Below are 139999 nucleotides of genomic sequence, written 5' to 3'. Positions count from 1 at the left end.
CCGTTGTTTCCTATGGCAACGGAGAAATGATTACTTTCTTAAAATAACTTGATGGAAACCATGCCTGTATGAAACCCCTGCTCTTACCACTGTTTCACTGGTGATCACAATGTACAGTGTTTTGTAGAAAATAAAAATCTATTACTAAGAAAACTGTATTAGTAGATAAGTCAAATTGGGAGAATTCCTGTAGTGTTATGCATTGTGACTGTAATATATTCTGAAGAAAAAAATTCAAGTTTATTTTTATGCTTTTTTATTTGAGAGACTACATGGAGATTTTTTAAATTGTATTTATTTGTCACACTGCAAAAAAAAAAAAACATTAAACTAAAATCTGTAAACTTTAAGTAATGGTCCTTATCTCATATTATTCACTTGTGCATTTCACATGCATATTTACCTATATATATATATATTATATTTACTATTATATATATATATATATATATATATATATATATATATATTTTTTTTTTTTTTCCCTCTTGTTATTTGTCTGTTATCCGAGCTCTTCCAGTAAACTAATTTCATGGGAGTCTAAATTCGGATGTTATTCATTTGGTTGTGTAGTTGCTCATCCATGTCTCTTGGGCCTGAACTAATACGTCACTGGGTTGCTTTGTTGCTCTTTAACATTTCCATTTTAATCCAGCTGCTTACATTTCAGACCACAGGGACATTTGATTAATATACACTGGGGTCAAAATGTCAAGCAATGAGTGCACTAGTGAAAATGCTTATATAATGTAATCTGTGCAATTAAGTTCAACTCACACTTTTATGTGAACATTTTTTTTTCTTCACAATTTGTTGTTCTTGTTGCTTTCAAGGTTTAAATATAACACATATCTTATTTTTCAGTGGGTGTTCAGATTTTTATTTATTTATTATTAAATCAGCTTTTTTTCCTCATGTCTCATACTTTTTGATTTATATATATATATATATATATATATATATATATATATATATATATATATATATATATATATAATATTTATTTATTTACACTTTGTACCCTTCTCTTAACGTAAAATTTATAATTGACTGGGATCAATCTGTATCTGCCTAATCAATGACAGGAGGCGACCTCAGCTTCCAGCCCATTGGCCAATGAACCATCCATCGACGTAGATGACCTGGAGGAGTTCACTCTCAGACCCGCACCTCAAGGAGTGGCTGTGAAATGCAGGATCACACGGGATAAAAGGCATGGACAGGGGGATGTACCCCACCTACTACTCCATCTGGAGAGAGAGGATGGCAAGAAGGTCAGACACACACCGAAACAATGATTATTTCCATGTTTTCCAAGAAGTCATCATTGTTTAGCACCAGCAATCAAGCCCAATCAGTGACACTCCATTCATCCAATTTGCCAAAGGGCTTGAAATGATTGATTCTGATGAAAGGAAACCATATTTAGCCTGCAGGGAGAGCTAAATGACAACTCAGCATAATATTGCTTCGCTGGTAAATGCTTATCCTAAAATCAAAAATCATATGTTAAAAGCCATGTTTTATAGCCATTTTTTACCTTGTAGAATAATACATATAGCCAACTTCCCTATATGTATATGTATATCTATATGTGTTATATAGTTGGTTGTCATTTCTCAAAACAATATATGGAAACGCTGTCTCTGATTGTTTGTTTGTTTATGTCTCAATCTCTATCGGATGTTTTTGATGTCCGTTTTGTGCTGCTGTTTCGGTGTCCAATTAAATTCTGTTATACATTAGGTTTTCCTTTTAGCCGGGAGGAAGAGAAAGAAGAGCAAAACATCCAATTACCTCATCTCCATCGACCCTACTGACCTATCACGGGGCGGCGAGAGCTTTATTGGCAAACTGAGGTAGATTTAAAGGTTTCATTGTGTCGCGTGATTCATAAGATACAGTAGCGTAACTTAAAACTATGCTGTTTTTTTAGAGACAAGAGACATCTGTCTCTGTCTAAACATTCAAGAGGGACCTTTAATGAGTCTGTGTGAACCTATTTAAAACTGTAATTGGGTTCATTGCTGTTGTGCAGGAGTGTCCTCGTTCATATGAGGAGAAAGCCACTGTGTGCGTTCTAATGTCTGAGTCTCATTACAGCTGCTTAAAAACATACATCTTTGATTTTGTATATGTTACTATTCCATAATTTTTATTAGTACTAAAAAGAAAAAGCTTTAATTTGTATATTTTTTTCTTCTTTTTGATTTTGGTGTGAAATGTGGCCTGAACATATTCTTGACAGTCTTTGGGAGCTTCATTCCTTTGCTGTGACACGCTGAAAACTTCATTGTAAGACTTCATCAGTAAGTACGATGTCATCCCCACAGATCAAACCTTATGGGTACCAAGTTTACGGTATATGACAGCGGTGTGAACCCAGTCAAGACCACCTCCAGCCTAGAAGCAGGGAATCTACGACAGGAGCTTGCCGCAATCTGCTACGTGAGTTTGTGAGCATGATCTCGGTCAATGGCCAGCACAGAGCCAGCACCCAGCCCTGAGGGCCCTGCATTTCAGAGCCACAAGCAACCATGAGCCAAGCCTGACCTCTGCTGGCTGTTTTTTTGCATAGCAATACCACTGATGAAGAAAAAACAGGAAATAAAATGCTAGTGTAGATGAATGAGTTCTAAGAATTTCTCTTCAGTGAGTAGATTTGGGTCACATGTATATAAACATGGTGACTAATTCGGATGTTTGTGTTCTGTTCTGCAGGAAACAAATGATTTTAGGGTTCAAGGGGCCTCGGAAGATGAGCGTCATTGTTCCCGGAATGAACATGGACCATGAAAGAGTCTCCATCAGGCCTCGAAATGTGAGTGTAGGGCTGTTTCAGATAGCATAATGCATAATCCAGCATGTAGGCCTATAGTTGGTGTTTAAATAGGCTGTTATTAGCTACAATCTCAAAAGGTTCATTGTAGTTTTCAAAATTCAAAAATACTTACTAAAAATACTTCCACGATCAAAGGCTGTTAAAGGCTGTCAAGGTGGAAATCTTTTTCAATTTGTTAATTTAGATGTTATCATTTGTGTTACATGACCAGTAAAATACTAGGTAATGTATTACTTATGTAAAACATTAGTCTGAGGCAACCAGTGACCCTTGGCCTATTTTTGTATACAGTATACAAATGTTAGCATTAGTGGCAAAGTTACATGCGCTAATGGAAAGCTAATCCCCCACATCTGTCTGTTGTTTTGCAGGACCACGAGTCTCTACTGGCTCGATGGCAGAACAAAAGCACTGAGAGTGTGATAGAGCTTCACAACAAGACGCCGGTCTGGAACGATGATACACAATCATATGTGCTTAACTTCCATGGCAGGGTCACCCAAGCATCTGTCAAAAATTTTCAGATCATTCATGACAATGACCGTGAGTTAAAAATGATAATCTTAAGCTTTGTGTACTGCTTGCATGGTTTACAAGGCAACAGCAATATTAGTTTTAGAACAATATTAGCCTTAAAATGTAATTCATGTAGAATTATTACACACACACACACACACACACACACACACAAACACATATATATGTAGAAGTACATATAGTAAATATTATATTAAATCTGGAGGTATAAACTGGCCTCAAAATGTATTTGGACACTTGTAAGCCACAATTAGAAATGTATAGCATATTTGCATTATATAGAAAATATCAATGTATCATTTATTTTAAAGGAATATATCACAATTACACTTCTCAGTCAAAACATTTCAGAAAATGAAGTTTGTTAGGTTTCAGTATATAACAGTAAATATACAACTATTTGAAATTCCTTAATCTGAGAATGCAAAAAAATCAAGTCGCCTTTAAAGTTCTTATGCATATTACTAATTAAAAAAAATAGTTTTAATATATTTACAGTAGGAAATTTACAAAATATATATATTTTTAAACTGATTTCATGTTACATCCATCTAAAAATACCTGTCTAAAATAACTGAAAATAGTGTTTCAGAAAAGCGCTAGCATGACTTGTTTGCCAAAGCCACTCTGTTTGATATTTTGTGTCTGCAATGCAATGAAAATCAGATATTTGAAATAGTATTTTTGAAATAGTGTCCAAAAGTGTCCAACCACTACATACTCCAGAGATGGATTGTGTTTTAGAAACCACACAGAGAAGTACCTGTTTGTTTTGTCTGTATTCTCATCCCTGTATTCTGTCTTTCTTGAATGCAGCGGATTACATTGTGATGCAGTTTGGTCGTGTAGCAGAGGACGTCTTTACAATGGACTACAACTACCCCATGTGTGCCCTGCAGGCATTTGCTATTGCTCTGTCCAGTTTTGACAGCAAGCTAGCCTGTGAGTAGCCATCTCTCACTGCCAGCCACAAGAACGAAAGGACCTAGCCAGACTGCTTTACAGTCCCAATCACTGAGTAAAGGGCTGTGGTGAACTCCAAAGCAGCTGGGTCCACTCTCAAGATCCTCCATTGGAGGCATGACTGCGTATCGAGTTTGTTTCTTTGTGCGAATATGACTGAGCAAGGTGGCATTTCTACTTTTTAAAAAAGGGCATCACAGTTGGGGGAAAGCACAAAGACTTCAAAGCTCAACTGTGGGAGTTTATCAGAAGAGGATGCATTCGTTTAATTGACAGTCAAAAATCTCTTACTCACTTTCTTTACTTAACCGTCAAGCTAAAACTAACCTTTTGCTAATGTTCAAATAAGGATCTTTTACAGTAGTACTTCTGTCCCTAAGGTTAAAAACTAAAATCATTTTGCCATGGTCATAATTCTAAAATAATTAATGTTTACTAACCTATCAGTTATGATTTTTCACAAGAAAAATAACATGTAGCTGTGATGTAACAATTTGGATATTTGATTTAATGAACTTTTTGCAATATGACTTCCATATGTGACATTTCTTCAGCTACAAGTCACTTGTCTCATACAACGTCTTTTACATATTTAATGTATCAGTTCATTCTTCACAAGGACTCCGAAGCCAGTATGAAGTATGACAGTCTAACATATTTATCCACTATTTATGTATTTATAGATTTCCATACCATCTGCTGCTTGTGTCTTACCCCATGCCAATAATTCCCCGTGCTTCAAGCACAAAGCCTGACCAAGGTGCCTCCACATTCGAGCTTTTGGTTTGGATTTCTTAAAAATCATCTGATGAATGTATGACAATTCCACAAAATAGATGTCATCATTATCACTTTGTGTCCATCTGCACAGTTCTGCAAACGGTTTATCTACAGTTTTCAAGGGAACATGAGACCCACAAATGACATTTATATAATTTAAACAAACCAAAATGAATGGTTCCATATCCAGATCCACACCAGAAGCTCTGGTGTGAAAGCCCCTGAAGTCCTACATGGTGGAAGAAGTGTGTTTATGTGAGGGTCAATACCAGGGTAAGTACATACTGTAATCACCTCATACTGACCCACTACATTTGTAGGGGAATGTACTGAGCACTTTATTCAGAGATGAATGGTGGAAAGCTGTAAATATTGTGCCTTTGGATGAAACACTTGTGATGCTTGAAGTTGGTGAGATGCTACATTGTTTTCTTAAGCCAGTGTTGTTTACATGCACTTTTAAAAGTTGGATTTCTGTCTGCCTACATTAGTAATTTGCCATAGAAACATTTTAGTCCAACTGAAATTTAACTGGTCTGATTTTTTGGGGGTCGGACTATCAGATCTTGATAAAGTGATTGTAGTTTGATTATAACTGTGCATGCAAACAAAGTCATCTATTTAATTTCTGCTGCATGAGGATAATTGTGAATCTGTGGATCGAACAAAGCATCAGCGTGGAATTTAGACAAAACTCACATCATCATTTATAATTGTATTGAACACTTCTGTGTCTTTGCTGAACAATGCTGATGAATGAAGAAATGAAATAAGTGAAGCGGAGTTATCAGTGTGGCAACTGAACTACAAACATAACAAAACATAAAACCTGCTGCACACACTGCCCTTAAAGCCAAACTATTCTTGAATAGTCTTCATATGGCCACACTGATTTACTAGATCTGCTCTATTATGCATTAGCACGACTCAAGGTTTCTTTTTATCATACTGTTTTTCATTTCAGTCAAACGTCACAAAAACGTTTTGGAAACCGGAAAAAAAAAAAAATCTTTTCATTGTCTGAAATCATATAACGTTAGTGTTAAATGAATGTGTTTTAGAGAAATCAATCCATCATCATTTTTGTTCCCTGCCGAAAGCCCCTTGGTTTAATTTTGAAAAATTTCAAGTTTGTTGTCCATCACGCAAACATTCTTAATTGCACAAACTGTGCATTTTAAGTTAAAACAACAACAACTAATATTTAGATTGTTAATCCAGTATAAAGAGATGAAATTTGCTGTAAATGGCATACCTTTTTTGTTACTATTCTTTTTGTCATAGAAATGTTGTGGCTTCAGACATCCTGTCTTTCCCCTGGAAAAGTATTTTTAATATTACTTTTTTAAAGGAAAAATATAAAGTATATGTAAAGTTCTTTGGCCAATTTGCAAAGAAATCTGTGTAAGTTATTAAAGTTTGTTTTTTAACTGCCTCGTGAAACCATTCCAGCACTCTCTATACTTCATGTAATGCTATAAACAGTTTTTGGGTTCTCTCTAAATGGTTAAAAAACTGAAAATTAGTGCTAATTTTCATTGTTTGGGAAAAAAAATCTCACCACTCTTGTGTTAAATTGATAATGTATAACTATTATGTCACTCTGTTTTGTAAAATGTGTACAGTGGTCAGTATACAGTGTTTGTATACAGTACTCAAAATAAAACTGAATGTGAATTTTTGCATCTCAAATATTTAAGATGAAAATTGCATTTGTGGTACAGTGCTTTACAGCTCATGAAATAATGTTCACACAAAGCCATTTCTGTTTGGAAATGTTTTATTGGCAAAGACTTTTTTTGGAAAAAGGGTCTTGAAAGTGCCTATTTTTGACACAACATACTCTAAAATCTTCTCTAGCTGTTCTTGGAAACAGATGAAAGAGATCTCAAGAAAAGCCTAGATAGTTACAGTTTCCTTAAGCAAAGCAAGAAAGATTCACAGTAAGGTATGTTTAAACTAGAGGATAAACGAACACACGACTATTGTTTTTTTTCCCCAGGCTGGTCACTTCTTCACCTTTTGTTTCTTGTGACGCATTCGAAGAGTCCCAGAGGCTTGAGCTTTGGTAGATTCTGACTTGTTGGAGATGATAGTTACCTCAGGTTGGTATGTTTGTAGGAAGTCAAGGAGGTCTACTTCCTGTTCCTCCGATTCACATTCCACTTCATCATTAAATCCCAGGCTCTCGGCCTCCATCAGAGGATCCTCCTCCTCCTTCTCTGTCTCACTCTGCCCATCTTCATTATGTTGATCTTCCCTCTTTTCTTCACAGTCTTCTTCATCACCATTTTCTTCCTCTTCATTCCTTGCCCCATCATGCTCCACTTCCTCTTCTTCTTCTCCATCATGTTCTTCTTCCTCTCTTTCTCATACTTGCAACCAACAGCTCCACCCTTTGGATAATGGAAGACATGTCTGTGATCGCTAAAAGTGATTTGTCGTCTTCTCCTGCTTGGTTTCTGTTCCTCCTCGTTTTCACGAGGGTACTCGAGTTTCTCATCATCCTCATCAATACTTTTAAGAAGACAGGGCTGGTCTTCTCGAATCTCATCCTCCTCTCCTCCTCTTCCTCTCCTCCTCTTCATCTTCATCCTCATCCTCTTCATATTCCTCTTCTTCTTTGTCGTCCTCTTCTTTTTCTCCATCATTCTCCACTTTCACCTCCTCATCAGGATCATCCTCCTCCTCCTCTTCTTCTTCCTTCTCCATTCTCTCAGCAAGCTCCTCTGCTGTGAGTATGACTTGGTCTGGTTCTTCAAGTATAACACTGGAAATCTGCGTCTGCGGGAGGTCGTGTCATACTCTGGGTAGGTCTCCTCTGGATAGCCTTGGGAAGTAGTGAATAAAATGTAATTCAAGGACCAAGAAACAACAGCGGACCCAACACAAAGCCTTGAAGTATACCTTCCCAGTCTGCAGTGTAGGGGGCCTCCTCGGCCTCCTCCTCTGGCGAAGCTTCCTCTCGTAACTGTCTCTCCCGCATCATTTGGGTGATCTCCTTCAGCTGTTTGAGCTTTTTCTCCTCACGCCTCCGTGTGCCCCTGCGTGACCTGAAGTCAGAACCAGTGGTGAGACAGAAATACGTTATTAAAAGCAATTTATTACAATCATTGCAAAAACAATATACACATTCTTTCTAATTATGAAGCTGCAAAACAAATGTACCACTGTTGTTCATTATTTTAAAAATAATTTAAACTTGTCAACAAATTGCACAGGCTGCTAAAAATAGAAAAGGAAACAAATATGTTTCCTCAGAAGAATATGGATCTATGTTCTGTGAATTAAAAATAATAATAATTTGTATTTGGCAGATCCTTTTATCCAAAGTGACTTACACTGCACTCTAGATATGCATTATAACAGTTAATGCATTTCTTGGGAATCATAATGCTGTGAAATAGCACTTTCCCTTTTAAAAAATGGATTCCAATTTCCATTTGAAGTTGCATGCAGATCATGTCAGTGCTCTGTCAGCTCTTTGATCAGTAAGATACTGGATGGTGCAAGGAGAGAAATACGATTTGATTACCTGGTAGATGGGTGGACAACTTTAGATATTCTCTTTTCTCTGGCTTTTTCACTCATTCTGGCCTGCCATTTGGTGCCCAGCTGACAAGTAGCTGCCAGGGAGACAATTGAATTGAGGTTTAGAATCACATAAGATACAGATATTCACTCAAACATGTGGCCGCCACACTTTGTAGTTTCATTTAATCATACATTTATTTAAATAGCAAAATTGTAAGGATAGTTTGATCTCTTCATACACGTGCTGTATCAGGGAGTGAGTGCAGTAACTGATGCTCTATGTCAGTTGCCTCCTCCACCCTTTGGTATCCATTTGTTGAATAGAGCTAAACCCTCTTACTAATGATTCCAAAAGACATGCAGTTAATTGGTATTAGGAGGGGCTAGCCTTCTAAAACATTACTTCTGATTGTTAATTCCGGGTTGAACAAAGCTTGCCATGTCTTGGACAGGATCTTAATCTACTTTATCTGGAGTTGCATGTGGTTTAGCTACAGAAATGCTGAGAATGAATGCAATAAGAGTAAAAAAGAATGTGATTTTTAAAAAAAAGGTCACAATTTTACATATGGTGCTACTAAGGTGAGCATCCATTATTAGGTACATAATGTTGTCTAACTAGGTTTGATGTATATGTAACTCACGCATCTCTTCAAATGTGTATTCTGACTGCAGCCATAGGGAATCTGCAACCTTGTCGATGAGGTTTGTCCTTAGAGGTCAGCTGTTGAAAGATCAAAGTAAGCATAACTGAAGCATATATGTGTGTGTGTGTGCGCGCGTACCTATGGCTATATATACACACACATATACATATAAAAATTTATTTTCTTCAGCTTAGGATATTTTTAATTTAATTAGAAGTGACAGTAAAGACATTTCTGGACTGATTTCTGAAAGATCATGTGACCCTGAAGATTGTAGTACTGTAATTGCTACTGAAATCAGCATTGGCATCACAGGAATTCATTACATTTTCAAATATATTGAAATACAAAACAGTTCTTTTAAATTGTAATAACATTTCCACATATTACTGTTTTTTTTTTTTTGTGTTTTTTTTTTGTAGTTTTGATAAAATAAATGCAACATTGTAGGAATAAGAGACTTCTTTCATAAACATTAAAAATCTAACTGACCCAACTTTGAAACATTTCTGTACTATATTAAAGAGCCTGCTAGATCTTTCTCTTGGGGAATCAGTCTTACAGGAGAGCTGCTGAATGGAGCCATTTTACCAAATAGCTTCTGGTAAGACTCACTTTAAAGAACAAGTAGATGATATAAAGGAAAATCCCAAAGCCATAGACGGGGATGACCTGGCCCAGGAGATTCGGCTTGCCAACACTTTGGCTCTGGCAATGGCCTCTGGGTTGTAATGCTTGATGTAATGAGAGTCTGTGTCCCAGTGATCATGATCTTCAGAGAATGAATGTCTGTGGTCGTGGGGGAGGAAAATGTCCTGGTCCGACTTAAAAAATAAATAAAAAAATATAATTATTTTATAGACACTGCCACTAAAAAAAGAGCAATTTCTATTCATTTTTTTTCTGTATAAAACCAGTGGTTATCAAAAATATGAATTACAAAAATTAACTAAATTAAACTAAACTAAATGACATATATGAAATCTCCTTATAATGTTATAATTATCCATATTATTATTCTTTTTTTTTTTTTCAATGGTTACGGTGTTAGGTTTTGTTAGGAATAAATGAGGATAGATTTGTTTAGGAATGAAAGTGATCCTCACATTATGAAGCCACACACGAGGAGCTGGTAGAGGTTAACAGGGGACCTGAGCACAGAGATCACAGGGATGGTAAATCAGCACTGACATTACTGAAACATTAAACGAGGGATGATGAAGGATTACATTTTTGTCTCATCTTACCCTCCGACTGCGCTGTTTCTTTCTTCACTCTGGGTAAAAATAATTTGGGTAGAAATAAAGACATACAAAGAACGATGCAAGAGATCAAGGTGATCTTCTGACTTGTTGAAACGGCCATATCGATACGACGGAGAAAACCGATGCTGTAGAACAAACGGTGAGGAGCGTCAACATCACGACATCACTTTTACGAAATTTCCTGTTGATTCGCTGAAGCGGGATTGACTGGAAACATTAATCCGCCTTCTGAGTGAGATTAGACTGACGACACATTAAATCAACTCACTCAAAATCATCAATCATATTTGTGACCTGTTATTAACCTGTTTTATGAGATCATTTAGTCTTTTACTCTTTATTGTAATTTTATCGCTGCCCTTTTATTAACACACAGAGGATATCTCATGTGTCCATAAGATATATCCCAAATTTACATTCCATTTTTTTTTCCAGATTTGTGTAACCCAGCTGCATTTTTTAATTATAGGCTTTTATTATTATTATTATTATTATTATTATTATTATTATTACTGTTGTTGTTGCTGTTGTTTATGATGACAGTGATGTGATGATGATGTCGTGTTCGCGTTCTTGTTGTTGTTATTCACCTATTCGTCCAGTAGATGGCAGCGCTGTCCTGATTATAGCGCTCATCAGACCTCATTAAAACCTTGTATTGAGATCTCAAGTACACTACAGATAAATACATTGTATAGGTTGTGGGCAATTTGTCTTAATATATATAACATTTAAATGATTGAAAACCATTTTTTTTTCTTCCATATAAAATATATGTCCCAAAGTATAACATACATAAGTCATTAAATAATGTGTTAAATTCATTAAATATCACCACATGGCATCTATATGACTGTTTTTGTGATAACAATGATCTACTTAACTAAGAAATTGTTGTTCATTTTTATTATATTATTATATAATATAATGTTTTTCATTTTAATGTAATGTACAGTATATCAACAATTTTACTGACCCATGTTCTATATATTTAATTAAATGGTTTTTAAGATAGCTTATTTAAGATATTATTTGTATTTTCTTACTATTTATGATGAACCAGTCATGAAAAGTCTACACAGTCATTTCCATTTTTATGTTAATTATCTCTTTTTTTTTTATAATCCTCTCTAAGGCCTTTGAGTGAGTCGTAGTCTACTTTAGTGTGACAATGCTTTGTTGCTAAGATAAATAAATATTCATATTAATTTCCAATCCTTCCTAATTAAAGGCTTGAGTTTTACCACATGCAGATTTAATGAGCATGTGACAATAAGCTTTATTTATTATTATCATTAGATTTTTTTCAGTTTTCAAAGAAATGGAGGCAAGTGGAAATGTGAATTGTTCCTTAAGTTCGTCATGTTGATATAATGTGAATTTACATGAGTGCTGCTATTTCCTGCAGAGCTCAGACTCTTTCTCCAGGCCGGCTCATCTTTTATCCATTTACTGAGCTGCTCTGTTATCAACGTTTCAACTAGCTAATTATTCTTCATTAGGCTCAATTTAAGTACAATGGATGCATTGCCACAAAAGTCACCTCATAAAAAACCCACAAGGCCTGTGCAGAAGGCTGTTTAAAAAAAAAGGTTTTGTCTGCTTTTTCATGAAACTCATTGTGCTTCTACTGTTTCTGCTAAAAGCAAAATATGCCATTGACTCTTATGAAACGCTTGTGCCCTTCCTGTCGTGTGAGCGGTATATTCACATACATGGCAATCTACACACCTTCACCAAACAAAATTGCTTTCAGAAATAGCAATCGTTTTCTTTCTCTATATTCATGCAAGTGATTTGTTGTGCAATGTGACCCTACTCAGTACTAGCATACCAGGTTCGCATCTGACCCCTTTTCGCTCTCTCTCTTTCTGGCTCTAAATCAGTCAATTTATTTCCAAATTGCAAGTTGAGTGTGGGTGCAAGGGCTTCTTTCACTGCTGGGGTGAAATATTAAATCAATGCACACTCTCATATATCGAGTGGGCTTTAATTTTTATTTAATATTGATGGGAATGAAGCTGACTTTGAGTGTCGTGAAGGACATACTGTTACAAATTCCAGGGGGTTTTATATTCATGGAGGAGAGACAGAGATGTGCTGGATTAATGCGGACCTGAGGAAGCCTGGCTGTGTGAGCCTGAGCAAGGCCTTGAGACACCAGTCTGTTGTCATCCTCTATTTGTTACTACGAGGAGAGCAGGACAGCACATATGAGACTTTGAACAATCTTGAATTGAGATATTACCAGGCGAATGCTCAAAAATATATTAATAATCTGAGTTCAAATGCTTGCCAGACCTTCAACCTGTCTTCATACTGTGGAATGGGGAAGTGATGTCGGACATGTGTGTGAGCGGATAAAGCGTAACTGGACAGTATTGTGAATGTATGAATGTTGATGGTGTATTATGCGGTGAAGAGAGGCGGCAGATGGGGATCCTGATTAAGGCTGAAAAGCAGTGTAAACAGTAATCTGATCTGTAGCTGCGCCGTGCGTGTGGGAAAGCAGCTTGGGCCTCGGCCAGAGAGCAATGATGTCCTACCAGCACAAGACGTCACATTACTCGCTGCTGCGCTTCTGACTCTGACTTGAGTTTAAGGGGTCAAAGTTCATACACAGCATTATATATATTATTGCATTTCTAAAAAGGTTGAAATATAGATAGAAAGATGCTGAATACAATTAGTAATTTATTTTAAAAATAAAAAAATAAATCGATATTTGCATAGTGCATGCATGCACTATAAAAATGATTCAAGAGGGAAAACAAATACTAATTACCACAGCTAGTGTTGCATTTGCATTGAAATAGTTGTTTATAAAGCCCATGTCAGTTTCATTAAACTGCTTAGTTACAAACTACATATATGGCACAAATGTCAGTGTATTAAAACTGGTGCAAATTCCTTCCGGCAAGGTAATTACATGTGCCCGACCTATCGTTTTAAAGGTAAACCATAACCGATTGTGTTTTCACACAGGAAACAAGCGACTGATTGGCTTTGTTTGACACCTAGAGTTGTTTGCCAGTGCATTGCATCTTTGTTGTGTATGTGGTGGAGAGAGTGTGGGCAGACTGAGAGGGCCGCTGTGAGGGTGGAGAAGGTGCAGAGGTTCAGCTGATGGAAGCTTTGATCTCAGACAGCAGGGGGGAAATGACATTATTTAAGGTGCCTCACCAGCACGACACTGCAGCACAGCGAGAGATGCGCTGTGAAATTGTAGGTTCAGTTGCACATGGCTGAAATGCCAAACACACACACACTTGTGCATAAACACACAGACAAGCATATTAGCAGAAACCTACCCACAGACGAGTCAGCATCACAAGCGCACACATGCCTCAGTAATGTAAATGCTTCAAGTACATGTGGACTCTTCAAGTGTGACAGAAAGCTGTTTGTTTTTACATGGGTTGTCTCAGAGTAGATCCCTGGCCATGAATTTAGTTTGGGACAGACAAAACTGAATTCAGACTTGAATTAAACTTTAGATTAGATATTTATGTAGTTTTACACTGTATAATAATGACAAGCATAACATCAGCATAATATAATCATCCAGTACCTATATACATAACATTGAGACTCCATAAACTTGAAACAAACCAACTGATCATAGAAGGGAATTTTTCATATCCCATAATAAATATATCTTAATATAATGCATAAAACTCTTTCTTAAACTTTCACAGTTTTGATAGATTTATGTTTAATGGAAAATCATATTGTGTCAATATAATGCTCCATTTCCTTCCTAAAAGAAAAAAGCATTTAAGGAATTGCCTAACAAGTCAGCTCCTTAATGACATCATCATGTAGGAAGTGATAAAGTTTTTTGGTGAGAATACAACAGGGCAAAATTAGTAAGTATTAGCAAAGTTTTTTTGGTAACACTTTAGAATACTGTTTCTTACTTACTACATAACTAATAAGGAATTACTGCAGAACAAACAGGTGATTATTCATTAACACTTAACTCACTACTGTTAACTACTAAGGAAGATGTGTTAACTAATCAGTATGTAATATAATTTTATGATTATGTTGAGTAACAGTTAGCTAATCAATAACTAATGTATTCTGTCATACCTCCTGAAGAACTGCTATTAATTATCTACTAGTTAGGGTTCAAGAAAAATAACTATGAAGTAACTACTAATGAACAGTTTTACACAATTACATTGAATTGTGACCCTTTCATATAAGTGTCATTAGCAATAGTAGTAGTAGTATGAACATGCAATATTAAAATACAAATACATTTTATAGAGGTTTTGCCTATTATATGTAGTAAATTGTTTTGTAAGAAATCAGCTTCCAATAGGAATGCCACCATGACGCCAGTGCCTTGTGATAACTTACCTTAGTTTTTATATTTTATATACAGTACTGTATGTGTGCCTCCTCAGCATATACCACATTATCATTAATTACATTTCTGTATGTAAGGCAAAGCCTGAGGAAAAGTGAAAATACAGGTATCCAGTTTGTAATTAATAAAGAATGATCAAATAATTCTACAGGACTTATTTTGAACCTGAAACATTAGGCCTATTCTAAAGTGAAAATATTGGGAACCCATAAGTAATTAATAAAGAATTATTAGATAATTCCTCAAGAATTACTTAGAATCTGAAACAGTATTCTAAAGTGAAAACATAGCCAACCTATTAGTAATTAATAATTAATTATCAAATAATTCTGCAGGACTTATTTTGAACCTGAAACATTAGGTCTATTCTAAAGTGAAAATATTGGTAACCTATTAGTAGTTAATAAAGAACTATCAGATAATTCCTGAAGAATTACTTAGAATCTGAAACAGTATTCTAAAGTGAAAACATAGGGAACGCATTAGTAATTAATAATTAATGATCAAATAATTCTCAAGGACTTATTTTGAACCTGAAACATTAGGCCTATTCTAAAGTGAAAATGTTGAGAACCCATTAGTAATTAATAAAGAATTATTCAGCTGCAAGAATTACTTAGAATCTGAAACAGTATTCTAAAGTGAAAACACAGGGAACCCATTAGTAATTAATAAATAATTATCAGACAATTTTGCAGGACTTACAGAATTCTAAAGTGAACCTATTAGTAAATAATAATAAACGACATCATTTTGACTAAAAACAACCTATAAAAGTAATCATAAACTTTGTAAAATACTCTCATCTGTTTATTTCAGATGAGAACATTTCTTAATACAAAACATTCAGAAGCAAACAAAATCCATATTTCATTTCCATTATAGGCTAATAAGTGGGCTGTAACAAAGTTGCTACTGTATCTGTACTTTTACTCAAGTACTTGATTTGTGGGACACAGCCTGATTATTATAGTGTTTCTTTGTTTTAGTTTTTTTGCTTATAACTGTTCAGTAGTAGTTATTTCATAGTTAATTTTAACTAGTAGATAATTAATAGTAGTTCTTCAGGAGGTACTGATTAGTTAACACATCTTTCTTAGTAGTTAACAGTAGTGAGTTAAGTGTTAATGAATAATCACCTGGTAGTTCTTCAGTAATTCCTTATTAGTTATGTAGTAAGTAAGAAACAGTATTCTAAAGTGTTACCGTTTTTTAAAATATATTTTTGCTTGTTTTCTGTGAATAAAATCACAGAAATTGGCATGATAACATCAAATGATCAAAAAATGGGTACAATATAAAAGTTATAAAACCTGCACGTAAGCATTGTAATATTTCGACATTGATTGTAAAACGGGAATAAACTGACCACATTATTTTTTTCTAAGTTCAAAGGCACTCTTTCTCGTTCCTGAATTTAAAGTAGCACAAATCGAGTGCTACTTTAGTCAGCAGCAAAGCTTAGTTGCAAGAAGTAACCAGTAAATTCTAGCGATATTCACATTCGCATGTTTGGATGAAGTCTTCGCTGCTCGTTCTCTCAAAGGAGATAAGGAGACTGCAGATGTGTTGCTGTGTTTTTATAATTAATGCTTATGATGATGTTTGTGTTTCTGTTATGTTGTTGGCTTTCTTGTTCTTACCATTACTTGTTGTTGTCAATGTATTGCTTATGATGATCATAATGCTGTCTGTTTCTCTCTCTACCCAACTCAAGTGCAGGATGTGCAGTCTGACACTCATTCTGGACCCAATAAGATGACATAATTGTTTGCATATAATGTATCCATCTTAAAGGAATGGATCAATCACAAATTAATTGTATTTACAGCCTATAACAATGGAAACAACAATGTGTACATTCAAACAAGCATATTTATTTGAACCATACTAGAGGAACATTTTATATAGAGAGAGTTTATCCAGCCCCTGATGGATCCTAGGCATCTGAACTCTTATTTTAAATAAGTAATAGGACAGAATATCATTAGTGTGTGCTTTGTGTGTGTAAATTTGGCACCTTGAATGTCCTTAACCAGCTTTAATAGGTGATAATGATTAGTGCTCCATTAAAAAAGAAGAAACGAAGAACAGATAAAAAAGAGAGAGAGAAAGAAGGAGAGAATGCTTCTTCACACAATTATTAACAAGTTAACTTTGTAGTGGAGACACTTTATCCCCGAGGACAAACAACCCAAATGTTTGCGAAATTAAGCTGAGGCATCTTTAAATGTCATTGCAGCCTGTGCCAAATTGTTTCAAATTGTTCTGCATCAAGAGAATTTAACGAGATGGCGAAGGAATCCATTCCCTGCAAGCATGTGATAAGCCACACATACAGTGGAGCACTTTCATTGATTGCCAAAATAAAGCATTTTGTATGCAAATGGGGGAATGGAGTGCATAAGCTGATTCAGCCTCATGGACACCAAATAATGGCCTTTACAATTAATACTCATGCATGCCATCCACTGAAACTTTCATCCACCGTTTAATGGCTCTGAAACATTTACACATGCCCCATCCATCCCCCACAACATCACATCAACCACCCCCCCCACCCCAAAAAAGGGAATAATAGAAAAAAATGGTATGTTGTTCCAGTGGATTAATATGAAAGCCATCAAATAAATAAAGTCCAAACACCCTGTGTCTCCACATGAGCCCCCCTCTGATTCTAGGCCCGCTCCTTTTTTTGTTTTTGTTTTTGCTGCTGCTGTGTTTCAGGCACATTTTGGATTAACTGATAATCTTTGAACATGAAGGAAGGTCTGGGATTCCCCAGGGGTATGTGCTGGGGAGAGTGAGCCTGTCGCGGATTGGGGCTGATGTGGCATTGTTTGAATGTAATGTGCTTGTTTTTGTAATTGTAAACACACTTCTCTTTGTTTTAGTAATGCCACCCCCTTCCTGTGTAGATTTTTCTGCTGGAGAAGCACAGGTTTGTACACACGGAGGCGTGATGGGCTAACAGTGATACGTTATAGCAAGACCTGATCAGATTGCCTAAAGGGAAAGCTTAAGGCTAGCAGACAATAGAAGACAAAGTAGAGTGTCATTCCCATTAAATCAGGGGAAATGAACATGTTACTGATATCATTGCTAACAAAAAGTGCCATTGTACTAACATGTTTTCTTTTTCTTTATATGATACCTTTTTTTTAAAGAAAATATTGTGAATATTGTGATTATTCCATTTAAATTGTGGGACCTTTTTTTAAGATCCAGCAGTCCTCTCAGTGGATCTTCATTGGTTATCAATATATTAAAGTGCTGTATAATATTAGAAAACAGTTTTAGAAGTGTTAACATTATGAGAAGAGATAAGTGATTTTGATAGCCCAGTTTATATGCATTACAGAAAACATCAAGGACTCGTGGGCATTTGGCTGTAAAATGCTCAACGTTTGTTGCGTTTGTGTCTTGTGTGTTGATATATGTAGTTTTGTTTGCCCACAGATGTAAATACGTGAATCTTTTAAATCCAGTCACTGTCTTACTCTGGAGATCTGACAATTTAAAGCACAACCAAGTATCTCAACATTTAAAAAAAAAGCATTAAAGGTGTTGTTGGTTAATTAAGATTTGATGAATGAATTTGTGCTTTGATAAATGCCAAATTATGCTGAGATCTGCCACTGTGGAAGTTGCTATCTTTGATATTTACTTATTTGTTTTTATTGCTGCAGTTATGATTAACAAGTATTGCTTGGAAGGAAAATATAAATAGGGCTTGACTATGGTCAATTGTTCATAAAGACATACAGCCCCAAAAAGCATAAACTATTCAAAGTTCTTTAAGTTTTTCATTCAGCTGTCACACCAGTTAGTAAACATAGATTTCACTCTCTGACCTCTAAAAACGACTAAGATTAAGATTAAAAACATCAAGTATTACAATTTAAACTGTTTTCTCTTTGAATAAATTTACATGTGAACACCTTAAAAAGTGGTAACTTGCGATTGTTTGCTTAAGGAGCTTTTCCTTTTTTTTTCTTCATTTTGTTGGGTTTAATCAAATATGTTTATGTTGATTCTGTGGTTTCAAATTATATTTCAATACAATAGGTAAATTTAGATGTTACCACAGTAATCATATTTTTCGGGGTAACATGTCTCTACAGTCTACAGTTAATCTGAAAAACATGGCAGCATCTGCCTGACCTTTACAGATTTTTAAATCCACTTTTTGAACTTATTTCCCAAACTGTGATTCTCTAGTCCACAGTTCTCTCTATACCTTGTTTTCTATCTCAGTTTGATTTTAAAATTAAATTATTTTGACAAGAACAGTTAATTTAAGGTAACCTTCATGTGCCGTGCAGTAGGAATCACTTATCCTCCATTCCCAAAGGAATTTCACTGGATCCTCAATGTATCCCTTCTCTGCCATTCATATGTTCCTTTTCATTTTGACATCTCTGTCCTTCCTTCAGCTCCTTCAGCATCTGCGAGTCCTGTGAAAGTTAAGCGTGGCTGTAAAAGTGTTGACAGCAGTGTTTGAGGGCTCAGGACCACCACACCAGCAGGGAAGCAAGGAGGAGTCAGTGTAGTGTGTGTTTGAGAGTAGTGCTGCTGATGGAGATGACCTCTGCTTGGCCAAAGTGTGCTGTGAGGAGAATGGGATCTCTACACTGCTGCCCAGGCTGGAATTTGTGCTTGGGAAGTGTTTAACTTTCTCAAATCCCAATTGCACTTAGCAGGAGGGGGGTCTCCTTTTTTGCCTACAGCTCTGCTGTCGAGGTTGCCCTTGTGTCTGGATCTCAAACGTGTGTGTATGCTGGGGGTTGGAGCACTAGAGGATTGATTGGATAATGGCTCTGCTGTCAGAGAGGTGAAAGTGAGCCAGGTGAAGAAGAGAGACTGAAAACACAGCTTCTTATCTAATGATGAGATCCACTCCATAAGCTCAACCAGAGGTTCCTGGGTAATGACGGAACGTTTGTCTGGCTCTGTTTTATTCAAGAGATATGTCTATCTATCTTGAATATCTTGAATGAATTGCAATTGCTATTTGCTGGTGGTGGATGAGGAGGTATCCCCTGACAATGTAAAGCGCTTGAGTGTTTAGAAAAAGCGCTATATAAATGTAAGGAATTATATTGGGAGATATACTCAGCCTTAAAAATTAGATTTATGAGTTCCAAGCGCAGGGTAGTCATAATTACAAAATAAATGTTGATTATTCACAAGTTGTGAAGTTAGTGGCAAAGTTACTTTTATTTCCTGTGCCATATTTCAATTATATTAGGGTGCTATATACAAATTAGCTTATAGACAACAAATTGAAATAAATCATTGACCTTTTACAGTTTACTTAATGCTAAATAAAAGGTTGTGTTAGATACCATGCATAAATAAGTGACACAAAATGAATGGTTTTCCTAATTTTCAATTCAAATGTAGTGACTTGGTTTAATGTTACAGGATGTAATTATTTTGATTAGGCAACTCTTTTTTTTTTTTTACTTGCATGTAGCAAATAATGTAATAACGAATGCCCAGAAGTAGGAACTCCCCATGTGCACTTCAATGCAGCACTAAAATCACATTGTAATTGTTGCTATTTAAAGAGATATAAAGTTGTTTGAATGTGAGAAATCAAAATTACAATTTATATTTTGAATTACTGAAATGTATATGTTACCCAATTTTAATACATAATCCATACTATTAATATTGTAGTTATTTTAATTTGTTTAATAAAAAAAAACAAAACAAAAAAAAAACAGAGCAATATACTGGCTTGTGAAAGGCCATTTAAAATTACATTGGCCTTTTTCAAATTTTAAATCCACTGGACTGAGTAAATATTTCTTTCTTTTTTTTCAGTGCTAATACTAAATTGAACACATTTTGTTTGTGTGCAATATCTCTCCATCATATCGAAGTTATAAAGAAATGGCAGGCCACTTCAATCTTCCTAGAAGCCTCAGCATCGCTGGTCACTGACTCCCTGTTGCTGTTTTTGTATTTCATTTCACTAAGCTGCCTGAGCAAAAAGGCTGAGAGAAAATCTCTGCTAAGTCCTTCACCCTCCACGCAACCCTCATAGATATTCTCCACAGAGATAAAGCAAAGTAGAATTGAAATTTTACAAGCGACTAAAAAGATAATACAGTTTGAAATAATCTTACTGTGCATACTGAACGGTGTCAATAAACAAGCATGCTTAGAACAAAATGCTCCTGCTTTTATCTCAGTGAAAAATCCATAAAGTCTTTACTTCAAGCTGAGACAGAGGTAAAGGGGTTGTTGCTTTTATGTTTCACCTTGTTTTTCTCAAAAGTGAGACCCCATTTGGGATTTGAGAGGTATGGCTTCTTATGGTTGACATTTATCTTGCACATGTGAGGGATGGAAGAAAGAGAAAGTTAATAGAGAGCGAGCGTCATGCAGATCTTACAGAGCAAACAGTTTATTAACTCGACAGGACAACTATAATCTCATGGCAGGAATGGATGTGCAATCATGTATCTTAAAACTTTCATTAAGAGCACTGAATGCTTTTTTTAGCGCAACATAGAGACATAGCCCAAAAAAAGAATGTGTTGTGGTGCTATTCTAAATCATTGTTATTCTATTCTGATCACCACTCCCAACCCTCATTTCATTTAATTTTATGTAAAAAAAAGTTTTTGTAAGTGTTTATAGCCATGAAAGGCTTTTTAAATGTATTAAGAGTGTCATGGGAATACTCATTTCTGTTATAAAGTATGACCTCTCCATAAAGCACCTTAAACTTATAGGGCCATTCTGTTTCAAATCAACCAAATTTAGCAAATTCCCCCAGCTCAAATTTTTGATTTCGTTAATATTTTATTTCTGCAAAAAGGACAAACATAAATAGTGATGCAAGCCAAAACATTTAATGTCACAGATGTTTATTTACTGAGAAATCAGTAATCATTTGTTCTTCATATATTCCTCTTTGAAAGAAAAAAGTGACAGCTTTTTTTGCCCACTGAAAATTTGTGCAGTTTTCCAGTTTACTGATGGAGCCGCATTAAGATCTCCATATCTATGGGATTTAACCATTAAAGGGAACGTTTATTAAGAGCCAGAATGTAAGAGTACATTAAGATATCTCTCATACTTCTTGAGTTACAGGCGTATAAACTTGAGGCAAGAAACACAAGAAGTCTCCATTAGCATATAATGAAAAAAGATTGCTAAATTCAACAGATTTTACTAACAGACCAATCTCTGTGTGAAAATAAAATGATAAAATAATAATGGTGCCAGCTTTATAAAGTCATTTAAATTTGGCCCCAAATCTCATATGAAACTCATCATTTTGGCTCCCCTCTGCAAAATTGCGAGTTACTCAGTAAATATACATCAGTGGTATTTAATAATTTGATAATCACTATATATGTGTCTTTCTACAAAAATTTTTTACAAAACCAAAAATTTGAACCATGGACAGACACGGAATGACCCTATAACTACAGTATATCCAGCATCGTAGCACTCTCTACCTATTGATGTTTTTGATATCCTGAAGTACTGAAAAGCATGTGTGAATGTTACATGTCAAATTAGTCAGGAGAACTCACCCCATGTTTCAACAATTCCTTTGTATTTAGTGCATTCAGGTACTGGTTAGTGTTAGTTATGGCGTTAGTGGTGGTTACATGTCTAATCAAACATGACAGAATACCAAATATTAGATGCTTACACTCCCAGCTCAATGTGTAATGGGATCAGAAAGGTGTCTGCAAACACACTTCAAGTCATGTGAGTCTGTCAGCTCTTAATAAGTGAAAGTGAAGTGAAGGTCCTCGTGAGTTCGGAGCACCTGACACAGGAAGTGACCTCATCAAAGACTAGTTATCTGCCTCTACTATCTGGTGGCAAGACTGAAGATTTAATGGTTGTGCCTTCTCTCTTTAGTGTCAAGTTGAAGAGCTGATGATAAAACAGCTCTCTGTCCTGACTGAGAATCTGAGCCAATTCGCAAGTCTCACAACCCGAGAGCTGCAGTGTTTATACCAAAATTCACAGTCTTCTCATATTCTCGCATCAGAAATAAAGAACAAGACTTACTGTTACTATGTTAGCGGTTTATTGAACCATGCGAAAGTCAAATTTTTTAGAACTTACGCCAAATAAGCAGTTGCTATTATTATGTGTCACTTAACCAGGTTGTGCTCTCGGCCTTTATTGATTCATTTAGCTTGCGTTTTCTCAAAGATTTGTCTCCATGCTAGAGACATCAGGAGAGCTTTCATAAGCAGAGAATATGAAAAATCTCACTTTTCGAAGCATTCAAACGCTTCACGTCACTTCGGCACTGTTATTACGTGACCTTTTGATGTTGGTGCGCAATATGATTGACTAAGAGGAAGGCAGACAATAAGCTCATAATAGCCTTTAAAACAGTTCAACAATGCTGAGGAGCTCAATCTGCGCACAGACAACTTTCCTCATCACACTTGTTGAATAAAACATCAGGCTGAGCGCATGCTAATAGCTGACAGCGCCTTCTCTGTTTTGCACAAACAAAACCTTACTCTGTCTCTCTTGCGTTTCCACTCTTTTCTGCGCCCAGGAGTTTTAGCTTTGATGCATTTTACACCAGCCTCGGTGTTGACAAGTTATCTGTGACCTGTAAAGAGAAACCCCCAGAAACCGCGGCGCCGAGAATTCATCTTCGCCTTCCCTTTTCGCCTTGAATTGTGGTGGAGCAAACAAACAGGGCCTAAACAATACGATATATACCACATATCAATTACACTAAATGCCTCAGTATCTATACTTCACTGTCTCAACCACACACCGGTTACAAGGCACACACGCTGCGGCGGGACGATAATGGGTCGGCATTGTTCTCCACCATCTGGAGCGCTGATAAGACTTGCCTGTGTATAGTTGATAATAGGAGCCAGCGGAGTGTTAAACATTTCCTTGGCCCATGAAAAAGGTTCCATTAAGTCCAGTGACCCCAATTGAATATTAATAAGCTAATTAACAGATTTATTGTTCTACGCAATTTCTGGAGGGGCCTGATTTTTTTTAAGTGCTATTATTTTTGTCTAATTATTTTTTGCACTTTGTATAATTGAATCTTTGTAGCTGCCAGCATCCCAAGCGTACCTTGAAAGGAATTTGGACCTGCGTTTTTTTTTCTCTCTCTCTCTCTCCCTCTTTTACTCCACTCAGTTTTTCCCCAACAACAACAACAAAACAATGTTTTCTTTGATGGCAATGTGTTTGTAATTAGGCTTTACCCCCCACGTCCCCCAACCTCAACGGCAGAGCTTAGGCCTATGCATTTGTATTTAAAGGAGCTAGAATGTTTGTTCCAGGAAGGAACAGGGTGAGGTGTTGGATTACAAAACAGCAATCAGCGGGGTTACACTCGACTGCATCATTCGGAGGGTCTGGCAAGGCTCTTAAATGAGCATTGACAGCTGTGGCTGATAGATAGCATAATCAGCTGATGAAGAGGATACACTGCAGCGCTGCTCTCGACGGGCTCTTTGTATAGTGCTGCTGCAGCCACACACCGGGTTGCTGTAAAGGTTACCTTGAAAGAAATAAATGCAATTAGGAATGCGAATGATCAACACGGGTGATAAAGGGGGACCGCGAGCCTTCTGTGGAATCCACCAAATCTTGCTTGTGTCGGCATGTCGGTGATGGATGGCATACTCGCGCAAATGTTTTGTGTTTCAAAAGAGATGTTTGAAATGGTGTTCCATGCAAGGACACAGTCTAACAATTGCCTTTTTTGTGGTAAAATTGACATGCAACAGAATTTCAATAACTGTACAGGAACAGCGACTGGAATAATCGCAGACGTTCTGACAAGCGAACCTGCATTTGAAATATGTGGTGAGAGATTGGAAGGACGTGCGAGGGAGGGGGGCCGCCGGTGATGACCTTTTGATAACTACAATATAATTATTATTGCATTTTTTGCTATCTGCAACTTTGCTTAATTCTATTTATGCCCAGAATCCAATTCCGCCCAAATAAAAGCATCAATTTCTTTCGGTTACTCCACCAATATAACTTAGAATAATGAACTCATTTCGCTGTTATATGGAAATAGGGTCTCATTACAATAATTCTGCCTGATACACAAGCCAGCTGATATTAGGAGCCGGGCCCTACAGTCAGAGAGGTTATTATGCTATACATCACAAACTGCATTAGGCTCATAAAACCTGTCACCAAAAAGGTTGAGAAGTTGCAGCAGCCAGCCCTGTGGCTTCACATGTCTCCTCTAAAAAAGGAGACTCTGATGAATCAACCATATAGAAGAAGCTGATTAAAAAAAAAATTTCTGATTGTTGACGATTTCCATATACATTAAGGTATCTAGCACTGCCTCGGTTCAAACTGAAATGCAGTGGTAGCCCTTTTCTTTCCCGTCATCTTCTAAATCTACTACTGTGTTTATCTTAACATTAAAAAAACCTTGTTAATTTAATATATGGGTATATACACTACTGTTCAAAAAGGGATTGTAAAAAAAAAAAAGAAAAAAAAAAGATTGAAACTTTTTTATGCTTATTTTATTTTTGTATGATTATTTGATCAAAGACACAATAAAACAGTAATGTTATTACAAGTTAAAAGACTGCTTTCTCTTTGAATATATTTTAAAATATGATTTATTCTTGCGATGGCAAAGCTGAATTTTCTGCATCATTACTCCAGACTTCAGTGTCACATATGCTGATTTGCTGCTCAAGAAACATTTATTCTTAAAATTACTGTTGAAAACAGTTGTACTGCTTAAAATTTCTGTGGAAACCCGGATACTTTTTTTTTTTTTTTTTTTATTCTTTAATGAATTTAACTTTTAAAAATAACAGCATTTGTTTTGGCTATCACTTTTAATCAATAATTTATGCCCTTGTTAAATTAAAGTATTAATTTATATAATTTTTTTTGGAATAGCAGACTGCTTGTATATGTTATAATTTATTAAAAATACATTTATTTCATACTAAGTATACATAAAATTCATTAACATATTTGTTGACTTATGGCTTAAGACTTACATATATTAAATTATAATAATAATAAAAAATGTGAGTATTTCTTTATTGCACAATGCACATTTCTTAATATCATGTCTGATATTAAGGATTGTATTATCTCTGTATTATATCATTCTTTAAATACAAAATATTTAATGTGTACCTGACGTTTACTTGTGTTAGTTCCACTTTAGCACAATAAAATATACTTAAGTATATCTTAAGTTGGACCACAGCACTACTACTTACAATTAAAGTGCGTTAAGTACAAAACTAGTTGTTCCAATTTAGCTAAATTTAAGTTAACCAGTTTATTATACCAAAAATACAATTGCAGGGTATTTTTAGTAAACACATTATTAAGCATAATATTTAGATGTATTTGTAGTATACTTAGCACAAAATAAATGCATTTTTTTTCCCACTAGGGTATGTATGAATGAATCAGAATTGTTGAATGAATCGGTTGAATGACTGATTCATTGACCCAGAGTCACTAACTTACTGTCAGAACCTGCAGAAAAAAATTCCCACCACTAATAGGCTACATATATTTCTTTTTCCCATCTAAACTAGTATGAAAACAAACAAACAGACAAAAAAAAAAAAATTTGTTCATTTAGCTCATGGAAGCTAATGTATATGAGAATCAAAGCTTTAAGCACCAGATGCTGGTCGAAAAACGTAATGTGGCATTATTTTAATTGTTTTCCATGTAGCAGGCTGCTTGGTTCTTGACAGTTTGTCATAGTTCTTTGTGTTGGGCGGTGAGGAGCGGATGGTGAGAGTGATGACATGCATCTGCTGTTGATGCGAATTCAGTTGAAGGAGGTGTCGAAAAATTTGGCTGTAATTGCCAGAGCAAATAGAGAGTTTTAGCATGTATCTAGAAAGAAAAGAATCCAAAACTGTACCCTGGATAGTTAAAAGTTGCAGACAAAACAACAAAGTACAATAATTGTTTTTCGAGCTGAGTGCCAGTGGGAATGTGTGATGCTAAAAGCGATGCTTTCTTCCACACAGAACTCCCAGCAGTCAGATGTGGTTCTGCAGTCATTACGTGTGTCTCACAGAAAGTAATCTTTGGTAACAATCAATTACAATACATTTGCCTCTTTTGTCAGTACTTCATATTCTGTGCTGTGTAACTGGTCTGCTAAACATACCCTCTTTCAAATATCATACAATATATTCATAGGAAACATTGAGCAGTTAGGCTTCAAAGTTGTGATTATGATTTAGACTTCCTCTCAGTAGGGGAAATGAGGATAAAGCAGGGCTTTTTTTGTCCCATTATGCAGAATGAATTACTATGTTGTTCTGTTTTTAAGATGTCTGTCGTGGCTCTGGTGCTCTCTCAAAGAAATGTCTGTAATCTGACTGAGCTCATGATTGTAGTCTGAAGGCAAATATAAGGCTATATAAGGCAGCTTCATGCTCTCTGTGATGGTCCGCTAACATTAGAACAAACATCAATAATTTGCAATAAGAACTCAGGAATGTCTCGCCAAATGTTTTGTTGGGACCAGTAAATTCCTGACCCCACCATGCCACAGCATTCTGGCATCACCTTTGGGTTAATATTGGAAATGATGCCTTAAGGATGAACCAAGTATGAATTATGAATCCACATTCTATGTTAAATGAAATTTTAAGAATAGCTGGTTTGTGTCTAATGTAATCAGCAGACAGGGTGCAGAGATAAAGTTCTAAGGCCTTGTGTTAAAATTTGATGTTTAACTGCTTACCCCCAGGCCATCTAAGATCTATGTGACTTTATTTCTTCAGTAGAACACAAATTATGATTTTTAGCTTCAGTCGTTGCAGTCTCTCATTCGTACAATGCATGGCAAATGGTAACAGAATCTATTAGAGTAAAAAAAAAAACTTGCACAGACAAATCCAAATTAAACCCTGCGGCTCATGACGATACACTGATGTGTAAAGACACAAAATGATCAGTCTGTGCAAGAAACTAAACAGTATTAATATATATTTTTTTCTTTACCTTTGATTCACACAATGCCCAAACTGTTAGAACTCTTGTGAACATGCTTCTTCTTCTTCTGCTTTATGGCAGATCGCAGACTTATAAGTGCATTACCGCCACCTATCTCTCAAATGGACTACTGACACTCTATATACAATCTCAATTAGGAGTTTAGGGTTTAATATGGATTTGTCTATGCATGTTTTTTTTACTCTCATAAATTCTGTTTCCATTTGCCATGCATTGTACGGTTGAGAGATTGCAACGACAAGCTAAAAATGATCATTTGTGTTCTACTGAAGAAACAAGTCACCTACATCTCGGATGCCCTGGGGGTAAGCAGATAAACATCTGATTTTCATTTGTGGGTAACCTATCCCTTTAATCTTAAAGTCTAGATGAAACACTAGAAGTGACAGATCTTTTCTTTCATTTTGTGACACAAGTTAGTGTTGCTGTTGTTTAAAAAATGACCGGTTTAAAAAATAATAAACATCAATCATATTCACTTTTGAAAATTGATGAGATGAAAAATATGCCAGTTTTTATGTTTATGGATTATCCATTGTAAGTGCCTCACTTATTATACAAATAATTTATTGCAGTAATCGGCATTATGCCACAAGATCCGTTGATTGATCTTAACTTTAACATATTGAACCTGTAATATTAATTTACAGAATGTGTGAATAATTTGACTGAACTAAATGGGATCCAAGTATAATTTGGAATTGCGACACAATCGTCCCTCTGTCATTGCCTTGTAAGTATCAGGGAGGGAGAAGAAAGCAATACACTTGGATTTAGGGCTAACATTTCAATTATGGACTTCATCGAGAATGGTAGCTTATCCCTCATAATTAACATAAAATTGAATATATCATCACACAGCGATTCTATTTTAGAGCAATCAGGGCGCAATTTCCATTCGATTATGAATGTGGTTTACGACTATTCTGGGCGCCTATTGAAAGCTAATTAATTTGCAGTGAGGACAATTATCGGGGAGTTCATCATTTAGCTCTGTACTGGAAGCCCCCCCCCCTCCTTTATTCTAATTCCGTTCACTCAATCGAGGTGCTGGGACTGAACAAAGCTCATGTAAAGCCACTGAACATCAGTGAACCATAGCTATGCAGAGGGAACAGAGGTGTTGGGCCAGAGCTCTGCTTGCTCTTGGGGTTACTACTTCCCAAGCATAAGCCAACTTGGATGCCTGGCTGCCTTACAGCTTGAGCACTACTATACTGAATTGTCCACAGATTGCTCCATTATTTCAGGACAGCAGCAATGTAAGATGGACTAAAGAGCCATTATCTGAGTGACTGAGTGATCGGAATTTATTACATGTTTGACCTTTAAAAGCCTTTCCCCATTACAGATCTCAGGTGAGATTTTACTGGAATACATTTTTTATACTCGGCCAGATGGAGGCCCCCATACAATAAAGGAAACGAAGGAACAAATGAGCAAGTGAGCAAGTGAATGAATGCATGAGCAAGTGAAAGAATAGCCGGGTTCTTTGTGAAAAAAAGCTCTCGTAAAAGAAATCCACCAGAACTGATGGAGATGGGCAGGATTTTAAAGCACCTCTAATGCCTCTGTGCCCTTTCTTCGCAAATTAAAGAGACTTTGAACTGGCTGAGGAAGATGCTGAAGTTTTGTGCTTAATCAAGGTAGAAACACAAAGCCGGCACAGGCTCCCCGAAGGATCACATCAAAAGGTGCATCCCACTTTGTGCACTATTTAATCAGTTAAAACACAGATGGCAGCCTGCCTCGATTAATTAATCATATATGAAGCATCCAGCACCTGTGAGCGGAAAGTATGTCAATGCTACCGAGATCTAATTTGGATCTCAACATACCTCAGTATTTGTCTACAGAAGAAAAGACCCGCAATTAAAAAAAGAAAGCTTCTTTCATTTGTGCAAAAGATGCCAAGCGTAGTTAGTGCTTGGTAAACTGTATTGTAAAAGTTGCAGCAGCGTGCAGCCTTCGAACCTCCTTATCCCCCTCTGACTGACCGCTTTTCATTTGACTTGGCTCTCACTAAAGAGCATTGCTGGTACTCACCCGAGATGTATGGCTTGAATTTAATTTTAGGCCCATTAGTCATGTAGCTGAAGGATATATAAAAAGAAGATATGCACATTATGTGTGCATCTCTGTCACAGAGAGAAAAAGAAAAAAAACACCAAAGACATATCTGCTTCAAAGCAAAAATTAGTTTATAATTAGCCTGTAAAATTCACCGACGGCGAGAATATCAATGCAAAAGTGCCTGTCAACAGATTTTTTTAATCTCTGGTTTGTTGAGCTTTTTGATGAAACACATTTTTGAGGGAAAATAGGAAAATGTCAACTCCTTTTAAATCTGGACACTTTTGGGAAATGAGATGGAGAAGTGAATCTATACTTTTCTCAGAAAGCACTTTAAAGGGATACTCCGTCCAAAAATAACAATTCTCTCATAATTGACTCACACTTATGACGTTCCAGATGTATGAATTTTTTTCTTTAGAGGAACGTAATTTTCAGGAACATTTGTAGAAAAATAACCAATTTCTGTGATCAAGTAGATTTACCCTAAAAACTGACAAAATCTATGCAAAACCAATGATTGCAATGATTGTCTTCTGAAGCAAAATGATAGGTGTGAGAAAAATATTAATATTAACTTTTTAAACTATAAACCATTGCTTTCAACCAACTTTTAAATCTGCATCTATATGAGCATAACATAGATGTACAAAATTTTATTATTTTTCAAAAAAAACTGTTTCTATTCCATGAAGAAAGTAATATACATCTGGGACAAGGTGAGTAAATGAGATCATTTGTATTTTTGTGTGGAATATCCCCTTAAAGAGTGCATGAGTTTTATTGCTTTGTAGGCTTGGTTCATGGGTGACTGACCTGGTTTGTTGCTGATGTAGAGGTATCATGCAGGCCGTCATATGGCGACAATGTTTCTACCATATTTTTGCCGTCTCACAACTCCTGTATATTGCTGTCCAGGTAATCAAACTACTTTGAAAATCTTGTCACCTTGTAAAGTAATTAAATTTCCATGAAAGCACCATGAAGTATTTTTAAAGGATTATAAAAGTGAGGGTAATGAATGTGGACATGAGGCCTGGAGCGGGAAGAGAGATGCATATGTTGTAAAACAGCAGCTGTGTGGGCTTTTGAGTCTGGACCTGTTGCCCTACACGAACGTCAGGGTGGCCCTGTAATTCTGAGTGGAGACTCCCCTGTTAAAGAAAACATTTTAAACCAGCCTAAGCTAGACTTCTGCTCTTAGTTGGTTGCCCACCCTGGTCAAGTTGTTTTGTTGGCTGGTTTTAGAGAGGTTTTGAGCACTTTTCAGCGTGGAGACCTGCTAGCCACCTAGCTAACTGGAAGACCAGTTTAAACCGGTTTCCAACCAACTTGAGGCCCATTCACACCATGATAATAACTCAAATGATAACAATAAAGTTATCATTATAAAAATCATTATAAATGTAAGCAAATAATGTCCATGCCACAGCTATAATCATGACAGCACAGAGGAACGATATAATTGGAATCACTTTCATAACAATTCTTTTTTTCCCAAAAAAAAAAAAAAACATTACCAGCTAACCTGAATCATGCTGTAGACTGATTAGATGCTAATTCAGTTATTGTAATAGAGGTTGTTTTTTTTTTTAGCAGGGCGATACAAGCGTCACTTTTCAAAAAGTGTCCATGTTGATATGCGTGACATACTGATGTTCACACAGATGCTTGCAGTCTACAATTTCTCTTGTGACTTTTGTCTGTTTTCTCTTTTCTTCTCACTCACACACAGATGTAGTCTAACACCATTTCTCTTTATTCAGAGCAGCGATTAACTAAGTTTCTTTATGTCTCATACTCACAGTTCCAGCTCAGTAAAGTAGATTTATAGTTCAGGGCTACCTGAGCTCAACTATATGGAAATGACACGTATACACCAGTAATGTATCTCTATGGAGCCCTGTACCTCGGTCTCCCCTCCTTGAGGCAGTGTGTACCCTGCAGATGGTGCTGTTTTAAAAAGGATGGCACTGTGAAATGCAGCTCAGTTCTGCACTCTGTCTTACTGTTAGCACTTCTTAATAATCTCTGTCTATGTCTGGCTGATAAAGTTAGTCAAACAGCTACTCCAACACGAGTTGTTTACAGCTTTGCAGTCGTTTTCTACTTTATAGCTTGAATGCGTCCTCTTAAAGGCGCAGCTGTTGCACGTGTACACAAAGTCTGAACATTGAAGGGAGCTTTCAGAATGCGTTGTGGCTATTCGTTTTCATAGAAACAGATATTGACGAAAACATTAACAAACGAAAGACCCCAGAAGGCAGGAGAGAGCAGAAGTGCTTGTGGAGCTGCAGGACTGCAGTGATTGAGTACACTGTTTGTGCATTAGCAAAGTACAGCTGTGGTTAAATGAATGTTGCATCAAAGCTCACTCAATTAGAAGCAACACATGCAATTATAGCCGGCTCAGGAGCGAGGCAAGCCATGACCCCAGTGCTGAGGAATCATTTACAAGTAACTTACAGTAAAAAAAAAAAAAAAAAAAAAACACACTTGAAAATACGACACCTGGGATCAGGTTTCTTGATAAACTGTTGAACTGGCCACACAACTGGAGGTCAGTTTAGAATGACAGGCATATATCTGTCTGTTCTGTATGTTAAATTCTGTATGCTTCATTCTATCATTCTGTTATTCAGTCTATCATTCTATCTTCAGTTTCATTCTATTCTTTCTATCTATCATTCTGTTTCACTCGTTTAAACTACAGTTTATCTACATTTTATATCTATCGCTCAGTCTAGATGAATCATGCTATATATCGTTCTATCTACTGTACATGTATCATTCTATCGGTTTCTATATTTCAATCATTCTATCTATATACAGTATATTGTTTAATCTATGTCAGTCATTCTATCGTTCTGTCATTCTATCTGTAAATCTCTGTCTGTAGGGCCCATAAAAAACCTATAAGGCCAAGTTAAACATTAAACATTATATTATTATAATGTTTTTAAACATTACTTCAGACATAGCTTTGTCAAGTCAAAATGTACATTTTTTTTACATTGCCTTCACTGATTTTTTTTTAGAAACATTTAACAGTGAAAAAAAAAAGAATATGAAAAAATAAAATTTGTATATATATGTGCACATACATACAATACACATACATGTCAAAACGATGGTACATTAATATCCTGAGGTGATGCATGTCAAGCCAAGCCAAACTTTTAGGTTTTCCCTTAACAATATATGTGAGCTTTTCCCGAGCCAAGCAATGAGGCAATTCTTGTAACCATCCTCTAAAATGATGGCTTTCCATGTCTTTTCAATGACTAGATACTATATGTTTTTCTTGTACTAAACAGAATATCAGCATTTTCATATCAGAGCTAGTTAAAATGCAATTTACAGGGAAAATATTTTGTATATAGCGTTTTAGGACATTTGGGAACATTTTGTTTCATACAAAAAAAAGTCTAAAACTTTTTTTAGAACTTGGGGCAGTTCCATAAACAATAATATAAAGTTCCTATCTCTAGATTATCTCTAGACATTATATGCATTGATCGGGAATGTTGGGTTTAAACTTGTAAAGTAATTCTTCCAACATTCAAGTTTATCTTGAAAAACCATATAAAAAAAGTCACAATTTCAATTTGCCATGTTGTTTGTTACACCAGTTAAAACTGAAATATAAATGCCAGTTCAGGTAGGTTCTGATGCTGAATCATGGCACTGACATTAGACGAAGAGTCTTTCGCTGGATTAACGGATGAAATATCTGAATGTAACTGCCCAGACTCACATTGCGCTCTGGCTCGAATCAGTATTTAGAGCAACAGTGGACCACGTCAGCCCGGAGAGAAACTTAATCAACAGTAATATATACAGTGCGCCCCGAATCCATTCTCTATATCCAACAAGGTGATTTTCTCTCTCTCTCTCTTCCTTTCTTTATGAGAAAGAGAAAATTGCACATCTAATGAAATCCAATTTTATATTTCATTCTGAGGAGCACAATAAACAGAGAACAAGCAGTAAATAAGCTTTTCAAAAAGCTGATTACCAAAGCAATTTATTGCCAAGTCCAAAACCATAGCAGAGCAGAGATGTGTTGGGGGAGAATAGGGGGGCTTTATTTTATCTCTTTTACCTCTTTGCTTGCTGCATTGTTATTGGCCAGGTGTGTGTGTGTGTGTGTGTGTATGTGTAGGTCTCCGTGTGTGAGTATATTCATTTATCTGTACGCACTCAACTTTTCTGCGATTCCGTTGTCTTCTGATGAAAATACAACAGGGTTTGTGATTGGGGTCAGCCCTGCATCCATTTGAGCAGCAAATGAAGTGGAATTCAAGGCTCCTCCATTACCGAGGCCTTTTCTCATTGTTCCCGACTGCTTTCCATACAGCAGAGTCCCTCTCTAACCCAAGGCTGATTGCAATAATGACATTTTCCCACCACAACGATCCCGACATTTCCCTGATTGGAATACATACTGTAGCCAGCGTGCTCCAATAAATAGGCCTCACCTGTCCCCTGCTCCCTCTGAACAAAGGGTCCTGGCCTGTGCTTTGAGACAAATTGTCTCCCAGTTACAGCTGTATCATATTATTGTGTTGAGCTCATTTACTGGAATAGAAAAATTATAATTTCATTGTATTGGTTGTATAGTGGGTCCACTGATATGGCCCTGCTATTCATGAGCTTTTCATTATTGGATTTGGCTTTGAGACGTCTGGTTGAGCAGATCTTACAGGATAGAAAACGTATTGTCTCTGTATAGCCTCATCAAAGTGACTTTGTGCCGTCTACGACTTGACTTTAGAAGCGTGTTCAGTTTTCGCCATGCATTTTGCCCAAATGTGTCATCAGCATTCAAAATAGTGCCAATCTTGCTCAAATAGGAGATGGACTGAGGATGGCTAAAAGGGGGAGGTTGGCTAATGTTAGAAGAAATAAATCGAGCCGGCATAAGGTGCAGGAAAAGTGCACCGCGCAGATTATTCACAGTTATATAATGTACTGGGAGAGAAACAGGCGTTTCTCATTTTGGTCACTTATCCCTCATTGTAGAGGGGCTGTATATTTCATTGCTGCTACTGCAGCTTAGAGGATACATTTCAAACCAGCAAATAAAAATTGGCTAAACTTCCAAAATTAGCACTTCAAAGTCAAACATGATTTAGAGCGAGGCAGGGGGGGTGGGGGAGGGGAATGTGACTGAAATTTCTTATGTGTGCGTGTGTGCATGGGCTAGAGTACAAAACACCCTGTGTAGACCCTAAAACCAATTTCTAGGCAAATTGGTTTAATTTAAGAATGAGATCATAGAATAAGCAAAATGCTGTGGGGGCAAGTTTATGTATTTCTGCATTTATTTCGCCTCTCCTGCAGTCTGTCCTTTTGGAAGGGTGTAACAGGAATAATTTCACCCAGGGGTGCTCAAGCAGGACAGCTTAAAATACAGCATATGTTATCAAGCTAACATGCATATTCTACAATGAAGTACAGTCTCAGTCCAACCGCTTATGTCTTTGATGTCGAATGTCTTCCTCTGTTTTGATCAATTTGCTTAAAACTTGACATAACTGGGCATATCAGGGACTAATGTGTAGTTGAGGGGGGGGAAAGAACATCTTTATTTTAAAAAATATTATGCTGATGAAGAGACAACAGTGTGTGATAGCAGATCCTCTGCTAGCATGGCAGTCCAAACAAGGCCATATTCATAACAGAATTTGTTCTCATTCTGGGTATATTCATTTATTTGTTTATATATTTATTTTCATGCTAAATTCATGTTAAAGTAAAAAAATAAATAAATAATAATAATAAAATGGTTAATTGGTTACACTTCCGAAAAAGTAATTGATTTTATAGACAGATTAAATTACTTTATTGTAAAATATTTGGATTTCCGTCATAGAAAGTATGAGTTACCATATAATTTACAGTGAACATCTATATTTTATGCAGCACGACAATACACACACTTTTACAGTAAAACTTGTTTTTTTCTTGTCTCCTTGCAATTTCTGGTGAAAAGCTTTGAAAGGACATTCCTAACATTTGTTTTATTGATTTTTGTTATTGGTCCAGTATATTAGGTTTTGGTTGTTTATTTACAAAGCAGGTTGTAGTTGTTATATACTGTCTTGACTTTTTTTTTTTTTTACTGAATATAGTTAAAAAGTTTTGACAATAAATGGTAATGTGCACCAATAAGTACTTTCTACCAGCATTCATAAAATACAGCGTAAAGTATATGATTTCCTATGCTGGTTTGTACTAGTTAACGTTGGTTTGGGCCACTATTGAAAATACAACATATTATGGGAAATGCACTATAGCACAGACAAGGCACCTGTAGTTTTAATTAAACACATTTCACCTTTAAATCACCAGTAAGTACATGTGCAGTCGTGTGTGTGCCTGTGCGTGTGAGGTAATGCTGCAGCTGGGGACGATACGTGTGTGTGTGGTTGTGTATGTGGTCTTTTCTCTCATTATTTTTCTAGAAAATGAGCAATCAGGCATCTTGCACAGAGCCTGATTGTCTCCCTCTGTAAATCAATCCAGGAGCTGCAATTAAAAGGTACTCTTATGTGGTGTAATTGCTGTCTCGCTAATCCTTTATTTGCACACCTGCCGGTGAGTCTGAATTTTTAATGAATTTCTAATTAATGCACATTGTGCACTTGATTTATTTGTTAGCAAATGATGTCCCTGCTGGAGCAGTGCTTCCAGAAAGCCTTCTGTCATCCACAGTATAGCTGCATGTGCCACAGTTTGGGTGCAAATGTGCACATGTACGTCTGGCTTAAAGGTCAAAAGCCATATGCTGTCCATGTGTGGTTGTAAACGTCTCGCAGGTGGGGAGAAACATTAAAAGTTTATGGGGATATATTTGGCAATTGTTTTGGTGCCTTTATTCCTTGACTTGATGGCCTGTTATTTTCACTTTCGCCCAGTTTTTAGTTTGCACCTGTGAAAATTAGCAGATTTATCACTGCTGCACCGATTACAGAAATTAGGCTCTTTTCGTTTAGTTTTGTGTTCGTGTGCGTTTAGATAGTTTTATTGTTATGCTAGTGTTGTATGAAATATTTTTTTTATTGGCAGTTTGGACTTTGCCACACAGATACACATATTTTTAAACATAAGTACTTGTGTGTGTGAAGCAGTGTAGCAGCATTAATTATAACAAATAATGTGAAATTAAATAATACAGTCTTGAGAGGTATAAGACACACTTTATTTAAAGAAAACATGTTTTAAGTTCATGTTTGTCCTTTAATTACTGTGTGCTCTTTTTTGTCTAAAGTTTTGTAAGTTTTCTGTATGAACAGCATGAAAGGCTTCATTTAGCACAACTATACTAGAGAGTCTGCTTTAAGTATTGGACATCTGTAAATTAAAGTTCAATATGCTGTAAGACCCCAACTGATACCCTTCCCATTTCTTTCTCACAATGAATGAAACTAATTGCTTTAAATGGCAGATCCTCCGTGAAGCAGCTCTCCTGCGGTTCAGAGCTCATAGAAACAAGAATTACCACCAACAGATGAAAATCAAATGTAATGGGGCCGAAGATTGTGTCACCTCGGTCGCAATCCTTTAATTGCACTTCTTTTGTTCATGAAAGCCATTTGTAAATGCACCACTTTTGAGAGAGCAGTTTAACTCTCACAATGCCTCTGTGCCACAAAAAGACTGGAAAACCCAAGGTGGCACGACAAATTGCTCTCTATATTTTTCGTACAAATCCCATGCTGTTATTTTTCTCCAGACAACAGTTCATTATGAGGCCTTGTGATATTTTGACAGAGTTATAGCGTCAGACATGAACTCAAGACTTGAACCACCATGAGACTTAGGATGTGAATTCATTAATACGTGAGTGTTTGAATAAACAAGAAAACTGTTGAAAAATCGGACACTCTGCATGAGCAGACCTCACAGATCATTTGTGGTACTCAGTGTTATTATGACAACAGCAACAACAACGTGGAGTTTTTGAATTCATTTGCTTTATTCGAAATAAGACTATTTAATTCATCTGAAAACAATATGTCTTAGTCCATCAGCAATGAAAATATGCTGTTTCATTATGTCATTCTGTATATAAAATTGTCATCATTTATTATTTCTTTGTAGTTGTCTGACAAATGCTTTTGAAGCTTTAGCCATTTTTAGAGAGTTCAGCAATTACATTTGTTACATGGGCCTGCTTCTTCAAACTTTGGCTTTGGGATCAGAAAACAAACTCAACTATGAACATTTAAGAATCTTTTTAATTCACACTGGTAATAAAATTGCATTACAGTTTCATAAAATAAATGTTCCAGTTTATATATACAGAAAACAGACTGTACATACCCTCAGAAGATTTAGAAGAACAAGAGAAAAAGAAATGGAGCGAGTGTGTGTGTGTGTGTGTGTGAGAGAGAGAGAGAGAGAGAGAGAGAGAAAGAATTAGAGACCAAAACAGAAAAACATCACAAAAACCATACAGGCAATACAGTGCTCAGCTAAGCAGGCACAACTGTACATCAAAACGTGTAACTGCTCAGTGTTGGGGACAGGAAGGGCCAAAAGGTATTACATTTACAATAGAGTCCTCAGGGACCAATAGGGCTTTTACTGTAAAAAGTATTGCAGGCAAGCAGACAGATGCTCTTCTCTCTGAGAGCAGCAGAACATCCATCACACATAAGCGTGTGTTTGTGTGTGTGGACCGAGAGCTGATGTTTTCTGATTGGCTATTGAACTTGTGTCTCAAAGCTCCCGTTGAGCTGCCCCTCCTCATAGTCCATCTGACACAGAATCATGTTGTTTTTTAGGAAAAACTTGTCGCCCACACAAAACCTGCAGGAGAAACCAACAAACACATACAGTAGGTTAACATACATTCCAAATTTCTTTGGTTTCTCACATCAAGTTCCACAACACAGATTTGAAAACCATCTCCTTCACACAAAGTCTGAAATATTGTACCTTTTTTTATTGTTCTGTGGCTAGGTTTTTGTTTAATTTATAATCTGGATAGCAGATTATCATTCAGGTATCTCAAGAAATTTTTCAGATCAAAAGTTTTGGTAAATATGTGTACTTTGTCAGGCCTGAACAGACCTTTATACACTGAAACACTATGGATAGTTGGATACAATTCATAATTGAAGGATGTTTTGAACTGCATCGACTACACCTCACAAAAAGCTGAATTGCAAATGGCAGGATTAGAAATTTACTGACTTGTAATTCAAAGAATATCTTTTAAAAATTAAGGAGTATGATTTAATTGTACTTTATCTTTAGTCTGCATTAGAATTTCAAAAGGCATTTTCAATTCAGTGTGGAATCGTCTACAGCTCCGACATAAACCTTACTTAAAGGGTTACTCCACCCCAAAATGAAAATGGTCATTATTTCTTAATTAATCACTTACCCCCACGTCGTTCCAAATCTGTAAAAACTTTGTTTGTCTTCGGAACACAATATATTGTATTTTGGATGAAAACCAGGAGGCTTGTGACTGTTCCATTGACTGCCTATTAACTTAAAACTTACACGTTCAAGGTCCAGAAAAGTATGAAATACATCGTCAGAATAGTCCATCTGCCATCAGTGGTTCAATCTGAATTTTATGGAGCAACGAGAATACATTTTGTACGTGAAGAAAACAAAAATATTGACTTTATTCAACAGATCGTCCTGTAGTGCTTTATTGGAGAACATCCACAGAACGCAAACTACGTACACTATTTTGTGTTAACCGTGACACAAGGATATTTTTGTCTTTCCACGCATCCAAAAAGTATTCTCGTCACTTCATAAAATTCAGATTGAACCACTGAAGACAGACGGAATATTCTGACGAAGTCTTTCATACTTTTCTGGACTTTGACAGTGTATTTTACTTGGCAGTCAATGGAACAGTTACAAGCCTCCTGGTTTTCATCCAAAATATCTTAAATATCTTGTGTTCTGAAGATGAATACATTTTTTACAGGTTTGTAACAACATGGGGGTAAGTGATTAATGACAAAATTTTCATTTTGGGGTGGAGTGTCCCTTTAAAGGTCCATTTTAAAAGATATACAGTATACATAAAAATTAAATAAATAATAAACAATATTTAATGGAATATCTTGGAATACCTTGTGTCACTAATGTAAAAAAACAAAAATAATAATTATAGGTTTTATGATGTAAATATGCACAAATCAATTATTGAATTATTATTCAATAATATTTTGGTTTAGGTAATCGTGCATCAGTGAAAATGAACTTGTGGTACAGTCTTCATCACAGGCATCAGGAATGCTACTGTTTCTATGATGGTCTCAAAGCCTCTTGTGATGCGACAATAAGGTGCAGATCTAACCAAATGTTTTCAAAACCAACAGCATTTTTCAAAGCAGGACAGGATTGGCACCCAATGAAAGCATGCCACCACTTCTTTTCATTGGCAAAAACAAACAAAAAAAAAAAAAACTGCACCAGTTTCCAAGGAAACCCCACCGCTGAGCTTTTATTCCCCCTATGTTGGGGCTCCTCGCCAAAGTATAAATTGTTAGCCTCTAAAAACTTCCCGTGAAATTTCATGCCAATTTAAAAGAAAAACATTCCATGTGTGCACTGCATTTTTATATTGACAAGTTTGCATATGAAAGCCATAAATGTTGTATGGGCAATACAGCAACCATGATGAAAGCGTTTCCAATGATGTTTTCTCTTATCAATCACTGCCACGCCAATGTGCTGTGTTGGCAAAGGAATAGAGTGGAGAACGAGAGAACCAGGGTTGTGCGCCATCCGTCAGCAGCAAAGCTTCAATCACCAAACTTTATTACACACCTGGGGCCTCATTTATAACCGTTGTGTATGCACAAAACCTGCCCTTAAAGAGGTGTACACCATTTCCTACGCAAAAGGTGGAATTTATAAAAAAACAAACTTGACGGAAAATGTGCACACCTGCACGCAAACTCTGACCCATGCGTACAGACTTTTTTTTCCCCTGGATAATTAATTTTATCATATACATTTAAATTAAATATTTCACCCTGTTGGTGGTAATTATAGGTGCACAATAATTTAATCTTTAAAGTAAACTTCACATCTCATGTTATGAGAAAATATTTTTTGTGAGTACAACGATAAATGATGTGCACTTCAAAATTGTGGCGGACACTGTGGGATTCGGTGGAATGGTCCGGTTTTAATAGGACAAATAATAATAGCTAACTGTACAACCACAGCTGCACAAAAGTGTTGATGTCGTATGAAGGCATCTCTACAACATTATGAAAAATGCCACTGTATTTGAAGAATACAAACGGTAAGATTTGCACGTATCCTTTTAAAAATTAATTTGTCAATGGTGCGCATGTGGATGGGAATATGCATAGAAATGATATGCAGATGAAGTTATGCATATTTAAACTAGGCGTTGTAAGCTCCGTATATGGTGATTTCGGGGAGGAGTCTGGGTGGAGATGCACCCAATTTTAATTTTATAAATTAGACCCCTGGTGCTCACCAAATAAACCATTTATTCAATTAACTATTTATTCCAATTTAGATTCTTTAGAAGAGGCCTTAGTCAGTTAAGGCATGACACTGCTGATAAAGTTTTTTTTTTTCTTTTTAGGCATCAGTTGTAAATTGGAATTTGAGCTTGTTTGTATTTACTGTATTCAATAAGTTTAGCGTGTATATATGGCGGCTTTCGAGAATGACACAAAAGTCTTTTTTTAAAAGTGGGTCACACACTAAAGCATTTAAGACACTGTCACAGTCCTTTGCTCCCCAGGAATGTTTGGAAGGATGATCCTTGAAAAGTTCCTTCATCCAGCCGTTTAATTCCCTTAGCGAGACACATAGCGGTGATGTGCTTGGCTTGGCTGTGTATTGAGTAGGAGCTTTCTGGCTGACTGTGTTCAATAGGGCATTAACAGTTTGATCAGGCTTGGTATTGGTCTGCCAACGGTATTGCCACTGAAGCGCTGGTTAATTTCACTCAGCTCAAGCTCACAAATACAAACCAGGACAAAACTTGTAGGTTTGAGATGAAAACAGTATGGACCAACCGGAGTGTGTAAAGTCACAATGCTAGAAGTCATTAAGTGGTTTTTGTGGGGATCTAAAAGGTTCTTCTGCCTTTCTATATAGAAAGAACTAATTTTGCAGGCTTGTTGGTGATCTCATTCTCTCCTTACCTCTGATTACAAAGCTGACAGGCAAAACAGTCCAAATGGTAAACATTATCTCTGGCCCTCATCACCATTTCAAAGGCTGGGATCAGTTTACTGCAGGCTGCACAGTTCCCTGTTGTACCAAAGAGCCTAAGAGAAAACACAAAAAGCAGATTTACTCACTTATTACCTGTTCCAGCCTTTATGAAATCACGCAACAAACCCGAAAAAGGAAAGAACACAACCAAAGAAGTGGAAGAAAAAAAAACGAAACAAAAAACAAACATCAGACATCTTAATGCGGTGAATCCAGCTTGCCACACATTAGGTATTTTTTGTTAATGAGGGTACAAACCTAGAAGTTAATTCTTAGCTAATGATCTAATTAAAATGATCACATGGTTCTAATCCCCTTCTTCAAAGAGTTTTTGCCAAGCACACAGTGAAGGCAATGAAAACAGGTCTGAGGCGAGCAATTGAACTGCTCAAAGTTTTTTCTCCTTCTTTCTTTTAAACCAGAGTAACTAATGAGACTTTGCTCAGACCAAAGCCAGCTGGATTTTACACAAGAGGCTAAATACTATAATGTAGTCAAAAGTTCAAAAGATTCTCCTCACAAGGATACTGCCTCTATCCTCCGCTCCTCTCCTCTTATTCTTCTCCTTTCTCTGTTACCTTCTAAAAGCAGAGTGAGATGTAGAGGCAGTGTTGTGAGGTATGTTACCTTGGAGAGGTAAGTAGATGCTTGCTGGAGCATGGAAAGGGACACAACTCACATTTTGTTTAAGCTTATTAGATGGGACACAAACCACCAAGGTCACAAATAGAACAAGGCATCGAGGCAGATCACTTTCCTCCACTACATCCGCCGTTGGATTTGCATTTTCATTTTCAAAGCCCTTACTCCAGTTTAATTTGGAGATTCAGACTCTGAGATATAGATATATACGTTTGGCAGAACAGGGATGCAATGCAACCCGGAAAAGCAAATGGAGAAAAACAGGGAGAGGAAAAGGGGGAAATAAGGCAGGATCAGGATGAGGCAGTATGCTTAACACTCCTCTAAAGATGGGGACTCCGTTGGAGAGAGAGGGAAACAAAAAGTTGCAGCGAGTTCATATTAGTCTCCCTCGACTTCATCTCCACCAGCATCTATCCAGCAGACACTGCTGTTAATTAAAGCAACAGAGCCGAGCGGAGAGGAGTCTTATGGTGGAAGAGGGCATGTTGTTATATCAGATAGGCGAGGTGTTAAAAAGAGCCATTGTTAGATCAGGTTACTGCTCCAGTAAAATGTGTTTATGTGGAACTCTGACACTCGGAGGAGGCCGTGCAACCCCAGCGAGGTGTTGCCTCACAAAAGAGTTCAGCTTATTAAAATAATGGGTCGAGTGCAGCTTTGTTCCAAGGTCAGCATAGAATCTGTGAGAACTCATAATTGCACATATAATTTATACTTTACATTTTGCACTTAAACTTTAAATTAGTGTCTGTTACACATCACACATAGAGTTGAAATAGTAATCATAGTAAGTGTATTTACAAACGGCTCAAAGTATTGCTCAGTTGTCCAATATGTTGTCAGTATTTATATTGTATCATTGCATAAAGAATTATTGTATTACTTTTTGGGGGCTGTGTCGGTGCAGATTTCTTTAATTTTCATTCAGAAGCTTTTGATTTAAAACTTTTAAACTTGTTTCTGATTCATTTGGGTATTTCGGTAACACTGACTATGTATACAGTATAAAGATATTCTGATCTCAGAAATTCTCACTTGGCTTCTCATGTAGTTAATAATTCAGAGCATTATTCTCACAAACACACACACACACACACAGTGCACTTAACAGTAAAGTTGACGTTTATTCAACTTTTTAAATTCAGTTCCATTAAACTTTATTCCGTTTAAGTTTATTTCACTTCTTAAAGATTCATTCACGGATTCACTCTACTGTCTCCACACACACAGACGAAACTAACTAGAGAATTGTGAAGTGTGACATAATATACCTGTGAAAATAAATAGAATATAAATACATGTCTTGTGCACTTTAATGCTCTTTGAATGTAACATGAATATTCCCTCTACAACTGGAATCATGGCAGAATATCATGTGAAGTCCACTTCGCAGGGCACTTACAGTCGAATGAGACAACGCTTGAATGCTGCTGCCTGAACAAGAGACCTCGTTACTTAAGTGAAAGTGTTGGATAGTGTTACTCGCTCGAACACAGCAGTGGATCTCCACCAAATTCCGGGGATCCCTTTAGCTTGAGGAGCAGTTTTGAACGTCACCCTTGCACGTTGATAGCTCCCTGGGATTGCCAGATCAGTCATTGCTCTACCATGGATTTAACCTCCCATAACTCCTGGACACCGGGAACTACCAACGTGTATGGTTGGTTTCATTCAAAATGGGGCCTTGAGACATATGCTTGAGTCAGCATTCAAGAGGGTTCCTCGACCTCAAGGGATCCCCCGAATTTAATGCGATCTGCTGCCACATATATATATATATATATATATATCTGTGGCATATCGGCGGCATATTCACCAATACCGATATATCTGCGACAGGCTCATATCTGCTGATAAAATCAGCAAAACAATATATTGGTCGGGCTGTAGTATTTACTGTGTCTCATTCATTATTTATTTTGCTGTGGTGTGGAAGATTAATCATTAAAAATTGTAATAATGAGAAAATCTAGATTTTTACATAGCCCTATATATTAGTATTTCATGCTTAGTAAAAATAACCATTTTAAAAAGGATAGATCATTCAAAAAAATAAAAATTTATTTGGCTGCATATTAAAGAGACTATGCCAAATCATTTGCCACAACATTTGACAGGACAACCCTTAACAGTGAGAATGGCAGTTTACAGTAGTTGGCTGAGATGTATCTACCAGTCATTCTTCAATCTTGGAAAGTTCTCAGATGGCGGGACACATAATCCTAACATCCGCAGACACACATTCATGGTCAGAGGCAGAAGGAAGGATTAAGGCGTCTGTCTGAAGGAGCGTGTTCTCTAAAAGGGAATAGCGCACAGATTGTGGTCGAACACATTTCAAATGTCATGCCTTAATGCTGGAGCAAGCAAATGGAGTTGGGAGTTCAATGTTGTGTTATCCTGGCTCGCTACTGAAAAGATGGTTGGAGTCCCTGGGGATCTGGAACAATTTTTTATGGCTCACGTCCATCATGTTGCACAGTAGAGGGTGTTACAGATCACATCACATCACAAGACCCATTTTCCCTTCTTTTCTAAATCAGGTCACAGAAAGCACAGGGATGGAAGTTACTGCTTGTTACGGACTTGTGAAAATTTAGGGACTTCTTGATGGTTTAAGAGTAGAGTCTTCTTAAAAGACAAGAGGGGATAAGGGACTCCTCACACGTACACGCACGCACACACAGTGACAGATAACCGGGCTTCTGCAAAGAAATCTGCGGTGGTTTAATTGTAGGTTTTTGCGGCACTATGATGGTCCGGCTCAAAATGGAGACTTTACTGGTGGTTAATTTAAGTGGATTAGGAGGTTATAGAAACTCATTTGGAAGGTCACCAGCAAACTTTGAAATACAATGGCTTGGATTTTCAGGCAATATAATTCATGATAATGTGAAACCAACCATTTTATCAGCAAGGCCATTTAATGTGTTATTCCAAGCAAAATGTGCTTTCAGGCCTAAAATGTCCATTGTGCATCAGTTTTGCTATATGAGTTGTCATTACAAGCTTTACTTTTTAATTGTTTTCTTGAAAACAAAGCAGTCTATTCAATAACAGATACTGTGATAACATTCATGAGCTCTAAACTCATGTTCCTTTAATATTATCATAGCCTCAGCAAACTAAAAGTCTCAAAGTCCCCTGCACACCTATTCCACTGAACAGGAGTGGAAAAATTTACAAAACAATAAAGAAAAGGAGAACAGAGCTTTTCGCTTCATAATCTTGTTTGTGTTTAACCAAACTTTAGTATTAAAGCTGAAAGCCTTTGCTCATTGTTCTCTATGATTCCCTGTGGCTCTGTGTAGACAGGTATTTCTCTTCTGGTGTTTTTTCTTAACTCCTCTAAAGCCGGCGTCAGCTTCCTTCCCTTTAATGTCTCTCTGTGATTAGACTTCAGCTGTTCTAGTCCTTTACTTGCATTCAAAGAGAATGTGGTTCAGTATTGTAAGTGTGAACTTGCAAAGTTTTAAATACAATGGGGTTCAATAGTGAGACCACAATGAAGACCTGGAATGTTCCCCCTAGAACACACACACACACACACACACACACACACACACACACACACACACACACACACACACACACACACACACACACACACACACACACATATATATATATATATATATTTTTTTTTTTTTTTTTAACTCTACACTTATTTGTTCCATTTATCTGCTTTATACATCTAATCATATTAATTATATCTATATATTTAATAATATATTTACTATATTATTAAACATCTAATATGTATAGCATACAAATTATAGAACGCATAAAAATACATCAGACTTTTGTATCCAACTGTCGTGTTTTACAGACAGGGGTCAACTGTATTGTGTTCAGGCATAGTAGTTAATCTTCAAAGTGAGATACGGTTGATATTGGGATTGTTTCCTCTTAAATTATATGACTAATGTCTTTTTTGCCTCATAGGGATAGCTGTGCTCGCTCAGTAGACTTCAAAATGCACTAAATGATTACTGAGACTTATCTCTGCCCTTTAATCATAATCACATGCTGGCTAGTAATGGATGTGCCATCATTAGGAGGAGGTGTAATCTACTTTATATTTCAATTAAAAGCACCCTTCTTTGATTCGTAAATTTTCTATATATATATATATATATATATATATATATATATATATATATATATATATATATAATTCAGGTCAGGGGTGAACACAGTCAAAAGAGAGGCACTCTCTGGTCATAAGGTCAAAGGATTGTGACCCCTGCAAAACAGATTAATCTATTTTTGTGTGCAGTAATGAAAAAGTATGGCCTGAAAGCCTATAAATCCTGCTATACTTATCTATTAGGGAAAGGGTCAACTGTGATAGCTCAAGCTAGTTTGTACAGTGGTGGGGCTGTGTGTGTGTTTTCATGGGGTGTGGGTTCATTATGGCTCTACAGTACTCCTGAAGGACAAAACGCAGAAGGAGCGCCGCTCATAATTAATGTGCGCATGGCAGGGCTCCAAAAACCCAGCCGAAAATAAAAGAAATGCGTTTGATCTGCCCACCTGTCTTTAATGAAGTGCCTCCCTGTATGGGAGGCTAATTCTGGGTGAGATTTCAGCTTCATTACTGAAGGCAAGCGGGTTGATTCTCTAGCAGTGTGCTGGAGGCGAAGTTTAGGTGGGACACCCTGTGTGGAGGCTCAATCACTCACGTTTAAAGTGAACACACCAATGCTTCCTCGCTCTGTCTGCATGGGGAAGGATACTTCTTAATTTGTTCCTTAATAGAATTTCATATTCGGCATCTCCAGGCATTAAGTAGCACACATTTATCACAGGCTGAAGAGCAGATGAGTGGGCTAGATTTCATTAGGACATCAGAGCTGGTACAGCAGCAACAGGAAGCTCGTTTTTGTGTGGTTTCCACCTTTCTCTAGCAAATTGCCAAGCATTTGGGGCTTATTTAGATTTTTTCCTTATTAATTTTATTACCACACATGCCTCGGTGTACCTATTATAGAGACCTTGTGAGGTCACTCTAACAGTATCATAACAGTCGTGATGTGCAAATTGTGTAATGCCAGTGTTACTTTCACTTTTTTTATTTGTCTAGTGACAAAACTATCAGTCAAATTTAGTCAATATTTTGTCATTACATTTTATTTCCATTTATATTTTTGCTGACTAAAGTGCAATATGAATCCTAATATTCAAGTTTTTTTTTTTTTTTTTTTTACAGTATATTAATTGATTTCAACATTTAACATACTCATTTAAAAACTGTAGTTCCTGAAGTAACATTATATTGTCTACAATATTCTTAATTGTTTAATATTTACAGTCACACTATCAGTTATGTGCTAGCCAGAGTTTCTAAGTTAGTTCAAGTTATTATTCTTTCTAGATTTTTGTTTCAAAAATATTGTTAGTGATAGGTTTATCAATGATTGTTTTTCATACCTTTTAACTGAAACCATTTTATTTTCATGATGCAAATTTTTTGAGAGTGTTCCACAAAAGAAAGTCAGTCAAACCTTTATGGAACTACATGAGGGTTAGTAATGATGACAGAATTTAAAAAAATTGGGGGTGAACTATCCCTTTAACACAGTTTTATGACGACAGTGCTGAACTGCATGTCTTACTGGGAAGGGTCCTACCAGTGGGGGATCTTTGAGGAGAGCAGCTTGGGGATAAATGACTGGATCTGGTTGGGAGACCCCCAGGGAATGGGATTTAACGCCCAGGAAATAATCATGTTTAATTTAGCAAACAGATGGCTTAGAGATAGGAGGCAAAACAGATCCTTAGACCTGCAGTTCTGACACTCAGCTGCCTGGGGTGAGCTGAAAATCCATAAACGCACTCATACGCAGTGGTTTATCTCTCAACTTAGAAAATGGGACGACACATCACTTTCATGTAAACATGCAAAACCTTACCCAGCTAAACATAAACAATCGCTACAAGATGCCACTCCAAGCTGTTTGCTCACTTGTGCAACTGGGACTTAATTGGAACACACAGAGTCTGGGTCGGTACACTGCGATGAGGAAAGAACAGGCACTTAATCTTCTGTAACAGCCTCAAAGAAAACATCATTTACAAGCTAAAAAAAATTATCTTCTCACCCCACAAGTTAGCAGATAAATGCAACAGGAGAGAGAGAGAGAGAGAGAGAGAGCACAGGGCCAGGAATGAAACAGGCAGGGTGGCAATCATCGGCTGTTAGATGAGGGTGTACTTTTCTGAATGTCATGCAGCTTGAGGTGTAACAAGCCCTTTCTGCTTTGGCAGCACTTTGACTGCAGCATGTTCTTACCTCAGGTAGTCCCTGCGACAGAGGATGAGATTGGCTTTAGTGTAGAGGGTGGAGCCCACTTCCCCCAGGCGGCAGTCGCAGCAGGCACATTTCAGGCAGTCTTCGTGCCAGTATTTGTCCAGGGCCTTGAGCAGGTAGCGGTCTTTAATCTTACGGTTGCAGCCGGCGCATCCCTTCTGTTTTCCTTTGGGCTGGACGGAGAGCATCGGCACACCTGTGGCGATAGGGAGACAAACACAGAGAGCATTGTGATTTACTGGCTGGCTAAACCAGTGCCTTTTCATGTTCCGCGCTCTTTTTGATGAGGGTGGTGACACCACCGAAGCTGTTTCATATGCATTAGCCACGGATGCTCTTCTGCACAGATATCCGTGCGGGTCACTTTGGACTGCGTTTATCCATCACTGGCCACGCTCAAAAGAACAGATGTTATTTTTGGCGAGTGACATACACCCATTTAATGGGGGCTTGAATGCATCTCTATGTTGGGATGCTCCAGGACCATCTCTATTTAGATAGCTGACAGAGGTATTTATGTTGTTTGGAAGATTAGCCATGGCCCTATTTCATCAATATGAGAATTGTTGTCCATGCTAAAAGCCTCCTGTGGGCTTTGTTTGTTATAGATCAACATTAACCTTTTAGAACACTGTTGACCGCAACAAGGCTGCTCTTAAGCTTCCAGTGAGATACGGTATGGCCTAAGTGCCTTTCAAACACGGACACACACACACACACACACACTAAAGCCTGATCTCCTTTTACACTCGGGCTCGCTGCATTGCGACCTGAGAAGAGTAACCAAGCCGGCTAAATCGCCGCGTTGTCATGTAGCTTCCCCCCTTTAAGCATGCCTTTTAGCCTCCTAAAGGACAAATAAAGTCCATTTAATAACTGCACTAAACACTAATAGTCTATCTGCGGTCTGACATTTGTGTGTGGACTAAAAGCCGCCCCCAGGCCAGAGCTGGTAACTCTGGCACTCGGCACCCCTCTGCCAGCACTAACAGGTCTGCCACAGCTGAAAGCGCAGGACAACAGCTCTTAAGACACTCTCTCCCACACTGAGCTATTGATCCGTCTAATAGAACGCGCAGCTAACCCGGCACTCTCCCTCTCTCTATACCTCTCTTTTGCTCTCTGCTTTCAAAACACATTTCTCTCACAAAGTCCACATCTGGACAGAGGGCTTTTTATTTCAGCATTAGCCTTTTTACAGTGTGGAAAAAGTGTAAAAACATTCTGTAAATATCCAAAGAATGTGTGTTATTCAACTGTTAATTTTAGGTATTTGTGAGGAATTAAATGTGATAGTCGGCACAGAATAAAAATTCTGTCATTATTTACTGATCAAAACTTGACTTTGGTTTCTTCTGCACTGTAAAACAAAAAAATATTGCATTTTGAAGTGTAAACAAAACTTAACTCTTTTTTTGGCCATACTTTGAAAGTCACTTGGGTCCAATGTTGTTTGGACCCTACTGACTTCCATCATATACAACAACTTTTGTGTTCCACAGAAAAAGAAAGTCAAGCAGGTTTGGAAGGATTTCGTAGTTAGGTGGACTATACCTTTAAATGAATATTTTCCTGGTATCGTCATTTTTATGTAATGCTTAGCTGATTGTAAGTGCATCTGTGTACGAGACGAGATGTCCGTTAAGAGTATTCTGATGGCAGAGGTCACAGGCAGCAGCTCTTGTTCAGCTCTGGCTTTAATGTCCGGTAATGGCTCTACTGTACATGATCAACAAATGTACGCCAGTGGGCATGAACTCCATTATCCGGTACGTCGCATGCAACTATCAGCATATTAATGTTTTTTGTGTGTATCCTCCTCTAACTGGACTAACCTTGCACTGTAGTTCCAAGAGAGGTTTAGTGCATAAGTTTGAAAAAAAAAAAAAATCTGTATTTTTCAAATCTTTCAAAGATGAAGAGCCAAAATTAGACTTTTGACAAACTTTACTTTTTACTTTAGAGTATATGAATTCACTTGAATTCTACTTCCTTACATTACACTTTTAATTGCTATACTTTGTCCCATTTACTACCTCGATTCAAATTCGGCAACTGAATTGGAATTTAAAAAGGCACTCTCAATTCAATTCTCAATGGTGCACAACCCTTGCATGTGCTCATTCACACACTTTCCCTCTGTGATGCACATGTTCATTTATTGGATTCCGATTTGTTCAGTGATTCTGGATCATCCGCACATCAGCGGTGCTATGAATACTATAATTAGCATTTCCTTGGTTATAAAATGAGGTAAAAATGTAAGGGCACTCAGGAAAGACTGAAAGAGAGAGAGAGGGCAGGAGAGCGAGGGCTTGTTAGATAAATTTATGACTTGGATGTGAATAAGAGCTCCGTGGGTACTCAACCATCTTATTTCTTTATCAAAACTGGAAAAAGAAGAATGCTAATTGGTCTAGCGCCACTGATGGGAGCCATCAATTAGCGGTGTGCTTCCCCCTCCAGCTTCCTCCACATCCCCTTACCGGCCCCAATACGGGGCTCTTGAAGCCGTCACATTAGGATCACAAAACTCACTATAAATACCAATGTTCAGTATAAATGAAGGTAAAAAGCCTTTAAATTGAAGCCACACTAGCTGAGGGCGGTCGTTTTCTACCTGCATTTCATGGCTTGTTAGATGTGCACTCTGCAGGTATGCCAACAGTACTCTCTTGTCTGCCTTCTACAGAACTAGAAACAGTCTTAATGAGGAGAGAGAGAGCTCGTCTGCGAGGAAAAAGTGTGTCTTGTGTTTGTACGTGAGTGTGTGTACGAGACGGAAACGAGCTTGGGAATCAGGCTCCTTCAGTTCCCCAAGGGATGGCACAAAAATCTTTAATTTGCCTTTTATGACAGCTAATTAGTTATTCTATTCAAATTCTTTGCTTTAAATAAGAGAACTAATTATACACAAAGGTCGTTTCCCCCACCTCAGGAGAACCACACATAATTGGTTTAGGCCCCCACTTTCCTCCCACCTTTTAACAACGTGCATTGTGGCTAAAGAAAAAGTTAACCATGGCGAGCTTAACCCTTTCTGTTGTAAACCACTCAAGGCCCATATACAAAAACCTTTGAGCTTTCCCGTTCTGTAATTACATGGATGAATTCAGGTTTGTCGGTAACTGAATATGTCCATCACACCATGACAGGTTTCCTAACCCAGATTTAAGGCGGCTAACAACTCCTGTCTCACCAGGCTAGAGCTACCTCCAGGATGAGTTAGCTGATGTGAGGAGCGCTGGATTCTGTCTGAGCTAATCATCTTGTTTCTGCCATCGCTGAGAAACCTCACATTGTTTTCCAAAAAAGAGCCAGCTAAGATATGCTTTTAGAAGCCCTATATAGCCTCAGCACATTCTAAACCTGAAATGACAGAGTAAATGACTGAATAAAAGTACGTAATGTTGACTCTGACATCAGCAAACTGGTATTTTGGGGTTTATGAGTGCATCTGTCATCATTCTTTGCACAGCCTGGAATCTCGGTAGGAGACCCTTCCCCCATTTCTTTTATGCAGAACAAAAAAGTATAACATTGTAAACAGAGACACAAACTGAGGTGGCAACTCCCACTTAACCCAATCCATTTAACAGATACAAGTGCCTCTGACCTTCCTATGTCATTTCATGTCACAAAAAAAGCATATCCTGCTATCCGCCACTTGATTCATATCCTAACAGTAGATGCGTTTTTTCCTTCAAGAGGCAGCATTTGCCTTGTCAAACATTTCTTCCAAATAAATAAAAGGGAGGGAAGAAAATAATTCGCTATTAGTAATTGGTGCGCACCCTGTCATATGCCTCTTTTCCACCCATCCACCCTTTACAGACCTTATCTCAGTCGAATATGTATGGATGCGTTTTTGCATTTGAAACTGTCAGACCATGTACTTTCCATTATAAAGATAGGATCCGGTTTCTATGTAGGCGTTCATTTCAAGTTCCATTTTTGTGGATATCGAAAAAAAAAAAATCAAATCAGTGCCCTTTTGATGTATTTAAAGTTTATAGCATGAGGGAAAAAAGTCAAGGAATCATTTTAAAGCATTACAGCACAATAATCATATCTTTTTAAAAAAAATGTCTTTGTAGTCAGATATTGTTTCCTCTGTTGCATCTTTAAGTAAGCACACAGTAGAAGCCAATAATGATGCCATTTTAAGAAGGCATGTTATAATCTGCTCTTAAAAAGAAAGTTCATCCAAAAATATATTCTGTCATCATTAAGTAACCCTAACCGGTATGATGCTCTTCTTTTGCAGAATATGAAAGCAGAAATTTCAAACACTTTTTCCTTTTTTTCTGCAATTACAGTGGATGTTTTTAAAAAATTGACATTCTGAGTCGTGAATGATTGATTCTTTTGTGTAAGGTTTTTTTTGTTGAATTTCTGGTCGAGTAGGTTTACAAAATAGATCTGAACGATTTGTTCAGAATCTGATTTGAATCTGACTGATCCTCAAGCTCACTCAATAATCTGGTGAGAGCAGATAACAACCCACGGGAGGTTATCACTGAATAACTTGCACTGAATTATTTACAATTTGAAACTAAAAAAGGAATTGAATTATCTTTGCTGGAAATTTGAGCTTTTGTTTGACTTACAAACTTTATATTTTCAAGTTTGAAAGTTTAAATTCTCATTTATTATAATTACATGGAAAAGACCAACATGTTTATGACCACATCATCAAATTCAGGCACACCACTAATTACAATATGCATAAATTATAGAAAATTCATTATTACTAAAGTATAAACATGGCTTTGTACTTTATGAGGGCCTGCATAGAATCCCACAATGCCCTTAAACGAACCTCAACGGCATAAACCATGTGCATGACCTCAAAACATCTGAGAAAGGGACCAATTTAGAGGGACAAAGTGCTGGAGACTTAAACTACAGATGTATGAGGGATTACAGGCAGTCATCTGTCGCAAAGCTGTTGGCATGATTTTTCATGTATGACAACCTTTGGTTATGTCAGCAGCAATGCATGCATGGAGCAGAAGGGTTCTCAGAAATATTAAAAACCAGCAGTGAATGAAAAGTGTCTGAACTGTTTCAATGGCAGGCGGACAATACAAAGAATTTTAGGTCAGATGCAACAAATCCTTTAGTTTAACAGGTATGATTCCAAAAGCAATGTAAGATTAGAGACGCTCATTGGTTTAAGGTAGTACTCCGAAAAGAGGCAGGAGCGCGTGTTGGGGATGAGTGTATGGTGGTTGAGACAGATTGCACTAGAAGGGCAACAGTGTGACAAATGAAAGCTGATGTAGCCATGGGAGGTTGTAGTCTTTGATTGAGCTGAACCGTTTGCCAGAAGGGAGTCTTGGTGGTGACAGGGATGGGACACTTGATAAGCACTTGCGTCTTACCCCGACAGTGGGCAGATGCAGTCTTGAATCACACATTTACTAGCTGAATGGATGGAACTGATATTGTAGTTGGTGTTTGGAATTAAAATGTACCAGATAGGATGTAGTTTTAAACCTCAGTCTTGAAATCCAATATACAGTAATTAAGATTTTGAGTTCACCTGACCCTGCTCAGAGATGTTTTTTAGAGGGCATTTACATGTGCAACTCTCTTGTATTCAGCTTCAGCTAGATCAAGCTAGACCAAGAATAACAAATGAGAACTGAAAGCTTTTATTGAAGGGATTATTCACGCAAAAATGAAATTCATGCCATCATTTACTCACCTTCATTTTATTCCAGTATGCATTTGTTTTTGTGGAACACAGAAGATATTTTGAAAAAGTTTTGTTTTTTTCAATGTTGTTATCGTTGTTTTGGACTAGTGGTTGACCGATATGTGTTTTTTGACAGGCGATGTCGATATCCCGGAAAGCAGGGGGGCAGATATAAAGCAGATATAATTTTTAAAATTATTATTATTAATATTTAAGAAATTTTAAATCATTTGACAATGGATTAAAAATAATGTGTAAAAGAAACATACTAATACTTTAGATGACAGTATTTTTCACAAAAAAATATTTAATAAAATTATAATATAAAAAAAAGAAGAAGAAAAAAAACACTAACCAGCATTCCATATTCTGGGAAGTTTTTGTGCATTGGGAATCATATTTTTCAAATAATGCCAGAGTAACCCTCATTTTACATACAACACACAGTGAAAATGAATATGACAGTGGGCAAATGCATAAAGCGCAACACAATTTGAAATCAGAGTTTAAAGTTTAAAGCATTCAATTCACATGCTGGATAAAACTGCACACTTCACAAGATCATACAGCTGGATTCGACTGAGTTTGCAAAGTTTGTGAAATTAAATGTTCATTAGTCATTCAAAGATTTGTTCAAATTATATAAATGCGTATTAGCTTAATGCTGACGGCAAATGAGAAAGTATTATAACGTTTGCCTTTCTATTACTAATACGCCTAATCAAATAAATCGTTATAATACTTTCTGTAAAAACAAAAATGATGACTTTGTGATTATATTTTAAATATTTATTATTTATTTACAGGGGGATGAATTTTAAAGTGTCACTTTTCTGAGAGGGGTTTGACAGAAGCTGAAGCACACAGCCTGCTAATTATTTGAATTAATAGAATGACAGATCATTATGCCAAATAAGCATGAAAACTATTTAAAATTAAGACTATTTTAAAACTACTGTGATGAACTTTATCATAAACCAAAGATTTGTGTTAGCTCTAGCTGTGCATAGGAGCCCATTGTGTGCATGTAAGCCATGACCATAGCAATCTGGACTATAATTTGTCAGCCAGCCACCGTGGAGGTTAATGGGGAACTAAGGCAGATGTCCTGCTATTGTCTGTGTGAATCAGTTGCTTTCAATCAGTCCACATCATTACTGTAATTGAGCTTGTAGACACTAAGTCTCCTTTCCTGCCAAGACAAAACACATCTGGTAATAATATCAGGTAGAATATGACAGGCTAAATCACAGGCAAATTAATAAAGAGCTTGATCCTAGTTGATAAGGACTAGGCAGAACAGTCTGAAACATTGATTCATGTGTTCGGTGGACATTATGCAGCACAAAATAGGAGAATAGTATATGTTCAGCTGTAGCTTGTGGGTAAATGAAAGGTAACACAGTTGTGGATGCTCTGTTTATGAAATCAGGCCTGTCTTTGCAACCCAGAAAAGTTCAGAAGAAGAATACATTTGACTGAAAGAACAACAAAGGAAGATAGAGGAGAAAAAATAATGTTTGACTGAAAGAAAGATGAAGGAAGAAAGAGGGAGGGAAAAAAATTGAGAGAGAGATCAGGTCTGGCACGACCAGTGTGGTTGGAACGAGAATGTTCATTAATATGATGCACTTTCACAAACTTTAGCAGCCTGCTGCCACTAATAAGCCCCGGTGAAACGGAGCAGTGCTGCTCCTTCGTAGTGACCCTGGCACTGCCCGGGGATAAGGGAGGGTTTGGTCTCCGGGAATAATTGCTCTTTTCACATGTTACAAGTGTCCTGACCCCTGCGGTCGGCAGCCACTTTCCCCGAGCATAATTACTTCTGATCCAGCCAAAATGAGGCAGCCACATTAGGCCTGCAATAACACTGGCCCGGCTTCAAGCATAGCAGTATGGGGAGTCTGGGTAAAGCAGAGCCTGGAAACAGGGGGTTTCTTTTTTCCAAGCCCTGGCGGTCATTTCCATCACGTCAGAGGTGCATTTCTTACACTCGCAGTCACTTCTAGGACCAAAGGCCTTCTTTCTCTCTTTCTGATGAGGAGATTGAGAGGCTAACTAAACACAATGTTAGCTCCTGATGCTCTGCTGAAGCTTTGGCTAACAAATTTGATTCCAATTAATGGATAACTTCATTAGCGTGTGTGTGTGTGTGTGTGTGTGTGTATGTGCAAGCATGTTGTTCTTTGCTCTACACTTTTCTTTCTCCTATTAATTTTAATTTATTCACATGGGGTTAATTAAAAGAAATGTATCAGCGATATTGCAACAGCTATCTAATTAAATTCATTACTGCTTATTTTGGAGACGTGCGAAAACTGGCAGTGTTATTGCAATAGGCAAGTTGTTCCAACACTTTGGCGCTCGCATGGTGAGAAAAAAGCTCTAGAAGGTGAGTTGTCGACAGACCAGAATCAGAAAAGCTTGTGTGAATGGAGAGGGAGAACAAACCCGACTCAGGGGTTAGAGGAGTTTAAGAGGAACAATCAGTTGCTCGATAGAGAAAGAATAGGGAGGTGTGTGACCTCACATCCAGCCAATCAAGCGACACCCGTCTAGAAGTAGTTCTCTACAGTAGGCCTGGAGTGCGTGTTTGTTTTAGGTCTTCATTTAGACAGAGCTCAGAGATGGCAGCCTCTACCCATTTACTCCACCAGAAGGCATAAACTGTCAATATCCCCCACTGATGAATGACTCTTCATATATATGAACTCAATTCATTTTCCCCTCTTTTCCCACAGATTGCATTTGCATCTGAATAATGGAATAAATCCATCTATTCTCCCTCCAGATCTTTTCAGACTTTGAGGAAAAAAAAAGGAAGACAATCTTATCTGCTACTTCATGACTCCTGGCAAGAATGTAACCATTAGCACCGTCAGAGCCTCTTTCCACCATCCGTTGCACAATGATGCCCCAACACTTTTTAGCCAACATTAAAAATGCATTTGGCTAGGCATAAATGTAGGCTTTCTAAAGTTTGTCACTCCCAATGTTAGGTAGTGATGTATGAAATTCCTCTCTCCCCGGCAATTACTACACATTTAGCGTTTCAAAAGATATGCCAGGAGACAGGTGTGCCATTCAGAACCATGCTGCAAGGTTGAAAATGGAGGAAACGCCATGCAGCACTACTGCATTTGGGCCCTGTTAAGAGCTGAATAATGCAAATCCACCACGGGGGTATTTGTTTGGTGTGTGGGGCCTCTGGGCCACTTGAACACGGTCTCGGCTGCCCATCTCCTTATGGGGTAAATAATGAAGAAGGGTTTGGATTTCAACAATTACATTTCTTTTTCCCAGGCTTTTTGGTTTACTGTACCAGCCTTAATCAGGTGAACATTTCTGTGGCGTTATCATTGAATATATTAGAAGTATATCATTGAGTATATTTTGGATTTACTACAGTTTCCCAGCCATGTGTGCTTCAGGGCTTGTTTCAAGTGTCAATCTATATTTAGGAGATACTTATTCTTACTGCTAAACAATTAACAATTAGTATTTCAAGTCTGCGAGTTTGTGTGTAATTGGTAAATTTGGTACTTATTTTGGGGATGTCTCCATTAGGGAAAAAGCAGTCTTCCATGCTGTACATACATTAGAATATTCAGGGGTGCACATAAGTCATCAGGTCCGCGACATGCACAGTCCAAATAAAAAATGTGCTATGTAAATAAGTTCTGACAGTGCATTTGCGGACCGACAAGGTTGTAACAAGGCTGTTAATGCACAATCACCATTTTAGAACGACAAACTGTAGATTTCTTTTCAAACTTAAAGCATAAATCTAGGCTATACCATGCCATTTTCAAAGCACAATGCAAAACTGCTAAATAAAAGCCTGCTTATTTTAAGTTTGAAAATGAACACTTTTTTTTTTTAGAAGCTTTTATCCAAAGCGACTTACAATTGGGGGATTCATAAAGGGATCCTTCTTAAAGAGGCAAACAAAGAAAGTAGTAGTAAATATTAGCATTTTATTTTTAAGTTTACTATAAAATAATTGTATAAGCATTTAATACTAGGCCTACCTTTTATGAGAACCAGGCTTAAAAAATGGTGTGCACCTCTGATAACATTAATAGTGATGCATACATTCAGTTTGTGCATTTAATTGTATTTTTTATTTTTTATGTATAATATCATAACCATTTATTGGTTATTGGCCATAACATGAAAATTATTATTAGCTTGCTGTTATCGACCAGAATTTCAATCTTCTTCTCTAAGTAAAAGGTTTGGTTTAGCTTATAGTCATTATAATTAGCTTTAAATTACATTCATGTTCTCATTTCAATGACAAGTTAACTTGAGTGTATTCCAATCATCTCCATAGCAGCATTGAGAGCGCAATAACTGAATGACCACACCATTCATCCAAGGTTACTGAAGTTGCTGGAGAATTCAAAAGTTAAATCAAATGGCCAGTCCATTATAAGCTCCAACCATGCATGGGAGACGGTTACGTTTAAATGTGTCAAGAAAGGATAAAATTATCGGCTGGCAGAAAGAGGGGTTGCCGAGCATTATTCAGCCTGTGCTCCGTTTCCAACTTCAATTAAAGCAGAGCAGAGGGGCCAAGTGCTTGGACCACAGCTGCCACTCAAATGGATCAGAACCATCACACGGCACATTGATTAAATTAGCCTCACCAATACTGTGCCCTTCCCCTTTAAGGAACAATACAAACTAACTGGCAATCACTGCCTTTAATTAGGTATTCAGTATTTGATTTATCGAAGGTCAGCCAATTAACTGTTGAAGTTAGTATCTCATTAAGTGGACTGAGTTTCCATTTACCAGCCTCCCTCCAGTGCTTTCTCTAACAGCATCCTCTTATATGTTGTGGCTTTTTTATTAAAAATAGGAATAGATTTTAATATCCATGTAATATTTGGATGGAATGTGTTTACACAGGCTATATTGGATTTCTCTCCCCCAACTATTTTCTTAAGTATTTTACATGAGCTCTGTTATTATTGGTTCGTGGCGCATATATATATGGAAAGTTTATTGAGCTGGGGGGAGTTTTCATTATGTTGTCCCAACTGAAAAGAAAAAACCTCTGTCCTACATGTTTCCTATATCTATAGCTGTGACCTAGTCAGCATTGCAAACATTGATGAATAGAATCTCTACATTTAAAATAAAAAAATAAAGGCATTATGATAAATAAGCAGATGGTTTGGCTTCTCCTTGAATAGCAGAAATACTATAAACAGAGCTGAGCATGAAGGTACAAAAATAACATACATGTACATGCCTACCTAAAATACATACAATATACTACTACCATTCAAAAGTTTGGAGTCAGTAAGATTTTTTTTTATACTTTCATTCATCATGTTTTTACCATTAATAAAAATAATGTTACTTGAGCACCAAATCTGCACATTAGATTGATTTCTGAAGAATCACGTGACACTGAAAACTGGGGTAATGACTGATAAATATTGCCATCACAGCAATAAATGACATTTGAAAATATATTAAATTTGAAAACTGTTAAACCGTAATTATTTTTACTATATTACTGTTTTTACTGTATTTTTTTATCAAAGCGTTGGTGAATAAGAGAGACCTTTCAAAAACAATTTATTCATATATTTTAGGTTTAACTTTGTCATTGCACATGTAAGGTACAAGCAAACGAAATGCAGTTAGCATCTAACCAGAAGTGCAATAAGCAGTACAGGATAAACAGTGTCTACAAAGTGTTACAAATGTACAATAAATATAGAGATAAGGGTATGGACATAATTTACACATTTTTAAATACTATCAGCATGATATACAGATAGGTGTACTATGAACATACTATACAGATGGATTATGTAATAAGTGTATGTACACTATAAGCAGAAACTATGAACAAATGAACATCATCAACTTAATGATGGAGTTGGATCCATGCACAGGCTTGCAGTTGTGGGTGTAGAGGGAGTAAAGGAATGGTCTCAGCACACAGCCCTGTGGTATGCCGGTGTTGAGTGTGTTGGAGCAGGTGTGGGTGTAGAGGGAGTAGAGGAATGGTCTCAGCACACAGCCCTGTGGTAAACCGGTGTTGAGTATGTTGGTGGTGTAGCAGGTGTGGCCTGACCTAATATGCTGAGTCTTTGGTCAGAAAGTCCATAATCCAGTTGCAGAGGAAGGTGTTAATATTCAGGTCTTTAAGTTTTGTGGTCAGCTTGGAGGGAATGACAGGGTTAAATGCTGAGTTGAAGTCAAAAAAAAAACATACATACATATGTGTTGTAATTGTCCAGGTGAGTACAGAGTGCAGCACTGTGCATACTGCATCATCTGTGCTCCTATTGTTACGGTAGGCAAATTGGTGTGGGTCCAGTGTGGGTGGGAGGCAGTCCTTGAGGTGTGCTAGGACTAGTCGCTCAAAGCACTTCATAACGATGGGTGTGAGTGCTACGGGGCGGTAATCATTTAGGCACATCGGGGGGGGGGAGGGAGTGTTTCAGCACTGGCACAATGAATGTGGACTTACGGCATGTTGGTAAAGTTGCTGTGTGTGTTTTGTGAAGTGAGTCAAGAGGCTACAATCTCCAAACAAATTAAAGCAATAGTTTGAGTAACTTCCTCACTCCACAAATTACAAATTGAATATATTGAACTGTGCATCACTTATTTCAGAATTCATCTTGCTTCACTCTGCTGTTCAGTAATCGTCAACAGCAAAACACAGATGCAGATCAGCTATACCAAGAACTACAACTTCAACAACTCACTGTGTCATGCGTACATTCAAACGTTATAAACATACACAGTAAATATATTCTGCACATGCAAACCAATTGCACACATACAAATGCATGCACACTGTAAAACTAATTTATATCATCTTCCACAGGCTCGGTTCGGGCTCCGGCTTGCGCTCCGGTTTGCGAGGTAAAAGTGCAGTCATGTGATGTGTTTCGATAAGCGCTAGAAAGATTTGAAAATGAATGCTGAGTAGGTGTAACGCAGGCTTGCCTCTGGCGATTACGTTTTGGTTGCACCAGCAACTAAAGCAAAGTCTGAGGTGTGGAAAAGTTTTGACCAGGTTTATAATGGGAATAATGACGCCCCATCAGGGAGCGTAGGAACCCGCTGAAGCCATCTACAGTGGATTCAATCATTTTCCTCGACAAAAACAATCTCTGAGTAATGTTTTTTCAAATGATAACTAAATATTAATTGAGTATTAAATGCATAATGTGGACAGAGTATTTACTCTAATGTTGGCATTATTATTTTATTAAATATCATTTGCTAGTGCGAAGCAAATCCGGCAGAGCCTTTATCTTAATTTCGTTATTGCCAAATATCCATATTAATTAAAAATTTATCTTAATTTAATTTGTTAAAAATTACTTGTTTTTATTGGTGCGTTGGTCTATTTATAGGCTAAAATGAGCCTATGTCTAGAATGCTGTGATGTTACGATGTCACAGAAGACTTATTTTATTTCTTTATTCCAACTTCCAAGTGGTCTAGTCTACGTTAGTTATGAATAGATTATGTTAAAACATGTATAAATGACTCATTATTGACAAAAGGCAAAAGAGTTGTGTGCGTGCGCACATTTGAATAATGTCGGGTTGTAAATGGGTTCGGGCTTTAAAAAAGCTGTCAATCAAATTGTACTTGTCGGGCTCGGGTCCTGTCGGGCCTAACTTTTAAGGTCCGATTACAGCTCTACTGTACACATGTAACCGCACAGGTGTGCACACACATACACATGCCCACATACCAATGTACCTACAAAACACACTATCCAAAAACCAACACAACCGTTATCAGTGTCTGCCTGCAATTCTCCTGTAAACACACTCTTGTGAATTCGTATCCAGGGAGCATTTCAGGAGGGATTAAAAAAGGCCTTTCAACTAATAGGCGTAATGGAAGATCAATGTATAACAAGATGGAATCTTGCATGCATAAACAGACCCTGTTACAATTATGCCACAAGATTCTATTTCAACATTAATCATTCATAACTGCATAACGCTCCCTCATAAACATTCACAATGCAGCAAGGCTTCCACAACCCATGTCTGACATTTTTTATCATGGTTTCATCATATTTGAGTCAGGTGATATTTACAGTATAAAGACATCAAGGCGAGGTGAGTGATATTTGTATTTTTTCATAAAGGCAACACTAATGAACAGCTATGATACCTCAAGCTGCACTTTCTGACATCATTAGAGCCAGATGTGGATATCAGTGTAGGTATCATTAAGAGAGCTTTTATCAAGTTACAGAATGTAGTAAGGTTAATGAGGAGTTTATAAAAGTGTCTCTGGTGGACGGAAAGAGCTGGCAGGGAGGACAGGACCTTAAGCAAAATCTGCTAGTCATTTATTTCATTAGCATGGGCACCTGTACTGAGCTAAGTGTGACTCCCTGCTTCAAGAGAAGCTGAGTGTGTGTGTTGTGAGTAAAGGAGAAAGTGATCACACACACAAATGCAATAGACGAAGCAACTCACCCTTGCAGCGAGACGTGCTGGCGAGAGGTGCTGCGACAAGGTGACACGAGGGAATAACTTACACTGTTAGAAATGTCTGTAAATTTAACAGTATTTAACTGTAAAATGAACTGTATTTTACTGTAGGACAGTTATACAGCATATTACTGTATTTTAAAGTTACATTTTGGGGAATACCCTCTTGGCGACACTAAATTACAGTATTTTTAATTTACTGTAAATCTAAATACAGTAAAGAAAAAATGAGCGCGAAACCTGACCAATCACAGATCAAGTTTTATTTCCCACTTGGAGAAAGAAGAAAACAAGACACACAGATGCGAAAAGAACCAGTCAGATGCAAAGGTGGGTACAAATATTACTTCTTTTACTTTAAATATATTATATCTTTGGTTTAACTAAAACAAAAATATAAATAAAAAAACGCTACCACTGAACGGCGCGCAGTCACCTCACATTTATGCTGTGAAGAGAGCTAGAGAGAGTTGTGGTGACACTGTGCAAACATTCATATTTCTTTCCTTTCTTTCCCTTTTCTGAACGTTTCACCGTCAAAATATGGACATTAACGGGTCTCTGCCTTGGGTTTGACCACTCCAGGAGCTGGTGAGTGTTCATGTGAACTGTTAGCCGAACAACAAAGCTTTCGTGGATTTAGCTTAAAGTCAGTCGGATTTTTTCCCGCTATTATCGCTTGCTGTTAACTGATTACCCCATATAAATGCACGTCATGCTTGTAGTGCTAGAGTAAAACCTGCAATGTTCGTGTCGTGTGCAAACACTGGCGTCTCTGTGGAGACATTATACGCCTTTATTAATCATGCCAAAGGGCATAAAAACACGGCGAATTTAAGGTTTTCGTGTGCAGTTCCTGAATGCTCATACACTTTCCAAAGCCTCTAAGCCCCTCAGTCTCACATTTAACGTTACCGCAAACACATAAAGTTAAGGAAACTAAACAACCAAGAGAAAAATATGTCTACTTCAAATGTAACATTTGTTCTGTACATCAGCATCGGGAGAATAACATAATCTCGTTCGCGAAAATGCGCCGCAAATGGCACAGAACATAATGGAAATGTTTTCAGGGGACCCCAGTAAGTGACGAACCCGACTGTGTACATCCAATGCGCGATCAACGGCTGTCCGAATTCATTCACTCGTTTTCATTCACAGCTTCAAGTGAACCGTATTAGTGGACTAATGTAGAAATGAGTGAATGAGTGTTAAGGGGGCGATTTCGGATTTATCCAACGTAATTTCCTCATTATTTTAACCTGGGATGTTCTTGTGACAAAGCAGCATGGTGTCTATCAGCTTAATAGCTGTACTTAGGACATAAATGTCTTATTATTGCTGTTAACATAACTGTTGCAAATAAATACATTTTATACAAAAAAGTTTTCGTAATATGCTTTATTTATCTGTGTGTGTCTCAACTTTAAAATTAGCTGTTTCATCTTTGGACCCTACATTACCTTACATTTCTTACCTATGAAACTTATTTAAACATAACATTACAATTTTTTTTTACAATGTTACTAATGTATAGATTAATATCTCACCCTCATGTTCTTTTTACATTTTTTATATTGTATATAAAGTTGTATGTCATAAATATGTAATCTCTGTATTTTTTGCAAGAAAACAAAAGTAGACGTTGAGTACTAAACATGCTCCATCCGGGTTCGTCACATATTGGGTCCCCTGGAAATATTTCCGTTGTGTTCTGTGCCATTTGCAGTGCATCTCTGTATTTGGTTGTTTTGTTAGACATTTTTCACATCAAATGATCTAACTTTTTTTTCTGTTATGTAAAGGTTAAATGTTAACCCTGACAACAGCAAGTGCTCCTCAAAGTTCCACGTCATCAAAAAGAAGTGGGAAGATGGTGCAAAGGAAGAACTCTGGTCTGAACCCTCATGTATCCTCCTTTATTAAAGGGATAGTTCACCAAAAAAATTAATTCACCCATTAATAACTCACCCTCATGTCGTTCCAAACCCGTGAGACCTCCATTTATGTCCTCTGTCCCTCCACTGAAGCTGTGTGTATGGTTTTCTGTCCATGTCCAGAAAGGTAAGAAAAACATCATCAAAGTAGTCCATGTGACATCAGAGGGTCAGTTAGAATTTTTTGAAGCATCGAAAATACGTTTTGGTCCAAAAATAGCAAAGAATACAACTTTATTCAGCATTGTCTTCTCTTCCGTGTCTGTTGTGAGAGAGAGTTCAAATCAAAGCAGTTTGTGATATCCGGTTCATGAACGAATCACTCCATGTAGTTGGATCCTTTTGAGCCAGTTCACCAAATCGAACTGAATCATTTTAAACGGTTCGCATCTCCAATACGCATTAATCCACAAATTACTTAAACTGTTAACTTTTTTTAATGTGGCTGACACTTCTGAGTTCAAACAAACCAATATCCCGGAGTAATTAATTTACTCAAACAGTATACTGACTGAACTGCTGTGAAGAGAGAACTGAAGATGAACACCGAGCTGAGCCAGATAATGAACAAAATACTGACTCGTTCTTGAGTCAGCCACATTAAAAAAGTTAACAGCTTAAGTAATTTGTGAATTAATGCGTATTGGAGACGCAAACAGTATAAAATGATTCAGTTTGATTTGGTGAACTGGTTCAAAAAGATCCGGTTACATCGAATGATTCATGAACTGGATATCACAAACTGCTTTGTTTTGAACTGTCTCACAACAAACCCGGAAGAGAAGACAATGCTGAATAAAGTCGTAGTTTTTGCTATTTTTGGACCAAAATGTATTTTCGACGCTTCAAAAATTCTAACCGACTCTGTGATGTCACATGGACTACCTTGATGATGTTTTTCTTACCTTTCTGGACATGGACAGTATACCACACACACAGCTTCAGTGGAGGGACTGAGAGCTCTCGGACTAAATCTAAAATATCTTAAACTGTGTTCTCAAGATAAACGGAAGACTCACGGGTTTGGAACGACATGAGGGTAAGTTATTAATAACCTAATTCTGATTTTTGGGTGAACTATCCCTTTAAGGAGTTTCTGGATTTCAGCTGGCAAAACTATTAAGCTACTAAGAGCAAATACATTCTACACAGGAGTTTTCTGAATTTGTAAATTTTTAAGATTGTTCTTATGACTGAATCTGTTCATGTCTGTTGTTTTAAAATGCTCTTAATATGAAACTTTTATGTATAAATGAAATGTATTCAAGTTTTTGGAAAACTTAAAGTACAATCTGCAAGAATATTAAAATGTTATTTCAAGTATTACAATTTAACTATTAAACCAATAAAAGAAGTTAAACAGTCTTTTGTTTGTTTTTATAGTTTTTACTACTGAGACATGAGACCTGTTGAAATACAATAATTTGTAAAGTTTTACAATACATAATAAAAGTGAACCAATTACAGTAAATTTCACAGTGTAAAGTAATATTTTATTGTATTAAAATATATAAAAGGAGAAAAAAACATAATTGTGTTTTACAGTAAAAAAATATATTACTGCAAATACATTTACAGCAAGTTAAATGGTACTGTAAATATGAATACAGTATTTTTACTGTAAGTTTAATTTTCAGTAAGTTACTGGCAAACTGCTGCCAGTAAGTTACTGTAATTTCTACAGGAATTTTTTTACAGTGTATGGTCTAAAAGACCAAAAGGAAAGTAAATTAAAAAACACCTAGTGTAAAATCGTCAATATGTAGCTTTATATCCCACTTTCAGCAGAGCATATGTACTATTACATGGAGCATGTCCACTGGGAGAAGCTACTATTGTAGAGCATTCCAGTTTAGAAACAAATTTGAAATGAAAAAAACAGACACTGGAATATTACCTATATTTTTTCTTTTCAAGATGAAGCTAGATATAACTGGACCTCATTTACATCAACATCAAAATATATACACACCCTACAAATAGACATTGTTTTCTGGGCCTCTCTCGCTCATGTAGCTTTTTTTACTGAACGCTGCACCTGTCTGCATTCGTCTCAGGACTCAAGGTGAAAGATAAGGTTGCTCTGAGACATTTTAAAAGGTAGCCTAAAAATGACGATTCATCTTGCTGGCAGCATGTCTGAGGATGTTATAAAAGGTTTTCTGTGTTCCCAATGCTTCAGTGATGGACTGTATGTCCTTGAAGCTCTTCAAAAATCCAATGTTTACTGGAATTATTTAAAAACTTGCCAATAACTTTACACAAAGAAACAGAAGGATGGGAAGAATTCATAGAAACACGCGGTCATGACAGACCATATGGATGCAACATGAGCCTTCCCCAATGGCTCCCTTGATGTTTGACAGTGTTAAGACATTGGATGAAGATTTAATAAAAGTGTTTACACATAACACAAAGGGAATATGATCGAGCTGGTGAGCGGTTCTGATGAGCGCAGACATTTGCATCATATACAGGTGCATTTAGTACCTTTAACTTTCATTCTAGAACCTTCGTCTTTTTTCGGATGCCCTTTCAGCTGCGATAAAATGATGGAAAACAAGATACACTGCAGTCACTGATGTGAGACAGCAGAAGTTTGATAGTGATCAATGTCCCGTCCACACAGAGATGCATTTTGCTGTATACGCATAAATAGGTGTTTAATCCACACGGATCCCGCGTTTTGGGAGAGTGAAACCAATATTTTTTTTTAAACCAGGTTCCAGAGTGGATAAATTTGAAAACGCCACCTTTGCGTTTTTTCGTGTGGACATAAAATCCGTATATTTTCTGAAACAACGACATCGTCAGCCCACGTCTCATCCCTAGTCGGACACAGCTAGGTCACTTAACCGCAACGAAAACATGAACAAACATTGAACGATTGTCTTATTAACTAACATTAATGCGGATTAATAAATGTATTGTACCATGTTCGTTTGCATACCGCGCGTAAGGTTTTCGTGCATAGTCCAAGTCTTCTCCATTTTTACTGTATCTCTGTGGCAGCATTGCAGTGCCACATGCTGGTCAGCAATGTAAACTACATCATTGTGTCAGTTTTGTGGTTTTATGTGGATGCATGCAGATATTTCTTGAGACAAGAAAAAAAAAAAATCCGATAGGGAAATCTCTGGCTTCATGTAGATGTATCCCAAGTGCCTTGGGATAGAGACAGAAATAGGGTTGGTAAACTGTACGTTGTTTGCATAAGGTTTACTGGAATCTGACTCTTCTGCCCAGTTTGATTCTCCTCATGAGGAAAGGAACATTGTCCCAGCTCCTGAAAAAAGGAGAGGACCACCCATAAAATGTGGCCCTGTGTCCTCAGGATTTAAGCAACAAACCTGCATGCAGTTACACTAAAATTATATGGCCAGCTCTCCAATTTTGTACTGTTGAAAGTGGTGCATCACCTTGTAATGATTAACACTTCAGCCTCATCAGAATGTCAGACTATCATGCATTCAAAACCATCAAAAAAAGCACACCAATTTAAGACCACAGAGAGCAATGACGGATCTCTGTGTTGAGGACACATCAGTTGCAGATATATTGAACTGTAATTGAATCAGGAGGAAATGTTTATAAAGTAGAAATTTCTTCAGGCTGAAGCAATATAAGTGGCAGGAACACAAGCATTAGGCCCTGAATCCAGGTGCAATATTGCAAGAAGAAACATTGATGTAATTTCAATACTTAAAATTGGCAAGTTTAATTTAGAGTAAGAACAAGCCAATAAGCTGAGAAAATAGCAAATACGAGAAAATTACCGTGCAGGTTGAAAAAAAGTGAAAAGACTTAAGGAATGTATAAAAGTAATCTCCAAGTGGAAATTAGAAATCAACCCACAGAAAGGGGAATAACAGAAAATAAATATTACTGTCCACTCTCAAAATCAATATAAAACTGCTACAAGACCGAATTACCATGGTAACTAAAGTAAAGAATGAAGCAATTCTTATTTCAAAATAAAAACTGGTGCTTGAAGCCCTGAGTTTTATTAAAGCAGCAGACAGATCATGGGTCTAGTATTCATTTGAAACATTGCATTTCAAATATACACATTTGGAACGAACGAATTTCATTGGTTCACAGTTCTCGTAAATTAAACGGGAACGGTAACTGTGGATGTAGAAGGGTGTTCTTTTCTCTTCTCCAGGTTCTTAGGGAGCCCAGCGATGTGTATGATCAATCCTGAACAAGTCCACAATGAGGACCCAATTATTTCTCCCAATCCAGATAGTTTTAAATACCTTGAAGGGAAAGAAGATGGCTGAATACCGTATTTCTCCAGAGAGAATTAAAAGTCAACTGAGAGCTTCTTTTATTTAAAGGTAGTCATGAAAAGGAGGAGTGGTTCTTGTTCTGTACCTTAAAACATTCCCCCACTCTCTCAGAATCATGGTAAGAAAGTACAAGATCAAGTAAATGTATGGTATGGTGTCGTTGCCTGAAAACAGCACAGCAAGTATCAAATACAGTGCAAAGACCTGCTGATAACAAAGCTTGGGAACCTGAAATATGAAAGGTTGATATTTTGGGAAGCCAAATGTAATAGTACAATAGCGAGTGAATGCAAAACTACGACACAAGCCCCGCGTCACTCTACTTTCAATCTCCAGCGCTTCGTACATCATTGCAGAAAACAGATATATGAATGATCCAATATTTGATATTGGAAAGAAAAAAAATTAAATTTTAAGACTACCTAATAAAGCTTCCTAACAGCTCAGGGTGAATTTTAGGTCAGAAAATTGAAGCAAGCTTAGTGTGTAGTAAAAATAGTGAAAACTGTTTCCTAGTTTTCAGAGGATGTTGGATAGAAGGTAACAGGATAATTCTATTGCAGGATGTGGTTACTTACAGTTACATCAAAACCATTTGAAAAATCAGTTATGGAAACCAAATACAGCAGCGACACTGGCATCTATAATCTTCTGAATCGTGACAAAACCGCAATATAAAACGATTTGCTTGAAGGACATTTTTCTAAATCACAACATATCAGCAAGTTTACAAGTACCAATGATATATTCATGCTTGCTTACACAGAAGCGTATGGATGCTGTGAGTGAAAATGAGGTTTGTGCACATGGCTGTTTTTTGACAAAGCTCAGTTCATTTCATCTTATCCACTAAGCTCCCTCACTTTGAATTTAGTACAAGATGTACTAAACTATGAGGATGTTTTACCTCAACAGATATATTTAGAGTCAGACTATATAGCCTTCTATTACAGTCAGTCATCTGAACATAGCATGTGCTGAGAAAGAGAGAGAGAGAGCGAGAGCGAGAGTGAGAGAGAGGATCCAAGCTGCTTTCCCATCCCTGCCAAAATGCCAGCGCAGTTGGTCGGCTCCAGCAAGCAAAGGGTGAAGCTTTTAGGCAATAAACAGCAGGTGATCTAAGCTTTTCTGTAAGTCCTAATGCTCCTAAAAGCCACTCTCCCTGCTTCTGTAATTGGGCATCAGTAGTTAATGTAGTATTGACTGCATTACATGCTCCTGTGCATCCTCTCATACTAATGCCATTTGCATCACCTTGTACATTTACCATATTGCTTAGCCAATAGCTGTTAAAAGCAATCTGAATCATGAATCATATGGGGAACTTTTAGCAAGACAGACAGCCAAAAGGAGACAATTTACAGTTGAGTTAATCTGGGTACATTAGCGCAACATGGATTGAACAAGACAGACCAATTTATGTTTCCACGGCAATCCCTTTATTGGTTTTTAGATGGGTTAGTGAAAGGATGGTTGGCTCAAAGAGATATGAAATATCCATTTTCAAACATAAGTATGGGTCTGAAATGCAAGCCATTACTTTAGAGGGGAAAGGGCCCCTGGCTAAAAACTAAACATGTGTGATGACAATATTCCCTGAAAGATGACAATAAAGGCATTTTAAGGTCAAAAACACTCTGTAGGGATTTTCTTCTCTCAACGTTGTTAAAGAAACGTATCAACGTAGACAAACGGGATTCATCCTCAGCAAAAACTTGTCAGCACCGCAAGCTCCAAAAGAGAAGAAAAAAAAGTTTATAAACCGTTTCCATAGGAACCGGCGTGCAGCGTAAATACAGAGACGTGCATTGTACATATGCCTATACAAACAGAAATATTTACAAACTAAATACACTGATATCAAATTGGCGATCTTAATGTTCTCGTTTAGACCTATCAGTAAAGGTTCCTATGCTCTCGGTGCTGATAAAACATCTCCCCGTAACTTCACAGATTTGCATGAGCGCGAACTGATACTGCGTGAATAGCGACGTACGTTGATCTCTATGTAACGTTACGTCTTTTAAGCCGACAATATCATATTTCATTCAGTCTTTGAGAGTAGCGTTTCTCATGTAAACCTGACGCCAAACGTGTCCATCTGATGTGACACGAACTGGAGCATGGAAGTGCCGTTCGGGGGGAAATGAACGCTAAATGTAACATTTCCTCACTGTCCCGCATTCCCCATGGTCGTAAGGAGCAAATTAATGCACCGATAATCATCCGTGCACTTACCCTCTTCCTTGTCCAACACCATCGTCCTGAGGAGCGAGGAGTCCGGCTCCAGGCGATCCGCTCTCGGCTCCAGCACACTTCTGCGCGCCGCTCGCGTCTCTGAGAAGAAATTGCTTTGCAACAACAAAAATAATCGTCCGCGTTGCTGCCGTAAGGTTTTGTAACACAGGCTCGTCTGTGTGGTTTTCCGCTTTTCAGAAACAGAAAGCCATGTAGAGAAACATGTGTGTCCGTTATTAATGTGTAATTAATGTTTCTCGGAGATTGTACGTAGAGATGTCCCCTCAGTTGTATTCGCGTAGGCAGCGCGTCAGTAATATCCACGCTTGTAATTAACGAGGTCTAAAACTAAAGTGAGACGCCACGGTGCATTCCATGCGAAAATGAAACGAGTACACTAACTCAAATCTAATTTAAACAGCCGTTTAAATCGAGCTGCTGCGAAGAAGCTATTCTTGGAGTAGAAACGTGTTCCTCCCAGTTCTCATTTGCTCCGAAACTGTAACTATATTCAAGAAATCCAATTCTGAGGCTGACACAACTCCTAACAGCATGCGCACGCTGCCTTTCTCACCCAATTTATGCGCTCTGCGCGCTCCTGCTTCTGAATAAATGTGCGCGCTTCCCAGAGAGCCACGGATTCCCCTGTTAATTAAATCAATTCATTATGCTCAGATCTGATTAGCAGCCCTTCCCCCCTCTTTGAATCAATTATTCAATACACAAACATAATTGCTTGTGCCAGAGGTGTCTAAGTATTAGCTTATTTAACTCCAAGGACACTAATTACCCCTAGGGCAAGGGAACTTTTCTCATTAATTCTGACAAAACACAAAAGCACAGCTAAGGGAAAGTGTGTGTGTGTGTGTGTGTGTGTGTGTGTGTGTGTGTGTGTGTGTGTGTGTGTCTGTGTGTGTGTGTGTGTGTTTATGTGAAGTGTTCACAGGGGGATGTGTGTGTACATGTGTTCTTGTGTGATTGTGATGTGTGTTATAAATAGAGAAAAGAGGGTTTGAGCTATTAAAAGCATTTTGAATAGTTTTCATAATCTAATTTCTTCACATTCTTCGTTCTCGCTTGTTTATAATATGTGAGATGATCGCCTAGAAGACTCACCTTCCATATTCAGAAAAACAGTCATTTTGAGAGCAACAACACAACAGATGGGCTGTTTTTTTTATTAGTGGTGAGATAGGAGACTGCATGTGGCTCTGGTAATATAATTGTTAGCTGTTACTCCGCTGATAAAAGTGTTACTGTTTCATGGTGGGCAATTGGTGGGATTCACCTGCCCTGCGGAGACTCTTAACCAATCAAGTCAGAGATCCACCCGAGATTAACCATTAGGCAAGATGCAGAGTGTACAAGTGCTCTGTTTGCTAGCAAGTGATATGGCGTAATAGTTTTTCCTTTACTTTTATTGCACATCCCTGTCAAGGAAGAGATTAAAATATGCCTTGTTTGATGTCTTTGAGATCTGGATCTCCTTGAAGGTGACGAATAGACCTATGGTAAATTATGAAATCATAATTCAAATCTGCTCATAAGACATTAGGGTGCAAATCTTTCAAGCCCCCTTTACATTCATTCAAACTATAGGCTGTAGCAACCTTAGCTGATTGGGACATTGCCCTGCCCCTAAAATCCATTGTTTGAGCCTTTGCTCTCCGCCTCCTCTGCCTGACATGTCTGACTTTTCATTTCTGCAGTGTGATAGATGGATGACTTTTGACCACAAATGTATGTCTGCTGACCTCTTGCAGAAGTGAATGACACCCAATTAATTTAATCACAACAAACTGAGGGAACAAGGAAAGTGTGGCAGTTGTTGTTGAATGCTGAGCTACAAAAGGTCTGACAGTTAAATGGCGAAACAATACCATGGCCAATCTCTAAGGGTGGCTAAATGCGCCGTTCATACGGGACACGGCCTGGTCAGGATTTAAATATTGCTTAAAACATCCAAATCAAAGCAATGCAAACATGCACACCTGTTTATTAGTTTGTTTTGCTTGAAGTGTCGCTGCGCGCTGATCAAAAAAGACACCAAAGTAGGTGTGAAAGCGATTCGAAAGCATAAGGAGCTGTCTGCACTGCTCTCTATAGCTCTCATGAATGTCACACAACGATCGACTTGCACTGTACAAACCTGGATATTTTAGGCAATATTAAAATCCTGGCTGGGACTTGTCCCGTATGAATGGTGCAAACAGCCTCCCTATCTCTAAGTGTTTTAAAAAGAGAAGCTATATGCTGTTAAGACATTTCTTTCACAAAAAGAGAAGGATTAATCTGGTTATTACATATAATCACAAATTATGTTTGTTATTATGTTTTAAGGGTAATTTTTGACATAAGCCAGCACAGTGGTTCATTATTAGAAAACATCAGGTTGTGATAGTCCAGCTTGTTATAAAGCCTGCTAGGAATTACTTTCACCAGTGCAGTGACACGAATCATGCTTCTGTTCTGTACTGATGGTTAGTGATGGAGCGATCCATTGTTTCTTATTATTAGGAGGGCTAGAGTGTATCCCTGTTCTATGGCACGCTGCATACGGGCTCAATCGCTACTGAAAACCATCCTGGAGTGTGGGCCTTGTGTTGCAGAGTTAATTAAAATTCATTTCTGATTGGAAATTAAGCAGGCCCATCTATTTACTGCTAGGGCTCACGTACAGCCAGTTCAAAAACACAGCACAGTAATTAACCCTACCTAATCAGATAGCATAGAGCCGAGTTGGGTTCCCATTTATCCTGAGGCAAACAATCAGTGGATGGTGGAGTCAGGGAGAGGTTGAACACGAGCCTCTCATATATTTTATAATGGTTAAGCTGATTATAAACCAATATCAGACATGGTACTTTTCTCTAACTGCGTTCAATGGAAAGTCCTGCTAGGAGGAAAGACTCTGAGAGGCCTGTTGTGATGATATCTGGATAAATGAGATAAATGATGCACATGATAGATGGTGCTTGCTTACATTGTCTTAAATTAATTGAAATACCAGTTGAAAGTTGTCCTTCATTTGATGGGCAGTACTCAAGATGTTTTTTTTTTCATGTGTGAGACTGATGCTTCATCACAGATAATCATCTCAGTATTTTTTTCTTTTATTATTTATTTTTTTTTTTAGCATATCCTCTGTGTTTAATTCAGATCTTAATTTTGTACTGTATAATAGATTCAGTAAGTTTTTTAATATTAGAATGCATTATTTTAATGTTCCACGTGACATATTATGTTTAAGAAGTGGACAATAGTTGTTTGTTTACCACTCTGACATCAGTTTATGTAGCCCCTCCTAGTGGCTGCTTAATGCATGTTCACTTTTAAGTGAACCAGAAAGAACCTTTTCAGCTCTGCTTCCTGTAACAAGAACATATTCCATAATATAATCAAAGAAACTGCCTATGACGTTTGAGACCCTTAAAACTTGAATATTTTCCTCTGATTGCATGAAACAGCAATTTGCAGTCCACCTACTCATTCCAAATGGGACTATTCAAAAAAAGCTTAGGTGTCATTTGGGGGCAAAGAATCCTCTCCCCAAACATTTAATCCAACTTTAATCCCAGTCATTAAGAATTAGACATGCAGAGCTGTCCGGTCGTGCCTCTAAATTACAATCAAACGGTTACCAATTACACAAATTATTGATGGTAGATTCTCTTTTCAACTGCAAATTAAGGCTATTAAGAAAGACTCCTTTTTAATGCAAAAGTGACTAATTAACCAACGGATGGGAAATCTGCAGCCCAGATATCAAAAAAAGTGCTCGGCGCACATTGCAGAAACACAAGGGAACCAATTAGTTTAATTATCAAAACAGCTAATTAAAATTGCACAGTTCCTAATTAGTTCTTTGCTTTTGCCTCTAATTGACAGTATGGAGATAAATGGGCTGCCGATGAAAAAAGAGAGAGGGAGAGAGAGAGAAAAGGGGAGAGAAGAAAAACAGGAGAAACTTGTGTGGAATATTTATGCTGACTTTATCTCCGTCTGTGTGGCAGCCCTTGAAAGTGGAAAATTAATGACCTTAATTCCCAAACTGTTTTGCCTCTAACGGCGCTCCCCTCCATGCTCCCGGTACACTCGCCTTTGTATGGGGTTTGCCACCCTGCCAACTACTGAAATGGGGGGGAAAGGAGGACTTGGGGGTGGGAAAGAGCCACCAGTTCTCCTCCTAATGTGACAGCTCGCACCTAACAATAGAGCGAGATGAAAGAGTGGAGCAGATATAACCACTGGGAGCGTTGCATCATGGGACTGCAACTTTGTCATACTTTTTTTTTTTTTTTTTAAAGGGCTTCTGCCATCTTTTCTGAGCAATAATTTGTCCCATAAAAAGAGAAATCTGCTGGGACACAGATAAAAGACATTTGATGGAGGAAAATGTGCTTTTATTGAATGTTCAAATGCTAGATGAATAATTGCTCTTCGAACTTTATTTATTTTCAGATTCATTTTCCCACGGAGTGACCCATGTGAGCAGTGTGCCTGCATTGCTGTGTTTTATAGGAAAGGCTCCCTGTCGCTGGTATCATCTCTTTAGAGGTAGTCGAAGCTAAAAAAAGCAACAATGGATCCCGCTACAAGAAATAATTTCCTGGGCAAACTTGAATGACAGCCATTTGATTTTGAAAAGTGTTTTGAGTGAGGCAGTCACACTACTCCCGTGCTCTAGTAATGCTCAGACCTGACTGCCTGTAATCCTGCCTATATGCCCTCACATGTCACTGTCGCAACAACCCGCTTCACATTAAGAGATAAGCATCTACTAATCAGTTTACTCAGGGGCCTGTGTTAAAATGTAAATTACATTAATGCTCAAATTATGCATTATGGTAGTCAGTGATGCCTGGCCCATAGCTTGCATAATGTTCCCATCATTTGGATAAAATCTTTTTAGGTTTGTTGTTAATGCACACTGATTTGCCCCGGTCTGGTCAGCCTCAAGTGTGATAGATCAGTCGACTAGTGTGTGGGACATCATAAGAGAGTCGCCATTTGTGAATTAGCTAGAGAGGAGCTTTTTAGCGAAGCTGCTCTAAAAGGTTATGATAATAACATCTTGGTTTCTTTTGCCTAGCACTCGCCCATGGAGAAAGACATTTCTGCTCTTTGCATTAATATTTTGGTGCTGGCAGTTGGAAAATTGCATAGGTATTAATTTACTTGTAATCCCGGTGAGTCAAAGTGGATTGCCTGAAGAGCTTTTAGGAACAACATCTGAAATGTGATTTATCTGTCCTCTTCCAGGCCATTTCGAAATTGCACCCTGAAGAGACCCTCGTGTTGCAGAAGCTCTTTCTGCCGAAAGGAACCTGCTGCCCATGACTAACAAAGAAGCACGTTCTTGGCTAATTGATTGTCTTCTCTTTTATTTATGGAAAGGCGGTAATTAGTGGCCAGCATAATGTACGCCCTTCATTAGCACATGGGTACCACTATGGATTTTGCTGCTTTGTTTTAGATGTGCACACCATTAGGAGCAAACAAAAGATGAGAATTTATTAGCACAGGTTCTTGTAAATATCTCTGAAGAGTCAGTGTGCCTTTAAGGGAGATCGCAAGGCCTGTAAAACTTCTGTCAGCGCTTGCTCAGTGATTCCATTCGCGGAACGGAATACGTTAAGGAAAAAGTGGTATAAATTTAATTTTAATTGTTTTGTACACACGCCAGTGAAAAGGAACTGATTGGACACAGTTCACAGACAGTATATTAATATGTTATTTTCATATGTTAATTGGTTTGCATAATCTTACCCCGTGCCTGGTTTCAGAGTACCTGGCACCAAGAACGGGCCTAGAGAGAGAAAAAGGATGACTCCAATTTACATAAAATCAGACTCTCTGAACATTAAATAATAATGCTTCTGCAAGCCGAAGGTGTGTTCAGTTAGCAGAAAGCACATTTCTATAATTGATATGCCAGCTGTTCCGATGCTTTCGAGTCCATTTGCCTCCCTGCCTGCATTTAATGAAATCTTGTTACTGGAGAATTGACTGGAGTTGAATTGAGATTTTAATCCCATTGACGTTGTGACATGGCACACTGGTGGGAACTTTTAATGTAGGATCATGTAATCAGAAGACACTAGTATTCAGCTCCCTTACAATAATGAATCTCATCACATGCTCCAGGCCAGGTCGTGTGTGAGGGGCTCAAATTTCAAGGTTTTTGACCATCCCCATTTGAGACATTCCTTGGGGAGAGTGTAATTACTCAAGTTTAGCAGTTTATTGCCTCATCTTTCAATAGCCACTGAAGCACAAAATTCTCATCTAGGTTACTCCTTTTTTTCCTTTCTTTACTTGAAGAGCAGGCCAATATAGACTGCAGAACAGCTGGTGACATCAAAGTGAAGGACCATGTGGATTGCTATTGTGATCAACACTTTTGTTGTCCAAATTATTTTTGCATTATCATCATCAGCAGTGAATATCTTCTACATATTTATTATGTGGCCCTCCGAATTACTGAGTTGATTAGTCATTTGCAGCATTCAGTGGTCAGATGTTATTAAAGCAGCACTGTGTAACTTTTTTTCTGTATTCAAAATGTGCAAAATGTATCTAATGAGCGAGTACATCATGAATTCATCTTCAAAACCACGTTTTTGTTTTATCCTGAATCACTACGGTACACATGTAATAAGGGCTTATGTTAGGACTATTGTAGCCTGGTCGGGTCGTCTCCGCTGTACGTAACACATGCCTGTGTGAATCGCAATAGACATAAACTTAGAATGTTAGTTCTTTCAGGGGATGCATGCAGTTCTGTTTATTAACCGGTAGAGTGCCAAAAATTACTGCTTTAACACAACTCTGTATAGCAGATGAGTTATCTGATATATAGCATTGCCACTGACGATAGTGAATATTAGAATATATCTGACTGCTGAATGCTGCAATGAGATTTCGGAGAGTGATAAATATGTATAATATCCAGTGTTGAGGAAATTTACTTTTAAAAGTAATGCATTACATGGTTGCGTTACTCCCTAAAAAAGTAATTAATTACATTTCCGTCACGGAAATACTAGGCTCTTTCACTAATCAATGATCCCAATCATCGGAGTTTGGATCACCCGTACCTGACCGTCATTCAATCACCAGCACCACAGCTCAAAAATGCACCAAGCACACAAACACATTGTCTGGTCTCCATTCTGGAAAGGACTCATAGCGCATGCTAAACTACTTACCTGAACGATTACTTCAAGTCTCCTGATCTCCTTCATCTCCTCCCAGTATTCCTGTGTTTGAGTGTGTTCAACCATTACCTACCGGCATCCTATTCCTACCACCAGCTCCTACGAAAGCCTTCCACCAGCCCAAGCTGTTCAGTCATCAGTACCCTTCTCAATGCTCATCTCATTCAAGAATATATCTGCCATTTATTACCTGCTTCTACCACTCTCACAACATCTGCACAATAAACCCATCTGTTGGTTATAACCTGTCTGTGTCCCGAGTCTATCTACTCGTTACAATTACTTTTTATGGAAAGTAATGTGTTATGTTACTTTAGCATTATGTTCACATTACTTACAAATAAGCAGGGCTTGATTATTTTTTATATATAAAGTTCTTATAGCAAATGTAAAAGCCCTTTCACACCAAAAAGTATTATGAATGAACCTCAGGCTGAAGGAAAAGTAAATTCACGTCTGTACAGTAGAACACCAGAGAAGAGGGTTCAACACATTTCAGCAAAAAAAAGTAAAAAAAAAAAAAAGAATCACAATTGTTAGTTTATCTAAAGTCATTTTTGCTTATTAGTATGGTTGAACTGGATCATCAAAGGTCAGCAGCAAAAACACTGGTTGATAAAATGGGATTAGATACATTTATTTAATTTTTTACATATTTAATTATTGCAGGTTTGCGTCATACTGTATGCTGAGTTTGCTTTTCACTGTTTTAAATCATTTTGATGAATACCAAATCTGGTATTATTTTATTTAATTTTTAATTTTTTTGCAAGTGGGATGAATTAATGCACATTCACATTTAGTCTAGAACTACATCATGTTCACACAGCACACACAATGCCTCTGTATTTCCAGTTTCTCCCAATATGGGGACAGGAGACCAATGGAAACAACTTTTTTTTGAAAAAGTAACTCAGATATTTTCTTGTAAATTAAAAAAAATAATGCGTTACTTTACTAGTTACTTGAAAAAAGTAATCTGATTACATAACTCACATTACTTGTAATGCATTACCCCAACACTGAAGATCTGGTTAAATGGCACTACTTTCATGTCTTTCGTGTCATACTGCAGACTCACTCTTTTGTTTCATTCAGACACAATTTGCGCCATTGTATACTGTAATGTTGATTTGCTTTGTTTTTATTTATTTATTTATTTTTTAACCTCTATCGCTGTTATGTAAATACCCTATACAAACTGTTTGCACATTTTTTCTTTTACATTCCTGCTCATCTTAATATATAATAAGACTACAGTATACTGTCCTGTATTTTTATGATTTGAATAATTTTTTTTTATTATTAGCATTTTATTTTATTCATATTTTTTGTTTATTTATAATTTTCTTTGTATTGTTTAATAATTGCACTGTCCATGGAGCGGACCTGACCTATGACAAATAAAAAATCTTGAATCTTGTTTGTCTTGTAACTAGGTCAGTTCTTTTAAGGCTAATTCACACTGCATCAATAGATGCAAATCTTGCTGTAAATCTTGTGAATGTTGCTTTTGCTCGCTGAAAGCTGGTGAATTAGCCTTTACATTGTAATGGACTAATTAACTATTTTTAAAGAAGCCAGGCAATATGCTGGATAATGAATAATAATTATAGTAAAATAAACCCCTTCTGGGTGATACAAGACTAATTTATTTTGCAATAATGACCAGCTCATCGCATTCTCCCTTACACAGTGGTTTTATTGCTGAGATATTTGCCTTATTCCAAGTACAAATATCAAAAAATTCTTAAATCATGATGCATTTTCTATATAAGAAAAAAAAAATACAATATTTAGTCTTGTTTTCTGGGGTAAACAAGTTAAATTAATTGCCATCGGGGTCAGAAAAATACTCTTAATGAAAATGGAAACAAGATTATTTTTCTCACCAGACCACTTTCATTTTCATCATGCAGACATGGTAAATGTGACAAAAATGGATAATGGATCCTGTAGATGAGGAGGCTGCATTAATTCATGGGGAGTTACATTTACACCAGGAGAGGATTTAATTCAAGTTTATATAATTATTTTGCCATATCCACATGCATATTTATTTGAACGGTACCATTTTTAAATGCCGTTTGTTAACTTGACATCCAGTTGCGACATTTAAGTAACCTTTATTTTCTTTTGGGATTTCAGGTGTGGTTGGATGCATTGATTACACGCAAACTCTCACCATCGCACCTTCCAAAAATGAAGCTGATTACTGTATGGAATGGAAGGATGCCACATGGAAGAAATACGCTGTAACCACCACCACAGCTGTTAAATAAACAATAATTATTCACAGTTTATTTCGTCATCTTTATGTTCTACAAATACAAAAGCAACAAACTGTTCTACTATTTTTCCCTGTTGGAATTTAATATTGATATTGTGGCCATCTCCTCTTTATCTCTCAGTGATGCTGGTGCAGGTTCTCCTCCCATTTTACGAGTCTCTGCCTTCTAGTTGTTGTGTACTAAATTGAAGTTAAATGTTTTTCATTACCCTAATTGTGAAATGCAGCATGTTGGATAAGATACCATTTACTATTCACTATGTGAAAAAGCATTAGAATATGTGGGAAAATCATCTGCACATTGAAAAATATATACACTGAATGATATTTATTGAATGTCAAATATTTGTAAAGTCATGCAATGTTAGCCTACACCCATTTCACGCTTGAAGCTTTACCTGATTGAACTATGTTTTATGTTTAATTTCTTTCTGCTGCCACACACACACACACACACACATATATATTATTTATTTATTTTTTTTCCCCATGGGATACCATGAAAATGAACATTAGTCCAATAAATTACCTTTCTGCCAGTTTTCACCTTATAACATTGATTTAAAATGAAATATTTCTGAAACTGTAATCTCAGGGTAAGTCAACTCAGAGTTCAAGTTTTAACTCAGAGTTTGTTGAACCTCCTCTCTGGAATACACCCCTGGAGGTCTACTGTAGATCAATCACTGTAGAGCCGCTCCCACAGGGACTCTCAGTAACATCTACTGATTGCTTTCTGTGGTGGAGGCTGTTAAGTGGGAGCTGCATGATGGGCTCATGGAACTACACTTAACGATCAATCAGCAGGGTCCAGACCTATTTCCAACTGCACACAGAGGCCGCCCTACACACTGCATGCATTCAGATGGAGAACCATCCAGGTGGTCAGAAGTGTTTAAGAATCACCAGGGAAAGAGCCACTATCATCGGAGGAGTGGAGAGTGGGAGAGGGTTGTAGTGGACAAGGACACAGAGAATCCACGTTATTCGTATTCGATTTGGTGTATGTTTGGTCATTATTTATAATAGGGGCGATTTGAAAGTTGATATTTTATTCTGAATGGTGTTTGAGAGCATGACCTTCAAAGAGTCAGTGTACATTTCAGCTGGCACTTGATGAGAAGAGCTTGTCGATTGGCAGGCATTCTGTTATTTCTCTACCAATTTAAATACACCATACAAACAAAGCTCTGCAAAACAACAAAATACATTTACCCAAGCAGAAATACTTGATAGATTGTTTGTGCAAGAGACTTTGCCACCAAATGTAATGAACCATAACATCCCATGTCTTTAAGAAAGTTTTTGCTTTTACAGTTAAATTCAATACAGTCCAATCTGTACCACAGACCTTATTTTAAATGTATCTTAAGTGCCTCCACAGAGCAGATGAAGCTCTAATGGTGAGAGAGCTACTTGAAGTTTTTCCATTGATTAAGGATTCCATTGACTTAATGAACCTTGTGCTTTCTATCAGACAAGCAGCCAATAAGTTCTAATCTCCCAAACAGATGTCAGGCACAGATAGCTATAAATGAATTGATCTGCTCATCTTCCACAAATGGGAAAATGGCAAGTATTGATATGACTCCCAGCATGGTGATGGTTCAGGGATGGTGTTAAACATGATTCATTGACTTGGAAGTGATCGTAGGCATTAGACACCAGTACTAATCTCAGTTTGCCTAAGACCTACGAAGAGATGTACATTTTTTTTCTTTTACTGCAAATATAGTTTTATTCCCTAGGGAATGTCACTCAGTTTGGGGAACGGAGACATCTTTTGTATTCCCCTGATTGTAATCTGTTTCGGAAAGTGTGTCTGTTATATGATGAAACCTAATAAGCAGTATCAGCAAAAAGATGTCAAACAGTTGCCAGAGAAATAAAGAGTAATTCTTTTTTAACTTGACTTATGTGTTGCTGAAGGAAAATCTGTCTTTTCATGTATTTCTGTGCTCCAAAAAGCAGCTGCATTTTCAAGTTATAAGGACTATAGTTATTAGAATTGGCTTTCTTGGATTCCTATGAAATCTTGGTAAGATTTATACAACCTCCTTCTATATTTTCTTTCAGTCTTTGTAAGAAGATCAGGTTTTCAATACGAACAACTGCTTACTTAATAGAAACTGAAACAATCCCCCTCCCCCACTAATCTTTCACGATTTGGTTGTCAGAAATGTTAATCTTTCCTGTGGCCTGCAATAATGAGCCTGCTTTATTGGTCAAAGGCCATAATCATTTGAGCTCTTTCTTTATAAACTCATTTCTGCAGACTGACATTGTGATAGAGGCATGAATAATAAATCATAAACGGGTCTTCCTAGAAGATTGCATTGGAAATGTCAAACCACACAGGAAATTGTAATTAAAGAAAGGAAATTGCCTCAGAGAGCCACGTGATTTTGAAACGAGCTAAGCATGGAATTTTGTAAGCATTTAATTATGGTTCAATTTGCCAAGACTGTTTTTTTTTCCCCTTCTTTGTTCATCTTTCTCTTTTGGACTTATTATTCTTTCCTCTTCTTCACAGTCACTCAACGTGAGTTGCTGAAAAGAGGCTCAGGAAAAGAGCTTAATTCTCTGTTTCGTACATAACCATGAATGATTATTTCATAAAATATTTTGTTCTGTCATTATCCAGTGTTTGAGAACGAAATAGAGCCCATTTAGTTACACATTGCTTGCTGCCTTCAGTGTGAAAGGCCTTAACTGAAGTCGGCATTACTTTCATGTCTCGTATCACACTGCATACCCACTCTTACTTGTTTTGTACAAATATATCTATTGTAGTAAATATGACCTATAAACCTAAAGTATCACTATTAGTAGTAAGCAGCCATATCACCATATCTCAGGAGCCAACTCACCATATTAACAGCCATTTAACACTGTAAGTAAGTAAATGTTATTTATATAGTACATTTAAACACAGCGTAGCTGACCAAAGTGCTGAACAGAGTATTTAAAAAATTATAATAAATAAATACAAATAAAATAAGAATAAAACAACATGGAACACAATATACTAAAAAACACAGTACTAAGATTAGATTTAACGCCTGGGAGAAAAGATATGTTCTCAGCCTCTTTTTAAAAATGATAATAGAAGGTGCAATGCGAATATCCAGTGACAAGAAATGGTTAATTGAGGAAGGCCCAAATACAAGGAGTTGCAATAATCTAAACGTGATGTGATAAAAGCATAAATAACCTTCTTCAAATCTTGAAACGACAAGAATGATTTAAGTTTAGAAATAATCCGTAGTTGATAAAAACTATTTTTAACAACCAAATTTATTTGCTTGGTTAAGCATAATTCAGAGTCCAAGATGACACCTAGGTTCCTGACCTGAGAAGAAACAGAGGGGAAATGATTACCAAGTTCCTTAATATGCCCATTTCTCAATTTTGGGGGACCAAAAACAATAATTTCAGTTTTAGCTTCATTCATTTGGAGAAAGTTATTTTCTTAACCATTTCTTAACATCATCATGACAGTCCAACAACTGTTGAATGGAATCAGCAGCATTCAATGGGATATACAACTGGGTATCATCAGTGAATAGATGAAATGAAACATTGTGCCCTCTAATAATATTCCCTAATGGAAGCATATATAAGTTAAAAAGGAGCGGGCCCAAAATGGAACCATGAGGGACACCACTAATAATAGGAGCTGAAGAAGAGAAAAATTAGCCCAATGATACAGAAAAGGACCTGTCTCTAACATATGAAGTGAACCACTGTAAGGCGGTACCCTTGATAACAAATAAATGCTCTAAATGCCAAAGAAGTACATTATGATCAACTGTATCAAATGCAGCTGTAAGATCAAGAAGCATTAAAACAGTATTTTTACCAACATCAACTGCAAGTAAAATATCATTAGATACCTTTAACAAAGCAGACTCTGTGCTATGATAAGCAGTTAAGCCATTTTGGAAAGGTTCCAATAAATTTGCTGAATTTAAAAACAGGATCAATTATGATTGCACAACTTTTTCTAACAACTTTGACAAGAAAGAGAGCTTAGAGACAGGATGATAATTATTTAAAGAACCCTCATCCAAACCCTGTTTCTTAAGCAAAGGTTGAACAACAGCATGCTTAAAACAATTTGACACTAACCCAGCATCCAAATTTATCAACACTTGGATACTGGGGCCAATTTCAGAGAAAGATGCTTTTACAATCTCTGAGGGAAGGACATCAAGTGAGGTGGAAGTTATTTTCATTTGGTTGACCAGATCACCCAGATCCTTTAAAGAAACATGTTGAAAACTATAAAAGCATACCGGAGTAGCTAACAAATTCAAAAGTGACGTGACATTCAGCCAAGTATGGTGACACACACACACACACACACACACTGTGAACACACACCCGGAGCAGTGGGCAGCCATTTATGCTGCGGCGCCCAGGTAGCAGTTGGGGTTCGATGCCTTGCTCAAGGGCACCTAAGTCGTGGTATTGAAGGTGGAGAGAGAACTGTACATGCACTCCCCCCACCCACAATTCCTGCCGGCCCGGGACTCAAACTCACAACCTTTCGATTGGGAGTCCAACTCTCTAACCATTAGGCTATGACTTCCCAAAACTTCTTCAAAGTCAGATCTGGGAACTGTAAAGTGAAGGAAGAACGAATAGCTATCACTTTGTCAGATTTTTTTTTTTTTTTAATTTCTCACAAAGTTCAGCCGAGGGTTCCCCATGAAATTAGCAACTCAGATTAATTATTGAATTAATTGTGGTAAATAAAATCTTAGGCCTATGAAGATGTTTGGCAATTATTATATGTTATGTTGCTGGCAATTAAAATACCTTAAAAATACCACTGTAGCCCAAGACTGCTAACCCACTGAAGCTAAGTAGGATTGACCCTGAACAGTGCCCGGATGGGAGACCTCCTGGGCAAGCTAGGTTGCTACTGGAAGAGGTGCTAGGGGGGGCAGCAGGGGGTGCTCACCCTGTGGTCTGTGTGGGTCCTAGCACCCCAGTATAGTGATGGAGACACTATACTGTCAACAGGCACCATCCTTCGGATGAAATGTTAAACCATGGCCCTGACTTTCTGTGGCTATTAAAAATCCCTTTAGAAAAAGAGTTGGGGTGTAACCCCGGCATCCTGGCCAAATATGCCCATTGTCCTCTGACCATCATGGCCAACTAATCATCCACATATCTTCTGATTGGCTTCATCACTCTGTCTCCTCTCAACCAATAAGCTGGTGTGTGGTGGGCGTTCTGGCGCAATATGGCTGCCATCTATCATCCAGGTGGATGCTGCACACTGGTGATGGATGAGGAGATCCCCCTGACAATGTAAAGTGCTTTGAGTGTCTAGAAAAGCACTATATAAATGTAATGAATTATTATTATTATTATTATTATTATTATTATTGTTGTTGTTGTTGTTGTTGTCACCTTGTTTCATGCTAATTGTTTTGCAAATTGTAATGGACAGGTAAAATAATAAAATATTATATAGAATTATAAAAGTTAAATTGATAATAAATCAATGTTACATTTTCATTGCCACATTAATCTGTTGTGTAGTAGACTTGTAATAAGTAGAACAATGTGAAGTCAGTAAAGGCAACATGATAACATTGTTTGATTTCTGCAGCATAGCAACATAACAGCATGAGTATATGTGGGTCTTTCAGTTTGGCTGACCAAGGGCGGTCACAGAAAAGTTATTTGAACCAAGTAGTTAATTTTGGAAATTTTATTTTGTGCCTTTAGTGGTTGAAGGCATTGAATGCTTCACCAACTACAGACCTCAGTCATCTGACATATCAGAAGACCTCACTGGCACATGTTGTGGTGGAGGGGTGTGAGAGATAGCACTGAGTGTGTCAGAGAGAGAAAGATCTGGTCTTAAGGTGGGTATCGACCCACACTCCTTAGCCCTGTGCAGTTATGTCAACCAGCCCCTCTGCGAGTCAGGCTGAGTGAGAGGAACAGAAATTTCAACTGAGAAGATCAATTATAGATAGAAGGAAATGAATGGGAAAAGTAATTTAATAAATTATTGAGTTGATGTCTTATATCATCTACAAAAGCAAATGAAAAATTAGATGTGTATTTGGATGAAACTGGATTTTTAAAAGGGCTCAGAAAACATATTTAATTAGAAAAAGAAAAAAAGATGGTGATTGGTATAGCCGGTTACACAAGGAGAAAAATGAATAGGTGGAAGTGAGATAGTGAGACGTCTACACGAGAGAAAGAGAGAGATGTCTCATGGACAGGAACACCAGAAAGTGAGACTGCAGTTTAGATAAAACTTTCTCACATCTCAAGCGAAGTAAAATAACTTCTTAAAGTCCTGAGGCAGGACATTGCAAATGAATTTGCATTTGCATTAAATTCTTAGATCACCATGTATCCAGATTTAAATCTCACAGCTGCAGAACATGCAGTGGCTGTAAACTCATTAACACCAGCCATAGAGGAAATAGAAATAACCCCAGCTAATGTCAACGTGACTTCACTTTTTGTTTTCTGCATACTGCCCGAACCCAAACACATGTATCTAAACATAAAAGAGGACACTCTGATTTACCCATCAGCCTCAGGAAAAAGTAAATAGCAAAAGTAATTAGAAGGGAATAACTAGAAAGTTGAATGTGGATTTCTCCTCTGTTTGAACCGGAGCATGAGTTATAGAGCAGATGAGGGAAGAGAGGGGAAGTAATTATGCATTCCTCCGAGTGGCTTCTTTGGGATGAGGCAGTGTGGTGTTAAGACACAAGGAATGCAAATTACGAAGGTTTCTAGGTGAGCTGTGCCACAGTCTCAGTTCATGTTGAGACCCACAGTGTGCTCAACAAGGCCTTTATGTTGCCATTCCCAAGAGACCAGCTGAACGAACTGTATTATTGGCATTGCCATGTTGTTTAAGCAGAAAAAAATGTCACTATTTATGAGATGAAAGGCTATCTTCAGGGAGTGAAATAATTATTTCATTTTTTTCCCAGTTAATTGGTGTTGTGAGATACTTTTCTTGTCGCCAGCTCCCTTGAGGTTAGATATTTGTGTATTTATTCGATCGCACTTCATTTCTGGGGCATTAGAACTCAAGGTGATGTGTTTTTCAGTGTTTTGACGTCACCGTAGATGCAATAACTAAACATACAAAGTTCAAGTCTCTGACACAGGCAGAGTTTCAACAATGGAACATATAGATTTCAAATTGGCGGCAACGATAAGTTCTGTTTTTTTGCTGTTTTTTGCTATGTTGGAAATGACTGAAGCTGCAGGACATTTCATCAGGCAATCAGGTTATTTCCTCTAGAATTCAACTCCATGAGTTTCTAGAATACAATTGTAACGATTCAAACTCCCTAATCATCGGGAAGGAGGAGGCGGGAACTGGCGCACAATCAAAACATAATTTTAATATTGAAAATAAACACAAAACAGTGCGTCAGCCCCTCACGGCGACTGACGCGCACAAATAAAAAGCAAACACATAAACTAATGTCCCAGGCCTGGTCCTCTCTCGTCCTTCACGGTCGTCGCTCCAGTTTTATATCCTTCCATCTCCTACGTGGGACTCGATACGGGCGGTGGGGCGCAGGTGTAGCTCATCTCCAATCACTACACCTGGCCTCACTCCTCGTTCCCACGCCTCTCGGCCCTGCCCCACTCGCCACAACAATAATCAGAGGGTCCGTTGAAATGCAAGACCAGACTACTTCTTGGACATAAAACAATCTTGTAATTGAGAAATGCTTCTCAAGCATCAATCAATGATTAAAAAAAGGATGGATAAAAGCAACCCAGAGACCCTAATCAAACAAAGAAGCAGAGTTGAATTCCAAACAGCACTTCAAAGTGAAGCGGCATTTAGATATAGATAGATTTGCACAAGAACAATCTACAGTATAGTGCCATGTAAGGGAAACAGGTCAATTTAGCTCAAAGGGAATCATTTAAGATTTTAAAGGGAATTTGAACAGAATCACTGTTTCACGGCTGTTCACGGAGACGCGCCTGCGGTTCAGTGAACGAGACGTTTAACATCAAATCTGCGCTGGATACTAATATCCAAACTATAGTGAAAACACTATCAATTAGCACAGTAACAAGATCGGCAGTTTAAGACATTAACTTGTAAGCACAAAACACAAGATACTTCTCTTTTCAATATGAATAAGGCTTTATTAGATAAATCTAAGACATATAAACTAATCTAACACATAAACGCACGCACACACACATTCACACAAGTTGCAGGAAGGTCGAAAGTTAGGGAAAGATGAGTTTAAGAGAATTGAAATATGGAATCCCAAGTTAACAGCAATACGTTAAATTGCATAGACATGAACAACCATCAATCACGTAATTAGCGCTCGCATTGAGTTCCTCAATGGGGTTAAAATTATATTAGATACACCAGCACAACAAATATCTGGGAATACGTTGCCTTCGTTTGCTGTGAAAGGGACTCCAGTTGAAAGGGGTTTCCCGGTGTCGCTGATTGGCTGGAAGTTCAGTTGGCTGTGACGTCTTGGGAAGCCCGTGGTTGTTGGGCGTTGACTGAAAGTGCAGAGTCGTGTGCGCTGGTTGAAGTTGAACGGGCATCCGAGGTCAGGCGTCGGAGACTCGACGTTACAAAACTTAACTCAGAACACGAAACTCAAACGGAAAAGAAAAGAAATAAAGTTTGACGAGACTAGGTTGTGTTCTTTCTCATTGTGGCATAGAAGCAGTAGGCAGGCACGCTGGAACCGCGCTCAAAGAACAATGACGACTAACCGCATGGCTAGATGCTTATAGCTAAAGCTAGGTAGCAAAGCTACAAGCTAAAAGCTAAGAGCAGGCATGACTGATAGCACGAGCAAGGCTGGAACTAAAAGCCGACATGGCTAATAGCAGCAGCTAGACTAGAACTAAAAGCAGACTAAAAGCAAAATTTCATGGGATCCAAAGTATTTAAAACTTCCTTGTTGGCCACCCCTCAAATGTTGCCTTGACCAATCAGATATGTTCTTGGGGTGGGTATCATAAATCATTTGTTTATCTTACCAAGCATGTGGTTCTTGCCTCACAGGGTCTAATTTTGGACATGATTCCTATAACATGATTATGATATATTTTACAAATAAATGATTGTCAGGACAATATCAAGCAAGAAAATGCGATTATTTCAATACTAGACATGACTAGGTATCCTATAGTTATCAAAAGACATACACAATAAGTGATTATACATGATAGTCAAATGTGTGGGTTACACGTAAATGAATATGGAGTTAAGCAATGGAATGATTCATTCATAAGTCTTTTTTGAGTTCATTCTGGTCCATATATAATGTATAAAAAGGGTTTCTTTGCCATTCTCTGGCAAAGGACTTTTCTGTGAAGACAAAGGTTTAAAGCCCTTCCCCCTTAGGAATTTCAGTCTGGTTTCACTGGCTGGGGGGGAAGTCAATGCAAGTATTTAACTTGATCTCCTGGGTTTACATGTGATGTCCAGCGTTGCATTTCAATCACGAACAATAAATTTGACAATCTCTTCTTCGAATTAAAATTGTTAATAATTGTTCTATTGGTGTTAATGTTGAAAGCTGTTGTGTGAACAAGTTGGTTGGTTGGTTATCTTGCTTGGTTCCTGTGGCACTAGAACTGATTTATGACTTCCTGAGGAATTCAGCTCATGTTTCAATGCACACAGCTCTGATAGACTCTTTGATTTGTCTGATTTGACTCATTTCTGCTACACCACTTTGTTGTTTTTCTTTTTACCAGGCTCGAAAAGGGGAAGAAAATCTATTAACTCCTGATTAAAATGTACTCAGATGCGTCAAGCGTACTTGTGAATCAAGTATAGAATAGATTGTCACAGCCATTAGATATGAGTTTATGCAGGTGCTGGCCACAGTCGCTGCTTGTGTGGGTGTCTTTAGGCGGGCCCGGAGCTGAAATGGTGATAATATAAAAACGCGTGAATCCGCTAATGAGACCCTCTTAATATTCTGCAAATCTAAGCATCATATTATCCTAAACATGCTCACAATTTAGTCATGTCAAATGAGCGGCTGTGCTCGGACATAAATTGTCCCGTTCTTTACCGCTAAGTATTTGAGAGCACATGGATCCTAGCCACTGCCGTCAACCTTTTAAAAGCCTGCTGATTGGCATATGAATAGAAAGTGCCTCTTTTGAGCGTTCATACAAGTTCCTGCCAGTGCAGTGAATGGAGCTCTATATTTTACCATATACCAACAAGATTTCTAATTGCGTTCCCCATCAGGCTAATTGGATTCGAGCGCAAAGTCACAGTTATGAAGGCTTTCTGATGACCGTACGGATTGACTTCAGATGGGTGAGTGAGCAGATTGATGCCAGTGGCCTTTGTTCTGAGATCTGTCAGCGTCATCTGATGATTGGTTGGAATGTGGCGTTACTGGATATATTTTTCTGCAGCCTGAGCTAAAATTGAGCTGTGTTTCAGGGTCAGCAACACCATTGTGTCCGTCCATTAGAGGTCACATCTTTTGTCATCTGATTGTGTGTGTGAGTGAATAAGAATCATTATATTAGATCATAAGTTGCTGAAATACAGCCGCCCTAACCTTAGAGTAGCTCTCGATCCTTGCACAGCTGTAATTGAATAACTTACACACAGACACAAAAAAACTCTGTATATCCTTTTCCCCTTTTCTGCAGCAACACGGAAAGAAAAAAAAAAGTCTGCTCTGTAACTACCTGGGAAAGCAACCCATCAACAGCTGTTAGAGCTGACTTGAAGGTTAAATATTAGGAAGGAATCCAATTTCTCTTGTCTATTCAGCTCAGCGGTGTGTTAGATTGCAGCTGGAGTGTGCTTAGCGAGTATGGGGATATGAAGTGGGCTAATCAATCCCCTCTGCCTCATTCTCAAATTCCTCTCATATCAGGTCCCTGCCCCCCAGGCAGGCCTTCTGCTTTCCGAAAGCCAATTCCACACGAAATAAGAACTGTGACCTGCAGCTAGAGGGTGAAGTTGAGTTTTCCCTTCATGATTAATCTCTTCTTTGGTGGCTTTCAGAAAAAAAACAGGGGGAGAGAGAGGATGGAAGTTGGGGGGGGGGATAAAGTGTAAGAATAAGACAACATGCAAGTTGCTTCTTTGCAACAAGATGTTTCTTTTATATATATATATATATATATATATATATATATATATATATAATTAGGATTATCTAGGCTACTTGTTTTGATAAGGCTTCATATTGACATTGAGAAAATGAAGTAACAGATGCCATGATTAGACCTGCCACTATCAAAATGGTACCCTGAACAAGGCAACACTGATGTGCATTATCAACTAACAGGACTGTAGCAATGGTGTACAGATGTACAAGCCGTGTTACTTAGCAACTCTTTATTTTATTCTCATGGATTTAAATGTTTAGGTCAATCTATTCCGTTTCAAACCACAAATTTTACATTGATTTTATTTAGAATCAGTGACTGGATAATGATAGCTCACAATTAGATAAAAACACTTTTAAAATCTCAATCAAGACAAGCAGAGTACAGAGTCTTCAGCGTATAAGGCAGTGTATAGCATATAATGACTCTTTGAATCTTTCACTGAATTTTGCACCTGTCAAGCACTCCATCCAGTTGAATTCTACCTAATGGCTGTTGCTTAGAGTTTAGATATACAGTATGGTTAAAGTGCCACATACCAACATCGAGTGTCTAGAAAGGCTTTCGATATGATGGCTTTCATTTAGAGATGAAACTCAGAGGGATGTGCGGCATTAAATAGCTGAATGATTAGATGGTACAAGCCAAACAGCAGCTACAAATTTAAACCAGGCTCGAGGTTACATTCCGGAAACATTTTGTTGTTGTGCATACAATTTTTTAAGCATCTCTAAACCTGCAGCTTTGTACTTCTCTGAAATTTCTGGCCCGTGATCTCATCCTAACAGATCTCACATCCCCCAGGGCCCTCAGGTAGACCTAAAAAATGTGCTCACCAGGACGCTAAATTGCCTCTGGAATGGTGTGCATTTTTAATGTCTTAATGATGATCCCATGCTCAATGTACAAGAGTTACACATACATCTAGTAAATTTTTTAGCATCTAAACTCTCACTTTAAAAAACAACCCATTTGCTCGCTACCCCCCACTAAACAAACTGATGGAGAACAACAAAGTTCAATTTATGTTTGAATATTCCTGTGTTCCTCATCTGTGGTGGGCACTTACGGGAGTGTGTTTTTGCATCCTGGATAAGGTAGAGGTCCACAAGGGACAGGAGGAAAGTGGATTTCAACCAGATGCGGGAATCGGCTGCATCCAGCTATGATCACCTCTGAGTCTGGCTAAACAGTGGGCACAGTCATCCTCACACTGGGCCAAATGGAAGAGTGAAGTAGCATACACCATGGAGCTACTTGGAGGAGAATGACTGCAGTTCTGTAAACATGTTCCTCTCATTGGTGTGTGGTCTTAGACACTCATTAAAAATGGAGTGGGTGGACTTGTTGGGGAGCCATTTGTACAACTGCTCTCATGTAAGAGATTTGTTTATAATATGGCACATTATGGAGTTATCCTGTTAGGTGGCCTGGGCCGACTTTATGTTGTTTGATGTCTTTGGAATTTATACAGTTATTACCATAACAAGTGCAAGATGTGCAGAAGCCCTAAAGACAAATTTCCTTCCTCAGTTCATTATCTACATTGCTTCTTATTTTGCTGCTTTGATATACATGTATATATTTTAATTCTAGCAACAGACTCACACAACTTCTCATTAAGTCCACTTAAATCACTATGCATACTATAATTGTAAGAAAGAAATACTTTCCTATTGTTTTCTTTTATATATATATATATATATATATATATATATATATATATATATATATTTCGATTTGAAGCATGATGTTGTACGATTAACCAGGATCATCTAACCCCTGAAGACCTCCACAGACGTCCATGTACTGTGTGTGCAAGCATACAGGACGTGTCTGGCCTGCAAGCACACTGCAGCACTCACACAGACCTTATCTCTGACAGCTAGGCCCCTGGAGCTCCACCATATTGATGAATAAAATAGTACCTTTTTCCAATTAGATTTCCCAATGTTGGCACGAAAATGTACTGGCTAGAGAGGTAGAGTTAAAAAGTGGCCTGGACGTCTGACGGTCTGCAAAGACAGCATAAAAGTTCTTCTGGCTCTTAATGACGGTGCTGTGGATGATGATGATGTTGAAGACTGACACTTTGTCAGAGGCTTTTATGGGCACTGGGTAAAAGTGCACGGAGACAGTTCCGCCATCACTTCTCACCTCATTGTCCTCCATGAGTAATGTACAGAGGAAGAGGAGGAGGAGTGGGATGAAGAGGAAGGGTGGAGAGGGGGGAGTGCAGATGCTCCTGTACACAGTGGCAGTCATCTCAGTGCGAGTGCTGAACTGCACTTAGGCCCCATTTGCTTTTAAGGATGTCTGACAGGACGGCAGCCACGTATGATCAAACTCCACACCCACCCCCAACATTCAGATGTGACAGTTCACTTGGAGAAGGCCTTAATGCACTGTCACCAGCGCTCTCCACTCAGCTGCCTTGATTTCCCTTTCCCATCTGTCCCAGCCAGGCAAGCCAGGACAGAGAGCAGGACTAACGCTCTGGTCTGGTTCAGTATGGGTCTCTCTTTAGTTTAGCACACATAGAACGCATTAGCATTCTGCATTCACATTGTTCTGAGTTTTTACATTTCTGCCATTTTATTAAAGGGATAGTGTCATTATTTACTCAGCCTAATGCTGTTCAAAAACTGTATGACTATCTGTCTTTCTTCTGTGGAATAATAAATATTATTATTTTTAAAACAAATATTTTTTATTTATGTTGTCCATACAATTAAAGTTAGTTTATAACTGACAAGATAACACTTTACTAAAGGCCTTTATGGTGGGTGATACGAGCAAAATCTTAGTTGAAATTTTATTTCACAATAATGATATATACCTCGATATAGCTATATATTCATCACTGTATCAATCAAACATGATTAACATTAATATTGACAGACAGCAAGAGGTAAAGAAGGTTGCTCACCCTTTAAAACCAATCCAACATCTGAAACGCATCGGTTGTAACCTGTCTACATTTATTGAACACATAACTGACTGAGTTTATGGGAATACTCCACATGACAGGCATTATGACATTACTGTGTGCATATTTGACCATTCAAGCACAATAAAACAGGAAAAAGATTTGTTTTCGTGATCTCACCCTGTCTGAGCAATTATATTAAATGTTTCGGTAACACTTTAGAATAAGGTTCCATTAGTTAATGTTAGTTAACTACTTTCGTTAACATGAACTAAGCAAGAACAATCCTTCTACAGCATTTATAAGTCTTAGTTCATGTGAATTTCAACATTTACTAATGCATTATTTAAATCAAAAGTTGTGTTTGTTAACATTAGTTAATGCACTGTGAATTACCATGAACTAACAATGAATAACTGTATTTTCATTAACTAACATTAACGAATATGAATAAATACAGTAATAAATGTATTATTCATTGTTTGTTCATGTTAATTAATACATTAACTAACATTAACTAATGGAACCTTATTCTAAAGTGTTACCAATGTTTCTTGAGCACCAAATCAGTAGTCTATATTAAAATGATTTCTGAAAGATCATGTGACACTAAAGACTGGAGTAATGGCTGCTGAAAATTCAGCTTTGCCATCACAGGAATAAACATTTTAATATATATAAAATTAAAAATAGAATTTTAATTATAATATTATTTCACTATATTTACTGTATTTAGATCAAATAAATGCAGCTATAGTGAGCACGAGAGACTTATTTCAAAAACATTTTAATAAATGTTTCCAGCCCAAACTTTTGAATGGTAATGTGGAACTGAAAAGGTTGACAAAGCCGTATATCGATACATTAGTTATTGCAGTTTGAAGCTGCTTCACTGTCATTGAGAATGTTTCAGCTTAATGCTCACAGCATGTGGCCAAATTATGTTCATGCTTTTGCATTTTGACTCACAATGAAAACCTCCTTTGGCTTATCACTGCTTAAAACACATCCTTTCAAAGCAGCAGGCTTTTTACACAACCTTGGGATTTAATAATCATTTTATGAATCAGAAGCTATATTCACATGAGATGGACAGGAAGTTGGAGGGGGTAGTTGAGAGGTTTGGTAGAAGTGGCATCATGGGTAATCTAGAGGCTTGAAGGCTCTCTCTCGTCCATTATCTTAGGAAAGTGCACATGTCCGCTTTGCCATGTTATTCCAAGGTCTCAATTATGCTGTGTTCTCTATGATTTAAACAGCACTGTTTTCATACCAGCTACACGGCGCACAACAAGCCTCTTAAAGTACCTAATAAATGTGAAATTGCATGTGATGTGTTTTCCCCCTCTCTCTTCACTCTGTGTGCTTTGATCATACAGTCCCATGACAGATCCATCAGCCCTCTCTTCATCTCCTGTAGGAATTGGCTAAGCTTAATTGGTGCTACTAGGAATATATCAAAGCAGGAAACCGGATGCTCTCCGTACAGCATCCACAAAGCAGCCTCTAAATCTGTATCGTCCAATGGCCACTTAGCAACATTCTGCTTTTCGATGCACAAACATTTTCACAATGTTATAATGACAGGTGCACAAGGAGACTACTACAGAAACCCCCCTCTCTAGTATTGGGGGTTGCTCTGACGGCTCATTGTTCTAATCTTATTTAACAGTCTATGCCTAACACTCAATGCTGGGCCTCTCATATTGGAGAGTTTCCAAACAATGCTGGGCTCACCCAAGCTTGGAATTGGTTTTCCGTGGAATGTCTCCCTTCTCCCTTTGGGCACTTTACCAATTTGACCAAATTTGTTCCATCACTGGCTCTAAGTAGCAGGAGTGTTTTTCAGCTTCGTACTGCAGACTGGCACTTTGCGATTTGCACATTCTTTGCAGAACATTAACAGCTTTGTTAAGGGCTGAAACCAGCCTTACTACAGAGCAGCTTGCTAAGAACTAGGTCTAGGTTTATTTCTCTGGCAGTTCCTCAAGCTAAACTGAAATTAAGCTTTAAAATTCCTCAAGTTAAGCTCAAAATCCCTCTTGACCCAATCAATGGATCTGGTTCTGAAGGAGCTGAATCATTCAAGTTTATGCATATGATGTTTCCCCCATATATATTTATATATTCATATACACTTCACCTAATCATGTTTTAACTGAAGAAACATTCAGTTTATTAAAAAATAATGGAATGTCTCTGTCCTGCCTTACTGTGACTTACTGTATTAAAAAAGACATGCTCTATTGCTCCTTATTGTCACTCTATTAAAATTGCAATGTGCCTTCCTCATTATCACCCACGGATAGGGCAATACATCTCTGTGAACTTTTTTTTTTTTTTAGTCTAACGCAAGACAAATACTCCATAGCCGAGGCACATGTCTACATGATGTATTACAGGCATACAATGGGCTACTAAAAGTTGATATACTGTAATTGTGTATTATAATTAGAGTTATAAACCCACCTGTATATGCCCCATTGGGATCTGGGATATTAGCTTGTTCACTGAAACGCACGCCCACTGTTTTTCTTTGATTTTAGGGATGAGTGTTAGTGGAAATATCATTTAAGGGCCATGATTGCATTGGAGGTGTACATATAGATAAAGACCAGAATGCTTCACAAACCATTACTTTACAATTGGAAGATAAGTGCATGAATTAGGCTAACGCTGATGGAAGAGTATGTAAACTCAGCATTAAGTTTAACAGCAGCAAGACTTGAGTTGCAGCCGAGAACAGCTTCAGGCAGCAAAAGCAATTAAGAAAACTTAAAATAATTTGAACTAATTCTTTTTTTGTTATCTGTGGAAAATAATGCATTATGTGTTGATTATGAGCGGGGAGGAAGTCCTTTATCTGGAGTGGGAATACCTTATGCTGAGACTGCTTCTTTCAGGAGGCTGCTTAAGGGGATTGCAGCACTGGCTGACTCTCTTTCACTCTATTGCTTCCATTTGCAGGCATTGCTCTTTTTCCTCTCTATAGTTTGTCCTCTTTCTTCTCCCTCCACGGCCTCACATTCTGAGTTCAAATTCATTAAACACAGTGTCATCATGTGTTAGTCTTCACCTATCCACGGCAGCCATTTCCTGCCTCACGTTGCTTTTAGAAACAATTTGCTTGTGAATAGCAAGGGCATAACAAATTGGAATGAATCAGAGTGAAAGCATAGTGTTTCCTGGAGATGCATGTTGGCACATGGAGTTCCGTGCCTCCGTGTGACATCTAAACTCACTGCTAACGGATGGTGAGCTTGTGGTGTGGGGGTGTCTGGTTGTAGGGATCGGCAGTAATCTTTAGTGGCTTTCTTATACAAACACTGCCCCTTCTGCTTGTGAAGTTGTGAATAATGGTGTTAATCCAGAAAATCCAGTTGCCTTTGGATGCTCAAACCACATCAAGACCTTTTGATAAGGGGCCAGAAATCCTTTTCAAATGTCATACTTTGGTGATGTTTACCTTTAATAACCATTATCTAAATATTTCTTTTTCATTTTGAGTGATTCATTTGTTTGTGCTTCAAGAGGTTTTGTTGATATTTCATTCAGGAAGGCGTACACAATGAAACGGGCCTCTTTGGTAGCAGTTTATTTATTTGATTTTCCGTCAAAGCTGCTGCCATCAGCCCAGCTTTCTCTGAACCTGGTGTGGTAATCTTGCCTCGGACACGTCACTGCAAGGGCTCTGCTCAATTTCAGAAACACTAGTGAGCAGTCATGAGAGGTTCCAAAACCCATTTAATGTCCTCTGATGGCTTTTGCCTGTTCGCTATCTCTCTGTGTATCAGAGTGAACTTAATAGGATAATGGAGTAATCCGGTTAGTTTACCTTCACTCTTAGACCATTTATTCAGCCTCTTTGATGCATTTGTTTCAGAGAACACCAGTGGAGATGTTTAACCTGCAGATGCTAGACTGTGGAATGGTTGCATAACGCATTCAATTTCGGCAGAGCAGCAGGCTTGAGCGCAGTGTGTCATGAGTACCAGAGTTCGTGCAACCTAATGGAGTGCAAATAGAGTCATTATGCACTGTAATAGGAAGCACTCTCTCCAATATAAGCCGAGCATGTTTTCACAACTTTTCTTGCCCTTCCCTTCACTTCCCCCATTATGCAAAATAAAGTTTAAAAAACAGGACAACTAATCTTTTCATCCCTGTGTATTTTATTATCTTCAAGCATATTCCATACATATTTGTGTTGTGTTGTTTGTCCAAGAGGGCGAATCCTGAATTTACAGCAGCTGCTGTACATGCCACCTTGCTTCACGTGTTTGGGTTTAATTACTTCGAAATAATCAATGGACAATGATGGCATAATTTGGAGCTCACATTAATCTAGTGTCTGGAGGTGTTAATCAGAGCAGAGCCTAGTCTGGATGTGGGGAATGTAACCAGGGAGAAAGTTATTCATGGAAGACCAGGTCACAGGCCATGATGGAAGAGCAAGGCTAGTGAATGATCCTGAATGCTATAGCTTATTCCATAAGCAGATTTTTATTTTATTTTAGTTTTTTGTTTTGTTTTTATTGCTGTAAGATAATCATCAAATTATTGGAAGGCTTGCTTGAGCGCTTGCGGGTGTTTTCAGGGCTTTAATTGAATGTTTAGAGAAATAAAACCCTCCAATACTGACAAAGCTCTTTTTCCCCACTTTATTCTCTGGTTCACAAATTCCACACTTCTTCCCTTTTTTCCCCTTCCACTCCGTCAGAATAAAAGTCCTCATAACAACAGGCACTTAACACGGGGCATTTTAAACACAGAAATAAAATTGTTTAATTTTAACTCTTACATTACTATTATTATTTTTTGCATATCTACAGTTGTTTCTGTGTTACAACACAGATATAATGATATTGTTTGAGATTCATATGAAGTGTGTGGTGTTTAAAGGGATAGTTCACCCCAAAATAAAAAATGTGATGTTTATCTGCTTACCCCAAGGGCATCCAATATGTAGGTGACTTTGTTTCTTCAGTAGAACACAAACTGTGATTTTGTATTGCAACCAACAAAGTTGCTAACTTAGTTAGCAACTATGCTTTGGGGAATTGCACCCCAGTTCATCACAAGTGAAGCACTTTAAGTAAATCATTTTAACTAGCACAATATGTGTATTTATACAGCCAACTTACCTCTGTCCCACATCCCTCCTCCACCCCAACTCCTCACTCTAAATCAATTCTCATCCCATTTTATGGATGGGGGAGTTATCTGGGTTTTGGCCATATTCCCAGCTCAAAGCCCTCCCTCTGGACAGCACACCAAATATGCTTAAATTATGCTCAATCCAATTATATGTTAGTTTGAACTCATGTGTTTTGGGCATAACGTGCCATAAACCAATCAGAGTCTCATCTCAAATTCCCTTTAAATTCCAGCTGTGCTTCCACCATGGCAGAATTTGCAAGAGCAAAGACTGAAAACTTCTCCAGGGAGGAAAGGTTCTGCTTGTGCGGATGTTAAAGGGGTCATATGGCGTTGTTAAAAAGAACATTATTTTTTGTATTTGGTGTACTGAAATGTGTTTATATGGTTAAGGTTAAAAAAAATGTCTCAGGCTACTTATGTAACCATGGTTCCCCGAGTAGTTCACCTTTTTGTGACCCGTGTCTGAAGCATACATTGAAAAACACCCACAACACATTGGCCGGTGACAACCCATGACATCACTACTGGTGTGATCATAGTATAAATAGGCAAACACGTCATCCACTTCTTCATCCGAAGTTTGCGTCCGAAGCATGGCAGGAAGCTAGAGGACGCAGGGATACAACCAAGAGCCTAGCATCATACTAAGTCTTGGCCTGTCACACAGGTGCTACCGCTTGTTCTTGCATAGGCTGAAGGAACTGTCTCAACAGATCCCTAGAAGCAACACCCTGTTTAAATAGGTATCCTGAGGATACATAGGTGGAGTGGCACCCAAGATGAACAGGGCTTTTACCAGCTCAAGAAAGGGCACAAAGCAACTGTGCAAAGTCCTTACCATATAGGTTTTTAGAAAAGAACGCAGAGTACTAGCATGCACACTTACCACAGTGTGGATGGACTTTAGGATACCGTTCTAAGGGGCTCTCATGGCTCTCTGAAAGAGAAGCTCATAGATGGAATGGTACATCCCAAAACCAATATGTTTGAAAGTCATCAACTCAATCAATGGTATAATGCTGGAGTGGCTAGCAGTAAATATCTAGATTTGTAATTTCTATAGTAATAGACACAATTTTGAAATACATAGGCCTACACTATATTGGCTGAATAACTGGCGCGAATATGACGCACAAGCTCAGCCTGCAGGTAGAGATGGAGGCGGCAAGAGAAAAGGTGAAGACTTGGGAGCAACAACGCTGTTTTTGGTAAAACATGATTTTGACGACTTCATTAAGTTTTCCCACTGCGCAGTGCACCATCAGAGTGACATCTTTTTCATGTATTTTTGGATGTCCAAATTCGGTCCAAATGACGTCCAAAAAAATGACCCAGTTCAAAGATCAAATGTTGAACGGCAAGATGACGTCCAAGTTGGATCATGGTTGGACGTCCAAATAGTAGACCTAGTTTGTACGTCAAATAGATGTTTAGAAATGGTCATGGACCAACGGACCTAATATATACAGTACATGATCTGCACGTCTATCCAACATCCAGTGTTTAGTGGGTTGTTTTATAGAAAACTCTTTTAAAATATTTTCAATTTGCATAAATTGTATCTTAATTTTGATTCATGTTTTATCAATCAATTGCCTGTATTTAATAAATAAGAAGCAAATAAATAGCAGAAAATTTAATAAGGTGCCGACATGATCACTTGCATTGCATGTGAACTGGAGAGCGCCGAAACTCAGCTTGTGCCTCACAGATTCAAGAAATATAGAATATATATTACAGAAAGCTTGAAATGTCCACTTTTAAACTAAGATATTAAAACCAAAATAAATAGGCTACTCTCTTATAATGTAAGCCATATGAAATGTGCATTAGTCAGAGGCAGCCCTTATTCCACATATTTTCCAACCAGCAGGCCATTCTGGGTTGAGCGAGCGACCCCACGGAGTAAGCGGAGCGGAATATTCAGAAATGCGCTCTCCGCACACGAGCTCTGATCGGAACAAACCCGAACCTCACTTTCTGCTGACCTTGCAGAAACATCAAAATAGACATAGCCAGGATAGACTATTTTAGTACAAATTATGAGCTTATTGACGATTGTTTATAATTCTTGACAAAATTAGAATACCGTAATTCCTCAAATAAAAGCTGGGGCCTTTATTTACCTGAACTGCAGAAGGTAAAAGGCTTTTATTTGAAGCAGGCTTTTAATAGAGGCAGGCCTTAATTTCTAATTCCATCTGTTTGATAAGTAATTGTTTTAAAATACCCATTTTAAATTAAAAGTGATAGCGTTCCATTGGACAGAGATCATAACACTAGCTCAGAATCAATCACCAAAAGAACTAGTTTGGTTCAGACGCTCTGTGAGTCAGTCTGCTTCACGCTGAATCACACATGCGCAGTATCATCAGCTCTTCGGTTCTCGAATCGGACGCATCCAACAGAAACGCTTCTCGGTTCAGTGTACTGGTGATTTGGAAACCGATGCAACCGGTTCTAGACTCGAGAACGAGAAACGTTCCGGCAGTGGGCCTGTACATTCGCTATCTGGCTCTGCTGCACAAATTTCCCCCGGCATTTATTTGTCCGTGTTGACCACGCCCCCGCCCACTGTAAGAGGCCCGGCGTTTATTTGACTACCTGTGTTATTTGAGGAATTATGGTATATTAAGTCAATGATATTTTGCCTTTTATTTTGCCAGTACAATATTTTCTTTTTTGCTTATACATTGACCCACGCATCACTGCCTACTATGTCACGCATGAGTTAGTGTTTGGGGCTACAGAATTAGGCGTTGATGTTCTTTTGAGGAGATGTTGTTTAACTTATAATAGGCACATTCCAGGATCTGGTGTTCACTGGGCCTGGTGTCAATAAAAGCTTTTATTTCAGTAACAAGGATGTTTTCAGCTCTGAAACTTACAGGGTATTCTTTAAAGGAGGGGTGAAATGCTATTTTATGCATACTGAGTTTTTTACACTGTTAAAGAGTTGGATTCCCATGCTAAACATGGACAATGTTTCAAAAATTAAGTTGTACGTTTGAAGGAGTATTTCTGTTCCAAAAATACTCCTTCCGGTTTGTCACAAGTTTCGGAAAGTTTTTTTCGAGTATGGCTCTGTGTGACGTTAGATGGAGCGGAATTTCCTTATATGGGTCCTGAGGGCACTTCTGCCGGAAGAGCGCGCGCTCCCGTATAGCAGAGCACTGAGAGCACAACATACTTCACTGATCAGAGCGAGAGCGTCGCGAAATGTCACAAAAGGAGTGTGTTTTTGGTTGCCAGGGCAAGACAACCCTGCACAGATTACCAAAAGAGAAACAGCATTAAGGGACCAGTGGATGGAGTTTGTTTTTACAGAGCATCAACGGAGTTGTGCAAGTGTTTGTGTTTGTTCCCCTGCATTTCGAAGATGCTTGTTTTACAAACAAGGTCCAGTTTGACGCTGGATTTGCACATCGTTTATTTCTTAAGGATGATGCAGTCCCAACGAAAAAGGGTTACGATCCTGTGTTGGAACCGCAGGCGGTGAGTAAAACTGCTTAAAATATCTCTGTGTTGTTAACTTAGCTATCGGCGTGTAAGCACATCAAGTAAACAACATGCGATGTTGTCATCAAACTTGCACATTCCACATGTACAGCTTAAAAAAAAAAAAAAAGACGACAAAGTGGAACTTAGTCATTTTCCAAAACCGCTAAGCAAATATATACAGTTTCAGTACATACCACAGAGACGTTGTTGCTGATGCTGCTCTTGTTACATTTCAGCCTCTGGATCTGATTCTGGATCATAAATATAAGCTGAATCTGACTGTTAGCCATGGTTTGTTTTGGTTGGTTTTGTCTTCACTGTGTCACAGCTTCCAAACGCTCTCAACGCAAAAGCCTACTGGCGCTCGTGATTCTTTAGCTCCGCTCACACGTCACGCCTCCAGCCGGTCGTGTTTTTCCGGGAAAAATTGGTACAGACTATCTTTCTCTTATGAATATAATAAAACGAAAGACTTTTTGGAGTTATGAAGGATGCAGTACTACTCTATAGGTACTCAAGATTAACAGGATATTGAGTGAAAACGAGCATTTCACCCCCCCTTTAAATTCAATTCAAATCAATTCAAGATTATTTGTATAGCGCTTTTTACAATACAAATCGTTACAAAGCAACCTTACAGAAATTTACATTTCTACAACGTATGACTGGATTTTTCTGAAAAATCGTACAGAGACGTAGTCAGCCAGATGATGAACATTATTAACAGCAATTATTATATGATGCAGTCACATTTGTAGCAATATTTGTTAGTTCTGTTTGTTGATTCAGGGTTAGCATCATCTGGGGTCCTCTGAGGGTCAGCATCATCTCTTCTCAGGTGTTCTGGATCCTGACTGGAGTTTGTGTAAATCCTAGTTACAATACATAGAAACAAACAGAGACATCATTAGCATAGCTGCTGTTCCAACAAAGTAAAATTAATTAGTTTAACCCAAGCAAAAGAATAAAAATGCGCATTTGATCAGATGCAACTACACTCACAATTTAAGAGATACATTATTCGAATGCTTGGCGAAAGAGATGCATTAGAGATTTAAACAGAGAGAGTGTGTCTGAACCCCGAACATTATCTGGAAGGCTATTCCAGAATTTGGGAGCCAAATGTGAAAAATCTCTACCTCCTTTAGTGGACTTTGCTATCCTAGGAACGACCAAAAGTCCAGCGTTTTGTGACCTTAGGGAGGGTGATGGATTGTAACGTGGTATGAGGCTAGTTAGGTACGCAGGAACTAAACCATTTAGAGCCTTATAGGTAAGTAATGATAATTTGTTACTGATACGGAACTTAATAGGTAGCCATTGCAGAGACCGTAAAATTGGGGAAATATGATCATATTTTCTTGACCTGACCTGCATTTTGGACTACCTGTAGCTTGTTTATTGAAGCAGCAGGACAACCACCTAGAAGTGCATTACAATAGTCCAGTCTAGAGGTCATGAATGCATGAATTAGCTTTTCTGCATCAGAAACAGATAACATGTTTCGTAGCTTAGCAATGTTTCTAAGATGGAAGAATGCTGTTTTTGTAACATGGCAAATATGATATTCAAAAAACAAGTTGCTGTCTAATATACAGTAACACCCAGATTTTTGACTGTAGAGGAAGTAACAGTACATCCGTCTAGTTGCAAATGTACTACAAGTATGTTGACCTCTTGTATATCAAAAACTCAAGTAAAAGTTGATTTCTCAATTCCTGACCCCTTTAAAATAGTTTATACTTTATACCTGTGATGGGAAAGCTGAATTTTCACACAGTCTTTTGGAAATCATTCTAATATGTTGATTTGGTACTTAAGAAATATTTCTTATTTGTGTAAAAGTATATGTTTTTACTGTCTGTTTCTATCAATTTAATGATTCCTTGCTGAATAAATTAATTTTGTTCAAAAATTAGCATTCATTCTGTATGATGGGGAGAATGGTTTAAGATGAACCAGTTTACTAAAATAAATCAAACTTCCCAATGCTCCCAATGAGAAAAAGTGTGTTTGATTATTCCCTCAGTTCAGATGTATAGGTATAGTAATCACTGATTTACATAATTAAATATATTTAATTGATTGTTTATGCAGAGACCAAATTTATTATTTATAAACATTGTCTCTGTTTTACTGTATCTGTAAGATGTTGAGAGAGGTAAACAAACCAAAACTCAACCTTCTTTCCTTTAAATTATTGTCAGGATCCCTGTAGGATGAAATGTAATATCGGAAGGCCTTGTCCATACAGGATTATTGTTTAAGCCAAGCCTATGAGCTTTCTGCTTTCAGTGGGACAAATGGGAAAATTGAGGTACACAGGTTTTCAATAATCTGTGCAACACCCTACAGTGGCTCATGGGAAGGTACACATTGCTCTTCCTTCCTTTTCAGCTGGAAGCCCATGGAGGACCATCCTCTATGCATGTGTTTACAGGAACGAGTACCAAGCATGGAAACAAGTGCCCTCGATCCTCTCTAAACCCAAAACATACACGCACGTAAATGGCAAATGAATAGTCTTTTACTGGAAATATCTAGAGGAAAGAGACGCTTAACACATCCAAACATTAAAAAATGTCACATAATCAGGACAACGGAAGATAACTGCATTGCACAAGAGACCTACAGTAATGTCAGCTGAAGGGCAGTGGAATAAACAGACGCTTGTCTTTTCTTGGTTAGGGAACTGGATTAGAAGGGGTAACTGGGGATAGACATAGCCAGCCTCTTTCTGCTGTTTTAGAGTTCAGAGGACTTTCTCAATCCGTCTATTGCTCTCTCTTTCCCACTTTTTGTGCTCAAATTTAATATTTTTATTTTTTGCACTCTCAGAGTCTGGCCCTACACACCCTTCTTCCCAGTTTGTATCAAGGCCAACATATTTTCACTTGTTAATTTTCAGTTTTAGCTCTGTTACAAGACTCAATGTTAACTTTGCCATTGCTTTCATTAAGGCCGAGGTAGGATGAAATATGGATGTGTTGGGAGTGGATTAGAGTGATGGAATGGATTGAATATTGCTTTCCTGGCGCCTGGGCAATATTGTCTTTGGGGGTGTTAAAAGACACTTAGGCTCATAGAAACCTGAGCCATTTTCAAAAGACTATCACACTCAGTCAGGGCAGAAAATAAGTTTGACTCATCCGCAGCTGATAAATATAAATTTGAGACTGAGCAGACTTCAATGTTTAAGAGAGGCTACATCAACATTATTGTATGCATATAGTGCTGAGTTGAGAGAGGGGCTGACCTGAGGAAAACATTCTGTGGAACTTTTAAGCAACTTTCTTTGTGTTGAAATGGAACAAAAAATCCATTCTGACCATGACGTTTGACTGGCCGAGGGTGATGTGCTTTTAATGACAATTTGCTAATGAAAAATGCAGCTAAGACAGTAGTGTCATCAAATCGTTTGACGTTTCTGTTTTATATCATTACCAACAACAATATTGGAAACTAAGCAGAGTACTTGTGTCATATATCAAGGGATACATAACAGAATAGAAAATGCCCTGCTAGACTTACTTTTCTGAATTTGCTTGTAGACAATGGAATATTTGATGAACTAAAAAAAAGAAAAGAAAAAAAAAAGATTTTTCAAAGTTGTAAATAAAACAAAGTGTGTTGGAATATATTTTACAAGAAAATACTATTCGTCTTTCCAATTCAAAATTTCATGGTTATTTTCACTGTGTTATTTCTTTGTTTGATTCTTTGTAATTATTTCTGAGAGAATTTAGTTTCAAAGTAAGTCCTACACCATCTTTTTCAGTGTATTAAAATAATTTTTTAGAAATTGAAATAAAGCAGAAAAATAAATATATATTGGACGAAAACATTTAAAAAAAAAAAATTGAAATGTTGGCATGACCGCTTACTGAAAAAAATGCATTTATGTTGAAGTACCAAAAAATATAAAAACCAAAACTGAAATAAAAACAAATTAACATTAAATATAAATATATTTTAAAACTCATTAAAGTGATAAAAGCACATACAATTCTGAAACTAATTTTAAAATGAAAACTGAAAATAAATAATAAGATAATTAATAGTATATAAATAAATAAAAATAATACAGATGTGTATATAATTCCTAAAAATATTGGTTAAGAAATTGAAAACCATGATGTCACATGCAGTATGCTTTCTTTCAAAATAAATCAGTGTATCATTCATTCAACCAATTTGTTCAAAACAACAACTAGTCATAAAGAAAACAGTTTCATTGTTTGAAAAATGTTTTGTTTCTGAATGAATCATTGTTTTTGAACAAATCAGTTGAATAAACAATTCAGTCACTTACTTTGATCCTGATAGCAATGTTTTCGAGGGGAACCTGTTATGTGTGTCTTTCCTGAATGAATGAATCGGTTGAATGGATGATCTACTGATGGAATGATGTAACTTGCAGAAAGAGTAATTTGAAGAATAATGAGTTTTAATACTTTCTACAGTCATTTTTGTTCTGTGGCAGCATAATGCAAACTTCCTCTGTACTATATGTTATATCTTTGTGTTCTTTGAGAGAGGACATCAGAGAAAGCAGGCCAGCTTTAAAAAAATACAACTAAATTGAAAATTAATAACCGGCAAAGATATTCAAAAAATCCAGAGCATTTATGGAATCCTCCAAAATGAGGGTGAAAAGGCCATTTTGGTGATGCACAGGAAGTGCTTCTGGAGGGAGGCTTTTTTGTGAGACTGTGGAAAGTGTAATTGAGCAGGGTAATAAGTTCCAGTGTTTATCTGTGAGCCAGTGTTTATCACTGATATATTCATTTTTTAAATAAACAAATTAATGCCTCAGTCTGAAAGAGAAAGTTGGCTGGATGGGGGAGTAACTACTAACTGCAGTAACAAATGTTTCACTAGTATGACAGTAGCTCAGTTTTTCCTCCAGTGAGTAGCATTATATGATGTTACTTCACTGTTTTTGTGTCACATTGTCTTTTACATGCTAGTCAATCGAACTGATATGGTAATCGAAAGTGTTCTCCTAAAATGTACCCTCTCTGTCATATACAGTATTAAAAGACTCACCAATACCTTACATATGAAATATTTTCTGTATACTAAATGCTACACAGATTTTTTTCTTGTATATGTCAGTGATTAGCAGATTGCGCACACATAGCAGAGCACTCAGTGGTCCTGTCAGTCTTCTTCCTCCAAATTTCTCAAACTCAGCTTCGACTTTAACCACACCACAGCCAGCACTCTAGCCAAAAACTCAGCAGACTGTGTGAAATGGGTGGCTGACATGGAATGCAGAAATTTTCAGATTAAATCCGAGGTAGAGCGAGACATGTTAAGACACGTCTGTTTTTGGTTTATGTAGAGGACAAATGCATTTTGACAGAGAGCCATAATGTTAGAAATGCTGCTGCCTTTTCACTCTGTAAACATCAAATAATCACATGATCATATTTGTTTAGAACAATAGTCTACTCCAATCCAACAAACAGAGAGAAGACAAACCTACCTGGAGTCTCTCTCTTCATGCCATGTCACCAGCTCTTTCCAGCAGCCCATCCTCAGTGATGCATGGGCAAATACCTGTCACTAACTGCCTGCTGTGGTAATAGGCTGTTCAACAACCCAGTCATAATTCATTACAACATGTAAGGTAGACATTTGGATGAGAGAACCAGCTTGCCCATCACAGCTCGTAGCGCGGGAAGATATACTGCACGGTCTGTCACGATAAGGGGCTATCTGGCAGTGGGACAGTGCAGGAGAGTCAGAGGTTGGCTTTATCTCGGTCCTGTAGAGGCAGGGGTCTCGTTGGCTACGTCTGTCCTCCGCCCGATGGTCCTGTGATTTATAAATAAAGTCATCACTTAAGTTTGCCATCCATAACTGTGATGAGCCACTGAAAGTCGACGCAAGTCTGAGCACCCTGTCCCTGACATTAATTACACAGAAAATTTAACTAAATCTATTGCAGTGATTGAGGTGTTTACCGAGAGCAAGCAGCCACAAGGATGACTCTCTATCTATCATTCCACAGATAAGAGGACATAAAACGCAAGGTGCTGTGTTGACATATTGAATTACCTCTGAAAACGTGTCGTTTCCGTGCAACACGTGAACTGGAATTGTGCATTTGTATGGTGTATATGTCATGCAGTAAGGAAGCAGAATCCACATGTGGCATAAAGCCAGCGGTTACTTGAGAAAAGTTTTGCATGTATGAATACAGAGGATTCCAACAATTGTGTTCAAAATAATGACATCTGTCACTTTAAAACGTCTGGAGAAAAATGAAGAGAGATGTATAGTGAGTGCTTCCTCTCGTATGAAGCAGTGTAATCCTCTTTAAAAGAAGACTTTGCCTTGCAAACCCTTTCTTCTTTAATTGTAACAATGATAATTACGGTTTTGTGTTGGACGACTTTCAAGGACTTATCTACTCTATTTTGTATTATTAACTTTCCCACTTCGACTAAATCCGAAAGTTTTATGCTTTGTTAGGTCTATTGTCATTATTCATTTTCAATTGCCCATATTTCCTTTTTGAAATATAAAGTCATTATGTACTTACTTTTTTTGTGTGTTTCCCTTGAAGCACTCTCTTTTCTATTATGGCTGAGCTGAAAAGTTTTTCCACAGATTTTCTTTTTTCATTGCAACTCTGAAATCACCATGAAACACCACGGCTCTATTTACAGAGAACCCATTTGGGTCTGAAAGTTTGAAATGGGTCTTTTTTTCCCAACATACGCCTCATTCTTTTAAAACGCCTAACTGGCAAAACGTCAGCGGCGAGCTCCCGTGTCTCAAACCCGAAAGGTCATATGTGAATTTTGCCCTTCGGCCTTGTTATCAAAGTCAAATGGCAAGTTTAACAGATTCCTAAGGGCCTGTTTTGAGAGCATGCCCAGTCATATCCCCACTTCCTTGTTCATATACACAGACAATGAGTAATTAGCACACAGCGGTAAGCATTTTTTCCTGGCTTAAAAGGCCTAGACGTGTGGCCGGCTTCAGAGGCAGGGTGGCTTTTAATCTGGGCGCACCACCTGTGAGAGGTGTCAGAAGTTGTGCTTGGCATGGCAGCAGTAGGACTTCATTATATCTGAGCCAGGCTTGGCCTGAGTTATGCCTGCCTGACTATACCTCTCAGGCAACACACACACACACTCTTTGCTCGGCCCTTTCCCTTTCACACAGCACCCGCAATTTGTCACTTTTCACATGAGATGAAGCCTTTTATGAAGCGAAATGAGTTTCCCGAGAAAAAAGTGCCACAAAAGCCCCATGATTAATTTGCTTGTTAGGCTATTGCAGCTGTCACCTGTGTAAGACATCTGGACAGCAGTAATGCCATGAGTGGGACCGAAACATGGCTCTCGCTCACACACTCTCGCAGTTAGTTTTCCCTGCAGTCAGTTTTTTAGTGGGCTTTTAAAAGGGGACTACTTGCTGTCTAAAATAGGCCTTTTTCTAAGAAGTAATTAATAAGCATTACTTGTGATTGACATGGTAATTAGTTGTATTAATGTGCCGCTAAGAGGGTCTGTACAGGGAGGAGGCTTATGGGTGTGAGTGGGATGGTCTAACTCAAAGTGACCTCACTTATGTTTAATTGCCTTTTCTAATAATAATCTTGCTTTTACAGACAAGAAAAGCATGGACTAAACAAAAAAGGATAGCGTACAGTCAGACTGTGGTTAAGATGATGTGAAATTACTTTGAGGGGCTGTTGTCAGGTCTCTGATATTGTATTCATCTTTAATCTGCTGCACTGGAGCAATGCTAGTGGGTGTGTTTAAAATTGTAAAAATTCTCTATGATACACCGCTATCCTGTAGTAACTCTTAAATCCATGTTAAGAAGCAAAGAAATGAATAGCTGGACTGGACTGGACACAGACAGCAGGGTCGTGTGCTATTCAATGCATTTTAAATCCCAGTCTATTTCCTGACTTTGATTTGAAAGGAATAAATTAATTTTACTGTAATTTTTAACTACAAAAGTCAAGACAAACAGTAAATGATGACTTAACCAAAGCCTTAGAAAGTTTAGAAAAAAAGTTTAAAGAGCATTGAAGTAAAGAATAGATCATATATCATATCATATCATATCATATCATATCATATCATATCATATCATATCATATCATATATCAATTAAGTTTTCTGGACCAGGTTGGAAGAACTTAAAAATGTAAATTCCCACATGCATTACCATTGCTGAAGTTATTTTACGATTAAGTAAAGAATTCCTATAATTCCAATTGAAATTCCAATTAAACTGCCTTTAAGTTTGTGGCCAATTTACCTCAAAAGTTCGAACTCATGAATTAAAAGAAAACTAGTTCTAAAATTCTGGATCCAGCCACTAATTCTTAAATTCTGAATTTTGCAAACCCTTGCAAGAATGAAGTATTCACTTGCAGTGGTAATATTTCATAAATATCAGCAGCAATTGTTTTTTTAGTGCATGGAACCTTTAATCTGATTTGTTCAGCAACAAATGTAGTGTATAAAGTGCATTAAAAAGTAGATCCGTGGCAGCAACGAGATGCAATTTTGAATGAATCCCCTCCCTTAATTTTTAATTATGTTGGAATTAGCTGGTAGCATCCGTTTATTTATGTTTTCTATGTAATCAGGAAATTTATCTGAGAAAACAGAGGCCCAGGGGCCGGTGACATCAAAAATGCAACACAATACTCTCCCATTCACATACCTCCCATTTGATTAAAACTGTTTTGAAATATAGATAAACAATTCTGGCAGGTCCCATCATGTGCCTAGGGCCTACCATGACCAATTCCTGTTTCTACTAAAAAACAAAAACAGCAAATTCCAGCCAGAGAATTGAGGTCCTCAATCCAACCTGCAATCAATTTGTTTGGCAGAAGCTATACAATAACAACATCAGTGGATGGGGCTTTAGTAAATGTTTAAAAACATACATCTTAGTGCCTGTATTTCTTTCCCAGAATCAATTTACTGTTGAAAGACACATTTCGCACTGATGGAGCAATTTGAGAAATGGAAATGACACCTGACAACTTGTAAATCACTCTGTGCATTGATCAGAAGGACCAGGGCTTTTTGTGGATGTGCTGATGGGCGTAAGCAGGTCACTAAATCAGCTTCATGAACCACTGCTTGATGGAGAGTGTTGGCATCAGAGGGGGTGTTGATAACCTAATATGAGGCTCCTGGAAAATTACCCTGCAAAAAATATCATGTACAACCGACTTCCTCTGCGTGCACCCAATATCATTACAATGAAAGATCTATGAATCAAACATATGGTAATGATACAATATCATATAGCTACTTTATTAATCCCCCGGGGGGTGAATTATCTTTTCCTTTGATCTACATGGTGCATTCGTTTTTTTTGTTTTTTGTTTTTTTTTGGCATTCCCTCTTGTAGATCCATTGCTCTCTTTCAAGTTGGATTACTTTTATTACATATGCAGTGTGCTTGTGCTTCATGTGATCAATCCCCCATAGCAGCATCAGTCAAATCAGAGTTACACAATGATACTAATCAGACTGGTCTTATTTTTTATAGTATCTGCTGACCCAACAGTATCACCTTTTAGGAAACCACTACATACCACCTTTGCCACTCTGCTCTCTCTATGGTACCTTTTTTTGGGCCAATTTCAATAATCCTCAACATGTATGTTTAATGGCAAGGGCCCAGACAGGAAATGATCAGCAAATGAAATGGAGCGGTGGGTTATTACACCGCACTGCGGTGTCAGCCCGGGCTTCGCCACCATTAATTTTATTGTAACTCATTTCAGCGGCCGAAGTACGCCGGGATTTAATGTTTCCATTTCCCCAGTCCTGTTCTGCATGACAAATTGTTTTAATAAACATATACTGGGTCATAATACAGTAATAATAAGCCTACCAGTCACCTTATATCACTGCAGTTAAATTCTCCCTCCCCATAAGCCAACATCGGTTACAATGACAATTACACGGGGAGCCAATCCTTAGCAGCGGCAAGTACAATGGACAGATTTAATATAGTTTGTAAATATGATTAGTGTGCTGTCGCGTTATTGGAGACGGATATTTACATTTCTCTTAGGGTTATTCACTATATAGGATCAACATTGAACAGAGGGGCCCTTTTTTCTCTTTCTTTTCCCTTGTAGCTTTTTTTCTTCCTCCGCTCCCCTTCACAACTTAATGAAAAACACGGTTGACCGTTAATATTCCATGGATCAATCACCATTTTTAATTTTGAGGATAAATGTGCAATTGTGCAATCCTCCAAACCTTTCTCCCACATACCCTGCATGTGTGTGTGTGTGTGTGAGCGCGTGCAGTCATGTGCATACTTGTTTGCAGGCGGATGCAGGCTGGTGTTAATGGAAAAGAGAAAGAATGTGTTCTTGTAATGGCTGCTGGTTATTTACAGGGTAATTTCATGCTACATTTCAATTATTGCCTAGGTTTGTTTTTAGCTCTTCAAGCTGTTGCTCCTACCTGCAGTTGAGCACAGAGAGGAAATTTATAATCAGTGCACAGTTCGTTCTGTGCATAGTGAGGACTGTAGATTGTTTGTTACTAGCAACATCCGTCTCCAGCATTTGGATAATGAAATACTCAAGTGGGGATTGCTGAGGTCAATTAATGCTGAAGCAATGCATTTAACCCATTCTCTTATTACTGAGTCAGCAAAGGGACCAATTTGGCTGCACACAGGAAAGCACATTTGTAGACCTGCACAGCTAAGTGCAATGCATACACTCCGAGTTCAATATTTTGTAGAGGAGCTGACTCTTTGTCTAATTATTCACAGCTTTTCAAACAGAGAATTTCAATGTTTCCCAGAGTCATGAATCTGTTCGCAGAAAATATTAGCCCATCTCCACTCTTTCAGACATGTAAAGTAATAAACTAGGCCATATTATGAGGTCTAGTCCACAATGCAGCAAAAGAACTAACAAAAATATTGATATGATAATCGTAGATGTCAATAGAGGACAAAGCACACTCATCTAGTTCAGAGTATGAGCCTGTCTGTTGATCTATTAGTCCTTCGTCTGGAAGATGAGAAAATTATATCCCATCCTGTTTCCATGTTGACCTGTTAGTTCCATGTAGGATGTAGAGACTGTTGTGGGAATGTACACAGGTAATTAGAACATGGGCCCCAGAACCTCATCAGATTTCTATTGTTCTCACAGTATGATTTTAACAACCCATGGGAACTCAATAGTGTGTCAGTGTTGTAGCAGATTAATGGAATTATAATTGCAAGTGATGTTTTCTTTGTAAAGCTCAACCGTCTTTTATTGGCTAATTTGGACCTGCCAGTTAGAAATATGTTTGTGTTAAACTCCGTTTATGACCATTTTTTCTGTCAATGTCAACTACACTAGGTATGACAGTTCTGTATTGTTTGTCTCAAAGAATTTCTCAGACTCATGTCTTTCCAAACCTGTGTTACTTTCTCCCTGGACATAAAATAAGAACTTTTTAAAATATTTTTAAAATATTTTTATTTACTTCACAATGCAATTTAAGTTTAATCATGACAACTCCCTGAACATTTTAGCATGGTGATGTATATGACAATGTTAATGTATTTGGTCTTGGAGGAACAGATCTGCTACACAGCTGCTGATTTGCTGCTGCTGTTGGTTTTTGCCGTAGTTGTAGATTATTGATGCTGCTGCAAACAAATACAGGAACTTGCTACAGCCCATGCATATGGAGATACGGTGCTATGAGTATTTAAGACATACTGCTGCTGCACAAATAGCATATAAATAATACTGTGGCAGGTCTATACAGGTGGAGCTGGGGAAGGGGGAGGGTTTCAGAGAACTCTGAAAGCGTGCTGCAGGAATCTCAAGTGAATGCTAGCAAGCCAAATAAATGCAAGGCGGTAAACTCATTGGCTGTGTATGCAGCATGAACCAGTCAGCTTGTACCAAGTTGTTTAACTCTCTGAATATCATCAGTTATGTTAATACCCCGTCAGCCTGTGCCATCTAGAGTTTCATGAATGAACTATATATTTACCATTCACTGGTCCTTTTCCACTCCTGAGGGTTGTTATCTTTTGAACTAAAGAATTGAATCAGTCAGATTCAGGCTTTCTTCACTGGACAAATTGATTCATTAAAAAGAACAAATTAATATATATCATGTACAGTATATCGACTCATCTCATGAACTTTTTCAGGAAATCTAGGACATACTTAGATATTTTATGATAAACTACATAATTTAAGTCTGTTCATTACAAAAATCTATTATAAACCATCTGAAGGCTTGGAATATAGTAAGTCATTACTTTTAAGATAATTTTGATGTTTTCTTGTCAGTTCTGATTGACTTTCATAATTTGAAAATTGTGGCTAGTGCATTCTTCAAAAATGTACCTTTTGAGTTCCACAAAAGAAAGAAAAAAGTCAGATTTTTTGAAACTACAGTACATGAGGGTAAGTAATTGGTGACAGAAATTTATATCAAAATATGATACAGTATTTTGGCAGAATCAGTGGATACTGTAATGGATTTTTTTGCAGTTACAGTACTTGGTCTCTATTCATGTATTAATCATTCTCTCATGGTGCCTTGCAGTACACAATCTTTTCCAGCCACTAATTTCAAGCTCAAATTCTTAATAATATCTGAGGTGATGTAGTCGTTAGTGGCGTGATAACTTCAGGATGTGTGCAGACACCACACTCGCTCTGACAGGGGTTTGTCCGAAGACTCCTCTGTGAACTGCCTATCAAGACTGAAACTTACTGTGCTAATTGTTGTCAAGCAGAGGCTGATTCCACGTGGCCCACTGTGCCCAGCCTCTCTGATGAAAGGAGCCCTCGCTTCCCTCTTGCTTTGGAAAGAGAAGGATGCCTTCAGCTCAATAGCAGTGGCTCTCCACATGTCGACAGGCCCCCTTCTAAATTGTCATCACATGAAAGACACAGGCGCTCGCCCCACAGAATTGACAGTTAAATGAAATATTTATTTTAAATATCTAAAAACCTACATTCTGTCCTCAGCAGTAGTTATGGAGAACATAGACTTCTGAAACACCTCGCTGCCACTAGAGTCTTGGCCCTCCAGTGAGTCAATTAGGGAGGCTTAGAAATGTTGGCAGGTCATCATTCCTTTTAGGTTCAGTCTAGGTTTAATTTTTCATCTTTTCAACTAGTGTGCACTTATGATTCATTTCTTGTGGCTATTTAATCATAGGTAAAATACATGTACTGTAGAACAGGCCAGTTCAAAGCTTGCATTGGCAGACAGATGACTGGGGCGGAAAGGTCGAGATTGACATTTGGTGAATTTCAGACTTCATATCTCTCCAGCGCTCACTTTTTATATATATATTTCACGTGTGTCATGCATGCCAAAGTTACCGAAAAAACTTTCGAGGTCTCAAAAGAACAGCATGTTACATAAATAACCTTCACTCTCATAAACCTGCTTCCTCACTCTGTTCTGCAAACTTGGACCAATTCTTCACTGACTGAAATAATATTTGAGTTGGCATTACCATTAATACACTTCCAGCGAGTGTTGGCTCACATCAGAAGGGCAATCTAAAGGATGCGTGACCTTTTAAATGAATTCATATTTCTGTAATTGTGTTTCATGCTTGCTGCCCACAATGCCAAGGATTGAGTTGTTGTTTTTTTATTGCATTTTTACACTGAATTCTGGGCAATTGGTAAACTATTTATGAAACAAATGCTCAAAGTGATCTCTTTATTAAAATTACATAAAATTATCTGCAGTTTACAGCTAAAATTACCACTTGAGGTAGTAAACTGGCAACAAATTGTATTTATTTTTCATAAAATTTTTGGTTACGGGGCAGGTTTTTATTAATAAAGACTTAGTTTTGCACAATTTCTACCATAATGCATTATTTGTAAACTAATAATCTTGACATTTGCATCATATAAACAGCTTTATATACTGTAGCTAAAAGATGTGTGAATTTAATAATTTTTCATGTCATTACATTTTTAGAGCATAAGAAAAAAATGGAAAAATAAAATGTTTGACAAATTATATTTTATTCATACAGTATGACAAGTACTGTGAAACATGAGTCATAATAAAAATAAAATAAAAACCTTTAAAATAAATAGAGCGTTAGATAGAGCACTTTTTAACCTTAACATCACTCACTTGGCATTTCATTTCCAAACTGTCATGTTATGTACAAAAACCAATGTACTAAAATGTTGCCAAATTCATTTTCATCTGTTTCATATAAAACTGTACCACTCACTGGACATTTCACTTCTGAAGTGTCACGAAATGTCCAAGAAGCAACATAATATAATTTTGCAGAGATGTTGCCAAAGGCACATTTTCCAGTGAGCCAGCCGCTGTACAATTTTGGCCGATACTGATAAGCCAATTATTATTTTCATGTTATGGCTAATAACTAAAATTAGTATTTAACTATTACCTAGTTAGTAATTTAAAATGCTACAATTGGTTTTGGCTATCAACATTATCGGCAAAGGTATAAATGTAAAAAATTGTGACAACAGATTAAAAAAACAAAACCAAAAAAAAAACCTTTAATCTTGTCCAATAACTTGGCACTGACATGTTGTTTAATATATTCACTTCTGTCAAATTAGATTTGGAAATTTTAGGCTTCTTGTATTTTTCCTTGCATGTTTATGCCACAGAGAAAAAAATGACAGGCTACGGTACCAGATATGCTACTTACCTTACTTGATTTTTAAAATACACAGCTTACTATTTGTGAAGGTAGTGTAGTTAAAGGGGGGGTGAAATGCTATTTCATGCATACTGAGTTTTTTACAATGATAAAGAGTTGGATTCCCATGCTAAACATGGACAAAGTTTAAAAAATTAAGTTGTACGTTTGAAGGAGTATTTTTGTTCCCAAAATACTCCTTCCGGGTTGTCACAAGTTTCGGAAAGTTTTTTTCCAGTATGGCTCTGTGTGACGTTAGATGGAGCGGTCCCAGTTTGATGACGGATTTGCGTATCGTTTATTTCTTAAGGATGATGCAATCCCAACGAAAAAGGGTCACGATCGTGTGTTGGAACCGCAGGCGCTGAGTAAAACTGCTTAAAATATCTCTGCCTCCTTGTTAGTGCGTCCCCTCCCATGCCGGAGACCTGGGTTCGAGCCCCGCTCGGAGCGAGTCGTTGCTGCTGCTGCTTTCGTTCAGTTTCAGCCTCTGGATCTGATTCTGGATCATAAATAAACGGCTGAATCTGACTGTAAGCCATGGTTTGTTTTGGATGATGGTTTTTCCCTCACGGTAATGTCACAGCTTCCACATGCTCTCAGCGCAAAAGCCTACTGGCGCTCGTGATTCTTTAGCTCCGCCCACACGTCACGCCTCCAGACGCTCGTGTTTTTCCGGGAAAAATCGGTACAGACTATCTTTCTCTTATGAATATAATAAAACTAAAGACGTTTTGGAGTTATGAAGGATGCAGTACTACTCTATAGGTACTCAAGATTAACAGGATATTGAGTGAAAACGAGCATTTCACCCCCCCTTTAAACAGATAAGCACACATGTCATCTTTCTTCCTAACCTGCCATTTTATGTTCCCAAAATGATGTAGTGTGCCTTTAATATTCCAGCTAAATCTAATTTCATATGTTATAAGCAAATGGCAGGTGTGGTTGCGTTACAATTATTCCACTGATGAAGTATGTCGTTTTAATTTAGAATCAGTGGGCTACACTAAGCAGTAATTGGCTGGATTAAGCTGGCTATGCTCTCGTCTCATTTAATCTATAAAGAATTCCACTCAGCATCTTGACATTCGTGTAAAGAGCAGGCGGATTAAAGTACGGAAGCCCAGAGGCGTTGGCTGTGCAGACAGAAAATAAATATTATGCATCAAGTGCGAAGTCTTGCAAACCACCTTTAGTGTTGCTCATTCTCTTCAGACCCCCACAATCCATTTCTCTATATTTCTCTTTTCTCACTCCGAACCTCCCACGATCTGTCCTGCTCCTCCTTATCTTTCTAGCCCCTGTCCTCAATTCTCCACGTTTCCTTCTAACTCTTGTCTCCTCTCCCAACTTACTTTATTTTCACCTCTCTTTCCCCTCCCATTTTCTTAGTATCGCTAATAGAAACTCGCTCCATCCCTCTTTGCTCTCCACTGACATCTTAGAATTTGAAGAGTTGTGCCCCCACCTCTTCACCCCACCCTTGTGCTCTTCAGCCTTGGCAGTGTTTTCCTGTTAGTTTAAAATTCTCATTTCATCTAATTAATATTTTTGCATATAGCATCTGCAGCTCTCCTGAGACATTCCTTAATTAATTATTTATAAATCTGCACTGCCTGCTAGTTTATTGGGTTCTGCCTTTGGCATAGACCTGCTGCATTGGGAAACCATGAATGATTAGTTAAAAGAATAAAAGGTTTTCAGCCCCCCACCATAACCAAAGAGATCAGGGTCTCACATAAAGGCACATATAAATCCCTGTGTGGTACTTTAGATGTTTGAGTTACATGAAAGTCTCAAATTTTATCCTGACCTGTCTTTTCGCCAGACATGCTCTCAGTACTTACACTATATTAGACACACTACTCAGACACTACTATCCCCATGGCAAAGAATCGTGTATAAGTATGTGTGTACCACCTACAGTCTTGCATTGACTCATGAATTAGTGGTTTGAATCAAATTCATTAATTTGGTGAGTCATTCAAAGTCACAATTAACAAATGTTTCTCAAGATACATTTTTTGGTTATGTTTGATTCAAAACGAACCTGGAACTGTACTATTATGTGTACTTCAGTCATAGAGCATTAACATTCTAACCTTTATGTCACTCATATATATTATTAGAGAGAGATAATAGAGATAATTTAGCATAATGAAAAAATAAATACTTCACTACAGTGGCTACCAACCACGATCAAGAACAGTCATAACTGCTAAACACAAATACTTGAACCCTGATCGCACCTCTGGAGAGCCGTGATTTCTTGCTGCTCAAAGCAGCCGCATGTGCACACAGAGCCGGAGATGGGGGGTGAAAATCATCCGCTATTAATTCTGCTAAACTTTGACAGGGCAAGTGGTGACAGGGTGCTGAAACTGTCTGGGCTTTTATTGGAAAAGAGGCAGTATTTCCATCACTTAGAAGCAAAATAAATTAATTGAATCAACTGGAGGCGTTGTGGGAGCATTTCATAATGTCTCTCCACTCTGACAGGAAAGTGTGCCTTCTTCAACAGGGTTCCACCAAGCAATTAAACCTCCACTGGCTCCAGCAGACCGGACTCACACAGGCCGCTGTTGCCTGTTATCATTGCTTTCTCTCCCCCTCTTATCATCAAAGAGGCTGCACTTTAGTACAGTGAGGAGCTATATCTAGTAATAAGGTAACAGCGTAAAAGCAATCCACACTATATAATGCACTTACCAAGCTCTTGACCACACTAAACCGACCTGAATCCGACTCCATAAAACTGTGAGCTATAAATCATGACCACTGGTCTCCTCTCCACTAACAGCCTGATACTACATTAACCAGAATTCCTCTCAATTTAGCCCAGATTTCTATGCACTCACTGTAGGCATATGGGCCTCTGTTTGGCTCATTAGCACCTCAGTTGTCAGCCAGACACGCTAGCCTCGCAGATAACACTGACAGAAAAGAATAATCATACTAGAGATGGGGGGAGAAACAGAGCGGGTCTCACAGCCACAGTAATTACACTGCATTCATCTGAGGGGCTAAAAAAGAGTGTGTAGTATGTGCATGTGCTTGTGTGAGCTAGACACCATATAAAGGCCCACACAAATACACAAGAAGAACCAATCACTTTTATTGAAATGCATCTCAGTTTCCCTTTTTTAATACTGAGGGGTCCATTAAGGATTCATAGGAAGACACAATAAATGGGAGGGAGGGATGGTGGCACACAGCTGTCTCCGCTCTGTCTTCATTACCCAGCATCCCTCTGTGCTTCTCACAACTACCATCCAACCAAATATCACCATAATGTGTCTGTGATAATGGAGTCTGCATAGATTCTGTGCATCTCACCCTTTGTTTTGCACTCAAGCAACAAATGCAGTCAACATCACTGAGGAAAACCTGTGACTGCTTAGATCCGAATCCACTGCGTAAGCCTTATGTTTTTACGCGTAAGTGTTAACAGCACACCATGACATTTTTGAGGGTGCAGAAAGATCTAAGACCATATCATTCTTCTGCTTTGCTTATGTGAAGTGGATTCAAGACTGACTTCATGCTGCCTGGTGTGATGAACAGGCAGTAACCTGAGCCTTGCTGGAAACTTTTCAAACACCAGGATTTTTCTCGCTGTTTTCTCTGGCAACCCACTCACAATATAATACCCACATCTACATCATAAATCTCCCCCAGCCTCTCAGGCTTTAAACACTGCTGAGTGGTAGGATTAGATATGAATTTGGCAATTGCCAGGCTTGGAGATTTCTTGACAAAGTGACTTATAACAATTCTTTAAAATGAAATACCATGCTGATGGCATGGTAGAGTTGTAAGTTATTGATTTAATTTTCATTTCTCATAATTGCATCACATTCTGCATCAACACTGGACCGTGGTGGTGATGGAGGTGTTAAATCCTCAGCTGGAGAGCTTTCAGAGATCTGGTGGTTTAAGAAGGAATTATGTGTTTTTCTTTTTTCTTTTTAATAGGGAATCGCTTTCAGCATGTAATAACAGGAATAATTGACGTATTCAGTAATATTATACAAAACATTTTGGGTTATTTAGTTCAGTTATTCAATTAATTTAGATATCAAAATGGTTACGCATCACAAACAGGCTTAACATTAGTAACATTAGTAACATTAACATTAGTTAATTCATTAGGTTTAATAAATTTTCAATGAACAATATTTTACAGTATATAGGTTAGTGTTAATTTCCACATATAATAATAGATTTTAAACGTCTAAAGTTATAAATTAAAATTATTTAATACATTTTGAATGAACATGAATTAAGATTGACCAAAATACTACATTTATAACATTAATCATCTAACCTAGATTACCAAAAAAACAATTAATTTAATATACAAATGTAACCATTTACAACATTTTATATACTGTATTTTCCAATCATTTTATGTTGTTTTAATCAATATTTTTATATTGTAGCTACATAATGCATTAACTAATGTTATTTTGAAGCATACTGTATCTATACAATCTAGATAGATAGATAGATAGATAGATAGATAGATAGATAGATAGATAGATAGATAGATAGATAGATAGATAGATAGATAGATGGATAGATAGATAGATAGATAGATAGATAGATAGATAGATAGATAGATAGTTGGACAGTTGTCCTATCTTCTTAATATCTCAGCCTGTACTATTTGCTCATTATAGCAGTTCAAAACATTCAGTCTCACATTTCCTATGCCTGCATACAGATTCTGTCATCTCTCTCAATAAATGCGTAGGAAACAAAAGATTGTGTTTATGAATGTAGAACTGATGAATTCATCATCTTGGAGTGAACTGATTTCAGTCATGGTGCCTTTTCAGAATCCATTACAGTCATGTGTGATGACTAAGACTTGTGGGAAGGAGAGCTTGAAAGACAGGTGATTATTCAATGACTAGAGTAAACAAGCAACAACAGACTCAGAACATGTTTAATGGCTGTCAGATATGGTACTCTTAGCTGTACAAAGGTATACATTAATGTCTTGTGAGTCTATAAGTTGTTGTGATTTGCCTCTGGGGAAGTAATGATATTGTGTGGTTGTATTGCATTTATGTTGTCTTATTGACAATTTACTTTGTGTTGGCATTCAGTTGTATTCTGCCATTCTACTAGCTGATGTAGCTGATCTACCATTGTCTTTATAGGCGACTTAAAGGTGCTCTGAACAGGCTCTGTGTTGGCTCCAAATTCTGTATAAGGCACAGTGCTGCATTAATGAAATATGCCCGCTCAGTCCCTGGCTTCAAAAGCAGCTCTGATGCTGTTTTGCTTACATTAATGAAATACAGCATTAGTTAGACTAAATCAGAGTCTAATACACACAGACACACAAACACACACACATGCCAGCTCAGCCCCTAGCTTCAGAAGCAACTCTAATGCTGTTTTGCTTGCATAAATGAAATGCAGCATCAGTTAGACTAAATTAGACTAAATCAGAGTTTAATACACACACACACACACACACACACAAACAAATATATATATATATATAAAATTTGGAACACAATTTAAGATATTTTGGATGAAAACCGGGAGGCTTGTGACTTTCCCATTGACTGCCAAGTAAATTACACTGTCAATGCTGCTTGCGTACAGTTGATGTTCTTCAAAATGTCACTACAGTGATGCAGAGAGGCACAGAGGCACAGAGGAGATTATTTGTTGAATAAAGTTATTATTTTTGTTTTATTCGCATATAAAAATTATTCTACTTGCTTCATAAAATTTAGATTGAGCCACTAATGGCAGATGGACTATTCTGGAGATTTCTTTTAAACTTTTCTGGGCCTTGACAGTGTAATTTACTTGGCAGTCAATGGGAAAGTCACAAGACTCCCGGTTTTCATCCAAAATATCTTAAATAGTGTACAAATTTTGATACAAGATGATTTGTTTGTCAGAATTCCACATTACCATTGACCATTTATTTTATGTCTCCACTAATTTAATGGAAGATTCTATCTATTCAAATATATTCACTATAAAGCTGTCAAGAAGCAGTCATGATCAACCCAGACATTCCAGCCTTTCCTAGGCTTGAATTACATCGATAAGGTGGCACTTTAGAGTATGTATTTGGTCAATGAATGTTTTAGATGATGACATGTTGAGTGATTTGCAATTAATATGAGGAAAGAAACATGTTCAGTGTTAATACACAGTCTGAATATTTGTAACTGACCTCTAGTACACAGCTCATTTTTATTCCATATATGCTGGCCTTTGCATTCAATATTTTTTTTTTTTTTAATGCAACCCCATCAAAACCAAAGCCCCCTGTGAAACCAGCGGGGCCATTAAAGGAAATTGAAAAACCAGGTCAGTTCCAAATGGATGTTGTCAACCAGCATTAGCAACATTCACAGTAGATAGAATAATCCACTCTCTACAACACAAACACAGATCAGCTGAAGCTTTAAAAAAAGCCACTGTGAGGCCACACGCTGTGAGGACATCACCTACATCAGAGCACATGCAACAAATAACCTTCCAACTCCGTCAAGAGAGCATGTTTGTTCCATGCAAGACAATCATCCTTTACATCCTCTTTACAAATGAAATGAAATGGCTAATAAAATTACTTGGCAGATCACACACTTCATAAAGAGCACACAGGGCCAACTTTAGGACTGTTTACCCACCTGACTCTGTGCAAGAGTGCGATTTGGCCTCTTTGTCCAGATTGCATGGGAAAATGACTTGCTAATCTGTTTACTTATTTGGAGTAATTGGGTTCGGTGCCAGTGGAGGGGATTTCCTTGACTGTTAAAAGTCTCAGTGAGTAGTCCGTTCCCAGCTCCTTGGGATAATTACTCTGACTGAGCCATGGCCACAGGGCCCACGCGCAGGGCTGCTTTTTAAACTGTAAATTATGAAGGATTAGCATTTATGAATTTTAAATCAGGACTGTGGTAGGAGACACTAAAGCTGCTTAGTGATTGCAAACGGCAGCATTTGAGCAGGCAGGCAGTAGGGTAACCTGTTCCGTGCCAGTCTGCACACACACACACACACACACACACACACACACACACTGAGCACAGTCACACTTCTGACTGCAGTTATCAGCTTTAGTGAATGAGGGGCTGACATCTTAACATCCGTACATCACAGAGTAGTCTGCTAAGGGAAATGTTTGATCCAGCCGCTGGGTATGTCTCTCTCTCTCTCTCTCTCTCTCTCTCGCACTCTCTCCTGCTCTCTCTCAAATGCTCTTGCTCTCCACTCCTACCAGAGTCTTGGCTTTGCCACTTGCTGATGTGTCACATTGAGTAGAATATCCAGTGGGTGATTATGATAATGTGGGACTTGATCCAAAATAAATTATGCATAATGGATTGATGTGACACCAAGTCATCAATTAGACCAATATCAACATTAAGAAATGTGACTTTGCACAGTATTTTTTTATTCAGTGCTCAGATTAATTCACAAATTATTTGCGATTCTCTCCACTTCGCTGGGCCGATATTATCTTTACCTGATGTGCTCAAGGACAACCGTCGCTCGCCTTGTCACCCCGCAACTTTCAACGGAAGGTGCGAGTCCAAAACCTTGCCACGGCACATTATTAGCTAGTGTGTGGGCTGCATCTTATCACATGCATCCCCTGCTCATATCACACATCTGGGGCTGCGTGTCCCTCACTGGCGGGCCATGACCTGAATGTGTGGTGTTAACTGGCTGGGCCAAGCAGCTGGGGGATTCACTAAGGTCTTGTTGGTCTCTCTGTGCACTACTTCGTCTCCATGCTACATGACACATGAGCTGATTAACCTCCATCTCAACACCTCAGCCACCTTCAGTGCAGGGCTCAATGACACATTATACCAGCCAATGTGCTGACACTCGACACACAAGCGGCGATAACATGTCAAGCAGGTAACTTTACACTACGAAAGTATCATTGTCAATGCAGAGGAAAAGTGCATGTTAACAACTTGGGTGGGTGGTGTACAAAATATCTTTTGAGAGTTGTTTTCAGCAACATGCATCTCCCTGCCAGCACATGATGATATACTGCATATGCTACATACATACAAATGGTGATATAGCATACAAAATGCTTTTATCCAAAAGCAACTTCTTTTGTGCTTATTGCTGGGATAAATGATGTAGATAAAAAAAAAAAAACTAAAATAAACAAAATCAAACCCAGATTTTAACAAGGATCAAAATCAAAACTGGCATCTAAACCAGGATCTATACAATAACATTATGTTAGTTGATGCATTAGGTTTCATGATCTTGTTTTTTAAAATCTTAGTTAAGCTTAATTTACATATACTAATACATTTGTACTGTTTGGGGATGTATAATTGTCATTATAAATTGTACATTGTAAATAAATTAAAAAGGTTACGTTGCTAAAAAAAAAATTGGTGTAATGAAATGTGGTTCAAAAAACACATTATTTTCCACATACTGTACATTATTGTTTATCATCTATGCCCTGCCTTCTGAAACATTCAGCGTTTTTTTTTTTACAAAGGTCATCGGTCTGAAAAGCAAGGTGTGCTCTGATTGGCCAGCAATCCCGTGAGTTGTGATTGGCTGAATGCCTCAATCTTGTTATGGAAATGTTATGCCCCTCACCATACTGTGATGACTTGTGCCATGGCAACGACAAGACAAAAACGAGACATTTGTTGCATCCATAAATACTGATAATAATGACTTACACTGTCTTATTACACATTGCGTAAACATAAAACCATGTCTGCATTTGTGATCTGCTCAAAACTCACATTTGAATCATCAGTGGCAAATCCTTTACATATGTAAACATACATACTGTGAATGAGAAGCCTTGCAAATATGGAACTATCCCACTTCATAGAAACAGAAACCGGTTTCACAAGTTCACTTTGAATATAATAAAGTGAGAGAAATAGCTTGTATATTTTGCGTGCTGCCCAGGGAGAGGGCTCCAAGCTCGGCATCACCCCGAACGCTGAGCGCTCCCCCCGGAATGGGTCGGCAGTGAGGAGTCGGGGTGATGGAGGGATGCTGAAAGACTGAGATAATGAAGGTAAGGCTGCTATGATTATCTATAGTGGTTCTCTCTCATGGTGGTTGGATAGAATATGTGATTACTGATTGTGAATTGGCCATGGTGATTATATGCGTGTGGTTCTTTTTCGTGGTGGTTGAATTAATGGTGTGGTTATTGACAGTGAATTGGCCCTGTTGATTATCTCTGCATGGTCCTCACAAAAATTGTTAATAAAACATCATGTTGTAGGGTACTCTCACAGGAAACAGTCCTCATTCTCCATAAAATATGTTGCACACATATTTGGGTTGAACTGTTCCGGAACAGAGTTTTAAATACAACTTATCCACTGATTTCTAGTTATGTTCTCTTTTGTGAGGCCAATTAAAGTAGTTTTGCTTTCAGAACGAAAAACACAGCTTCTCCATGACATGGCACTGCTGGCAACAGCGAGAAAAAAAGTTATGCCTTCTTTCTTTGCATGAACATTTGGGCAGTGTAATGCAAATCTTCCCAGCATCCTGATGCGGGGGCGTGTAAGAATAAGCCGTTTTAGGGGGGCGTGGACGAGTATTAACTTTTATAAAAAATATCTCTTTGGGTTTGAGACTTTAGTCTTTGCAACTTTACAGATATTCTTTATGTATGAAGAGCTTGTAACACTCCAAAGAGAAAAGAACACTCGAAATCACATCATATGACCCCTTTAACATATTTCAGCATGAAAAACAGTGACATTCCATTTTGATTACTTATAACTTTCAACAGCAAATATCAAAATAAACACATTTATCAATTATTCTTCTGGTATGTTAACAGAAGAAACATGGTGTGAAACAAGCTGAGAAAATAAACAATCTAGTATAAAGGAAAAGAGGGATTGTTTGGATGGAAAACTACAGCAAATCTTTCAATTTGTTGTAAAGACAACAAAGTAGGAGGGGAAATTTGTCCTATTAAATCTTGTGTTTGTTCAGCATACTAGGCCTCCTCTGGCCTTGTTCCTTCACTTGGAAGCATAAATGGACATATCTTATTGATTTTCTTTCAAACCGGATTGCTGTGATTCTTGTAAATATGGCAGACTAATTCAGCTGGTGATGTCCTCCGGGAGAGCATGTGTAGGGGGGGCTGTTGAAAATGCAGGCGTTATAGGGTCCGCGAGCGCTCCTGCAGCATGACTGTGGGCCTCATTACACCAAACAGGGGCCTAATTGCTTTTCCCTTCTGTCCCATCTCACTCTCCTTTCCTTCACAGCCAAATTAAATGGAAAGATTTTTAATTATTTATCAATACCATGTCTGCCGGTGGATCAATCAGTGTGAATGGTTATCAAATATAATGGGTTCAAGCGGGCTGATGGAACGCTGTGAAACATTGATGGCAGTCTGAAGCATTTCTATGTGTTCCTAAAGAAACCCAATTATTTTTTCTTTGGCAGGGGAGAGTGACAGTGGCTTTGTTAATTTGGCCATTGAAGATGGAGGAGGGGATAGTGTCCCAAGGGGGGACAGTTGACCTACTGAAGTGTGGCTGACTTCAAGGTCTTGTCATTCATTGCCATGACTCGACCCGCTATATAGCCAGCACGCTCTACATTCAATGAAGATCAAAGACAATCTTTTCATAACACTTATTCTTATTATAATTGTCAAGATTAGCCAATGTTGTATTACAGCACAGAGCCTCATTGGCAGAAACTTTGCTCATGCTACATTCTATCAGTCCATGCAAGGTAGTGTGCTGTCGGGAATTAGCCTGCAACACAGCAATGCAATCTTATTTCATACGACACATATTCAATCACAGAAGAATTCAGTGTTTCAGGTGTCGTAAACAAGAAAAGAGATTGTTTGGTTATTTCAAATAAATTAAGTCCACAAGATGAATTTCTTTTCCCTAACATTTAGATATTAATGAAATTCACATAGGTGCTCCCTTAACATATTCATTCATCCAAGACCAGTAAGTAAACAATCAAATATTGAATTCAGAAGACAAGCTAACATAAAAGGAAATATATGAGATTTCACTTCATTTTTTTTTTCTACTTGAGTTCTGCTGGAATTGGATTATGGAGCTTGGGCGGTGGGGAAGGGGGATTTGTATGGGGAATTGAGCACCACAAAATAAATTCTCACCTATTCATATTTAAATCAGGCCTAGGTGTTGCAGATAATCCATTTTAAGACAGTATGAACTAAAAATGAAGGTCCAGGACCCATACATCTAAAATAAACACATTATCGTAACCCTCACAAAGAGCGAGAAAGAGAATGCCCATCCCAGCACCATTCCAGGTTGTATTTAAGTAATCCCCACACACCACACCCAAAATGTTGAAATGCCGAATGTAGTTGATTATTTTTCAAAAGGCATAAACAGTCCCATCCATATTCATTAGGAATTTGAAGCGGTTTCTCCACTTTACATGTCGTATGGATTCTCAGCCAGAGCGCCTTCCAGCAGCAACGCTGTTTAGCTGGATCAAGTAAACCTGATTTTATTTTGACTTCTCCTTTCCATTTAAATGTCATTCCCTATCAGTCCCACGTCCCGTGATGGTTGCGCTTACATGTCGGTTACTGATTCATTAATCCCCTGGAATGGCTTTTTTGGGTGAACACAGAGACTTAAGCTTTGAAGAGGGACAAGGTTTAGTGTGAAGATGAGCTGTGGGTGGTAGTGGTGTGGTGTGGTGGTGACAGTGCCAGCCTCTAATGTGAGAAGAGAAATATAAGAAAGTGTGTGCAGGAATTTGTGGGTATGGATTCAACCCTCTTGAGAACTCTTGTGAGGAGTATAAAAGTTGGATTACAATATTGTGCAGCTTTTTGGTGTTTGTCCTGGTTATAAGTGTTTGGACATATTCATGCATCTCTTAGATGCATTCCTTCTCCATAAACATAACACAACCACTCAACAGAAATGTTGGGAAAATTAATCGTAGTTATCTCCAGAACAATACATACTTCTTCTTGGTCTCTTGATCTCAAGTACTTGTTCTTTCTTTTTTTGCAGACACACTGTAACTACTGTTATCTGACGTTATGTCTAGAAAGAATTGCTCTGTAAACACTTGAGGATTTAGAGCACATTCTTCATCTACAGACCTTTAAGCCATCATATTCTCTCTCTTAACAATGCATGTCCCCTGTAGTTCTATTTTGGGGTGGACAAAATTACAAAAACACTAGTGTTTATACTGACTGAATATCACAAATTTTAAATGATTCGAGCATATAAGTTTTTTTGCAGGTTTGCATTTTAATATTTACTAGGGTTGCAACAAACTTTTATTTGATTCAGCTTTTGCAATTAGTTAAAATATTGAGTTATACATATCATATATACATATTATTGAGTTATACAATGTATAGAATAAGGTAATCACTTCAGCTTTTGAAAATAATATTAATATTATGCAGTTACATTTATTATACTAATATTTTTAATGATGCAAATTAATACAGTACATTCGCACACAAAAAATGATGACAGACAAGACACATTCTCATTTACCATTTAATCAGCTTAATGAAAAAGAGTGACACAGCCTAACATCTCCTTTTGTGAGTCATATGGATATGCAACAAAGTAACATAAAGGAAAATGATACAATGTTTTATGTTTGGATAAAATATAAAAAAAATACCTTATATGGTTACAAAATTCAAAACAGTCCTGAACAATATCAAGTTTTCAATTCTGTAAAACAACAACAACAAAAATTTTAATGTAATACGTTTTGGGGTTGGTTTGAACTCATAAAAAGATTCTAGAATAAGCTAGCTCCACAATGTAGAGCTGCTTTATAACAGAAATCAAGCTGTAATTCTAACCGAAAGCAACATTGACACTATTTTTTATGTTAAATACTGTAAAGCTGCTTGATTTAAGGCAATCTATTGTATAAAGCGCTATATAAATAAACATTTACTAAAGTAACAAAGAGTAACTTTTGCAAACATCCACATTGCTATAATCAGATGCTTTCCTAACTTCTGCTTTCTTACCACTGACATTTTTGTAGTTTTATTTCATTCAGCTGCATCTCTAAATAAAAATGGTGCTAAATAGCACTAAAAGTGGTTCATTGGCTTGTAATTTTTGGGGGACCACTTTTAGTGCAATATGGCACCTATCTTTAAAGGTGCTATATAGCGCCTTCGTCAAATGCTACTATGTAGAACCATAATAGGAACCCCATTTTCCTCCTTAGATTTTAGATTTGTTAATTACTCCACTCTCATATTCTTGCTATGAATGGGAATTTACTACAATGACAAAAGCTTTGAATCAAAAGTATAGAATCACTTTTATGCTTTTTCTGAGGTCTCTTGTGGGCCCTTGGTATATATTTCCTTATAGGGGGTTTTGGGGGCAAAAAGATTGAGAACCACATTGTCTTTTTAATAATTTCTTCAACTAAACTACAAGACTAAAAGTAAAAGATAGAGAATTTTTAAAGGACTATGGTGCAATCTAACACCTTAACCACCCCAATGAACCACTGAAGGACAGGTTCTTTATGTGGTAGTGTTGCTATCTGCCTTATTTCTCACATAAGACCAGGCGTGGCCATTTGTAAATTTTATGGGTCTGGCTTCAAGTGTCATTTGCTTCCAGCTATGTTTAGCTGTACAAAACAGCTCATTTCGATTGCAAACTGGTGTGTCTTACCTAGGGATCGCTGGTTTCACGATAAAATGTCCTGACAGTTAGTATTATCGTTTAAAATTTAATTATCATGATGTTCCTGTGGCTCAGTGGTAGAGCATTGCATTAGCATTGCAAAATGTTGTGGGTTCGATTCCCAGGAAACACACATACAGGCTCATTAGAAGCCTGCTGCTGTGACCCAGCGCTTAAAGAGAACCGGTGTCCTGACATTTTATCCTACCCATCAGATTTTCCTACCAAGGTTTACTGGCCATTCGCACATCAATACTGCGTCCTTTTTCTCATGTTAAACAACAATATTTAATGTATCTGCATTACTGTAAGGGTAGGTTTAGAGTTGAGGTAGGTGTAGACTTTAATAAAAACACAATCTTGTAAGGGAAACAGGTCAATTTAGCTCAAAGGGAATCATTTAAGATTTTAAAGGGAATTTGAACAGAATCACTGTTTCACGGCTGTTCACGGAGACGCGCCTGCGGTTCAGTGAACGAGCCGTTTAACATCAAATCTGCGCTGGATACTAATATCCAAACTATAGTGAAAACACTATCAATTAGCACAGTAACAAGATCGACAGTTTAAGACATTAACTTGTAAGCACAAAACACAAGATACTTGTCTTTTCAATATGAATAAGGCTTTATTAGATAAATCTAAGACATATAAACTAATCTAACATAAACGCACGCACACACACATTCACACAAGTTGCAGGAAGGTCAAAAGTTAGGGAAAGATGAGTTTAAGAGAATGGAAATATGGAATCCCAAGTTAACAGCAATACGTTAAATTGCATAAACATGAACAACCATCAATCACGTAATTAGCGCTCGCATTGAGTTCCTCAATGAGGTTAAAATTATATTAGATACACCAGTAAAGGTCACAGTCTGGAGGTAAAGTTACTTGCATCTCCTGTGAAGAAGGAGCCTCGGTGAAAGGGCTATCCCGAGGTCGTTGATTGGCTGGAAGTTCAGTCTCTGAAGTGGCGTCTTGGGAAGCCCGTGGTTGTTGGGCGTTGGCTGAAAGTGCAGAGTCGTGTTCGCTGGTTGAAGTTGAATGGACGTTACAAAACTTAACTCAGAACACGAAACTCTCAAACGGAAAAGAAAAGAAATAAAGTTTGACGAGACTAGGTTGTGTTCCTTCTCATAGTAGCAGCAGGCAGGCACGCTGGAACCGCGCTCAAAGAACAATGATGACTACCGCATGGCTAGATGCTACAAGCTAAAGCTAGGTAGCAAAGCTACAAGCTAAAAGCTAAGAGCAGGCATGACTGATAGCACGAGCAAGGCTGGAACTAAAAGCCGACATGGCTAATAGCAGCAGCTAGACTAGAACTAAAAGCAGACTAAAAGCAAGGCATGACTAAAAGCAAGGCATGACTAAAAAAAATTACATCGTGTCCAAAGTATTTAAAACTTCCTGTTGGCCACCCCTCAAATGTTGCCTTGACCAATCAGATATGTTCTTGGGGTGGGTATCATAAATCATTGTTTATCTTACCAAGCATGTGGTTCTTGCCTCACAGGGTCTAATTTTGGACATGATTCCTATAACATGATTATGATATATTTTACAAATAAATGATTGTCAGGACAATATCAAGCAAGAAAATGCGATTATTTGAATACTAGACATGACTAGGTATCCTATAGTTATCAAAAGACATACACAATAAGTGATTATACATGATAGTCAAATGTGTGGGTTACACGTAAATGAATATGGAGTTAGGCAATGGAATGATTCATTCATAAGTCTTTTTTGAGTTCATTCTGGTCCATATATAATGTATAAAAAGGGTTTCTTTGCCATTCTCTGGCAAAGGACTTTTCTGTGAAGACAAAGGTTTAAAGCCCTTCCCCCTTAGGAATTTCAGTCTGGTTTCACTGGCTGGGGGGGGAAGTCAATGCAAGTATTTAACTTGATCTCCTGGGTTTACATGTGATGTCCAGCGTTGCATTCCAATCACGAACAATAAATTTGACAATCTCTTCTTTGAATTAAAATTGTCAATAATTGTTCTATTGGTGTTAATGTTGAAAGCTGTTGTGTGAACAAGTTGGTTGGTTGGTTATCTTGTTTGGTTCCTGTGGCACTAGAACTGATTTATGACTTCCTGAGGAATTCAGCTCATGTTTCAATGCACACAGCTCTGATAGACTCTTTGATTTGTCTGATTTGACTCATTTCTGCTACAATCTAATTGGTAAAAAATGTAAAAAAAAAAAAAAAAATGTATTGTTGGTTTCCTATAGCTTTATCCCTTCTAGCTACAACCCCCAATATGATACAATTACTGTAGTTCCGTTACTGTAAGGGTATGATTAGGGTTGTGGTGGGTGTAGATGTTAATAAACCATAACTTTGCAGTAGCATTTTTCGTTGTCGAATTGTACTACCCACTGTTTTAATGGGAGGTAGCAAAATCTGACAGGGTATGACAAATCGACAGATGGTGGTGTCGAGCAAGGTGAGTTCGGGGCCTTGCAAACTTTGCTCGAAATATTGACTGCCCTGTTGGAGTGGATTTAGGAGTGAGGTTTGGCCGATTGCTGGGAGATGAATAACTTAGATTGTGAGGACGGTGCGTCGGAATTAATCAGTTTGCCTCTAGCTTAAATACAGTCCACTTTCCGATTGGAGGAATTTTAGGCATAGCCGAAAAATAAGAGGATGCCAGGTAAAAATTGGAAGTGACGCTCATAGAGGCGAGGTTAAGCCTTGGCGTCATGGAGAGTGTGTGGCTGATGGAGCAGACAGCAGCGGCCGTGATGAAGCCTGGAGCTCTGTGGTGGTTTCTGGTGGAGAAGGAGCGAATCTGGGTCCGGCAGATTGGCTGGAGAAATAAAAAATGTTCAGTCTAGATCTCGTCGTCTAGATGGGAGAAGCTGAGTCTGAGATATAATGCCAAAAGAAACAAATCGAATGCTGATAGACCATCAAAGGATAGAGGTAAGTCAGCTGTATTTATACCATGGTGTTGATTAACTTGAGTTCGCTTAACCTGTATTAACTAGGCTAAGTATCAGATGCACTCCTTCTGAATGTTGTTAATAAAACATAGTTTTGTGGTAAACTCTCAAGAATTCATACCAGAAAAAGTATACATCAAGGTCCACCCCTAAACCTGACCCTTAGTAGGGTGTACGCAGATTATTCAAAAACATACTGTATAAATGAGATCATATGAATTTGCCATGAGAGTGTGTTGAACAGGCTGATCCACAAATTGTGGGACCTCCTTACCCCCACCAAGAGCAGAAGTCATGGTGCGTACAATAATATTGCCTGAGACACATTTTATGGTTTAGAGTTTGATCTTTTGTAGTTCAGGTGTTTTAATGTACATCTCTGCTTTTATAGCTACAGTATGCAATTAACGTTGATAATATTGCTTAAATTGTTCTTGAATTTGATAATACAAATTTTGAGTGGCTTGGGAAACCTTGGCAAACAGTTTGAGACCTTGTTGGAAAAGGGAAACGGATTTGTTGATGGTCCCACCCTGTCACTTCACCTCATCCCATCTCACAGTTTAAAGAGCACAATATTTACAAAAGAGACTATGTGTGTCAAGAGTATAAAGAAGGATAGGGTGAAAAGAGTTACTTTCGTTGTAATGGCTGACCTTTCTCCAAAGCAGCACCCATGCATTTTTATGCACGGGAATAAATAGCTGAGCTACATAACAATTAAGGTAACCTTTCTGTTTGAATAAAAGGCCATTTCTCAGCACGCTGAAATTACATGAATGATGAATTATTGTGTATAATTTGTGTTGGAGAGCAGAGATGAAGAAAGAAATGAGAAAAGAAGTAGGGTACAGAGTAAAAACAGAATGAGAGGGAAAAGCCTGCTTTTTCTATGAATCCCTGTTATAAGGCCTACATTTTGAGAAACAAAACTAAGGTAGACGTACATGAGCTCCTGCGCTGCTTTTTTGAGGTCTCAGTGGGATTCATTAATGCACGTCCCGGCAGCAGTCTCACTTGCGCCGTACATTCGGCTGGGTTAGCGCTCATCCCCAAATTACATTTAATTGGACAATTACTCAAACTCAGAAAACCTCCCCACAAGAAGCCAACAAGGCTGCTAATAAACACCTTGTCTTCTCAATAAAAACAAGGAAGTCATTTACCTGACCCAAGAGGCACAATTTTTATCTGTGCTAAATTTATTTTCGAAATAATTGCAGTGCACGGCGTGAGGAAGAATATTAAAAAGGTGGCTATGCGAAGGAAGAGTAATGCAGGCCAACCCCAGGCCTGCTGTGCAGCCCTCTCCCCTGGGAGAGAGGCTCATTTGTTCCCAAGATAAGAGCATTTCACACACTTACACACACACTTGCACAACTATAATATTATTGCTGTCATGGCATAATGAAATAATTACTGGTTAGCCCGTGTTCGCAAAGACCCAAACACACACACGCACACACGCACATACTCTATCATCTCCAAACCCCTCTGCCTCTACCCCCCACACCAAACAGAACTACTTTGTGTTTAAGTATGAGATTTTTAATTAAAGACTGCTGCTGGTGGATGTCCATATTGGCCACATTATTCCTTCAGAATGAGCAATGACTGCTGAACATTGTACACTGCCTCAGGATTCACAGCTAGTTGTGAGGGTTTACGCAAGAGGCGGGAAACACACAAAGTCCCAAAGTGATCACTGAAAAGTTTTTGATATCAGTTGGCACTCAGATTTTTTTGCACTGGAGATACTTGGGAATTGCTCACCTCTGTCACTGCTAAACCACCTAGAAATTGACCCAGAAACTGGATATGCTGGCTTGCTTTTTACTTTATCTAAAAGGAAATTCATTGCCTTCAGCAAGTAATGATTTGTTCTCAAATCACAGGGTCTGGGTTTGTTTTGATTTGTTTAGGCAGGCCCCTCTCACCAGGCCCAAATAAGCACTGTAAGCTGTTACATACAAAATTGTGTGACATTAAAATTTAATAAATGGCTTCTTTTCAATAATATTCCACAAGTCATAGAAAGTTGTATTGAATAGGAATGAAAGAAAGAGGAATTTACAAATTGCAATCTATAATATTATTAATGTTTTCCCCTTATTCAATATAATTTCTTAATGTAATTTAATCAATCCATATTAATATTATTAATATTATTAATAATATTACGGGTCCGACGTGCAGTGTGAAAGGGGCTTATGAGAGGTGTGACTAGATCCTACTGACTCAAGGCAACACACAGTTTTTTAATTCTTTTTCTGTTTGCCCTCTACTCTTCCCAGAGCTCATAGGCCTCAGGCTGAGCCTTTTCACATCTTTGAGTAGTAGTGAGAGAACAGCAGGATGAATAAATAATCTTATGACCTCACACATTCAGGGACAGCGGTCTAACACCTTAACTGACAAGAGTTCATCCAAATGCCACTCCCCAGTGAAACAGAGAGAGAGAGAGAGAGAGAGCGAGAAGTGTAAAGGCCCCAATATACTTCAAAACGAAATCAAAGAACGAACTAATATGATGTCATTTCAAATAAAATCAGGGCAAAACAAAGTTCGTTTTGAGTTTGTTTCGGCAGTTCTAAACAGCTGACCAAAGCGTACTTTCTGGAGGAGTTTGTTTTGGCTCCTTTAAACTCATTTGAGTGTCCATTGGTCCGTGGCAGTTACGCAATCAGTGGGTGAGTTCTGAAACTCCACCTTTTTTGGCTTTTTTTCCCCCCGGTTCATTTCTCATTCATTGGAGGTCAGGCAAGAGAGAACAATATCTCTGGCATAGTCACTAGCAACATGAATACACTGGAGTGTCGAATAGCTGAGCTGGCACAAATACAGGTGCTGGTCATATATTTAGAATATCATCCAAAAAAAAATCACTAATTCCATTCAAAAAGTGAAACTTGTATATTATATTAATTCATTATGCACAGACTGATGAATTTTAAATATTTATTTATTTTAAATTTGATGATTATAACTGACAACTAAGGAAAATCCCAAGGCTACACAATCATGGGGAAGACTGCTGACTTAACAGTTGTCCAAAAGACGACCATTGACATCTTGCTCACTGAGGGCAAGACACAAAATGTCATTGCAAAAGAGGCTGGCTGTTCACAGAGCTCTGTGTCCAAGCACATTAAAAGAGAGGTGAAGGGAAGGAAAAGATGTGGTAGAAAAAGTGTAAAAGCAATAGGGATATCCGCACCCTGGAGAGGATAGGGAAACAAAACCCATTCAAAAATGTGGGGGAGATTCACAAAGAATGGACTGCAGCTGGAGTCAGTGCTTTAAGAACCACTACGCACAGACGTATGCAATACATGGGTTTCAGCTGTTGCATTCCTTGTGTCAAGCAACTCTTTAACAACAGACATAAAAAGACATAATAAAGGACAGGACTGCTGCTGAGTGGTCCACAGTTATGTTCTCTGATGAAAGTAAATTTATCATGCTTCCTGCTGCTGACCAACTTTATGGAGATGCAGATTTCATTTTCCAACAGGACTTGGCTCCTGCACGCAGTACCAAATCTACCAGTACCTGGTTTAAGGACCATGGTATCCCTGTTCTTAATTGGGCAGCAAACTCGCCTGACCTTAACCCCATAGAAAATCTATGGGGTATTGTGAAGAGGAAGATGCAATATGCCAGACCCAACAATGCAGAAGGGCTGAAGGTCATTATCAGAGCAACCTGGGCTCTCATAACACCTCAGCAGTGCCACAGACTGATCGACTCCATGCTGCATTGCTGCAGTAATTCAGGCAAAAGGAGCCCCAACTAATTATTCTGTTGTTAAGTGATGACGTAAGAAGCGCTGTTTCCGGGTCCAAGCCTCAACTCACTTCACTTGAGAATATGACCTCAGGAGCCGTTTATGAGCACTGTTCATTCATATTAATAATTTAAGCTAAACGCTTTCAAACTTACGGTATACACTACCGTCTCCGTCATGTTTACATTAATCTACACCCCGCCTCCAGCAGCGCTGGGGGTGTCGGAATGTTCGAAAACAGTATACTATCTCTCAGCCTTTTCGAACTTCTTTATGCCCCCAAAAGAAGAATGAAAACGAACTTCGATTGGAGTTTACCAGGCCCTTAGATTGTGACAAATGGTGTGGAAAAAACAACAGCAGCAGCATTCTGAGGGGAAGACAGGAGTAAAACTCACAAATAATTAACTGGATAAATATTGGAGAGTGGACTGACTAATTACCTCCCACGTCTGGCTGCGCTTTCATTAATGTTTTTGTCAGAATTAACCCCTCTACTGCCGGATCACTGTACACACACAAACTGCTTAGATTAATCAGGTCACAATGCTAGGTGATTACTACAGACCGCAAATATCCTTGGTACTGCAGAAGTCTTTTACTTTTTTATTTTATTTTTTTGTTATTTTTTATGAGAAGACACAGGTAAACTGTTTTGT

The 139999-nt window shown here is 37.8% G+C and overlaps 1 protein-coding gene and 2 pseudogenes across 1 annotated transcript; 1 reads left to right on the top strand and 2 right to left on the bottom strand.

The window, feature by feature from the left end:
• The first annotated feature begins 1085 nt into the window (after positions 1-1085).
• Positions 1086-5295, top strand: LOC113091171 (tubby protein-like; annotated as a pseudogene).
• A 1830-nt stretch (positions 5296-7125) lies between these two features.
• On the bottom strand, positions 7126-10731 carry LOC113091175 (protein RIC-3-like; annotated as a pseudogene).
• A 27533-nt stretch (positions 10732-38264) lies between these two features.
• On the bottom strand, positions 38265-72490 carry LOC113091173 (rhombotin-1). Its single transcript, XM_026256620.1, has 4 exons — positions 71916-72490; positions 49226-49439; positions 42213-42338; positions 38265-38856 (listed from the first exon to the last, which is right to left on the bottom strand). The coding sequence occupies exons 1-4, from the start codon at positions 71935-71937 to the stop codon at positions 38751-38753; spliced, it is 468 nt and encodes a 155-aa protein (XP_026112405.1). The 5' UTR covers positions 71938-72490; the 3' UTR covers positions 38265-38750.
• Positions 72491-139999: the final 67509 nt, after the last annotated feature.

The sequence above is a fragment of the Carassius auratus genome, unplaced genomic scaffold (genome assembly GCF_003368295.1).
Source record: "Carassius auratus strain Wakin unplaced genomic scaffold, ASM336829v1 scaf_tig00214110, whole genome shotgun sequence".
NCBI classification, from domain to species: domain Eukaryota; kingdom Metazoa; phylum Chordata; class Actinopteri; order Cypriniformes; family Cyprinidae; genus Carassius; species Carassius auratus.
The sequence above is the reverse complement of the archived record's forward strand: the minus strand, read 5'-3'. Positions and strand labels throughout refer to the sequence as shown.

Excerpts from the sequence above, each read along its gene's own strand:
- LOC113091173 (XM_026256620.1), bottom strand. The coding sequence starts at position 71,937 with ATGGTGTTGGACAAGGAAGAGG. Across the intron at positions 49,440-71,915 it reads GGTGTTGGACAAGGAAGAGG|GTGTGCCGATGCTCTCCGTC; the intron begins GTAAGTGCACGG and ends CTATCGCCACAG. Across the intron at positions 42,339-49,225 it reads TGTCGCAGGGACTACCTGAG|GCTCTTTGGTACAACAGGGA; the intron begins GTAAGAACATGC and ends GTTTTCTCTTAG.